Below are 132,813 nucleotides of genomic sequence, written 5' to 3' on the forward strand. Positions count from 1 at the left end.
TGTCCAGTCGGGGCGAGTCAGAAAGTTACAACAACAAACAACAGTACAAACAGATGGGAGGGCAAAGTAAAGGAACGCGAAGCAAATTTTAACTTAACTTTCGTGACTGCAGGAATGTATATTCTTGGTTCTTTCGGTAAAGTCACGTAAATAGAAAACAAAAAACAATAAAATAAAGACCGCTTGTGTTGCGATTGAAACGTCCTAGGTTTTTTGCTTTTATTATTTTAAATGTATTTTTTATTTGTTATTTTTTAATTTTTTTTTAATTTAATTTGAATTTTATTTCTTGTTTTCTATTTACGTGACTTTACCGAAACAACCAAGAATATGAACGCTAAGCAAGTCATGAAATAAAAATATATAAGAGTTCAAATTGCATTAGTGCATCAATTCCTGCCAAAAAATTTTTATCACCAAATGCCATTTTGGGCAAGGCAGCATAACAAAAACAATCCCAAATGTTTGGGTAGTACCAGTTACATTGTATGTGTTTGTTGTTGTTTTGCTATGGGAGTAAACCCTTGCAGAGAAAGGGACCAGAATTAGGAAAGTGAAACCAGGCACTCCTTCAGAAGATGCCATGCACGGGCGTGACCACTGCACCACCCTGACGCCCAAACAAATGTAATTCAAATAATCTACAATACTGGCAAATAAACCCTATTAGTATCAACCGAATGTCTGGACAATCTGACCCCCTCTACACAAGTAACAGTTGAGAGTCAACGCTGTGATGTTGTGCGATTGGTGCAAGCGGGGTGAGGTCAAGGCCGATGACTGCTTCCAGCGGTGTCAAGATGAGCATTTTGAAGAGGCTCGCGAAGGATGATACTTGGCAGTTGGGTGCAGTCTCCCTCCATTAACAACAGAGGGCAGAGGAGCGACGCTCACAACAATTGGCTGAGCACTGGGCGTATACAACGCATGAAGTCGGCAGCAAGTTTATCTCAGGGAGTTGACCCGCACACGACAACTGGGTCTGTCCCGTGTGTTCACGCTATAACGCGGCTGCCTTCATTTAGGGAACGCGCACCGCCATAAGGCGACTTGTGAGCGGTCGACGCCGAACTACTTTCTTGAGCTGCGCGGTTGAGCGAGACGAGACGGTAACGCGGCGGCGTCCCCTCAAGTTGTTTGTAACCCAATTCTGACTGCGCTTGGACATTCATTACGGGGGAAATAGTTTTCGCTTAACGCGGCACTTTTCAGGAACGCATCTACTGCGTTAAACGAGGATTCGCCGTACAGGTGCTGTGCACACTGTACTCGGAATCAAAATCCGAAGCGCTATCAAGCTCTCACTCACAGGTGTCCAGTAAGAGGCGGTGGGGGGGTCACCAAGTGACACGCAGCTTGACCGTGGAGTAGACCGCGAGGACGCCAACGTCGCCTAGGCAACGCCACCCCCCCCCCCCCCCCTCTGGCTCTGCCTGCCTCGCTCTGTGCACGTGAGGTGCCAACCACCGTGGGGGGCCCCTCCGCTGCGTCCATATCGTACAGTCGCACATTCATTAATAGTCACACTCTTAATCATGTTTATGGTCATCGTCATTAAAGGTGAGTTTAATAATAATACCACTACACAATGTGTGCATTAATATATACGGCATGAATAAAACGCACCTGTAAATATCCTAAGTAAGTTTGACCTGACATTATTGCACAACAATTGCCCAGCCACCGTGGGATGTTTATCCTCCAATGTGTATCTGGCTCTGACCTGACTTATATAAAAGTGCAGCTCTGCAATTGCTTGGTCACACGACCGCTGGTGAAAAGACCTTCATGAGAGCGAACTCTTTACGAGTATTTGGTCTAATTTTCCATTTAGCAATAGGTTTTACCCATTCTGGCAATACAACAGGTGTCAAGATGTTAAAACACCAAACAGAATCCTCATTCAAGGAATCCTGTCTGGATTAACCACGTACTTGTGGTGAACATGGAAACATGCTCTGATAATATATGCATTGTCTTTGAAACTGATTAGTCCACACCAGGAAGGTCCCATATTCTACTTTTCCACGTTGACCAGATGTGTTGGAAGAGCCGGCTGAAAGCCACACTTTGCTGGATCACACGTGACTTGCCGATCAGCTAACTGTGGTGTGCCCATTTAGCGACCTCTGGTCTGTGAGTTCAGTTTACTAACCATTAACAGCATGGCAGCTTTCTAAGTGGCTTGTGTGACAATTAACCCATGTCATTATCTCTTGCACAGCCTGAAATAAGTTTTGGCGTCAGGGATGGAAATTATGACTCACCCACCTGCACCTGTGCTCCCAGACACCTAAGGACCTTATTACCGCTGTGAGAAATTGACGGGCGTAGACTGCTGCATGGCGATGATGTATTCACGTCGTTCCTGCTGTTTTCCTCTTTTGCAATTGGTGTGCCAACACCTCCAGATGCAGTTCCTGAAGGACGTGGGCATTCGGGACATGTTCGTTTTTCCTGTGATGAATGAGTTTGTCCAAACACACAGGGAAGTCAGCCTGTTCATCGAGGTGCGTTTCCCATGTTTATTTCACTCGATTGGTCGTCTGTTTGCAAGGTCATGCTCTGCCCAGAGGTCACCCACTGAGATTTTTTTTACCGTAACATTACCGTCACTTGGGTTTGGTGATTGATTCAACGGGCAAAAATATTTATAAGAAGCGTAAACATGGCAACGTGATCATTGTCAGACCACGGAGGACCTTCAGAATGCCGAGTATGATCTTTAAATTGATCCTGGACTCAGTCAGGGGATATTTGAACAATTTGAATATTGGGGCGATATCGTCTTGCTACGGGTCTGAGTGAGAAGTCTCCCAGCGGTTTTTTGAGTCCATAATCGGGATATTTGGGTTAGAGCACGTAAACATGCACTCAATAATACACTAAATATGCACTATTTATTTATATATACAGTGAGGGAAAAAAGTATTTGATCCCCTGCTGATTTTGTACGTTTGCCCACTGGTAAAGAAATTATCAGTCTATAATTTTAATGGTAGGTTTATTTGAACAGTGAGAGACAGAATAACAACAACAAAATCCAGAAAAAACGCATGTCAAAAATGTTATATATTTGACCCCCTCTCAATCAGAAAGAAATTAGGTTAGCTTTACATTTGACTGACAGTGAATCAGCAGAAGAAGCAGTCATGTTGTCTATGTGATTCCAATCAGAAGGTGACATTTTTTGTGTTAACATTAAATTAGCTTGTAGGAGAGTCCTGTCTAAAGTATCGAGTTCAAATCGGTGTAGCCTTATCCTCTCTGAGATTTAAGATAGGCTGGCCTTAAACAGAATCTGTTTAGAATTTGGAGAAGATACAGCAGAAATGAGTGTGAAAGCGATGGGTATTACCTTGTGATCGCGGCATCTTTTGAGGAAGGTCAGAGTCTCGATGAGCTGTGACTTCTTGTCCCGTTGTCTGTTTAAAGCTCTAACAGATAGGTGAAAGCCCTCCCCGTAGAGGTTATCAATTCTAGATTTAAAGCTTTCGTGACTGCAAGGATCCATACTCTTTGGTTCTATTCAGTAAAGTCACGTAGGTAAATAATAAAACAACAAAAATCACGACGTTTCAGCCACAACACAAGCGGCCTTCATCAGGTGAAGGAACCAGGCTGTCTCGAGGACAGCGCTGGAGTGAAACACAGCCACGCTCAGACCGCGACCGTTAAGCTGTGTGCGAGGAAACAAGGTGCCTTGACAAAGGAATTAGCATAAAAATTAGCATTTGATTGGCCGACTTAGCATGATGAACGGTGTAGAGGTGGTGTACATGCGGGTGCACATGCCGGTTGGTGCGGATTGAAATCACATAGACAACATGACTGCTTCTGCTGATTCACTGTCAGTCAAATGTAAAGCTAACCTGATTTCTAAATTCAACCAGCTATTAAAGAAGAACCCAGTTCCACATATAACAAAACTCGACGTCAACAAAATCGTCATTAATCAGAGTAGCACGCCGATTTCGGACAATCTGAAAACAGTACTGGCTAGGGGACTGAATTTTGCTGTCACCCCAAAACACATACCAGTAGATGATATCATCTCTCAGGTCGATGTAGCCCTCAAAGGCGTGGGACACATCCAAGCAGATGTTGTGAGAGCTGAAATAGCCCCTATTCTTAAGAATGCTAAGAAACCCATTAGTAACATCAGCAAAAATGAATGCTCTGAACTCGCGAATTAAAAAAAAAACAGAAGTGATATAGTCATCCTCTCAGCCGATAAAGGCAACGCTACTGTAATTATGGATAAAGATTCATACAACAACAAAATCCAGAATCTGCTCAACGATGGAAGTTACTCAAAAATTAAAAATTACCCTACCAATAGCCTAGCGATGAAAACCAACAAGATCATCACAAGTTCGACCTCCCTAATCGACCCAACTAAACGTCCCTCCCTAAAACCTTCTGCTGCAAGACTCCCTAGATTCTATGGTCTTCCCAAGATCCATAAAGAAGGCTCCTACTACGACCCATCGTATCCACGATCAACTCCCCTACCTATAGACTAGCCCGTTTTCTGTCATATTCCTTGCTGCCTTTCACTGACAAGACCACCTCAGCAGTACTTAACTCAGCCCAATTGGTCTCTATGGTCAAAGACGTTGTACTGTCCCCTGACGATATCCTTGTCAGCTTCGATGTGGTCTCTTTGTTCACCAAGGTCCCAGTACCTGATACCATTGAAATAATTGAAAATTTGGTCCAACATGGACTAGACGCCGATACACCTGCACTGGTTAGGCACTGCCTCAACAATACCTACTTTACTTGGAATGGCTCCTTCTACAAACAAAATGAGGGTACCCCCATGGGTTCCCCCTTGTCACCAGTGATAGCCAATATTTTCATGGAGAAATTTGAATCAGACGCCATCCAGACTTCCACCCTCAGACCTTCCCAGGGGAAGAGATATGTGGATGACACTTTCGTCATTTGGCCACAAAGCCTCCCAGCTTTGAACCTTTTCCTACACCCCATCAATTCCAGACATCCCGCCATCAAATTCACCATGGAAGTGGAGAAAGATGGCAAGCTACCATTCTTCGATGTTCTGTTTGAGAGGAGACCTGATGGCTCATTGGGGCATTCTGTCTACAGGAAACCCACCCACACAGATTCCTACTTGAAACCTGATTCCCACCACCACCCAGCCCAAAAGAATTATCTCATCAAAACTTTATACCATTGGGTTCATTGCATTTCGGACCAACACAACCTGACCAGTGAATTAAAACATGTACACCTGGCCCTCAAAAGGAATGGTTACTCTGACCGTACCATCCGCCAAGCTGTCTCTCCCTCCATACAGAAACAACCACTTGATACTCCGGTCAAAACCATCACACTTCCATATATAGCAGGCGTTACTAAAAAGATTTCCAAAATTCTAAACAAACACAAGATCCAGGTCCGGCTCAATACAGTACACAAAATTCGTGATCTGATCCCATCCGTGAAGGATGTCATTCCTGATTTACAGTACCCCGGGGTTTACAAATTGAGTTGTACCTGCGGTGATTGCTACATCGGTGAGACAAAGCGACATGTCTCTGACCGAATTCGCGAGCACAAATCAGATTTGAAACACGGCAAAACGAATTCTTCTGCCGTGGCTGATCACTGTTACAACGCTGTAGGGGATCACGATATAATTTTCTCCGATACCAAGGTTCTTTGCAAACCCACGGGCTTTTATCAGAGATTTGTTCATGAAGCAATTCAGATCTACAAACACAGACACAATTTCAACCGAGAGGATGGTTTCAAATTAAGCAACCATTGGAAAGATGTTCTAAATCGAACTAAACATTAAACTAATTTCAATGGTACAGTATATTTTTTCAAGTAGTGGTACCCCAAACTTTCGCAGCTCTTATAAATTCCCCCTTTTCACACCATCAATAGGTAAACTCCCCCTCCCCCCTTCCCCCCCCCCCCCCCCCCGCGCCAAACTGCAAGTCCACCGGCACGTACACCACCTCTTTCCTAAAATCCGCCAATCAAATGCTAATTTTTATGCTAATTTCTTTATCAGAACACCTTGTTTGCTCGCACACAGGTCCGATGTCTGAGCGTGGTTGTGTTTCGCTAAATTCTCCTGTTTGATGAGTACTAGGTGCCTCGGTGAATGTATATGCTCTAACTTTAACATAGCTATTTCTGTGACCAGTTACAAGCTAATCACTCAGCTATTTCAATGCTAAATTCGATGCTAATTCCTTTGTCAAGGGCTCCCTCTGCAGATGTGTATACTTTAACTTAGCTATTTCAATGAGCCATTTCAATGCTAAATTATATGCTATTTCCTTTGTCAAGGCGCTTGGTCTTTTTCTTCTCACACAGCTTACAGGTCGTGCTCTAAGCGTGGCTTCTTCCACTCCAGCGCTGTCCTCCAGACAGTCTCGTCTCTTCACCTGATGAAGGCCGCTTGTGTTGTGGCTGAAACGTTGTGATTTTTTGTTATTTTATTTTCACCTACGTGACTTTACCCAATAGAACCAAAGAGTATGGATCCTAGCAGTCACTAAAGCTTTAAATCTAGAATTATGAGGCTCGTTTACCCAGGAAAGCCTCACTGCAGGCGCGACACGTCCATGTAGGCTATCTAGGCGGTCGTCTAGGGCGTAAAGTTAAGTGGGGTGCCAAATTCGAGGAAAAAAAACCTGTAATTAATTTCTCAACATTTCTGACAATTGATTAATTGGACAGACGGACGGACAAACCGATTAATTATACCTCTTTAAATAAATAATTAATATTGGACGGAAAATAGGGGCAAAATGTTTCCCAGTTTACCAAAAAACTCAGCCTCGATCTGCCCCTGGGGTTTGGGGGGCGCCGATTGCTGGCAGCAGCGGGTCCAGGGCCGCCGCTGCCTCACTGAGTGAGTCTCGTGGCTCTTTTTCAGGAGGGTCCTGCCAGTTTTCACAGTAGGGGGTGGCTATGTATAATCCCAATTGAGTAATGTGTACTTTATATCAGAATACATTACAGTACACTATACCATTTTGCGTGAAAACTCGGACCCATTATCTTGAAGTTATCGGGGGTGGGGCGTCTTTGCTTATTAGCATCTTTAGTATCTTGCGATTCACCAACGATGGTTGGGGCAAGCCTGACTGCTGATGAGACACTGAATGTCGAAGCGAGCCCATAGCTTGCTTTGTATTGAACTAATACTGCTGACATTATGCACTCCAAGTTTTTGGCTCTTATGAAACATTTTTTTTATTTTCCATCTACGTGACTTTACCGAAAGAACCAAATAATATGAATTCCTGCAGTCAAATAAAGTTTGAAGTCACTGATGCAAGTGTTTGATGATGTACGTATGTGCTCAGAATCATTAGCCATACTTGACTGTTATAGAGCACAAAACTGTCATTACCCGCTAGATGGCAGTCAAATTATGCGGATGTAATTCCGGCTATGCACGACAGACAGATAGACAAATAATCCCTGGTGGGCAGTGTGGAATCTCTTATGGGTTCTTTCGGTAAAGTCACGTAGAATGGAGATAAAATAATACAAATAATAGCAGAATAAAATTCTCACGACGTTTCGGCCACAACACAAGTAGCCTTCCTCAGGTGAAGAAACAGGACTGTCCGGAAGACAGCGCTTGAGTGAACCCTGCCAAGCTTGGAAGCGTCTTTTAAGCTGTGTGGGAGGAACAGAGCGTCTTGACAAAGGAGTTTACATATGAATTAGCATGTAACTGGGGGATTAGCATGATGTTGGTGTGATGGATGAGCACCACGGAGAGCGACGAGTTTTGTTCAGATGGACGAGTTCATCTATGTACGGAACGGAGGAGGGGGGGAGAGGAGTTTACATATCAACAGTAAATTAGCATGTAACTGGGGGATTAGCATGATGTTAGTATGAGGGATTAACACCACGGAGAGCGACGAGCTTGGTTCAGACGGACGAGTCTATCTATGTTCGGAACGGAGGAGGGGGGGGGAAGAGGGGGAAACAGCCACGGTGCGCTGCTCTGTCCTGTGTTGCGTTATAACTATGCTACAAACTAGACTACTATACATTACAATATTATACCTTCCAATCTAAACTACATTGTATGATATCGCATACATAGACAAACCCCACCCTTGAATTATACAATGCGTTACTATACACTACCCTATACTTTAGACTATAAAATATTAGACTTGTAGTATTACACTATGTATTATTCTACTAACCCTACTGTATACCACACTGCTGTATATTCACTATACAATTACGGTACTATATATTGCCTTATCAATTATATTTAACATTACACTGTTATACTATTTATTATTATACAAAATGCTATAAACTAAACTATTGACCGTCGTGTGAAAGGTACTAAGAGGCAATGCCAGCAAATGGATTGCAGTCTGAAAGTCACCGTAAAATACAATCAATCAAAAACCGAAATGGTTTATAACGTCTTTCCAATGGTTACTAAGCCGGAATCCATCTTCTCGGTTGAAATTGTCTGTGTTTGTATATGTGGATAGCCTCATGAACGGATCTCTCATGGTAGCCAGGTGGCTTGCAGAGAACCTCCGTCTTGGAGAAGTCAATGTCATGTGAGCCCACTGAATAATAAAAGTGATCTGCCACGGCTGAGGTGTTCGTCCTACCGTGTTTCAAGTCTGCTTTATGTTCACGGATGCGGTCTGAGATATGTCGTTTGGTTTCTCCAATGTAGCTGCTTCCACAGAGGCAACTTAGTTTGTAGACGCCCGGGTACTGTATGTCTGGAACACATATTTTACAGACGGAACCAGATCACGGATTTTATGTACTGTGTTGAATCGGACCTGGATCTTGTGTTTATTCAGGATTTTGGAGATATTTTTTGTGACCCCCGCAATGTAGGGTAAGGTGATGGTTTTGAATGGCTCGTCAAGAGGATCCTACTTCATGGTTGGAGTGATGGTTTTGCGGATTGTGTAGTCGGAGTAACCATTAGCCTTGAGAGCTTGGTGTACGTGCTTGAGTTCACTGGCAATGTGTTCCTGGTCGGAAATGCATTGGGCTCTATGGTATAGAGTCTTGATGAGGGAATTCTTCTGGGATGGATGGTGGTGGGAATCCGGTTTTAAGTGAGCATCCATATGGGTAGCTTTCCTGTAGACAGAGTGGCTCATTGAACCATCAGGTCTCCTTTTAATTAGGACATCTAAAAAGGGTAGCTTGCCATCTTTTTCGTGTGTGGAACCTGTTGTTCCTACCTGTATAATCCCCAGTCATAACCCCCACCATTAAGCCCAAATGCAGATACTTACCCCACACTGCAACCCTTAATCCAGATGTGCATGTACATAAACAGCCCAGAATTTATCAATCCACTGCTGGATGAGGGCCTCCCAAAGTCTTGCGGGTCGTGAGGTATATATGACCATACTTCACCACGCTGGTCAGTAGTGCGTTGGTGCAGATGGAGGGGGGGGGGGACTGCAGAACAACAATGGATTTTTCTGCACTGTCCTTTCCTGCTCACGCTGGCTACGGCACCGTCTTTGTGCGTGCTGGCAATTAATCAGTCATACATCCAGGCTACAGTATATCCACGCTCAACTCTGCCGAGCTTCTAAGGCCTAGCGAAATCGAGCACATACCGGGTGATTTAGATATAGGTCATCCAATCTATTCGCCTAAGATACATCTCTCATCATAACCCCTATTCCACAACCAGCCATTGGAGTTCCGCCACCGCCACTTAGTGGCGAACAGCGGTTGTTGTTGATGTACGTCACTTATCTTGTCTGAAGCACTCCGATAAGCCTGGGCGAAAAGGGCACTCTATTAATAAGAATAATTGTTATTATGAATATAAATATCACTACACTTACTTTGAGGATGGGACGCATCGCATCTGTAATACACACTTTAATATGACATTACTCAGACCAATCTGATTAATCTTTCTGTTATTTCTTCCCCCAAACATATTTAACTATCATGAGATTAATAATCCATTCAGAACGCTCACAGAGCAGAATAACGTCATCACCATCGCCTCGTGTTACAAAATATCCCTCGGAAGGAGATACCACGACTGTATCTGATGTCATTGGAAAGATTTGATAAACCATTTCAGGTCTTAATTGATTGTTCACGCTTACAGTGGCTTTCAGACAGCATACATTAATTTTTCGTCTCCCCCCTCCTCTTTTCAGAACATAGATGGACTAGTCCTAAATAAACTGCCAAATCGCTGCGCGTGGCGCTGACGTTTTTTGTTATAAATAAATAAATACACCGTTTAAAAATACATTTATGCAAACCGACACACCTGATGACGACCGTTTGTGTTATGGTCGAAACGTCGTGAGAATTTTTATTGTTTTATATATATTTTATTGTTTCCCTTCAACGTGACTTTACCGAAAGAGCTAAGAATATGTATCTGATATATCAAGTAGCCATTTTATCCACACCATAAATAGGTTGACACAACAGTTGCTTCATTTGTCTAAATGTTTTTTTGTTTACACATCCCATCAGACACGTGACCTTCTGCGACTGCACAACCCACAGCATTGTAAGTTCAACACAAGCAGCCTCTGGAGCGTTTTCGACATGCAGTGTCTCATCAGCAGAGCCAACATCGCTTGAAGCAATGGTGGTAAACTGCCAAATGTGTAGAGGCGAGGACCCTCTCTGTTCGATATGGGTACTAATTGAACGCATAATTGTATACAGTAATACATATAACACAATAATTATGTTTTTATTGTGGAGATTACAAGTCAAAACATTAAGAAGCTTCGTTTCATATATCTGTCCCTCTGCATAACAATGTAAACGTTTAGTTTTACACATCGCTTAAGTATCACGACCATCTAGGAATTTAATAATTGCAGCAACTTTGGTTCAATACAAGCAAACTCTGGACCGGTTTTGGCAATGTCTCAATCAGCACACGAGGAGGCAGCATCTTCACACGCACCCTGCTGGAGAATTTTTTTTTGTCATGTAACAGTCAAAAATTATATTTATAATGCTCAGAGATGGGATTTAACCGTACCAAGTGTAAAACATGAACGTAACACAATGAGGCTTAGTTTGTATCCTTTTTTCGAGCGGGATGAGATCATCCTGCTCACTGCCCTGATTCACACTCATGATCGCAGCAGTACTGGCTGAGTTCTCGGGACCCATCAACTATTTTCAACCTATAAACGATGTTTGATTTTACCAGGTAAGGCCCACTGAGCTATGTAGCTCTTTTTCAGAAGTGACCTGGTCCCAAACAATAATTCGACAAAGTGGCTTATCACGTGGAAATTTTGAGCGGCTAAATACTCTAAACGCGCGCTTGTAAATGTGGAGAGAGAAAAAAAAACGGAGGAATTGGAGAAAAGTCCATGCAACCACGGGGAGAGAGACACTAAAATTCCAAAAAAATACATGCATCAGGGTCGGGGTCAAACCCACGACCTCCTGCATTACCAGGCGAGGAAGTTAACATCTCACCACTGTGGACCTCTGAACCACTCGGTCACCTCTCCAGTCTGATAGTGTGAATCTAAATAAATTGTGGTGATAAATGGAGACATTGTGTCTGCTTGTCTCTGTCGTAATTTTCTTAATTCATGAATTCACACTGACAACAACGAGAAAGGACGCACGGTGATGCTGTCAGCGACGTAGATGTGTCTTGATGCGACGCAAATCAATCAAGCGGCGGTGTTAATCATCACGTTACCACGTATTTGCCAAACGACGTAAAAAGGGGGAAGACATACATCGGGGTATTACTCTACGAGCATTATTGTCTTGACTATAAAGTTGCAGTGATTGAAAAAAAAACTGTATTTAAGTAATCTCTATTCATACGGGAAGCAAATAAACAGAATAACAATCTATATAAATAAAAATGTAAATGTTCGTTTGTTCAAAATCTTAAATCTCCGAAAGTTCTTCACCGATTGCTTTGAAATTTTGACACAACGTTGCATTCGAATACACGCATGTTTTTATATACATACTATGTTGTTATATACCTACTATTATATAGATGTCACACCTGTGACAGGTAAAAATATACTCATTGGCTTTTTCGGTAAAAATATGCTTTTTTTGAAAAACAGCGCCATCTGTTGGACGTAAAAGCAACACACGCTATACTCTGGTTCTATTGGGTAAAGTCACGTAGGTAAAAAATAAAGTAACAAAAATCACGACGTTTCGGCCACAACACAAGCGGCCTTCATCAGGTGAAGGGACGAGACTGTCTGGAGGCAGGGCTGGAGTGAAAAAAGCCACGCTCAGATCACGACCTTTAAGCTGTGTGAGAAGAAACAAAGCGCCTTGACAAAGGAATTAGCATATAATTTAGCATTGAAATGGCTGAGTGATTAGCTTGTGACTGGTCACAGAAATGGCTATGTTAAAGTTAAAGCATACATCTTCTTTGATTCTTTCGGTAAAGTCACGTAAAATGAGAATAAAATAATAAATTGATAATATAAAATAACAAAATAATATTCTCACGACGTTACCAGGTAAAAATGTTTACCTGGTAAACATTTTTTTATTTAGTTATTCTTCAGGTGCTCCGGTTTCCTCCCACATTAATTGGCCCACACCACCTCAAACTGTAGAGGACCGCAGAGCTTGGGCAATCGTTGGCGCCGACTCGTCGCCTGGCTGCTGCCTTCCCGCTCATCTGTGGTTCCTCCTCGCGCCTCCGAGTCGTTGTCCTCTCTGCGAGAGCGAGCGAGTGATGTGCGGTAGCGGCGTGTTGCAAGTTGACATTGTTATTATTGACACACACACTAGAGGACGGATAAGGTGGCGTGACCTCACATGCATGACAACTGACCCATCGCCAGACACCGCTCACCATGCGGGCACTCACCACTCACCAGGTATCATTCACCTGGCACACACATGATATACAGTGAGGGAAAAAAGTATTTGATTCCCTGCTGATTTTGTACGTTTGCCCACTGACAAAGAAATGATCAGTCTATAATTTTAATGGTAGGTTTATTTGAACAGTGAGAGACAATAACAACAACAAAAATCCAGAAAAACGCATGTCAAAAATGTTATAAATTGGTTTGCATTTTAATGATGGAAATAAGTATTTGACCCCCTCTCAATCAGAAAGATTTCTGGCCCCCAGGTGTCTTTTATACAGGTAACGAGCTGAGATTTAGGAGCACACTCTTAAAGGGAGTGCTCCTAATCTCAGCTTGTGTAACAGGTACCTGTCCACAGAAGCAACAAATCAATCAGATTCCAAACTATCCACCATGGCCAAGACCAAAGAGCTCTGCAAGGATGTCAGGGACAAGATTGTAGACCTACACAAGGCTGGAATGGGCTACAGGACCATTGCCAAGCAGCTTGGTGAGAAGGTGACAACAGTTGGTGCGATTATTCGCAAATGGAAGAAACATAAAAGAACTGTCAATCTCCCTCGGCCTGGGGCTCCATGCAAGATCTCACCTCGTGGAGTTGCAATGATCATGAGAACGGTGAGGAATCAGCCCAGAACTACGCGGGAGGATCTTGTCAATGATCTCAAGGCAGCTGGGACCATAGTTACCAAGAAAACAATTGGTAACACACTGCGCCGTGAAGGACTGAAATCCTGCAGCGCCCGCAAGGTCCCCCTGCTCAAGAAAGCACATATACATGCCCGTCTGAAGTTTGCCAATGAACATCTAAATGATTCAGAGGACAACTGGGTGAAAGTGTTGTGGTCAGATGAGACCAAAATGGAGCTCTTTGGCATCAACTTAACTCGCCGTCTTTGGAGGAGGAGGAATGCTGCCTATGACCCCAAGAACACCATCCCCACCGTCAAACATGGATTTTATTGTTGCTATTCTGTCTCTTACTGTTCAACTAAACCTACCATTAAAATTATAGACTGATCATTTCTTTGTCAGTGGGCAAACGTACAAACCTGCAGGGGATCAAATACTTTTTTTCCCTCACTGTATATGTATTTTATGTTTTTTTTTATTTCAAGGCCACAGTATCGTTTATGAGTGTGAGTTAATTTTTCTTCTCAAGAGGCAAAGTATCATCGGGCCCTCGTGAAGAATGGCACTTTGGCAAGTGGCCCGTGGCCATATGTTCACCGCCTGCTGATTTCCTATTCTCCTTACTGCAGGAACTTGTGAACACGGACAGCACGGTCGTGGACACTTCCAGCAAGCCACGGCTAGCTGATTGGAAGTTCGGCCATGAATCGGTAGGGAGTGACTTGCAGATGCAAACACATACAGAACTGTAAAAAAGACAAAGATCCCCTATAGAGCCTAAAAAGACTTTTGGAGCAAGTGCTGTTAGCAAGCATCTATGAAGGCCGTAATTATGGCACACAAGGGGGTAGGTGGCCGACACTACGCCCGGCCGCCTTTGTCTTCCCAATGGCAATGTTTACACACTTCACAAAGTACTCATTTGAGGCTCATTCGACTTTAGGGAAGCCCCAGGACCCATTCAGATAATCGTCACTGGTATTGTCCATAAGCGGCCATAGAAGTCGGGTCACCGGGTTCGTAGAGCAGCGCGCTATCCGCTACACTACTGCTCCGCACGTACATACACACGCGTACAAGTACCAACATATGCGTACACACACATGCAATGACAGCCATGTTAAGGTGTTCGCTGTAAAGCCCAGAGCATGGGTTTAGGATGTGCGAGCGAATCGCTCGTTTGCCTCGGGCGTTCTCGACGAGCTGATGTTCATGGCGGTCTCCTTCACAGGTCTCCCAGCCCCGGGGGGGAAATGTTTCTCCAATGTATGAGAACCAACAGCCACCGGGGTTCGTGCAGCAGGACGGTCACAGGTGAGACGCACGCGCGCATACACACAAACGAACGCACGGTCACGAGAGCATCGCCGTTAACACCCGGCGCCACATCCCGTCCAGGCACGGACACGGACCTCTTTCTGTCTCACCCACGCGCCGTGGCCCCCTGCGCTGACTCAGCTTGCGTGTGCCAGGTGGGAAAGATGGGAGGGGCGGGTACCAAAGGACTGCGCGGCTTAACGCTCGTTTTCTTCCGCAGGTTTATCAACGTTACACCTTGTGCCAACCAACTGTGATGAGCAGGCACGAGCGTCCGCCCCACCCCGACCCCACCGCCAGCGAGATGGGAGATTGAGTGTGCTGCTGGCTCGGCACCTCCTCTGAACACGGTTCTTCCGCTGGGGACCTCTGGGAGATGGCTTCGTAAATATAAATCTGTCGTTAAACCCGCCACCACCCGACAAAGGTTTATCACGTAAACAGAACATGGCAATTTGTTACTAGTACAGCATACCAGTGTGTTGGCATGTTCTGTTTATGTGACAAACCTTACTGTGTCGGGTGGTGGTGTGTTGCATGACACATTTATATTTACGAAATCTAACTTAACAGGTCCCTGCAGGGTGGGCTGGTAGGAACATTGGAATTTTGCGCAAATTTATTACACCCAACAGCACGAGATTTCACTTCTTAAAGTATTGAAAGGGACGGACAGACGGACACATTAATCTATTGCAGGCTGGTACACTCAGTTTACAACTTCGTTCCTACCAGTATAAGTCGATGTTTAAGATAAGTCGATGTTTAAGATAAGTAAATGTTAAGAAAAATCGATGTTTAAGATAAGTCGATGTTTAAGATAAGTCGTTGTTTAAGATAAGTCGATGTTTAAGATAAGTCGATGTTTAAGATAAGTAAATGTTCAAGATAAGTCGATGTTTAAGATAAGTAAATGTTCAAGATAAGTCGATGTTTAAGATAAGTCGATGTTTAATATAAGTCGATGTTTAAGATAAGTAAATGTTAAAGATAAGTCGATGTTTAAGATAAGTCGATGTTTAAGATAAGTAAATGTTTAAGACAAGTCGATGTTTAAGACAAGTCGATGTTTAAGACAAGTCGATGATTAAGACAAGTCAATGTTTAAGATAAGTAAATGTTAAAGATAAGTCGATGTTTAAGATAAGTCGATATTTACGATAAGTAAATGTTCAAGATAAGTCGATGTTTAAGACAAGTCGATGTTTAAGACAAGTCAATGATTAAGAGAAGTCGATGTTTAAGATAAGTAAATGTTAAAGACAAGTCGATGTTTAAGAATAGTTAATGATTAAGATAAGTCGATGTTTAAGATAAGTCGATGTTCAAGATAAGTCGATGTTCAAGATAAGTCGATGTTTAAGATAAGTCGATGTTCAAGATAAGTAAATGTTTAAGATAAGTAGATGTTTAAGATAAGTCAATTATTAAGATAAGTCGATGTTTAAGATAAGTAAATGTTTAAGATAAGTGGATGTTTAAGATAAGTAAATGTTGAAGATAAGTCGATGTTTAACATAAGTAAATGTTGAAGATAAGTCGATGTTTAACATAAGTCGATGTTTAAGATAAATTGATGTTTAAGATAAGTAAATGTTTAAGATATGTAGATGTTTAAGATAAGTAAATGTTTAAGATATGTAGATGTTTAAGATAAGTCAATGATTAAGATAAGTCGATGTTTAAGATAAGTAAATGTTTAAGAACAGCACGAGATTTCACTTCGTTAAAGTATTGAAAGGGGACGGACGGACACATTAATCTATTGCAGGCTGGTACACTCAGTTTACAACTTCGTTCCTACCAGTATAAAACCTATATTATGTATTACCAACTGTGAATAAATTGTCTTGATAATTCACATTGACTCGACTTCGTTTGTTTGTATGTATGTTGAATTTGTTTCGCATCGCCAACCGTGCTAATCAGAATAGCAATTTGCATTGCTATTCTTTTTGCATTGCTACTCAGGCCCTTGGGGCTTCTCTGCTGCATCATCACGGCACCAACCCAGTCACTCTTGCACATTTGACTCATTCTGGGCATTTTTATCATCAAGTTTATAAATGACGGTGACTTTGTTGGACATTTTTAAGAGAAGGGTAAGCTTAGGAATTTCGAGAGTTTGAGGGAGTGTGGGGGGAGGGATCACAAGGTAGTTACCGGTAACATGAAATAGAAATCACTTTATTGAACAACACGAATAAACGGAAGTGACTGAAAAATGAGTCGCCTTGGATTTTCCTTGAAAGTGAAATTGAAAAGCTATTTGATCAAAAAGGCCCACGTGAATTTGAGTGGGAAAAATGTTATACATCACGAACGGGTTAAACACGGTAAAATATTTGACACCAGCAGCTCACAGGCAAGAGGCAAATTGACCTCTTGCAACGGGGCTCATTAACAATGTTATACTTGGCGCCATCGCACAGGCTGAGTGGCTGCTTGCTGAGTGTTACGTCACGTATGCATGCCCTGTAAACGTGAAGATACAAACTTCCGATAAATAAAGGTGAGACCCTATCCATGAAATAATTAATAATCCTGTGCTGCAAAAAAGCTACGTTATTTTTCAACTCGCCGTCATAACACTTTACGGCCAGTCCCCGCTTCACGAACAGGCTGCGTGCCTGAGGCCCGTTCATTGATCCAACTCATTTGTAAGTTGACACTCAGTGGACGAAAGCCCCACTTATGACAACACGGAGATAACACATTCCATGAGAAAAAAACTTACAGTAACAGCTTGAAAACGCCGACTCGCACTGGCGAAACGAACCACCAAAACTCTTTGGTTTGGCGGAGCCAGCTGTGATGAGTCCTAACATCACCACTGAGAGTGTGTGTTGAGTGTACGTGTGAGCGTATGTATAAAGTGAGGGAAAAAAGTATTTGTTCCCCTGCTGATTTTGTACGTTTGCCCACTGACAAAGAAATTATTAGTCTATAATGTTAATGGTAGGTTGATTTGAACAGTGAGAGACAATAACATCAACAAAAATCCAGAAAAACGCATGTCAAAAATGTTATAAATTGATTTGCATTTTAATGAGGGAAATAAGAATTTGACCCCGTCTCAATCAGAAAGATTTCTGGCTCCCAGGTGTCTTTTATATAGGTAACGAGCTGAGATTAGGAGCACACTCTTAAAGGGAGTGCTCCTAATCTCAGCTTGTTACCTCTATAAAAGACACCTGTCCACAAGCAATCAATCAGATTCCAAACTCTCCACCATGGCCAAGACCAAAGAGCTCTGCAAGGATGTCAGGGACAAGATTGTAGACCTGCACAAGGCTGGAATGGGCTACAAGACCATTGCCAAGCAGCTTGGTGAGAAGGTGACAACAGTTGGTGCGATTATTCGCAAATGGAAGAAACACAAATGAACTGTCAATCTCCCTCGGCCTGGGGTTCCATGCAAGATCTCACCTCGTGGAGTTGCAATGATCATGAGAACGGTGAGGAATCAGCCCAGAACTACACAGGAGGATCTTGTCAATGATCTCAAGGCAGCTGGGACCATAGTCATCAAGAAAACAAATGGTAACACACTATGCCGTGAAGGACTGAAATCCTACAGCACCCGCAAGGTCCCCCTGCTCAAGAAAGCACATATATATGCCCGTCTGAAGTTTGCCAATGAACATCTGAATGATTCAGAGGACAACTGGGTGAAAGTGTTGTGGTCAGATGAGACCAAAATGGAGCTCTTTGGCATCAACTCAACTCGCCGTGTTTGGAGGAGGAGGAGGAGGAATGCTGCCTATGACCCCAAGAACACCATGCCCACCGTCAAACATGGAGGTAAAAACATTATTTTTGGGGGTGTTTTTCTGCTAAGGGGACAGGACAACTTCACCGTATCAAAGGGACAATGGTGGGGACCATGTACCATCAAATCTTGGGTGAGAACCTCCTTCCCTCAGCCAGGGCATTGAAAATGGGTCGTGGATGGGGAAGGTTCGAGTTGCCAAACGTCAGCCTCGAAACCTTAATGACTTGGAGAAGATCTGCAAAGAGGAGTGGGACAAAATCCCTCTTGAGATGTGTGCAAACCTGGTGGCCAACTTCAAGAAACGTCTGACCTCTGTGATTGCCAACAAGGGTTTTGCCACCAAGTACTAAGTCATGTTTTGAAGAGGGCTCAAATACTTATATCCCTTATTAAAATGCAAATCAATTTATAACATTTTTGACATGCGTTTTTCTGGATTTTTTTGTTGTTATTCTGTCTCTCACTGTTCAAATAAACCTGCCATTAAAATTATAGACTGATCATGTATTTGTCAGTGGGCAAACGTACAAAATCAGCAGGGGATCAAATGCTTTTTTTCCCTCTGTATGTGCGACAGGGATGTTCTACAGATCCCACATTATTTAATATCTAATAAAAAATAATTACTTAATCTAATAAAGAATAATTATTTCATATTTTAATAGCAAATGCTAAGACATACATATTCACCATCATTTTACAAAAAAAAATTGAAGGCACCCAATGGGTTCTCCCTTATCTCCGGTTGTGGCCAATATTTTCATGGAAATATCTGAGACGGACGCCATCCAGGCATCCACTCTACGCCTGTCCTTGTGGAAGAGGTACGTGGATGACACGTTTGTCATCTGGCCACATGGCCGACCGGCTCAACTACATCAATTCCATACACCCAGCCATCAAATTCACGATGGAGGTAGAAAAGGATGGCATGCTAACTTTCTTGGATGTCTTAATCAAAAAGAGACCAGATGGCTCAATGAGCCACTCTGTCTACAGGAAAGTAACCCATACTGACGCCTACCTAAAACCTGATTCCCACCACCATCCATCCCAGAAGAATCCCCTCATCAAAACGCTACACATAGAGCTCAGTGTATCTCCGACCATGAACACCTAACCAGTGAAGTAAAACACGTACACCAAGCTCTCAAGGCGAATGGATATTCTGATTAAACAATCCGCAAAGCCTTCACCCCAAGCGTGAGGAAGGAGCCATCTGAGGATCCAATCAAAACCATCACCCTGCCATACATAGCAGGGGTAACCACAAATATTTATAAAATCATGAAGAAATACAAGATCCAGGTCCGATTTAACACAGTACATAAAATTCGTGATCTGATCCCATCTGTGAAGGACAAAATTCCTGACATGCAATATCGCGGTGTCTACAAACTAAGCTGTATCTGCGGCAGCAGTTACATTGGGGAAACCAAACGACATGTCTCGGGCCGTGTTCGTGAACATAAGGCAGATCTGAAACACGGCAGGACCAATACTTCTGCTGTGGCTGATCATTACTTTAATGCGCCATAATAATTACTTTAATGCGCCATAATAAGGCGCTGTAGGCAGCTGAGCTGCCACCACGCCAATGGACCGACAGGGGGCAGCCGAGAGAGAGCGAGGTGTGTAGGGGTTGACCGAAGGTCAAACCCCCGCCCCTCCGTGACCGGAGGTTGACACCCCAGACCCCCCAGGGGCTGGGGGCTGAGGGGGATGGGGACCCCCACCACTTCCTAAAACCCCTTAAGAATTAAGACCTACTAAGACCTTCTAGAAGGTTCTGTAGGGGGGATCATGAGGGGAGGGGTGACCTCGACCTGGGGATAAAAGGCCGGCCCTCGGGACGGGCCAGGGAGTGTTCGCCAACTCAAGCTTGAAGACATCTGAAGACCTGAAGACTGGACCAGCACCCGGGGACCCTCCCCGAGGCTCTCGCTAGAGCCGGGGTTGCAGCGGACCAGGGCGAGTCCCGTACCCCGGGGTGGGTCGGTCGGTCCAGTCTTTCCCTAGCCGCCGTCGCAAGGGACCGGCGTGTAGCGAAGCCCGGCGTGTGTAGGACACGCTAGAAGGGAGGCTGTCTCTCCCTTAGGCTATCGGGTGTTACAGTAGTGTTTAACAGAGTAGTCTTAACAGAGTGTTAAGAGTTGTTACAATAAACGCGTTGCCTCCAGCAGATGTCTCCGTGTGGTTAGTTCGGGCCACAAAACTTGTATGTCACTGTCCCTCTCTCTGCATCTCTTTATGTCTCTGTCTCTCTATCTGTTTCTATCTCAGTCTGTGTATCTCTCTGTGTCTGTCTCTCTCTCCCTATGTCTCTGTATTAATGTTTCGTGTCTCTCTCTGCACTGCTTTTTTTGAATGTCCCTCTCTATTTCTGTGTCTGTCTCTATATATCTGTGGAAGTTCTTTCGTTCCATACATTGCCAACCGTGCTAATCGGAGGTGCGGGGGAAAGACAGCCTACTAAACACAAAAATAAGTTATAAAGAAATTAGTTTTCAATCTATATTTAAAATTGCATAGCTCCAGTGGCTTCCTAATATCGGGACAGCGTTCCAGACGGCCGTAAAACTGCATCAGAAAACACGTGATGCGGTGGCCATCTTTGTTCTATGGCCAGCCAAAAGCCACTGTGAGGATGACCGGAGTCTGCATGATGGTTTTTCTCTGTGTCTGTGTCCCTTTGTGTGTGTGTTTGTAGGCCTGGGCTCTGGTTGTTCTTCATGCTTTCGGAGTCCCTGTCCCTCTGCTCACGATCATTAAGGACCTTCATGATGGTGAGCGGGCCTGGGTAAAACTACGTGGCTGGGAGTCAGAGCTATTCCCTGCACACCTTGGGGTGCGACAGGGATGTCCTCTGGCTCCCACATTATTTAACATCTATTTTGACCTCGTGGTTCGTGAAGCCTTCAATAGCTGTACCGGAGGAATCTCCATTTGGTACGGATACAATGGGAGGCTGATCGATGCCCGGGTAATTGCTGCTCACTCAGAGGAAGAGTTGGAGGCTCTGCTGCCGAACCTGGAGCTTGCCACCAAGAGGTGGGGCGTTACCATCAGCCCCACCAAAACTAAGCACCTGCCTGGGTATTTGTACCATCGGACACTCCACCCCCACAACTCCAAATTGGTGATAGGGTAGTTGTGGAGAGAGTGGAGAGCTTCCCATACCTTGGCAATGTGCTCATGACCGGCTCCGCTTTAACAGCAGAGGTCTCACTCCAAATCAGTCAAGCGGCATTATATTTTCATCGGTTGCGTAACGCTGTGTGGAAGCTACCTGGTCTTTCACTCCGCACAAAGCCTCAGGTCTTCTCGGCCACGGTCATTCCCTCCCTTCTCTACGCTTGCAAAACGTGGACCCCCCTAATGGAACATCGTCGCCGGTTAGAAACATTTATGCTGGCCTGCCTACGATCCATCCTGGGTTTAACCAGGCTAGATTGTGTGAGCTCACAAATCGTTGAAAGATGTGGACAAAGTCCCATTGGTGAGCTCCTCCGGCAGGCAAGGCTTCGTTGGCTGGATCATGTAGCCCGCATGCCCAGCCACCGCATGCCTAAACAGCTTTTGTTCAGCCGGATCTAGGTGGTGAAACGGGCGCGGACGGGCTAGAGAAGAGATGGATTGATGTGGTACATGAGGATGTGGACTTGCCAATGACTTGTACCAGCGGTGTCAAGATCGGCCTCGGTGGAGGAGGCTCGTGAAGGACGCTGCTACTGGGCAGTTGGAGGCAGTCACCCTCCAACAACAACAGACGGCGGAGGAGCGACGCTCACAACAACGAGCGGAGTGCCGGGTGGCTAAAGCACAGCAAGTTGATACAGTAGGGGGCACAGGTGGTGCATCAGCCAGTAGTCTCAGTCAGTAGACCCGTGGCATCTAGGTCTGCCCCGTGACCTCCTGCCAGCGGGTTTTCGACACTTCACGTGACCTCAAGGTGCACATAGCCTGGCACAAGCGTCATGGTGATGTCACTGCCACTTAGTGGCGAATGGCGGTTGTTGTTGTGTTTGTTTCTCACTTTACTCCTACGTCTCTCACTGCCTATTTCTGTGTCTATCTTTCGCTGTGTGTGTTTCTCTCCGTGTCTTTCTCTCTACCCCTATTTGCCCATGGCGATGCCCTCATTATTTTCATTACAAATTTTCGCCCATGAGTAGCTGCCCCGATCGTCCATTCCTAAGTCCAGTCCTGACTTTAGTGCTAAAACATTTTACAATACGAGAATCACAGTCACATCCACCTCATGTAAATACTGTACCATATACTTAGCATGAAGACGTACCTAATCAGGCCTATTGACCATGTAGAGTGGTGAAAGTTTCTGTGGGAAAATATTAAAAAGTAATTGTAGCTCCCTGTGGAATCAATGTTAGAGGAACTAGAATATGCATGCTCATATGTATACCTAGGGGAGTTATTGAAGGCAGACCGGGATCATAGACAGGATATAAGAGAGGGGGACGACGTTAGATCGGAGTGCTTCTGAATATCAACATAGCTATGTGCTCAGGGAATCACGTTAACAAACGGTGCATCTATCACCTGCTGTGATGTATGGCTCAGACACACCGACATATCAAATGAGTGCAGCTAATACTTGGACGAGGAAGACATTGACATATGATCTCTGGATTAATGTATAAGCATCTGCGTGCTGAAGAAGGAAAACGAATGCATGGAAATGTAAAACATTAGAATGATCTGAGATTGAAAACATCGCTAGACCTGCTGCTGGCGGATGGTTCGTAGGGACGCAGTTATGTAGTCCACCAGTAATTTAATTCGTCACGATTCAGAATTTACAATTTCATTTATTACTTGCTCATGCCTCGTTGTTTTTACCGTCTCCTGTGTACACACGCACACAACAAAAGCTGGGCGGTGGCGGCTACGCTGCTGCACGTGGCTGCTGCACTGTGGAGGCAGCAGCGAGGGTCGGTGGATCACCGCACTTCGATGTTGTGAAACTCCCTTGCCGTGGGCGTCGAGGAGGTGCCATGCTCTGGCTATGCCAGGAGAAGGCGGTAAAGGAAGAATGTGGACTGCATGGGATTGATCGTTTGCCCCCTTCGCACGCATGGGCGCCACGGTGGTGAGATGTTAACTACCTCGCCTGGTATACAGGTCATGGATTCGATCCCGACCCAGACGCCTGCTGTATATTTGGAGCTTGCATGTCTCTGTCTCCCCGTGGTCGCGTGGATTTTTTCCGGGTCCTCCGGTTTTTACCTCCGCAGATACAGAATAAACGAGCGTTTTGAGTATTTGACTGCTGTAAATTTCCACAAGATAAGCCACTTCGTTGAGCTATCATTTGAGGCCAGGTCGTTTCTGCAAAAAAGAGCTGTATAGCTGAGTGAGCTTCACGTGGTGAACATTTTTTTTATTTGGTTATTCTTCAGGTGCTCCGGTTTCCTCCCACATTAATTGGCCCACACCACCTCAAACTGTAGAGGACCGCAGAGCTTGGGCAATCGTTGGCGCCGACTCGTCGCCTGGCTGCTGCCTTCCCGCTCATCTGTGGTTCCTCCTCGCGCCTCCGAGTCGTTGTCCTCTCTGCGAGAGCGAGCGAGTGATGTGCGGTAGCGGCGTGTTGCAAGTTGACATTGTTATTATTGACACACACACTAGAGGACGGATAAGGTGGCGTGACCTCACATGCATGACAACTGACCCATCGCCAGACACCGCTCACCATGCGGGCACTCACCACTCACCAGATATCATTCACCTGGCACACACATGATATACTCATCAACCACCACGCACCACTCACCTGATCCGAACCACACATTCCAGGCATTTGCCATTCACTCGCACACAAACTCACACCATTCTCACCTATTCGTCCATAACATTGACAAAAAACACGTCTCATTCACAATCCTGTATCTGTCTCATCGCATAAAACAAAAAAATCAATGTTTTTTTTATCCCATCGGCCCCAAGGTCTTCGTGGAGTGCATAATATCAGCAGTATTAGTTCAATACAAAGCAAGCTATGGGCTCGATTAGACATTCAGCGTCTCATCAGCAGTCAGGCTTGCCCCAACCAACGTTGGTGAATCGCAAGATACTAAAGATGCTAATAAGCAAAGACGCCCCACCCCCGATAACTTCAAGATAATGGGTCCGAGTTTTCACGCAAAATGGTATACTGTACTGTAATAGATTCTGATATACAGCACACATTACTCAATTGGGATTATAGATAGCCACCCCCTACTATGAAAACTGGCAGGACCCTCCTGAAAAAGAGCCACGAGACTCACTCAGTGAGGCAGCGGTGGCCCTGGACCCGCTGTTGCCAGCAATCGGCGCCTCCCAAACCCCAGGGGCAGATCGAGGCTGAGTTTTTTGGTAAACTGGGAAACATTTTGCCCCTATTTTCCGTTTAATGGTTTTTAAAGAGGCATATTTATTCGATTTGTCCGTCTGTCCAATCAATCAATTGTCAGAAATGTTGAGAAATTATTTTTTTTCCTCGAATTTGGCACCCCACTTAACTTGGCTCCCTAGACGACCGCCTAGATAGCCTACATGGACGTGTCGCGCCTGCAGTGAGGCTTTCCTGGGTAAACAAGCCTCATACTGGTAGGAACCTCCTGGTTACACCAGCCCACAGGGGATTATTGTGTCCGTCCATCCGTCGTGCATCAAAAAATAGGAGGGGTGGGGCTGGGTGGAGAGGGGAGGGTGGGGAGGGGCTGAGTGGGGAGGGGCTGAGTGGGGAGGGGAGGGTGGGGAGGGGCTGGATGGGGAGGGTGGGGCTGGGTGGGGAGGGGAGGGTGGGGAGGGGCTGAGTGGGGAGGGTGGTGAGGGTGGGGCTGGGTGGGGGGTGGGAGGGGTGGGGCTGGGTGGGGAGGGGCTGGTCACCCTGTGGTGCCCTTATAAAACTCAACGTTTAACCTACTCACGCCGGCTTGTGCCCGCCCTCACAGTCGGGCATATTTGCGGAATACACCACGTGGTGCCGCCGTTGACCCTGGCCATTGACCGAGCAACCCAACGTTCCTACCAGCTCCCTCCGCAGGAATGTGTTAATCATCATGATCACACTTGACACCACTCGCTTGTGGCCGTCTGATGCGTATTGTCTCCGCGGCACAGTAGCGTGTTTAGTCCAGCAGGGGGTGCTGCGGCAATGTTGTTGACGCACGTGTTGGCTTCACGTGCTATGAAGAAGAACAATTGACCAAATGTCGCGTATTAAAAAATAAATACTTTTAAGACCACAGTTTTTTATTTACGAATTTTCTCTGAGTAGTCATTGCACTGCAGCACGTGACTTTTTAATTGTATCTAGGTCAAGAGTCATAACATAGGCAATGTGCAATTCCAAAGACCCCCATGGATGATTATGGTGGGTGTTTCAGATTGCCATCAAACACCCTACCTGTGTCACGCACTGGATTCTATTTTTTTTTTAAATCTGAGATAAAATTCATACGTCGTACAAAGTTCACATTTAATACCATAGCCAGCTGGATTAATACGGTCAAAATGAGTTATCTTTCGGCTCTGTACGTTGGCAACTACTCAAATTAATGCTGCCAAAACACACCGGCTTATGTGAGCCGATTCATAATCTGCGCCATAACTCACACACGTGTTTTCCTAGTTGCCTCTCTCTCCAGAGGCTGTCCCCACTCCTTCCCTTGGCCTCGCTCCTCCACCAGCGGGCCCTGTTCAGCTCCATCCACCACATGAACCACAGATGTTTCTTTAATCTAGTTTAGAGGCTATAAGCAGTTGTTATAGGTCATTACCAGTGCCATAGGTTATCGGTTTCTGGTAAAAATCAGCTGGACCTGTAAAATGAAAATTACAGGCAGCCCTCGACTTACGAACACCCGACTTAAGAATACCCGCCTTAGGAACACCCGACTGACGAACACTAGTACTTAAGAATCCGCGAAATTTCGTGAAACTGAACGTTCGTAAATCGAGGGATACCTGTATAGAGTGAGAGACAAGGTAGGGGCGATGAGAAGTTTCCTGTTGCCCGGGAAAGCAAACGCGGTGTGGAAGGCAGGGCATGTGGAAGGAGGGAAGTTGTGAGATGTGATGAGGCTAAGGTTGACTCAACCTCAAATTCTTACCTGGTGCGATGTGTAAATATCGTCACTGGCAAGATAAAGACGGGCGGGCGTGGTGCTGGCCACCCATCCCTCGTGTGCCGTTCAGGCCTTCATAGGTGCTTGCTTATAGCACTTGCCCCAACAGTCTGTTAAGGCTATACGGGTGATCTTTGTCTGTATAATGAATGCCATGGATTTGGGCATAGGCAAAGGAATCTAGCATTTATTATCAATCCATGCACTTCCTCCCACCATTCTCCCTAAAATAAGAATAATTAATGAATATGCACACCGTTAATTACCCACGTGGGGAGCCATATCAGCGCTATAAATCCGTCTTGCAGCTTGTGGACTGTGCAGCGTGGTGTCCCGCACCACAAGGGCCCTGCTTTGCACCACAAACTAACTTTGCTTCTGCCACCAACAAGGTGTAGGGCGTGATGTGCATGTAGGGGGAAGAAGAGTCTGGGGCCAGATACATGGAATGTGGGATGTGGGCAGGAAGAAGGTTGTGTATTGGAGATCCTGGCTCTGAGATAATGTGGAGGTTTGGGTAGGCTGTGTGCGCTGAGTGTTGGGGCGAGTGGTCGGTGGTATGTGGACCGGACAAAGAGGCTGATCGTATGTTGCTAGGTGTGTATGAGGCTGGGTATAGGAGTTGGGGGTGTGCAAGGTGTGTACGAGGATGGGTGTTTGTATTCGAGTTGGGTGTATGGGCTGTAGATTAGACTATCTGGCTGTTTGATTGCTAGGTGGGTATAGGGCTGGCTGTGTGAGGTCTGGGTGAGTGTTTGGGGCTGGCTGTGTGAGTTCTGGGTGAGTGTTTGGGGCTGGCTGTGTGAGTTCTGGATGAGTGTTTGGGGCTGGCTGTGTGAGTTCTGCGTGAGGGTATGGGGCTGGCTGTGTGAGTTCTGGGTGAGTGTTTGGGGCTGGCTGTGTGAGTTCTGGGTGAGGGTTTGGGGCTGGCTGTGTGAGTTCTGGGTGAGTGTTTGGGGCTGGCTGTGTGAGTTATAGGTTAGTGTTTGGGGCTGGCTGGGTGAGTTCTGGGTGAGGGATTGGGGCTGGCCGTGTGAGTTCTGGGTGAGTGTTTGGGGCTGGCTGTGTGAGTTCTGGGTGAGTGTTTGGGGCTGGCTGTGTGAGTTCTGGGGGAGTGTTTGGTGCTGGCTGTGTGAGTTCTGGGTGAGTGTTTGGGGCTGGCTGTGTGAGTTCTGGATGAGTGCTTGGGGCTGGCTGTGTGAGTTTTGGGTGAGTGTTTGGTGCTGGCTGTGTGAGTTCTGGGTGAGTGTTTGGGGCTGGCTGTGTGATTTCTGGATGAGTGTTTGGGGCTGGCTGTGTGAGTTCTGCGTGAGGGTTTGGGGCTGGCTGTGTGAGTTCTGGGTGAGTGTTTGGGGCTGGCCGTGTGAGTTCTGGGTGAGTGTTTGCTGCTGGCTGTGTGAGTTCTGCGTGAGGGTTTGGGGCTGGCTGTGTGAGTTCTGGGTGAGTGTTTGGGGCTGGCTGTTTGAGTTCTGGGTGAGCGTTTGGGGCTGACTGTGTGAGTTCTGGGTGAGTGTTTGGGGCTGGCTGTGTGAGTTCTGGGTGATTGTTTGGGGCTGGCTGTGTGAGTGCTGGGTGAGGGTTTGGAGCTGGCTGTGTAAGTTTTGGGTGAGGGTTTGGGGCTGGCTGTGTGAGTTCTGGGTGAGTGTTTGGGGCTGGCTGTGTGAGTGCTGGGTGAGGGCTTGGGGCTGGCTGTGTGAGTGCTGGGTGAGTGTTTGGGGCTGGCTGTGTGAGTTCTGGGTGATGGTTTGGTGCTTGCTGTGTGAGTTCTGGGTGAGGGTTTGGGGCTGGCTGTGTGAGTTCTGGGTGAGTGTTTGTGGGTGGCTGTGTGAGTTCTGGGTGAGTGTTTGGGGGTGGCAGTGAGTTCTGGGTGAGTGTTTGGTGCTGGCCTTGTGAGTTCTGGGTGAGTGTTTGGGGATGGTTGTGTGAGTTCTGGATGAGTGTTTGGGGCAGGCTGTGTGAGTTCTGGGTGAGTGTTTGGGGCTGGCTGTGTGAGTTCTGGGTGAGTGTTTGGGGCTGGCTGTTTGAGTTCTGGGTGAGTGTTTGGGGCTGACTGTGTGAGTTCTGGGTGAGTGTTTGGGGCTGGCTGTGTGAGTTCTGGGTGAGTGTTTGGGGCTGGCTGTGTGAGTGCTGGGTGAGGGTTTGGAGCTGGCTGTGTGAGTTCTGGGTGAGGGTTTGGGGCTGGCTGTGTGAGTTCTGGGTGAGTGTTTGGGGCTGGCTGTGTGAGTTCTGGGTGATGGTTTGGTGCTTGCTGTGTGAGTTCTGGGTGAGGGTTTGCTGCTGGCTGTGTGAGTTCTGGGTGAGTGTTTGGGGCTGGCTGTTTGAGTTCTGGGTGAGTGTTTGGGGCTGACTGTGTGAGTTCTGGGTGAGTGTTTGGGGCTGGCTGTGTGAGTTCTGGGTGATTGTTTGGGGCTGGCTGTGTGAGTGCTGGGTGAGGGTTTGGAGCTGGCTGTGTAAGTTTTGGGTGAGGGTTTGGGGCTGGCTGTGTGAGTTCTGGGTGAGTGTTTGGGGCTGGCTGTGTGAGTGCTGGGTGAGGGCTTGGGGCTGGCTGTGTGAGTGCTGGGTGAGGGTTTGGGGCTGGCTGTGTGAGTTCTGGGTGATGGTTTGGTGCTTGCTGTGTGAGTTCTGGGTGAGGGTTTGGGGCTGGCTGTGTGAGTTCTGGGTGAGTGTTTGTGGGTGGCTGTGTGAGTTCTGGGTGAGTGTTTGGGGCTGGCTGTGTGAGTGCTGGGTGAGGGCTTGGGGCTGGCTGTGTGAGTGCTGGGTGAGTGTTTGGGGCTGGCTGTGTGAGTTCTGGGTGATGGTTTGGTGCTTGCTGTGTGAGTTCTGGGTGAGGGTTTGGGGCTGGCTGTGTGAGTTCTGGGTGAGTGTTTGTGGGTGGCTGTGTGAGTTCTGGGTGAGTGTTTGGGGGTGGCAGTGAGTTCTGGGTGAGTGTTTGGTGCTGGCCTTGTGAGTTCTGGGTGAGTGTTTGGGGATGGCTGTGTGAGTTCTGGATGAGTGTTTGGGGCAGGCTGTGTGAGTTCTGGGTGAGTGTTTGGGGCTGGCTGTGTGAGTTCTGGGTGAGTGTTTAGGGCTGGCTGTTTGAGTTCTGGGTGAGTGTTTGGGGCTGACTGTGTGAGTTCTGGGTGAGTGTTTGGGGCTGGCTGTGTGAGTTCTGGGTGAGTGTTTGGGGCTGGCTGTGTGAGTGCTGGGTGAGGGTTTGGAGCTGGCTGTGTGAGTTCTGGGTGAGGGTTTGGGGCTGGCTGTGTGAGTTCTGGGTGAGTGTTTGGGGCTGGCTGTGTGAGTTCTGGGTGATGGTTTGGTGCTTGCTGTGTGAGTTCTGGGTGAGGGTTTGCTGCTGGCTGTGTGAGTTCTGGGTGAGTGTTTGGGGCTGGCTGTTTGAGTTCTGGGTGAGTGTTTGGGGCTGACTGTGTGAGTTCTGGGTGAGTGTTTGGGGCTGGCTGTGTGAGTTCTGGGTGATTGTTTGGGGCTGGCTGTGTGAGTGCTGGGTGAGGGTTTGGAGCTGGCTGTGTAAGTTTTGGGTGAGGGTTTGGGGCTGGCTGTGTGAGTTCTGGGTGAGTGTTTGGGGCTGGCTGTGTGAGTGCTGGGTGAGAGCTTGGGGCTGGCTGTGTGAGTGCTGGGTGAGGGTTTGGGGCTGGCTGTGTGAGTTCTGGGTGATGGTTTGGTGCTTGCTGTGTGAGTTCTGGGTGAGGGTTTGGGGCTGGCTGTGTGAGTTCTGGGTGAGTGTTTGTGGGTGGCTGTGTGAGTTCTGGGTGAGTGTTTGGGGCTGGCTGTGTGAGTGCTGGGTGAGGGCTTGGGGCTGGCTGTGTGAGTGCTGGGTGAGTGTTTGGGGCTGGCTGTGTGAGTTCTGGGTGATGGTTTGGTGCTTGCTGTGTGAGTTCTGGGTGAGGGTTTGGGGCTGGCTGTGTGAGTTCTGGGTGAGTGTTTGTGGGTGGCTGTGTGAGTTCTGGGTGAGTGTTTGGGGGTGGCAGTGAGTTCTGGGTGAGTGTTTGGGGATGGCTGTGTGAGTTCTGGATGAGTGTTTGGGGCTGGCTGTGTGAGTTCTGGGTGAGTGTTTGGGGCTGGCTGTGTGAGTTCTGGGTGAGTGTTTGGGGCTGGCTGTTTGAGTTCTGGGTGAGTGTTTGGGGCTGACTGTGTGAGTTCTGGGTGAGTGTTTGGGGCTGGCTGTGTGAGTTCTGGGTGAGTGTTTGGGGCTGGCTGTGTGAGTGCTGGGTGAGGGTTTGGAGCTGGCTGTGTGAGTTCTGGGTGAGGGTTTGGGGCTGGCTGTGTGAGTTCTGGGTGAGTGTTTGGGGCTGGCTGTGTGAGTGCTGGGTGAGGGCTTGGGGCTGGCTGTGTGAGTGCTGGGTGAGTGTTTGGGGCTGGCTGTGTGAGTTCTGGGTGATGGTTTGGTGCTTGCTGTGTGAGTTCTGGGTGAGGGTTTGGGGCTGGCTGTGTGAGTTCTGGGTGAGTGTTTGTGGGTGGCTGTGTGAGTTCTGGGTGAGTGTTTGGGGGTGACAGTGAGTTCTGGGTGAGTGTTTGGTGCTGGCCTTGTGAGTTCTGGGTGAGTGTTTGGGGCTGGCTGTGTGAGTTCTGCATGAGTGTTGGGGGTGGCTGTGTGAGTTCTGGGTGAGTGTTTGGTGCAGGCCGTATGAGTTCTGGGTCAGTGTTTGGGGCTGGCTGTGTGAGTTCTGGTGGAGTGAAAAAAGCCACGCTCAGATCACGACCTTTAAGCCGTGTGAGAAGAAACAAAGCGCCTTGACAAAGGAATGAAATGGCTGAGTGATTAGCTTGTGGCTGGTCACAGAAATGGCTATGTTAAAGTTAAAGCATACACATCCGCAAAGGCACCCCTTGATAAAGGAATTAGCATAGAATTTAGCATTGAAATAGCTAAGTTAAAGTATACACATCCGCAGAGGCACCCCTTGACAAAGGAATTAGCATAGAATTTAGCATTGAAATAGCTGAGTGATTAGCTTGTAACTGGACTCAGAAATAGCTATGTTAAAGTCAGAGCATATACATTCACCGAGGCACCTAGTACAAATCAAACAGGAGAATTTAGCGAAACACAACCATGCTCAGACCGCGGACCTTTAAGCTGTGTGCGAGCAAACAAGGTGTCCTGACAAAGAAATTAGCATAAAAATTAGCATTTGATTGGCCGATTATAGAAAAGAGGTGGTGTACGTGCCGGTGGACTGGCCGTTTGGCGCGTGGGGGGAGTTTACCTATTGATGGTGTGAAAAGGGAATTTATAAGAGCTGCGAAAGTTTGGGGTACCACTACTTGAAAAATATACTGTACCATTGAAGTTACTTTAATGTTTAGTTCGATTTAGAACATCTTTCCAATGGTTGCTTGATTCTCCTGTTTGATTTGTACTAGGTGCCTCGGTGAATGTATATGCTCTGACTTTAACATAGCTATTTCTGCGACCAGTTACAAGCTAATCACTCAGCTATTTCAATGCTAAATTCTATGCTAATTCCTTTGTCAAAAGGTGCCTCTACGGATGTGTATACTTTAACTTAGCTATTTCATTGCTAAATTCTATGCTAATTCCTTTGTCAAGGGGTGCCTTTGCGGATGTGTATGCTTTAACTTTAACATAGCCATTTCTGTCACCAGCCACAAGCTAATCACTCAGCCATTTCAATGCTAAATTATATGCTAATTCCTTTGTCAAGGCGCTTTGTTTCTTCTCACACAGCTTAAAGGTCGTGATCTGAGCGTGGCTTTTTTCACTCCAGCGCTGTCCTCCAGACAGTCTCGTCCCTTCACCTGATGAAGGCCGCTTGTGTTGTGGCCGAAACGTCGTGATTTTTGTTATTTTATTTTTTTACCTACTTGACTTTACCCAATAGAACCAAAGAGTACCCACAGACTCACCACACAGAGACCCACAGACTCACCACACAGAGACCCACAGACTCACCACACAGAGACCCACAGACTCACCACACAGAGACCCACAGACTCACCACACAGAGACCCACAGACTCACCACACAGAGACCCACAGACTCACCACACAGATACCCAGAGACTCACCACACAGAGACCCATAGACTCATCAAACAGAGACACACAGACTCACCACACAGAGACCCACAGACTCACCAAAAAGAGACCCACAGACTCACCACACAGAGACCCACAGACTCACCACACAGAGACCGATAGACTCACCACACAGAGACCCACAGTCTCACCACAAAGAGACCCACAGACTCACCACACAGAGACCCACAGACTCACCACACAGAGACCTACAGACTCACCACACAGAGTCCCACAGACTCACCACACAGAGACCCATAGACTCATCACACAGAGACCCACAGACTCACCACACAGAGACCCACAGACTCACCACACAGAGACCCACAGACTCACCACACAGATACACACAGACTCACCACACATAGACCCATAGACTCATCACACAGAGACACACAGACTCACCACACAGAGACCCACAGACTAACCACACAGAGACCCACAGACTCACCACACAGAGACCCACAGACTCACCACACAGAGACCCACAGACTCACCACACAGAGACCGATAGACTCACCACACAGAGACCCACAGTCTCACCACAAAGAGACCCACAGACTCACCACACAGAGACCCACAGACTCACCACACAGAGACCTACAGACTCACCACACAGAGACCCACAGACTCACCACACAGAGACCCACGGACTCACCACACAGAGACCCACGGACTCACCACACAGAGACCCACAGACTCATCACACAGAGACACATAGACTCATCACAAAGAGACCCATAGACTCACCACACAGAGACCCACTGACTCATCAGAGACCCACAGACTCATCACACAGAGACCCACAGACTCATCACACAGAGACACACAGACTCACCACACAGAGACCCATAGACTCACCACAAACACCCAGAGACTCACCGCACAGAGACCCACAGACTCACCACACACAGACACCAACAGACTCACCACACAGAGACCTACAGACTCACCACACAGAGACCCACAGACTCATCACACAGAGACACATAGACTCATCACAAAGAGACCCATAGACTCACCACACAGAGACCCACAGACTCACCACACAGAGACCCACGGACTCACCACACAGAGACCCACAGACTCATCACACAGAGACACATAGACTCATCACAAAGAGACCCATAGACTCACCACACAGAGACCCACTGACTCATCAGAGACCCACAGACTCATCACACAGAGACCCACAGACTCATCACACAGAGACACACAGACTCACCACACAGAGACCCATAGACTCACCACAAACACCCAGAGACTCACCGTACAGAGACCCACAGACTCACCACACACAGACACCAATAGACTCACCACACAGAGACCTACAGACTCACCACACAGACACCCACAGACTCACCACACAGAGATCCATAGACTCACCACACAGAGACCCACAGACTCACCACACGGAGACCCACTGACTCACCACAGAAACCCACAGACTCACCACACAGAGACCCACAGACTCACCACACAGAGACCCACAGACTCATCACACAGAGACACATAGACTCATCACACAGAGACCCATAGACTCACCACACAGAGACCCACAGACTCATCACACAGAAACACATAGACTCATCACAAAGAGACCCATAGACTCACCACACAGAGACCCACAGACTTACCACACGGAGACCCACTGTCTCACCACACAGAGACCCACAGACTCATCACACAGAGACCCACAGACTCATCACACAGAGACACACAGACTCACCACACAGAGACCCACAGACTCATCACACAGAGACACATAGACTCATCACACAGAGACACATAGACTCACCACACAGAGACCCACAGACTCACCACACAGAGACCCACAGACTCACCGCACAGAGACCCACAGACTCACCACACAGACACCCACAGACTCACCGCATAGAGACCCACAGACTCACCACACAGAGACCCATAGACTCACCACAGAGACCCACAGACTCACCACACAGATAACCACAGACTCATCACACAGTGATACACAGACTCACCACACAGTGATACACAGACTCACCACACAGAGACCCACAGACTCACCACGCAGAGACCCACAGACTCACCACGCAGAGACCCACAGACTCACCACGCAGAGACCCATAGATTCACCACACAGAGACCCACAGACTCACCACACAGAGACCCACAGATTCACCACACAGAGACCCACAGATTCACCACACAGAGACCCACAGACTCACCACACAGAGACCCACAGACTCACCACACAGAGACCCACAGACTCACCACACAGAGACCCACAGACTCACCACACAGAGACCCACAGACTCACCACACAGAGACCCAAAGACTCACCACACAGACACCCACAGACTCACCACACAGAGACCCACAGACTCACCACACAGAGACCCACAGACTCACCACACAGAGACCCACAGACTCACCACACAGAGACCCACAGACTCACCACACAGAGACCCACAGACTCACCACACAGAGACCCACAGACTCATCACACAGAGACCCACAGACTCACCACACAGAGACCCACAGACTCACCACACAGAGACCCACAGACTCACCACACAGAGACCCACAGACTCACCACACAGAGACCCACAGACTCACCACACAGAGACCCACAGACTCACCACACAGAGCCCCGTGTGGGCACCTTCAGGCTGAGTCGACCTTGAGGAGGCCCAGACAGGGTTCAGATTTTCCCGCCACCGCCTCCACTCGTCCCGACCCGGAAGCGGAAGTAGAAGCTGTAGATTTGGGGGCGCCCGGCTGCCGGGGGCGTGGCCGCGTTATCCACGTCATTCGGCAGGGGCGTGGCTCCGCGTGGGCGTGGCTTGGCGTGGGCGTGGTCACTTCCCTCGCACTGAACGTCATCGGTGACGTCACGTGGCCACGTGGCTCGTCACAGTTCGAGACGGACGTGAAGGAGGCGGCTGCTTTTTCGTCTTTAGCGTCGACATCTTCAGATTCTTCATCATTCTAATCGCTGAGCACCTTCTGCTGAAGCCATTGACGTGGTGAGTTGTGTGGGTCAGTGTTGTGGGTCTGTGGTGAGTTGTCTGGGTCTGTGGTGAGTTGTGTGGGTCCGTGTTGTGGATCCGTGGTGAGTTGTGTGGGTTCTTGGTGAGAGTGTTGGTTCGTGGTGAGTTGTGTGGGTCCTTATTGTGGCTTATTGGTGAGTGTGGGTGTCCGTGGTGAGGATTCATGGTGAGTTGTGAGAGTCCGTGGTGAGGATGTGGGTTCGTGGTGAGTTGTGTGGATTCGTGGTGATGATGTGGGTTTGTGGTGAGTTGTGTGGGTTCGTGGTGAGTTGTGTGGGTTCGTGGTGAGGATGTGGGTTCGTGGTGAGTTGTGTGGGTTCGTGGTGAGGATGTGGGTTCTTGGTTTGATGTGTGGGTTAGTGGTGAGGATGTGGGTTTGTGGTGAGTTGTGTGGGTTCGTGGTGAGAATGTGGGTTTGTGGTGAGTTGTGTGGGTTCGTGGTGAGGATGTGGGTTTGTGGCGAGTTGTGAGGGTTCGTGGTGTAGGTTTGGGTTTGTGGTGAGTTGTGAGGGTTCGTGGTGAGGATGTGGGTTTGTGGTGAGTTGTGAGGGTTTGTGGTGTAGATGTGGGTTTGTGGTGAGTTGTGAGGGTTCGTGGTGAGGATGTGGGTTCTTGGTGAGGGTTGGTGGGTTCGTGGTGAGGATGTGGGTTTGTGGTGCGTGAGTCCGTGCTAACAATGTGAGTCCACGTGGTAGCGGTGCAATCGCCCTCTACTGAACTCTGCCTGACTCTCCCCACTCTCCACTCTCCACGCAGAGACGCCGAGAGATTTACGGAGCACAGCAACGCCATGCAGGTAGGCGTGGCCCCCTCCACTCAACATATGAACACCACCCTAACTTACAAACACCACCTACACTTACAAACACCACCCTCACTTACAAACACCACCCTCACTTACGAACACCACCCTCACTTACAAACACCACCCACACTTACAAACACCATCCACACTTACAAACACCACTCACACTTACAAACACCACCCTCACTTACAAACACCACCCTCACTTACAAACACCACCCACACTTACAAACACCACCCACACTTACAAACACCACCCACACTTACAAACACCACCCTCACTTACAAACACCACCCACACTTACGAACACCACCCACACTTACAACACCACCCTCACTTACAAACACCACCCTCACTTACAAACACCACCCTCACTTACGAACACCACCCTCACTTACAAACACCACCCTCACTTACAAACACCATCCACACTTACGAACACCACCCACACTTACAACACCACCCTCACTTACAAACACCACCCTCACTTACAAACACCACCCTCACTTACGAACACCACCCTCACTTACGAACACCACCCTCACTTACAAACACCATCCACTATTACAAACACCACCCTCACTTACAAACACCACCCTCACTTACGAACACCACCCTCACTTACAAACACCACCCTCACTTACGAACACCACCCTCACTTACAAACACCACTCACACTTACAAACACCATCCACTATTACAAACACCACCCTCACTTACAAACACCACCCACACTTACAAACACCACCCACACCTGTGAACACCACTCACACTTACAAACACCACCCATATATGTATACATATATACATATATATGTATGTGTGTGTATATATGTATGTATGAATGTGTATGTGTGTGTGTGAATGTGTATGTATGTGTGTGTATGTGTGTATGTGTGTGTATATATGTATCTATGAATGTGTATGTGTGTAGGAATGTGTATGTATGTGTGTATGTATGTGTGTATGTCTGTGTATATGTGTGTGTGTATGAATGTGTATGTGTGTATGTGTGTGTATGTATGAATGTGTGTGTATGCGTGTATGTGTATATATGTGTGTATATGTGTATGTGTGTGTGTATGTGTGTGTGTATGCCCTGGTGGTCCCCCTTTTCAAGAAGGGGGACCGCACAGACTGTAACAACTACAGGGGCATCTCACTCCTCAGTGTGCCGGGAAAGGTCCTGGCAAGGATTATTCAACATCGCCTTGCCAGGCACGCTGAGGAGAGGCTTGCGGAGCCCCAATGCGGTTTCAGGAAAGGGCGGTCCTGCACAGATGCCATATTTTCTGTCCGTCTGCTACAGCAGAGGTGTAGGGAATTCCAACAAGACCTACATCTCTGCTTTATTGACCTGGTCAAGGCCTATGATACCATCAGTAGGCCTGGGCTCTGGGTCGTTCTTCGTGCTTTTGGAGTACCTGACCCTCTGCTCACGATCATTAAGGACCTTCATGATGGTGAGCGGGCCCGGGTAAAACTACGTGGCCGGGAGTCAGAGCCATTCCCTGTACACCTTGGGGTGCGACAGGGATGTCCTCTGGCTCCCACATTATTTAACATCTATTTTGACCACGTAGTTCGTGAAGCCTTCAATAGCTGTACCGGGGGAATCTCCATATGGTACAGATATAATGGGAGGCTAATCGATGCCCGGGTGCGGTCAAGGGATGGCTCCCTATTACTCAACCACGTTATGTATGCTGATGATTTGGTAATAGCTGCTCAGTCAGAGGAGGAGTTGGAGACGCTGCTGCTGAGACAGGAGCGTGCCACTAAGAGGTGGGGCCTTACCATCAGCCCCACCAAAACTAAGCACCTGCCTGGGTATTTTGTACCATCGGACACTCCACCCCCACAACTCCCAATCGGTGATGGGGCAGTTGTGGAGAGAGTGGAGAGTTTCCCATACCTGGGCAGTGTGCTTATGACTGGCTCCAGTTTAACAGCAGAGGTCTCACTCCGAATCAGTCGAGCGGCAATATATTTTCATCGGTTGCGTAACGCTGTGTGGAAGCTACCTGGTCTGTCGCTCCGCACTAAGCTTCAGGTCTTCTCGGCCACGGTCATTCCCTCCCTTCTCTACGCTTGCGAAACGTGGACCCCCCTAATGGAACATCTTCGCTGGTTAGAAACATTTAGACTGGCCTGCCTACGATCCATCCTGGGTTTAACCAGACTGGATTGTGTGAGGAGCTCACAAATCCTTGAAAGATCTGGGCAGGGTCCCATCGGTGAGCTCCTTCGGTAGGCAAGGCTGCGATGGCTGGGTCATGTAGCCCGCATGCCCAGCCACCGCATGCCGAAACAGCTTTTGTTTGGCCGGATTGAGGGGGCTAAGCGGGCGCGGCACGGGCTAGAGAAGAGATGGAGTGATGTGGTACAGGAGGACGTGGAGCTGAGTGGACTTGCCGATGACTGGTACCAGCGGTGTCAAGATCGGCCTCTGTGGAGGAGGCTCGTGAAGGATGCTACTGGGCAGTTGGAGGCAGTCGCCCTCCAACAACAACGGAGGACGGAGGAGCGACGCTCAGAACAACGAGCGGAGCGCCGGGTGGCTAAAGCACAGCAGGTTGGCACAGTAGGGGGCACAGGTGGTGCATCAGCCAGTCATCTCAGTCAGTCGACCCGTGGCACCTGGGTCTGCCCCGTGACCTCCTGCCAGCGGGCGTTCGACACTTCACGTGGCCTCACGGTGCACATAGCCTGGCACAAGCGTCGTGGTGACGTCACCGCCACTTAGTGGCGAATGGCGGTTGTTGTTGTGTATGTATGTATGAATTTGTGTGCGTGTAGACGAGGCAAGCTGGACCGAGCGGGAGGCAGCCTCCGCCTATCACCAGGTGGAGTGCACTGACCGCCAGCTCCACGTTAATCCGCCCCAAATCACCCAAAGGTAAGAACGAGAGAGGAGCAGGAGAATCATCAATGTCTAAGAATGATGGCAGCTCAGATCAAAGCAGCTCAACCAAGTGGGCTGATATCATTGTCATCATCATCGTCGTCATCATCATCGCCGTCATCATCGTCGTCATCATCATCATCGTCGTCATCATCATTGTCGCTGTCGCGTGGAAATGCATAGCAGCAGCCAAATAACACTTGGATACAAGCGTGGTGATGTTGATTCCTCTAAATGTTGAGCGGGGAGATACTCACAGAGACACCCATAGATACACAGAGACACCCATAGACATACACTGACAACCATAGACAGAGACACCCATAGACACACAGAGACACTCATAGACACCCACATACACCCATAGACACTCATAGACACACAGAGACACACAGATACACCCGTAGACACACAGAGACCCACAGAGACACCCAGACCCAAAAAGAAGTTTAACTTTCGTACGTGGGTCTACATTAGCGTTGAAGGGTTCCCGACGACTCGGAGGTTTAGGGGCTTTCGCCGTAAGTTTACTCGAAGCTTATTACAGTACACGAGGGTGTAACAACTTCCCCAGGGGTCCCGGGCTACGTCCCACTAGCCCCCCCGTCACAGCCGGCTGCCCCGTGCTGCCTCCTCTGCGTCCGACCGTGGGTTCAGCCAACCCGGCCGACCGAGGAGCGCGGTCACCTCCAGCCCTGTACGCTGTGCTATCCCCTACTCCTACCCTCTTGCCCCTGGCTCCCCCCGTTCCACCCTACTCCGAGCCCTGGCTCCAGCAACGACCCCGCCTACGTCACGGGGTTCCCCTTTTTATACCAAGGGGAGACGTGACGTCATGGAGCCGCCCGGCGCGCATGACGTCACGTTTCGTGACGCCATCGCGCCGGACGGCACACCTGACGACACGTTTCCATTTGACTCCTCTGCATTAGTAAAGGTCTCTGGTGAGTCTCTGTGAGTCTCTGTGGGTGTCAGTGGGTCTCTGTGGCTCTCTGTGGGTCTCTATGAGTCTCTGTGGGTCTCTGTGGGTCTCAATGAGTCTCTGTGGGTCTCTTTGAGTCTGTAGAAAAATGCGTTTAGAGCATTTGTCTGCCACGTGATGATAACGATGATGATGATGACGATGATGACGACGGTGATGATGACGACGATGATGATGACACCAGCCACTTTGGGGGGGGGGGCATAGCGCGGTTTGTGTATACAAAACAAGTTGATAGCTTCAGTTGTTGTGGCTGATGTTGTTGTTGTTGTCACGTGTGCAGCGATCCAGCGTATCTTCAAGACTTCCCTGACGAAGCGCCAGAAGCTGGAGCTCGCTGCCATGGACGCGGTTTGGTTTTTTACTTTGGACGAGGGGGAGGAGGAAAGCCGAGGGGGCGTGGCCAATGGAGGATATGACGACGACGATAACAACTACATCCTTGTGAGACTCACACAGTCACACACACACACAGACACACACACACATACACAGACACACACACACAGACACACACAACTACATCCTTGTGATACTCACACACACAGACACACAGACACACACATACACACAGACACACACAGACACATACAGACACTCACACAGCCACACACACAAACACAGACACACACAGACACACACAGACACATACACACAGACACAGACACACACAGACACACACAGACACAGACACACACACACAGACACACACACACAGACACACACACAGACACACACAGACACACACAGACACACACAGACACAGACACACACCGACACACACAGACACACACACAACTACATCCCTGTGAGACTCACACACAAGACAAAGACAAAGATCCCCTATATAGCCTTCACAGACTGTAGGGGCAAGTGCTGTTAGCGAGCACCTATGAAGGCCAGAACGTTACACGAGGGGGTGGGTGGCCAGCACCACGCCCGACCGCCTTTGTCTCCCCAGTGGCGATGTTTACACACCGCACCAGCTACTCATTTGAGGCTGAGTCGACCTAGGGGAGGCCCGGGACCGGTTCAGATAATCGTCACTGTTGGTGTTGGCCGTGAGTGGGAATCGAACCCCGGGTCGCCAGGTTGATAACGCAGCGTAACGCTAACCGCTGCACCACCACTCCCCACACACACAGACACACACAGACCCCCAATTTGACCTTCACCCTGATGCTTCCCGTGACCTCCCCGTGACCCCACTTTGACCTTCACCCTGACCACTCCGCGTGACCTCCCTCGTGACCCCTGCAAGGTCCAGAACGAGCACTTCTACTACCGCTTCGAGCTGAACGAGACGATTGGGCATGGCGGACAGGGCGTGGTGGTGCAGTGTCTGGACCACAAGACTCGAACAATGGTGGCGCTCAAGATCCTCGCCTCGCCCTCCAAGTGAGTGGGCCCTGGTGCAGCGGTGCAGTCAACAGCAGCAGCAGCAGCACCAACAACAACAACAACAACGATGTCAACAACAACAATGGGCCAACTATGGGACTGCTGTTGTCACTGTGAGCTAACACTCACAGTGACAACAATAACAAACTATGGCTGAAACATCCTTTACTTGACTCGCTCGAGCACCCACCACCATCACGACCACTGCCACCCCCATCACCACCACCACTGCCACCACCATCACCACCATCACACTACCACCACCCCTCTCTCGCTACCACCACCATCACGACCACTGCCACCACCATCACCACCACCATCACACTACCACCACCACCATCACACTACCACCACCATCACGACCACTGCCACCACCCCTCTCTCACTACCACCACCACACTACCACCATCACACTACCACCACCACCATCACAACAACAACAACCGCCATTCGCCACTAAGTGGCGGTGACGTCACCACGACGCTTGTGCCAGGCTATGTGCACCCTGAGGCCACGTGAAGTGTCGAACGCCCGCTGGCAGGAGGTCACGGGGCAGACCCAGGTGCCACGGGTCGACTGACTGAGATGACTGGCTGATGCACCACCTTTGCCCCCTACTGTGCCAACCTGCTGTGCTTTAGCCACCCGGCACTCCGCTCGTTATTCTGAGTGTCGCTCCTCCGCCCTCCGTTGTTGTTGGAGGGCGACTACCTCCAACTGCCCAGTAGCGTCCTTCACGAGCCTCCTCCACAGAGGCCGATCTTGACACCGCTGGTACCAGTCATTGGCAAGTCCACTCAGCTCCACGTCCTCCTGTACCACATCACTCCATCTCTTCTCTAGCCCGTGCCGCGCCCGCCTAGCCCCCTCAATCCGGCCGAACAAAAGCTGTTTCGGCATGATCCAGCCATCGCAGCCTTCCCCGCCGGAGGAGCTCATCGATGGGACCTTGCCCAGATCTTTCAAGGATTTGTGAGCTCCTCACACAATCCAGTCTGGTTAAACCCAGGATGGAACGTAGGCAGGTCAGCCTAAATGTTTCTAACCGGCGAAGATGTTCCATTAGGGGTTCCACGTTTCGCAAGCATAGAGAAGGGAGGGAATGACCGTGGCTGAGAAGACCTGAAGCTTAGTGCGGAGCGACAGACCAGGTAGCTTCCTCACAGCGTTACGCAACCGATGAAAATATATTGCCGCTCGACTGATTCGGAGAGAGACCTCTGCTGTTAAACTGGAGCCAGTCATAAGCACACTGCCCAGGTATGGGAAACTCTCCACTCTCTCCACAACTGCCCCATCACCGATTGAGAGTTGTGGGGGTGGAGTGTCCGATGGCACAAAATACCCAGGCAGGTGCTAGTTTTGGTGGGGCTGATGGTAAGGCCCCACCTCTTAGTGGCACGCTCCTGTCTCAGCAGCAGCGTCTCCAACTCCTCCTCTGAATGAGCAGCTATTACCAAATCATCAGCATACATAACGTGGTTGAGCTATAGGGAGCCATCCCTTGACCGCACCCGGGCGTCGATCAGCCTCCCATTATATCTGTACTATATGGAGATTCCCCCGGTACAGCTATTGCAGGCTTCACGAACTACGTGGTCAAAATAGATGTTAAATAATGGGGGAGCCAGAGGACATCCCTGTCGCACCCCAAGGTTAACAGGGAATGGCTCTGACTCCCGGCCACGTAGTTTTACCCGGGCCCGCTCACCATCATGAAGGTCCTTAATGATCGTGAGCAGAGCGTCAGGTACTCCAAAAGCACGAAGAACAACCCAGAGCCCAGGCCTACTGATGGTATCATAGGCCTTGACCAGGTCAATAAAGCAGAGATGTAGGTCTTGTTGGAATTTCCTACACCTCTGCTGTAGCAGACGGACAGAAAATATGGCATCTGTGCAGGACCGCCCTTTCCTGAAACCACATTGGGACTCCGCAAGCCTCTCCTCAGCGTGCCTGGCAAGGCGATGTTGAATAATCCTTGCCAGGACCTTTCCCGGCACACTGAGGAGTGAGATGCCCCTGTAGTTGTTACAGTCTGTGCGGTCCCCCTTCTTAAAAAGGGGGACCACCAGGGCATCCTTCCAATCCTGCGGAACCCGTCCAGTGGTCCAGACTGTTGTTATGATGTCATATAGGGCAGTCTGTGCACAAACGCCGCCCTCCCTCAGCATTTCGCTTGGGAGATCATCTCTGCCCGCTGCCTTTCCTCGTCTCAGACTTCGGATTGCCTTCAGTACTTCCTCAACATATGGCACCTCAGCCAGCCACTCACAGGGGGTGACTTCTTCCAATATTTGAGGCACCGCAGTCTCAGCAGGGTCATCCTCACTTTGTGCCACAATGTTTTCCTGGCTGAGGGATTTTCCCTCCCCCAGGACCTCACAGAAATGCTCAGCAAATCTGCAAACCTGTTCCTGGGGGTTGGAGATTGGGTCACCGTTTTTTCCCCTAATGATGGTAATAGGTGTGGCGCTGCAGATTACTTTTTTGATGGAGTTAAATAGAGATTTGTGATCACGGGCCACTGAGGCAGACTCCATCTCCTCAGCAACCCGCGACCACCACCCATCCTTGCAGCGCCTCACGGCTCTCCGAACCTCCGAGTGAAGGCTGCGGTAAGCCTCCTCATTCTCTGACGTGGGATTCTGTAACCGATGACAGTGGGCCTGTCGCTTTTTCTCAACCATCCTGAACACCTCCTCTGTCAGCCAGGGTCTCTGGGGAGGTCTGGACCGCGTACCCAAAGCAGCCATTGCAGCTGCATGAGTCACAGTCCTAAACCTCGCCCATTTATCCTCGACATCAGGAGGAGTCAGGGACGATGCCAATCCCAGCCGCAAGCGATGATGAAATTCTCACTTGCAACTTTCATCAGATAACTGAGACCAGGCCACTTTAGGTTGGAATGGGGTCCTGGGTGAATACCCACCATCGGAGTGGAAGAATGGCAGGCGCATCTTACAGATGACTAGTCGATGGTCAGGGGGCAGATCAGCTCCACGGTAGGTCCTGGTGTCAAGGACATGGGCTCGCATCCGCTGGTCCGTCACTATGTAGTCCAGCAGATGTTCTTGCTTGGACCCGGCATGCATTCATGATGTTGTGTGGATGCGCCGATGCCGGAACAGCGTGTTGGTAATTACAAGCCCATGGGCTGCACAACAATCTAGCAGCCTCCTACCGTTGTTATTGAGCTGATCTGGCCCCTGCCCTCCAATCACTCCAGACCAGGTGCCAGTATCATGACCAACTCGGGCATTGAATTCACCCAGCATGATGACTCTATCCCGAGGGGCCACTTTAGCCAGCACCTGCGACAGGAGGTCATAGAAGGCATCTGACTCATCGGCTTTGCCTGCATCCCTCCACGGATGGTCATCTTCAATGGGGGCATAAGTAACGACGACCACCATTCCTCGCCTCCGGTTGATGGGAAGGCGAGCCCAAAGTAGCCTGGGACTTACAGCTTCCCACACCTCACCGCCACGCTCCCACGCCCCCTTCATTCTTTTGTTCAAAAGAAGAGCCACACCCTGTTGTTTGGCAGTCTGCTGCCCCGAGTAGAGGACTGTCCACCCCTCATGGTGGCAGGAGCCAGAGCCGGTCCACCGGACCTCCTGAATGCCACAGAGATCCAGGCGGTACCGGTCCAGCTCCCGACAGAGGAGTGGCAGCCTCTCCTCCGCAGTGAGCGTTCGAACATTCCACGTGGCCACCCGTAGTGACTTTTCGTTGTTTCTGGAGGAGCCCCGAGGGTAGATATTCAATCTCCTGGCTCCGCCAATTGGGGTTTGGCCAGGAGACGTCATAGATGCCTGGCCCCCCGGGGCCTCCGGCACAAGCTTATTAGTTACATATTTCAGTTTAACTCGTGGTTTAGTGGTAATTAATTGAAGGTGGAGGGGTTACCAGCCCCTCGCACCCGTCCAGAGCCCCCGTTTAGCCCCTGTGGTGGACACATATGCCATGAGGGGAGGAGCCAATCAAAATTGGACCTCTCCCCACAGCACTCTCCACGACAGAGTTGCCCGTCCGGCACCGCACGGAGGTAGGGGGTTGTTTTGCCGGACCACCATCACACTACCACCACCACCACCATCATCACCATCACACTACCACCACCATCACCATCACACTACCACCACCACCACCCCCACACTACCACCACCATCACGACTACTACCACCACCACCCCCACACCACCACCACCCTTCCCCACCATCACCACCATCCCTCCTCTACGTTATGTCTAAACTCTCTGTCTCTCTGTCTCTGTGTCTCTCTCTGTGCACTCGCTCACTCGCGCGCAGCTCCATGCAAGAGGAGAACCAGCTGAGGGAGATGCAGATGTCCATGGAGCTGCAGAGCCACCGTAGCGACGTGGACTTCAACGTTGCCAGAGTCCTGGAGACTTTCTCCTTCCGAGGACATAAATGCCTTGTCATGGAGCTGTTGAGGTACGAACAGCACCAGCACCAGCACCACTCACTCACTCACCATCACCACTACCGCCATCACCACCACTCACTTACCATCACGACTACCACCATCATCACCGCTACCACCACGACTCACTCACTCACCATCACCACTACCACCAGCACCACCACTCACTCACTCACCATCACCACTACCACCAACACCACCACCACTCACTCACTCATTCACCATCACCACTACCACCAGCACCACCACTCACTCACCATCACTACTACCACCATCACCACCATCACCACCACCACCACCACCTACTCACTCACCACCACTCACTCACTCACTCACCACTACCACCACCACTCACTCACCCACCATCACCACCACTCACCATCACCACTACCACCATCACCACCCACTCACCACCACCACACCACCACCCACAGAGACCCACAGAGAGGGGCATCGCTGACGCCTCTGTCTCCCCGTCACAGCACGAACCTCCATTGGCTGCTCAGAGACATGGGGCAGGGGCACATCGACGAGGACATCGCGAGGGCCTACACCAGGGGCATCCTCCGCTTCCTCGCCTACGCCAAGTCCCGGGGCATCGTCCACGGGGACATAAAGCTGGTGAGCGGAGGGCAGGCTGGGGGCGCGGACGCTCGCTTCGACGCTCGGCACTCTGACAGATGTAGATGAAACTGGTCCTCCACGTTCTGTAGATGTAGATGCCACTGGTCCTTCACGTTCTGTAGATGTAGATGCCACTGGTCCTTCACGTTCTCCAGATGTAGATGCCACTGGTTCTTCACGCTCTGTAGATGTAGATGCCACTGGTCCTTCACGTTCTGTAGATGTAGATGCCACTGGTCCTTCACGTTCTGTAGATGTAGATGCCACTGGTCCTTCACGTTCTGTAGATGTAGATGCCACTGGTTCTTCACTTTCTGTTGATGTAGATGCCACTGGTTCTTCACTTTCTGTAGATGTAGATGCCACTGGTTCTTCACGTTCTGTAGATGTAGATGCCACTGGTCCTTCACATTCTGGAGACGAATATGCCATTGCTTCTTCACGTTCTGCAGATGTAGATGTCACTGGTTACAGATGTAGATGCCACTGGTTCTTCACGTTCTGGAGATATAGATGTCACTGGTTTTTCGCGTTCTGTAGATGTAGATGCCACTGGTCCTTCACATTCTGTAGATGTAGATGCCACTGGTTCGTCACGTTCGAAAGATGTAGATGCCACTGGTTCTTCACATTCTGCAGATGTAGATGCCACTGGTCCTTCACGTTCTGTAGACGAAGATGCCACTGGTTCTTCACGTTCTGTAGATTTAGATGCCACTGGTTTTTCACGTTCTGCAGATGTATATGCCACTGGTTCTTCACGTTATGTAGATGAAGATGCCACTGGTTCTTCACGTTCTGTAGATGTAGACGCCACTGGTTCATCACGTTCTACAGATGTAGATGCCACTGGTTCTTCATGTTCTGTAGATTTAGATGCCACTGCTTCTTCACATTCTGTAGATGTAGAAGCCACTGGTTCGTCACTTTCTGTAGACGCAGATGCCACTGGTTCTTCACATTCTGTAGACACAGATGCCACTGGTCGTTCACGTTCTGTAGACGTAGATGCCACTGGTTCTTCACTTTCTGTAGATGTAGATGCCACTGCTTCTTCACTTTCTGTAGATGTAGATGCCACTGGTTCTTCACGTTCTTTAGATGTAGATGCCACTGGTCCTTCACATTCTGTAGACGAATATGCCATTGATTCTTCACGTTCTGCAGATGTAGATGTCACAGGTTCATCAAGTTCTACAGATGTAGATGCCACTGGTTCTTCACGTTCTGGAGATATAGATGTCACTGGTTTTTCGCGTTCTGTAGATGTAGATGCCACTGGTCCTTCACATTCTGTAGACGTCGATGCCACTGGTTCTTCACGTTCTTTAAATGTAGATGTCACTGGTTCTTCACGTTCTGTAGATGTAGACGCCACTGGTTCTTCACGTTCTGGAGATGTAGATACCACTGGTTCTTCACGTTTTGCAGATGTAGATGCCACTGGTTCGTCACGTTTTACAGATGTAGATGCTACTGGTTCTTCACGTTATGCAGATGTAGATGCCACTGGTTCTTCCCGTTCTGTAGATGTAGATGCCACTGGTTATTCACGTTCTGTAGATGTAGATGCCACTGGTTCGTCACGTTATACAGATGTAGATGCCACTGGTTCTTCACGTTCTGCAGATGTAGATGCCACTGGTTCTTCACGTTCTGTAGATGTAGATGTCACTGGTTCTTCACGTTTTGCAGATGTAGATGCCACTGGTTCGTCACGTTTTACAGATGTAGATGCCACTGGTTCTTCACGTTCTGCAGATGTAGATGCCACTGGTTCTTCAAGTTCTGTAGATGTAGATGCCACTGGTTATTCACGTTCTGTAGACGAAGATCCCACTGGTTCTTTACGTTCTGTAGATGTAGATGCCACTGGTTTTTCACGTTCTGCAGATGTATATGCTACTGGTTCTTCACGTTATGTAGATGAAGATGCCACTGGTTATTCACGTTCTGTAGATGTAAATGCCACTGGTTCATCACGTTCTACAGATGTAGATGCCACTGGTTATTCACGTTCTGTAGATTTAAATGCCACTGCTTCTTCACATTCTGTAGATGTAGAAGCCACTGGTTCGTCACATTCTGTAGACGCAGATGCCACTAGTCCTTCACGTTCTGTAGACGTAGATGCCACTGGTTCTTCACTTTCTGTAGACGTAGATGCCACTGGTCCTTCACATTCTGTAGTTGTAGATGCCACTGGTCCTTCACATTCTGTAGACGAATATGCCACTGGTTCTTCACGTTCTGTAGATGTCACTGGTTCGTCAAGTTCTACAGATGTAGATGCCACTGGTTCTTCACGTTCTGGAGATATAGATGTCACTGGTTTTTCGTGTTCTGTAGAAGTAGATGCCACTGGTCCTTCACATTCTGTAGACGTAGATGCCACTGGTTCTTCACGTTCTTTAGATGTAGATGTCACTGGTTCTTCACGTTCTGTAGATGTAGACGCCACTGGTTCTTCACGTTCTGTAGATGTAGATGCCACTGGTCCCTCACGTTCCGTAGATGTATATGCCACTGGTTCTTCACGTTCTTCAGATGTGGATGCCACTGGTTCTCCAAGTTCTGTAGATGTAGATGCCACTGGTTATTCACGTTCTGCAGATGTAGATGCCAACGGTTTGTCACGTTCTACAGATGTAGATGCCACTGGTTCTTAACGTTCTGCAGATGTAGATGCCACTGGTTCTTCACGTTCTGTAGATGTAGATTCCACTGGTCCTTCACGTTCTGGAGATGTAGATACCACTGGTTCTTCACGTTTTGCAGATGTAGATGCCACTGGTTCGTCACGTTTTACAGATGTAGATGCTACTGGTTCTTCACGTTCTGCAGATGTAGATGCCACTGGTTCTTCACGTTCTGTAGATGTAGATGCCACTGGTTATTCACGTTCTGTAGATGTAGATGCCACTGGTTCGTCACGTTCTACAGATGTAGATGCCACTGGTTCTTCACGTTCTCCAGATGTAGATGCCACTGGTTCTTCACTTTCTGTAGATGTAGATGCCACTGGTTCTTCACGTTTTGCAGATGTAGATGCCACTGGTTCGTCACGTTTTACAGATGTAGATGCCACTGGTTCTTCACGTTCTTTAGATGTAGATGTCACTGGTTCTTCACGTTCTGTAGATGTAGATGCCACTGATTATTCACGTTCTGTAGACGAAGATGCCACTGGTTCTTTACGTTCTGTAGATGTAGATGCCACTGGTTTTTCACGTTCTGCAGATGTATATGCCACTGGTTCTTCACGTTATGTAGATGAAGATGCCACTGGTTCTTCACGTTCTGTAGATGTAGATGCCACTGGTTCATCACGTTCTACAGATGTAGATGCCACTGGTTCTTCACGTTCTGTAGATTTAAATGCCACTGCTTCTTCACATTCTGTAGATGTAGAAGCCACTGGTTCGTCACATTCTGTAGACGCAGATGCCACTAGTCCTTCACGTTCGGTAGACGTAGATGCCACTGGTTATTCACTTTCTGTAGATGTAGATGCCACTGGTTCTTCACGTTCTGTAGATGTAGATGCCACTGGTCCTTCACATTCTGTAGACGAATATGCCACTGGTTCTTCACGTTCTGTAGATGTAGATGTCACTGGTTCGTCAAGTTCTACAGATGTAGATGCCACTGGTTCTTCACGTTCTGGAGATATAGATGTCACTGGTTTTTCGCGTTCTGTAGAAGTAGATGCCACTGGTCCTTCACATTCTGTAGACGTAGATGCCAATGGTTCTTCACGTTCTTTAGATGTAGATGTCACTGGTTCTTCACGTTCTGTAGATGTAGACGCCACTGGTTCTTCACGTTCTGTAGAAGTAGATGCCACTGGTCCCTCACGTTCCGTAGATGTAGATGCCACTGGTTCTTCACGTTCTGCAGATGTAGATGCCACTGGTTCTCCACGTTCTGTAGATGTAGATGCCACTGGTTCTTCACGTTCTGCAGATGTACATGCCAACGGTTCGTCACGTTCTACAGATGTAGATCCCACTGGTTCTTCACGTTCTGCAGATGTAGATGCCACTGGTCCTTCACGTTCTGTAGACACAGATGCCACTGGTTCTTCACGTTCTACAGATATAGATGCCACTGGTTCTTCATGTTCTGCAGATGTAGACGCCATTGGTTTTTCACGTTCTGTAAATGTAGATGCCACTGGTCCTTCACGTTCTGTCGATGCAGATTCCACTGGTTTTTCACGTTCTGTAGATGTAGATGTCACTGGTTCTTCACGTTCTGCAGAAGTAGATGCCACTGGTTCTTCACGTTCTGTAGATGTAGATGCCACTGGTTCTTCACGTTCTGCAGATGTAGATGCCACTGTTCCTTCACGTTCTGTAGACGAAGATGCCACTGGTTCTTCATGTTCTGTAGATGTAAATGCCACTGGGTCTTCACGTTCTGCAGAGGTATATGCCACTGGTTCTTCACGTTATGTAGATGAAGATACCACTGGTTCTTCACGTTCTGTAGATGTAGATGCCACTGGTTCATCACGTTCTACAGATGTAGATGCCACTGGTTCTTCACTTTCTGTAGATTTAGATGCCACTGCTTCTTCACATTCTGTAGACGCAGATGCCACTGGTCCTTCACGTTCTGTAGACGTAGATGCCACTGGTTCTTCACTTTCTTTAGATGTAGATGCCACTGGTTCTTCACTTTCTGTAGATGTAGATGCCACTGGTTCTTCACGTTCTGTAGATGTAGATGCCACTGGTCCTTCACATTCTGTAGACGAATATGCCATTGGTTCTTCACGTTCTGCAGATGTAGATGCCACTGGTTCTTCACTTTCTGTAGATGTAGATGCCACTGGTTCTTCACGTTCTGTAGCTCTAGATCCCACTGATCCTTCACATTCTGTAGACGAATATGCCACGGGTTCTTCACGTTCTGTAGATGTAGATGTCACTGGTTCGTCAAGTTCTACAGATGTTGATGCCACTGGTTCTTCACGTTCTGGAGATATAGATGTCACTGGTTCTTCACGTTCTGTAGATGTAGACGCCACTGGTTCTTCACATTCTGTAGATGTAGAAGCCACTGGTTCGTTACATTCTGTAGACGCAGATGCCACTGGTTCTTCACATTCTGTAGACGCAGATGCCACTGGTCATTCACGTTCTGTAGACGTAGATGCCACTGGTTCTTCACTTTCTTTAGATGTAGATGCCCCTGGTTCTTCACTTTCTGTAGATGTAGATGCCACTGGTTCTTCACTTTCTGTAGATGTAGATGCCACTGGTTCTTCACGTTCTGTAGCTGTAGATGCCACTGATCCTTCACATTCTGTAGACGAATATGCCACTGGTTCTTCACGTTCTTTAGATGTAGATGTCACTGGTTCTTCACGTTCTGTAGATGTAGATGCCACTGGTTCTTTACGTTCTACAGATGTAGATGCCACTGGTTCTTCACGCTCTGCAGATGTAGATGCCACTGATTCTTCACATTCTGTAGACGTAGATGCCACTGGTTCTTCACGTTCTGTAGATGTAGATGCCACTGGTTCTTCACGTTCTACAGATGTAGATGCCACTGGTTCTTCACGGTCTGCAGATGTAGATGTCACTGGTTCTTCACGTTCTGTAGATGTAGACGCCACTGGTTCTTCACATTCTGTAGATGTATAAGCCACTGGTTCGTTACATTCTGTAGACGCAGATGCCACTGGTTCTTCACATTCTGTAGACGCAGATGCCACTGGTCATTCATGTTCTGTAGACGTAGATGCCACTGGTTCTTCACTTTCTTTAGATGTAGATGCCACTGGTTCTTCACTTTCTGTAGATGTAGATGCCACTGGTTCTTCACGTTCTGTAGATGTAGATGCCACTGGTCCTTCATATTCTGTAGACGCAGATGCCACTGGTCATTCACGTTCTGTAGACGTAGATGCCACTGGTTCTTCACTTTCTGTAGATGTAGATGCCACTGGTTCTTCACGTTCTGCAGATGTAGATGCCACTGGTCCTTCACATTCTGTAGACGAATATGCCATTGATTCTTCACGTTCTGCAGATGTAGATGCCACTGGTTCTTCACGTTCTGTAGATGTAGATGCCACTGGTTCTTCACGTTCTGCAGATGTAGATGTCACTGTTCCTTCACGTTCTGTAGACGAAGATGCCACTGGTTCTTCATGTTCTGTAGATGTAAATGCCACTGGGTCTTCACGTTCTGCAGATGTATATGCCACTGGTTCTTCACGTTATGTAGATGAAGATGCCACTGGTTCTTCACGTTCTGTAGATGTAGATGCCACTGGTTCATCACGTTCTACAGATGTAGATGCCACTGGTTCTTCACTTTCTGTAGATTTAGATGCCACTGCTTCTTCACATTCTGTAGACGCAGATGCCACTGGTCCTTCACGTTCTGTAGGCATAGATGCCACTGGTTCTTCACTTTCTTTAGATGTAGATGCCACTGGTTCTTCACTTTCTGTAGATGTAGATGCCACTGGTTCTTCACGTTCTGTAGATGTAGATGCCACTGGTCCTTCACATTCTGTAGACGAATATGCCATTAGTTCTTCACGTTCTGCAGATGTAGATGCCACTGGTTCTTCACTTTCTGTAGATGTAGATGCCACTGGTTCTTCACGTTCTGTAGCTGTAGATCCCACTGATCCTTCACATTCTGTAGACGAATATGCCACTGGTTCTTCACGTTCTGTAGATGTAGATGTCACTGGTTCGTCAAGTTCTACAGATGTTGATGCCACTGGTTCTTCACGTTCTGGAGATATAGATGTCACTGGTTTTTCGCGTTCTGTAGAAGTAGATGCCACTGGTCCTTCACATTCTGTAGACGTAGATGCCACTGGTTCTTCACGTTCTTTAGATGTAGATGTCACTGGTTCTTCACGTTCTGTAGATGTAGATGCCACTGGTTCTTCACGTTCTACAGATGTAGATGCCACTGGTTCTTCACGGTCTGCAGATGTAGATGTCACTGGTTCTTCACGTTCTGTAGATGTAGACGCCACTGGTTCTTCACATTCTGTAGATGTAGAAGCCACTGGTTCGTTACATTCTGTAGACGCAGATGCCACTGGTTCTTCACATTCTGTAGACGCAGATGCCACTGGTCATTCACGTTCTGTAGACGTAGATGCCACTGGTTCTTCACTTTCTTTAGATGTAGATGCCACTGGTTCTTCACTTTCTGTAGATGTAGATGCCACTGGTTCATCACGTTTTGCAGATGTAGATGCCACTGGTTCGTCACGTTTTACAGATGTAGATGCCACTGGTTCTTCACGTTCTGCAGATGTAGATGCCACTGGTTCTTCACGTTCTGTAGATGTAGATGCCACTGGTTATTCACGTTCTGTAGACGAAGATGCCACTGGTTCTTTACGTTCTGTAGATGTAGATGCCACTGGTTTTTCACGTTCTGCAGATGTATATGCCACTGGTTCTTCACGTTATGTAGATGAAGATGCCACTGGTTCTTCACGTTCTGTAGATGTAGATGCCACTGGTTCATCACGTTCTACAGATGTAGATGCCACTGGTTCTTCACGTTCTGTAGATTTAAATGCCACTGCTTCTTCACATTCTGTAGATGTAGAAGCCACTGGTTCGTCACATTCTGTAGACGCAGATGCCACTAGTCCTTCACGTTCTGTAGACGTAGATGCCACTGGTTCTTCACTTTCTGTAGACGTAGATGCCACTGGTCCTTCACATTCTGTAGTTGTAGATGCCACTGGTCCTTCACATTCTGTAGACGAATATGCCACTGGTTCTTCACGTTCTTTAGATGTCACTGGTTCGTCAAGTTCTACAGATGTAGATGCCACTGGTTCTTCAGGTTCTGTAGACGTAGATGCCACTGGTTCTTCACGTTCTTTAGATGTATATGTCACTGGTTCTTCACGTTCTGTAGATGTAGACGCCACTGGTTCTTCACGTTCTGTAGATGTAGATGCCACTGGTCCCTCACGTTCCGTAGATGTAGATGCCACTGGTTCTTCACGTTCTTCAGATGTGGATGCCACTGGTTCTCCAAGTTCTGTAGATGTAGATGTAGATGCCACTGGTTATTCACGTTCTGCAGATGTAGATGCCAACGGTTCGTCACGTTCTACAGATGTAGATGCCACTGGTTCTTAACGTTCTGCAGATGTAGATGCCACTGGTTCTTCACGTTCTGTAGATGTAGATTCCACTGGTCCTTCACGTTCTGGAGATGTAGATACCACTGGTTCTTCACGTTTTACAGATGTAGATGCTACTGGTTCTTCACGTTCTGCAGATGTAGATGCCACTGGTTCTTCACGTTCTGTAGATGTAGATGCCACTGGTTATTCACGTTCTGTAGATGTAGATGCCACTGGTTCGTCACGTTCTACAGATGTAGATGCCACTGGTTCTTCACGTTCTGCAGATGTAGATGCCACTGGTTCTTCACGTTCTGTAGATGTAGATGCCACTGGTTCTTCACGTTTTGCAGATGTAGATGCCACTGGTTCGTCACGTTTTACAGATGTAGATGCCACTGGTTCTTCACGTTCTTTAGATGTAGATGTCACTGGTTCTTCACGTTCTGTAGATGCCACTGGTTATTCACGTTCTGTAGATGAAGATGCCACTGGTTCTTTACGTTCTGTAGATGTAGATGCCACTGGTTTTTCACGTTCTGCAGATGTATATGCCACTGGTTCTTCACGTTATGTAGATGAAGATGCCACTGGTTCTTCACGTTCTGTAGATGTAGATGCCACTGGTTCATCACGTTCTACAGATGTAGATGCCACTGGTTCTTCACGTTCTGTAGATTTAAATGCCACTGCTTCTTCACATTCTGTAGATGTAGAAGCCACTGGTTCGTCACATTCTGTAGACGCAGATGCCACTAGTCCTTCACTTTCTTTAGATGTAGATGCCACTGGTTCTTCACTTTCTGTAGATGTAGATGCCACTGGTTCTTCACGTTCTGTAGATGTAGATGCCACTGGTCCTTCACATTCTGTAGACGAATATGCCATTGGTTCTTCACGTTCTGCAGATGTAGATGCCACTGGTTCTTCACTTTCTGTAGATGTAGATGCCACTGGTTCTTCACGTTCTGTAGCTGTAGATCCCACTGATCCTTCACATTCTGTAGACGAATATGCCACTGGTTCTTCACGTTCTGTAGATGTAGATGTCAATGGTTCGTCAAGTTCTACAGATGTTGATGCCACTGGTTCTTCACGTTCTGGAGATATAGATGTCACTGGTTTTTCGCGTTCTGTAGAAGTAGATGCCACTGGTCCTTCACATTCTGTAGACGTAGATGCCACTGGTTCTTCACGTTCTTTAGATGTAGATGTCACTGGTTCTTCACGTTCTGTAGATGTAGATGCCACTGGTTCTTCACGTTCTACAGATGTAGATGCCACTGGTTCTTCACGGTCTGCAGATGTAGATGTCACTGGTTCTTCACGTTCTGTAGATGTAGACGCCACTGGTTCTTCACATTCTGTAGATGTAGAAGCCACTGGTTCGTTACATTCTGTAGACGCAGATGCCACTGGTTCTTCACATTCTGTAGACGCAGATGCCACTTGTCATTCACGTTCTGTAGACGTAGATGCCACTGGTTCTTCACTTTCTGTAGTTGTAGATGCCACTGGTCCTTCACATTCTGTAGACGAATATGCCACTGGTTCTTCACGTTCTTTAGATGTCACTGGTTCGTCAAGTTCTACAGATGTAGATGCCACTGGTTCTTCACGTTCTGGAGATATAGATGTCACTGGTTTTTCGTGTTCTGTAGAAGTAGATGCCACTGGTCCTTCACATTCTGTAGACGTAGATGCTACTGGTTCTTCACGTTCTTTAGATGTATATGTCACTGGTTCTTCACGTTCTGTAGATGTAGACGCCACTGGTTCTTCACGTTCTGTAGATGTAGATGCCACTGGTCCCTCACGTTCCGTAGATGTAGATGCCACTGGTTCTTCACGTTCTTCAGATGTGGATGCCACTGGTTCTCCAAGTTCTGTAGATGTAGATGTAGATGCCACTGGTTATTCACGTTCTGCAGATGTAGATGCCAACGGTTCGTCACGTTCTACAGATGTAGATGCCACTGGTTCTTAACGTTCTGCAGATGTAGATGCCACTGGTTCTTCACGTTCTGTAGATGTAGATTCCACTGGTCCTTCACGTTCTGGAGATGTAGATACCACTGGTTCTTCACGTTTTACAGATGTAGATGCTACTGGTTCTTCACGTTCTGCAGATGTAGATGCCACTGGTTCTTCACGTTCTGTAGATGTAGATGCCACTGGTTATTCACGTTCTGTAGATGTAGATGCCACTGGTTCGTCACGTTCTACAGATGTAGATGCCACTGGTTCTTCACGTTCTGCAGATGTAGATGCCACTGGTTCTTCACGTTCTGTAGATGTAGATGCCACTGGTTCTTCACGTTTTGCAGATGTAGATGCCACTGGTTCGTCACGTTTTACAGATGTAGATGCCACTGGTTCTTCACGTTCTTTAGATGTAGATGTCACTGGTTCTTCACGTTCTGTAGATGCCACTGGTTATTCACGTTCTGTAGACGAAGATGCCACTGGTTCTTTACGTTCTGTAGATGTAGATGCCACTGGTTTTTCACGTTCTGCAGATGTATATGCCACTGGTTCTTCACGTTATGTAGATGAAGATGCCACTGGTTCTTCACGTTCTGTAGATGTAGATGCCACTGGTTCATCACGTTCTACAGATGTAGATGCCACTGGTTCTTCACGTTCTGTAGATTTAAATGCCACTGCTTCTTCACATTCTGTAGATGTAGAAGCCACTGGTTCGTCACATTCTGTAGACGCAGATGCCACTAGTCCTTCACTTTCTTTAGATGTAGATGCCACTGGTTCTTCACTTTCTGTAGATGTAGATGCCACTGGTTCTTCACGTTCTGTAGATGTAGATGCCACTGGTCCTTCACATTCTGTAGACGAATATGCCATTGGTTCTTCACGTTCTGCAGATGTAGATGCCACTGGTTCTTCACTTTCTGTAGATGTAGATGCCACTGGTTCTTCACGTTCTGTAGCTGTAGATCCCACTGATCCTTCACATTCTGTAGACGAATATGCCACTGGTTCTTCACGTTCTGTAGATGTAGATGTCACTGGTTCGTCAAGTTCTACAGATGTTGATGCCACTGGTTCTTCACGTTCTGGAGATATAGATGTCACTGTTTTTTCGCGTTCTGTAGAAGTAGATGCCACTGGTCCTTCACATTCTGTAGACGTAGATGCCACTGGTTCTTCACGTTCTTTAGATGTAGATGTCACTGGTTCTTCACGTTCTGTAGATGTAGATGCCACTGGTTCTTCACGTTCTACAGATGTAGATGCCACTGGTTCTTCACGGTCTGCAGATGTAGATGTCACTGGTTCTTCACGTTCTGTAGATGTAGACGCCACTGGTTCTTCACATTCTGTAGATGTAGAAGCCACTGGTTCGTTACATTCTGTAGACGCAGATGCCACTGGTTCTTCACATTCTGTAGACGCAGATGCCACTGGTCATTCACGTTCTGTAGACGTAGATGCCACTGGTTCTTCACTTTCTTTAGATGTAGATGCCACTGGTCCTTCACATTCTGTAGACGAATATGCCATTGATTCTTCACGTTCTGCAGATGTAGATGCCACTGGTTCTTCACTTTCTGTAGATGTATATGCCACTGGTTCTTCACGTTATGTAGATGAAGATGCCACTGGTTCTTCACGTTCTGTAGATGTAGATGCCACTGGTTCATCACGTTCTACAGATGTAGATGCCACTGGTTCTTCACGTTCTGTAGATTTAAATGCCACTGCTTCTTCACATTCTGTAGATGTAGAAGCCACTGGTTCGTCACATTCTGTAGACGCAGATGCCACTAGTCCTTCACGTTCTGTAGACGTAGATGCCACTGGTTGTTCACTTTCTGTAGATGTAGATGCCACTGGTTCTTCACGTTCTGTAGATGTAGATGCCACTGGTCCTTCACATTCTGTAGACGAATATGCAACTGGTTCTTCACGTTCTGTAGATGTAGATGTCACTGGTTCGTCAAGTTCTACAGATGTAGATGCCACTGGTTCTTCACGTTCTGGAGATATAGATGTCATTGGTTTTTCGCGTTCTGTAGAAGTAGATGCCACTGGTCCTTCACATTCTGTAGACGTAGATGCCACTGGTTCTTCACGTTCTTTATATGTAGATGTCACTGGTTCTTCACGTTCTGTAGATGTAGACGCCACTGTTTCTTCACGTTCTGTAGATGTAGATGCCACTGGTCCCTCACGTTCCGTAGATGTAGATGCCACTGGTTTTTCACGTTCTGCAGATGTAGATGCCACTGGTTCTCCACGTTCTGTAGATGTAGATGCCACTGGTTCTTCACGTTCTGCAGATGTAGATGCCAACGGTTCATCACGTTCTGTAGACGCAGATGCCACTAGTCCTTCACTTTCTTTAGATGTAGATGCCACTGGTTCTTCACTTTCTGTAGATGTAGATGCCACTGGTTCTTCACGTTCTGTAGATGTAGATGCCACTGGTCCTTCACATTCTGTAGACGAATATGCCATTGGTTCTTCACGTTCTGCAGATGTAGATGCCACTGGTTCTTCACTTTCTGTAGATGTAGATGCCACTGGTTCTTCACGTTCTGTAGCTGTAGATCCCACTGATCCTTCACATTCTGTAGACGAATATGCCACTGGTTCTTCACGTTCTGTAGATGTAGATGTCACTGGTTCGTCAAGTTCTACAGATGTTGATGCCACTGGTTCTTCACGTTCTGGAGATATAGATGTCACTGGTTTTTCGCGTTCTGTAGAAGTAGATGCCACTGGTCCTTCACATTCTGTAGACGTAGATGCCACTGGTTCTTCACGTTCTTTAGATGTAGATGTCACTGGTTCTTCACGTTCTGTAGATGTAGACGCCACTGGTTCTTCACGTTCTGTAGATGTAGATGCCACTGGTCCCTCACGTTCCGTAGATGTAGATGCCACTGGTTCTTCACGTTCTTCAGATGTGGATGCCACTGGTTCTCCAAGTTCTGTAGATGTAGATGCCACTGGTCCTTCACATTCTGTAGACGAATATGCCATTGGTTCTTCACGTTCTGCAGATGTAGATGCCACTGGTTCTTCACTTTCTGTAGATGTAGATGCCACTGGTTCTTCACGTTCTGTAGCTGTAGATCCCACTGATCCTTCACATTCTGTAGACGAATATGCCACTGGTTCTTCACGTTCTGTAGATGTAGATGTCACTGGTTCGTCAAGTTCTACAGATGTTGATGCCACTGGTTCTTCACGTTCTGGAGATATAGATGTCACTGTTTTTTCGCGTTCTGTAGAAGTAGATGCCACTGGTCCTTCACATTCTGTAGACGTAGATGCCACTGGTTCTTCACGTTCTTTAGATGTAGATGTCACTGGTTCTTCACGTTCTGTAGATGTAGATGCCACTGGTTCTTCACGTTCTACAGATGTAGATGCCACTGGTTCTTCACGGTCTGCAGATGTAGATGTCACTGGTTCTTCACGTTCTGTAGATGTAGACGCCACTGGTTCTTCACATTCTGTAGATGTAGAAGCCACTGGTTCGTTACATTCTGTAGACGCAGATGCCACTGGTTCTTCACATTCTGTAGACGCAGATGCCACTGGTCATTCACGTTCTGTAGACGTAGATGCCACTGGTTCTTCACTTTCTTTAGATGTAGATGCCACTGGTCCTTCACATTCTGTAGACGAATATGCCATTGATTCTTCACGTTCTGCAGATGTAGATGCCACTGGTTCTTCACTTTCTGTAGATGTATATGCCACTGGTTCTTCACGTTATGTAGATGAAGATGCCACTGGTTCTTCACGTTCTGTAGATGTAGATGCCACTGGTTCATCACGTTCTACAGATGTAGATGCCACTGGTTCTTCACGTTCTGTAGATTTAAATGCCACTGCTTCTTCACATTCTGTAGATGTAGAAGCCACTGGTTCGTCACATTCTGTAGACGCAGATGCCACTAGTCCTTCACGTTCTGTAGACGTAGATGCCACTGGTTGTTCACTTTCTGTAGATGTAGATGCCACTGGTTCTTCACGTTCTGTAGATGTAGATGCCACTGGTCCTTCACATTCTGTAGACGAATATGCAACTGGTTCTTCACGTTCTGTAGATGTAGATGTCACTGGTTCGTCAAGTTCTACAGATGTAGATGCCACTGGTTCTTCACGTTCTGGAGATATAGATGTCATTGGTTTTTCGCGTTCTGTAGAAGTAGATGCCACTGGTCCTTCACATTCTGTAGACGTAGATGCCACTGGTTCTTCACGTTCTTTATATGTAGATGTCACTGGTTCTTCACGTTCTGTAGATGTAGACGCCACTGTTTCTTCACGTTCTGTAGATGTAGATGCCACTGGTCCCTCACGTTCCGTAGATGTAGATGCCACTGGTTTTTCACGTTCTGCAGATGTAGATGCCACTGGTTCTCCACGTTCTGTAGATGTAGATGCCACTGGTTCTTCACGTTCTGCAGATGTAGATGCCAACGGTTCATCACGTTCTGTAGACGCAGATGCCACTAGTCCTTCACTTTCTTTAGATGTAGATGCCACTGGTTCTTCACTTTCTGTAGATGTAGATGCCACTGGTTCTTCACGTTCTGTAGATGTAGATGCCACTGGTCCTTCACATTCTGTAGACGAATATGCCATTGGTTCTTCACGTTCTGCAGATGTAGATGCCACTGGTTCTTCACTTTCTGTAGATGTAGATGCCACTGGTTCTTCACGTTCTGTAGCTGTAGATCCCACTGATCCTTCACATTCTGTAGACGAATATGCCACTGGTTCTTCACGTTCTGTAGATGTAGATGTCACTGGTTCGTCAAGTTCTACAGATGTTGATGCCACTGGTTCTTCACGTTCTGGAGATATAGATGTCACTGGTTTTTCGCGTTCTGTAGAAGTAGATGCCACTGGTCCTTCACATTCTGTAGACGTAGATGCCACTGGTTCTTCACGTTCTTTAGATGTAGATGTCACTGGTTCTTCACGTTCTGTAGATGTAGACGCCACTGGTTCTTCACGTTCTGTAGATGTAGATGCCACTGGTCCCTCACGTTCCGTAGATGTAGATGCCACTGGTTCTTCACGTTCTTCAGATGTGGATGCCACTGGTTCTCCAAGTTCTGTAGATGTAGATGCCACTGGTTTGTTCACGTTCTGCAGATGTAGATGCCAACGGTTCGTCACGTTCTCCAGATGTAGATGCCACTGGTTCTTAACGTTCTGCAGATGTAGATGCCACTGGTTCTTCACGGTCTGCAGATGTAGATGTCACTGGTTCTTCACGTTCTGTAGATGTAGACGCCACTGGTTCTTCACATTCTGTAGATGTAGAAGCCACTGGTTCATTACATTCTGTAGACGCAGATGCCACTGGTTCTTCACATTCTGTAGACGCAGATGCCACTGGTCATTCACGTTCTGTAGACGTAGATGCCACTGGTTCTTAACTTTCTTTAGATGTAGATGCCACTGGTTCTTCACTTTCTGTAGATGTAGAAGCCACTGGTTCTTCACGTTCTGTAGATGTAGATGCCACTGGTCCTTCACATTCTGTAGACGAATATGCCATTGATTCTTCACGTTCTGCAGATGTAGATGCCACTGGTTCTTCACTTTCTGTAGACGAATATGCCACTGGTTCTTCACGTTCTTTAGATGTAGATGTCACTGGTTCTTCACGTTCTGTAGATGTAGATGCCACTGGTTCTTCACGTTCTACAGATGTAGATGCCACTGGTTCTTCACGGTCTGCAGATGTAGATGCCACTGGTTCTTCACGTTCTGTAGATGTAGATGCCACTGGTTATTCACGTTCTGTAGACGAAGATGCCACTGGTTCTTTACGTTCTGTAGATGTAGATGCCACTGGTTTTTCACGTTCTGCAGATGTATATTCCACTGGTTCTTCACGTTATGTAGATGAAGATGCCACTGGTTCTTCACGTTCTGTAGATGTAAATGCCACTGGTTCATCACGTTCTACAGATGTAGACGCCACTGGTTCTTCACGTTCTGTAGATTTAAATGCCACTGCTTCTTCACATTCTGTAGATGTAGAAGCCACTGGTTCGTCACATTCTGTAGACGCAGATGCCACTAGTCCTTCACGTTCTGTAGACGTAGATGCCACTGGTTCTTCACTTTCTGTAGACGTAGATGCCACTGGTCCTTCACATTCTGTAGTTGTAGATGCCACTGGTCCTTCACATTCTGTAGACGAATATGCCACTGGTTCTTCACGTTCTGTAGATGTCACTGGTTCGTCAAGTTCTACAGATGTAGATGCCACTGGTTCTTCACGTTCTGGAGATATAGATGTCACTGGTTTTTCGTGTTCTGTAGAAGTAGATGCCACTGGTCCTTCATATTCTGTAGACGCAGATGCCACTGGTCATTCACGTTCTGTAGACGTAGATGCCACTGGTTCTTCACTTTCTTTAGATGTAGATGCCACTGGTTCTTCACTTTCTGTAGATGTAGATGCCACTGGTTCTTCACGTTCTGTAGATGTAGATGCCACTGGTCCTTCACATTCTGTAGACGAATATGCCATTGATTCTTCACGTTCTGCAGATGTAGATGCCACTGGTTCTTCACTTTCTGTAGATGTAGATGCCACTGGTTCTTCACGTTCTGTAGCTGTAGATGCCACTGATCCTTCACATTCTGTAGACGAATATGCCACTGGTTCTTCACGTTCTTTAGATGTAGATGTCACTGGTTCTTCACGTTCTGTAGATGTAGATGCCACTGGTTCTTCACGTTCTACAGATGCAGATGCCACTGGTTCTTCACGGTCTGCAGATGTAGATGCCACTGGTTCTTCACGTTCTGTAGATGTAGATGCCACTGGTTATTCACGTTATGTAGACGAAGATGCCACTGGTTCTTTACGTTCTGTAGATGTAGATGCCACTGGTTTTTCACGTTCTGCAGATGTATATGCCACTGGTTCTTCACGTTATGTAGATGAAGAAGCCACTGGTTCTTCACGTTCTGTAGATGTAAATGCCACTGGTTCATCACGTTCTACAGATGTAGACGCCACTGGTTCTTCACGTTCTGTAGATTTAAATGCCACTGCTTCTTCACATTCTGTAGATGTAGAAGCCACTGGTTCGTCACATTCTGTAGACGCAGATGCCACTAGTCCTTCACGTTCTGTAGACGTAGATACCACTGGTTCTTCACTTTCTGTAGAAGTAGATGCCACTGGTCCTTCACATTCTGTAGTTGTAGATGCCACTGGTCCTTCACATTCTGTAGACGAATATGCCACTGGTTCTTCACGTTCTGTAGATGTCACTGGTTCGTCAAGTTCTACAGATGTAGATGCCACTGGTTCTTCACGTTCTGGAGATATAGATGTCACTGGTTTTTCGTGTTCTGTAGAAGTAGATGCCACTGGTCCTTCATATTCTGTAGACGTAGATGCCACTGGTTCTTCACGTTCTTTAGATGTATATGTCACTGGTTCTTCACGTTCTGTAGATGTAGACGCCACTGGTTCTTCATGTTCTGTAGATGTAGATGCCACTGGTCCCTCACGTTCCGTAGATGTAGATGCCACTGGTTCTTCACGTTCTTCAGATGTGGATGCCACTGGTTCTCCAAGTTCTGTAGATGTAGATGTAGATGCCACTGGTTATTCACGTTCTGCAGATGTAGATGCCAACGGTTCGTCACGTTCTACAGATGTAGATGCCACTGGTTCTTAACGTTCTGCAGATGTAGATGCCACTGGTTCTTCACGTTCTGTAGATGTAGATTCCACTGGTCCTTCACGTTCTGGAGATGTAGATACCACTGGTTCTTCACGTTTTGCAGATGTAGATGCCACTGGTTCGTCACGTTTTACAGATGTAGATGCTACTGGTTCTTCACGTTCTGCAGATGTAGATGCCACTGGTTCTTCACGTTCTGTAGATGTAGATGCCACTGGTTCGTCACGTTCTACATATGTAGATGCCACTGGTTCTTCACGTTCTGTAGATGTAGATGCCACTGGTTTTTCACGTTTTGCAGATGTAGATGCCACTGGTTCGTCACGTTTTACAGATGTAGATGCCACTGGTTCTTCACGTTCTTTAGATGTAGATGTCACTGGTTCTTCACGTTCTGTAGATGTAGATGCCACTGGTTATTCACGTTCTGTAGACGAAGATGCCACTGGTTCTTTACGTTCTGTAGATGTAGATGCCACTGGTTTTTCACGTTCTGCAGATGTATATGCCACTGGTTCTTCACGTTATGTAGATGAAGATGCCACTGGTTCTTCACGTTCTGTAGATGTAGATGCCACTGGTTCATCACGTTCTACAGATGTAGATTCCACTGGTTCTTCACGTTCTGTAGATTTAAATGCCACTGCTTCTTCACATTCTGTAGATGTAGAAGCCACTGGTTCGTCACATTCTGTAGACGCAGATGCCACTAGTCCTTCACTTTTTTTAGATGTAGATGCCACTGGTTCTTCACTTTCTGTAGATGTAGATGCCACTGGTTCTTCACGTTCTGTAGATGTAGATGCCACTGGTCCTTCACATTCTGTAGACGAATATGCCATTGGTTCTTCACGTTCTGCAGATGTAGATGCCACTGGTTCTTCACTTTCTGTAGATGTAGATGCCACTGGTTCTTCACGTTCTGTAGCTGTAGATCCCACTGATCCTTCACATTCTGTAGACGAATATGCCACTGGTTCGTCAAGTTCTACAGATGTTGATGCCACTGGTTCTTCACGTTCTGGAGATATAGATGTCACTGGTTTTTCGCGTTCTGTAGAAGTAGATGCCACTGGTCCTTCACATTCTGTAGACGTAGATGCCACTGGTTCTTCACGTTCTTTAGATGTAGATGTCACTGGTTCTTGACGTTCTGTAGATGTAGATGCCACTGGTTCTTCACGTTCTACAGATGTAGATGCCACTGGTTCTTCACGGTCTGCAGATGTAGATGTCACTGGTTCTTCACGTTCTGTAGATGTAGACGCCACTGGTTCTTCACATTCTGTAGATGTAGAAGCCACTGGTTCGTTACATTCTGTAGACGCAGATGCCACTGGTTCTTCACATTCTGTAGACGCAGATGCCACTGGTCATTCACGTTCTGTAGACGTAGATGCCACTGGTTCTTCACTTTCTTTAGATGTAGATGCCACTGGTTCTTCACTTTCTGTAGATGTAGATGCCACTGGTTCTTCACGTTCTGTAGATGTAGATGCCACTGGTCCTTCACATTCTGTAGACGAATATGCCATTGATTCTTCACGTTCTGCAGATGTAGATGCCACTGATTCTTCACTTTCTGTAGATGTATATGCCACTGGTTCTTCACGTTATGTAGTTGAAGATGCCACTGGTTCTTCACGTTCTGTAGACGTAGATACCACTGGTTCTTCACTTTCTGTAGAAGTAGATGCCACTGGTCCTTCACATTCTGTAGTTGTAGATGCCACTGGTCCTTCACATTCTGTAGACGAATATGCCACTGGTTCTTCACGTTCTGTAGATGTCACTGGTTCGTCAAGTTCTACAGATGTCGATGCCACTGGTTCTTCACGTTCTGGAGATATAGATGTCACTGGTTTTTCGTGTTCTGTAGAAGTAGATGCCACTGGTCCTTCATATTCTGTAGACGTAGATGCCACTGGTTCTTCACGTTCTTTAGATGTATATGTCACTGGTTCTTCACGTTCTGTAGATGTAGACGCCACTGGTTCTTCACGTTCTGTAGATGTAGATGCCACTGGTCCCTCACGTTCCGTAGATGTAGATGCCACTGGTTCTTCACGTTCTTCAGATGTGGATGCCACTGGTTCTCCAAGTTCTGTAGATGTAGATGTAGATGCCACTGGTTATTCACGTTCTGCAGATGTAGATGCCAACGGTTCGTCACGTTCTACAGATGTAGATGCCACTGGTTCTTAACGTTCTGCAGATGTAGATGCCACTGGTTCTTCACGTTCTGTAGATGTAGATTCCACTGGTTCTTCACGTTCTGCAGATGTAGATGCCACTGGTTCTTCACGTTCTGTAGATGTAGATGCCACTGGTTCGTCACGTTCTACATATGTAGATGCCACTGGTTCTTCACGTTCTGCAGATGTAGATGCCACTGGTTCTTCACGTTCTGTAGATGTAGATGCCACTGGTTTTTCACGTTTTGCAGATGTAGATGACACTGGTTCGTCACGTTTTACAGATGTAGATGCCACTGGTTCTTCACGTTCTTTAGATGTAGATGTCACTGGTTCTTCACGTTCTGTAGATGTAGATTCCACTGGTTATTCACGTTCTGTAGACGAAGATGCCACTGGTTCTTTACGTTCTGTAGATGTAGATGCCACTGGTTTTTCACGTTCTGCAGATGTATATGCCACTGGTTCTTCACGTTATGTAGATGAAGATGCCACTGGTTCTTCACGTTCTGTAGATGTAGATGCCACTGGTTCATCACGTTCTACAGATGTAGATTCCACTGGTTCTTCACGTTCTGTAGATTTAAATGCCACTGCTTCTTCACATTCTGTAGATGAAGAAGCCACTGGTTCGTCACATTCTGTAGATGCAGATGCCACTAGTCCTTAACTTTCTTTAGATGTAGATGCCACTGGTTCTTCACTTTCTGTAGATGTAGATGCCACTGGTTCTTCACGTTCTGTAGATGTAGATGCCACTGGTCCTTCACATTCTGTAGACGAATATGCCATTGGTTCTTCACGTTCTGCAGATGTAGATGCCACTGGTTCTTCACTTTCTGTAGATGTAGATGCCACTGGTTCTTCACGTTCTGTAGCTGTAGATCCCACTGATCCTTCACATTCTGTAGACGAATATGCCACTGGTTCGTCAAGTTCTACAGATGTTGATGCCACTGGTTCTTCACGTTCTGGAGATATAGATGTCACTGGTTTTTCGCGTTCTGTAGAAGTAGATGCCACTGGTCCTTCACATTCTGTAGACGTAGATGCCACTGGTTCTTCACGTTCTTTAGATGTAGATGTCACTGGTTCTTCACGTTCTGTAGATGTAGATGCCACTGGTTCTTCACGTTCTACAGATGTAGATGCCACTGGTTCTTCACGGTCTGCAGATGTAGATGTCACTGGTTCTTCACGTTCTGTAGATGTAGACGCCACTGGTTCTTCACATTCTGTAGATGTAGAAGCCACTGGTTCGTTACATTCTGTAGACGCAGATGCCACTGGTTCTTCACCTTCTGTAGACGTAGATGCCACTGGTTCTTCACTTTCTTTAGATGTAGATGCCACTGGTTCTTCACTTTCTGTAGATGTAGATGCCACTGGTTCTTCACGTTCTGTAGATGTAGATGCCACTGGTCCTTCACATTCTGTAGACGAATATGCCATTGATTCTTCACGTTCTGCAGATGTAGATGCCACTGATTCTTCACTTTCTGTAGATGTATATGCCACTGGTTCTTCACGTTATGTAGATGAAGATGCCACTGGTTCTTCACGTTCTGTAGATGTAGATGCCACTGGTTCATCACGTTCTACAGATGTAGATGCCACTGGTTCTTCACGTTCTGTAGATTTAAATGCCACTGCTTCTTCACATTCTGTAGATGTAGAAGCCACTGGTTCGTCACATTCTGTAGACGCAGATGCCACTAGTCCTTCACGTTCTGTAGACGTAGATGCCACTGGTTGTTCATTTTCTGTAGATGTAGATGCCACTGGTTCTTCACGTTCTGTAGATGAAGATGCCACTGGTCCTTCACATTCTGTAGACGAATATGCCACTGGTTCTTCACGTTCTGTAGATGTAGATGTCACTGGTTCGTCAAGTTCTACAGATGTAGATGCCACTGGTTCTTCACGTTCTGGAGATATAGATGTCACTGGTTTTTCGCGTTCTGTAGAAGTAGATGCCACTGGTCCTTCACATTCTGTAGACGTAGATGCCACTGGTTCTTCACGTTCTTTAGATGTAGATGTCACTGGTTCTTCACGTTCTGTAGATGTAGACGCCACTGGTTCTTCACGTTCTGTAGATGTAGATGCCACTGGTCCCTCACGTTCCGTAGATGTAGATGCCACTGGTTCTTCAGGTTCTGCAGATGTAGATGCCACTGGTTCTCCACGTTCTGTAGATGTAGATGCCACTGGTTCTTCACGTTCTGCAGATGTAGATGCCAACGGTTCGTCACGTTCTACAGATGTAGATGCCACTGGTTCTTAACGTTCTGCAGATGTAGATGCCACTGGTCCTTCACGTTCTGTAGACACAGATGCCACTGGTTCTTCGCGTTCTACAGATATATATGCCACTGGTTTTTCATGTTCTGCAGATGTAGACGCCATTGGTTTTTCACGTTCTGTAAATGTAGATGCCACTGGTCCTTCACGTTCTGTCGATGCAGATTCCACTGGTTTTTCACGTTCTGTAGATGTAGATGTCACTGGTTCTTCACGTTCTGCAGAAGTAGATGCCACTGGTTCTTCACGTTCTGTAGATGTAGATGCCACTGGTTCTTCACGTTCTGCAGATGTAGATGCCACTGTTCCTTCACGTTCTGTAGACGAAGATGCCACTGGTTCTTCATGTTCTGTAGATGTAAATGCCACTGGGTCTTCACGTTCTGCAGATGTATATGCCACTGGTTCTTCACGTTATGTAGATGAAGATGCCACTGGTTCTTCACGTTCTGTAGATGTAGATGCCACTGGTTCATCACGTTCTACAGATGTAGATGCCACTGGTTCTTCACTTTCTGTAGATTTAGATGCCACTGCTTCTTCACATTCTGTAGACGCAGATGCCACTGGTCCTTCACGTTCTGTAGACGTAGATGCCACTGGTTCTTCACTTTCTTTAGATGTAGATGCCACTGGTTCTTCACTTTCTGTAGATGTAGATGCCACTGGTTCTTCACGTTCTGTAGATGTAGATGCCACTGGTACTTCACATTCTGTAGACGAATATGCCACTGGTTCTTCACGTTCTGTAGATGTAGATTCCACTGGTCCTTCACGTTCTGGAGATGTAGATACCACTGGTTCTTCACGTTTTGCAGATGTAGATGCCACTGGTTCGTCACGTTTTACAGATGTAGATGCTACTGGTTCTTCACGTTCTGCAGATGTAGATGCCACTGGTTCTTCACGTTCTGTAGATGTAGATGCCACTGGTTATTCATGTTCTGTAGATGTAGATGCCACTGGTTCGTCACGTTCTACAGATGTAGATGCCACTGGTTCTTCACGTTCTGCAGATGTAGATGCCGCTGGTTCTTCACGTTCTGTAGATGTAGATGCCACTGGTTCTTCACGTTTTGCAGATGTAGATGCCACTGGTTCGTCACGTTTTACAGATGTAGATGCCACTGGTTCTTCACGTTCTTTAGATGTAGATGTCACTGGTTCTTCACGTTCTGTAGATGTAGATGCCACTGGTTATTCACGTTCTGTAGACGAAGATGCCACTGGTTCTTTACGTTCTGTAGATGTAGATGCCACTGGTTTTTCACGTTCTGCAGATGTATATGCCATTGGTTCTTCACGTTATGTAGATGAAGATGCCACTGGTTCTTCACGTTCTGTAGATGTAGATGCCACTGGTTCATCACGTTCTACAGATGTAGATGCCACTGGTTCTTCACGTTCTGTAGATTTAAATGCCACTGCTTCTTCACATTCTGTAGATGTAGAAGCCACTGGTTCGTCACATTCTGTAGACGCAGATGCCACTAGTCCTTCACTTTCTTTAGATGTAGATGCCACTGGTTCTTCACTTTCTGTAGATGTAGATGCCACTGGTTCTTCACGTTCTGTAGATGTAGATGCCACTGGTCCTTCACATTCTGTAGACGAATAAGCCATTGGTTCTTCACGTTCTGCAGATGTAGATGCCATTGGTTCTTCACTTTCTGTAGATGTAGATGCCACTGGTTCTTCACGTTCTGTAGCTGTAAATCCCACTGATCCTTCACATTCTGCAGACGAATATGCCACTGGTTCTTCACGTTCTGTAGATGTCACTGGTTCGTCAAGTTCTACAGATGTTGATGCCACTGGTTCTTCACGTTCTGGAGATATAGATGTCACTGGTTTTTCGCGTTCTGTAGAAGTAGATGCCACTGGTCCTTCACATTCTGTAGACGTAGATGCCACTGGTTCTTCACGTTCTTTAGATGTAGATGTCACTGGTTCTTCACGTTCTGTAGATGTAGATGCCACTGGTTCTTCACGTTCTACAGATGTAGATGCCACTGGTTCTTCACGGTCTGCAGATGTAGATGTCACTGGTTCTTCCCGTTCGGTAGATGTAGACGCCACTGGTTCTTCACATTCTGTAGATGTAGAAGCCACTGGTTCGTTACATTCTGTAGACGCAGATGCCACTGGTTCTTCACATTCTGTAGACGCAGATGCCACTGGTCATTCACGTTCTGTAGACGTAGATGCCACTGGTTCTTCACTTTCTTTAGATGTAGATGCCACTGGTTCTTCACTTTCTGTAGATGTAGATGCCACTGGTTCTTCACGTTCTGTAAATGTAGATGCCACTGGTCCTTCACATTCTGTAGACGAATATGCCATTGATTTTTCACGTTCTGCAGATGTAGATGCCACTGGTTCTTCACTTTCTGTAGATGTATATGCCACTGGTTCTTCACGTTGTGTAGATGAAGATGCCACTGGTTCTTCACGTTCTGTAGATGTAGATGCCACTGGTTCATTACGTTCTACAGATGTAGATGCCACTGGTTCTTCACGTTCTGTAGATTTAAATGCCACTGCTTCTTCACATTCTGTAGATGTAGAAGCCACTGGTTCGTCACATTCTGTAGACGCAGATGCCACTAGTCCTTCACGTTCTGTAGACGTAGTTGCCACTGGTTGTTCACTTTCTGTAGATGTAGATGCCACTGGTTCTTCACGTTCTGTAGATGTAGATGCCACTGGTCCTTCACATTCTGTAGACGAATATGCCACTGGTTCTTCACGTTCTGTAGATGTAGATGTCACTGGTTCGTCAAGTTCTACAGATGTAGATGCCCCTGGTTCTTCACGTTCTGGAGATATAGATGTCACTGGTTTTTCGCGTTCTGTAGAAGTAGATGCCACTGGTCCTTCACATTGTGTAGACGTAGATGCCACTGGTTCTTCACGTTCTTTAGATATAGATGTCACTGGTTCTTCACGTTCTGTAGATGTAGACGCCACTGGTTCTTCACGTTATGTAGATGTAGATGCCACTGGTCCCTCACTTTCCGTAGATGTAGATGCCACTGGTTCTTCACGTTCTGCAGATGTAGATGCCACTGGTTCTCCACGTTCTGTAGATGTAGATGCCACTGGTTCTTCACGTTCTGCAGATGTAGATGCCAACGGTTCGTCACGTTCTACAGATGTAGATGCCACTGGTTCTTAACGTTCTGCAGATGTAGATGCCACTGGTCCTTCACCTTCTGTAGACACAGATGCCACTGGTTCTTCACGTTCTACAGATATATATGCCACTGGTTCTTCATGTTCTGCAGATGTAGACCCCATTGGTTTTTCACGTTCTGTAAATGTAGATGCCACTGGTCCGTCACGTTCTGTCGATGCAGATTCCACTGGTTTTTCACGTTCTGTAGATGTAGATGTCACTGGTTCTTCACGTTCTGCAGAAGTAGATGCCACTGGTTCTTCACGTTCTGTAAATGTAGATGCCAATGGTTCTTCACGTTCTGCAGATGTAGATGCCACTGTTCCTTCACGTTCTGTAGACGAAGATGCCACTGGTTCTTCATGTTCTGAGATGTAAATGCCACTGGGTCTTCACGTTCTGCAGATGTATATGCCACTGGTTCTTCACGTTATGTAGATGAAGATGCCACTGGTTCTTCACGTTCTGTAGATGTAGATGCCACTGGTTCATCACGTTCTACAGATGTAGATGCCACTGGTTCTTCACTTTCTGTAGATTTAGATGCCACTGCTTCTTCACATTCTGTAGACGCAGATGCCACTGGTCCTTCACGTTCTGTAGACGTAGATGCCACTGGTTCTTCACTTTCTTTAGATGTAGATGCCACTGGTTTTTCACTTTCTGTAGATGTAGATGCCACTGGTTCTTCACGTTCTGTAGATGTAGATGCCACTGGTACTTCACATTCTGTAGACGAATATGCCACTGGTTCTTCACGTTCTGTAGATGTAGATTCCACTGGTCCTTCACGTTCTGGAGATGTAGATACCACTGGTTCTTCACGTTTTGCAGATGTAGATGCCACTGGTTCGTCACGTTTTACAGATGTAGATGCTACTGGTTCTTCACGTTTTGCAGATGTAGATGCCACTGGTTCTTCACGTTCTGTAGATGTAGATGCCACTGGTTATTCACGTTCTGTAGATGTAGATGCCACTGGTTCGTCACGTTCTACAGATGTAGATGCCACTGGTTCTTCACGTTCTGCAGATGTAGATGCCACTGGTTCTTCACGTTCTGTAGATGCCACTGGTTCTTCACGTTTTGCAGATGTAGATGCCACTGGTTCGTCACGTTTTACAGATGTAGATGCCACTGGTTCTTCACGTTCTTTAGATGTAGATGTCACTGGTTCTTCACGTTCTGTAGATGTAGATGCCACTGGTTATTCACGTTCTGTAGACGAAGATGCCACTGGTTCTTTACGTTCTGTAGATGTAGATGCCACTGGTTTTTCACGTTCTGCAGATGTATATGCCACTGGTTCTTCACGTTATGTAGATGAAGATGCCACTGGTTCTTCACGTTCTGTAGATGTAGATGCCACTGGCTCATCACGTTCTACAGATGTAGATGCCACTGGTTCTTCACGTTCTGTAGATTTAAATGCCACTGCTTTTTCACATTCTGTAGATGTAGAAGCCACTGGTTCGTCACATTCTGTAGACGCAGATGCCACTAGTCCTTCACTTTCTTTAGATGTAGATGCCACTGGTTCTTCACTTTCTGTAGATGTAGATGCCACTGGTTCTTCACGTTCTGTAGATGTAGATGACACTGGTCCTTCACATTCTGTAGACGAATATGCCATTGGTTCTTCACGTTCTGCAGATGTAGATGCCACTGGTTCTTGACTTTCTGTAGATGTAGATGCCACTGGTTCTTCACGTTCTGTAGCTGTAGATCCCACTGATCCTTCACATTCTGTAGACGAATATGCCACTGGTTCTTCACGTTCTGTAGATGTAGATGTCACTGGTTCGTCAAGTTCTACAGATGTTGATGCCACTGGTTCTTCACGTTCTACAGATGTAGATGCCACTGGTTCTTCACTTTCTGTAGATTTAGATGCCACTGCTTCTTCACATTCTGTAGACGCAGATGCCACTGGTCCTTCACGTTCTGTAGACGTAGATGCCACTGGTTCTTCACTTTCTTTAGATGTAGATGCCACTGGTTTTTCACTTTCTGTAGATGTAGATGCCACTGGTTCTTCACGTTCTGTAGATGTAGATGCCACTGGTACTTCACATTCTGTAGACGAATATGCCACTGGTTCTTCACGTTCTGTAGATGTAGATTCCACTGGTCCTTCACGTTCTGGAGATGTAGATACCACTGGTTCTTCACGTTTTGCAGATGTAGATGCCACTGGTTCGTCACGTTTTACAGATGTAGATGCTACTGGTTCTTCACGTTTTGCAGATGTAGATGCCACTGGTTCTTCACGTTCTGTAGATGTAGATGCCACTGGTTATTCACGTTCTGTAGATGTAGATGCCACTGGTTCGTCACGTTCTACAGATGTAGATGCCACTGGTTCTTCACGTTCTGCAGATGTAGATGCCACTGGTTCTTCACGTTCTGTAGATGCCACTGGTTCTTCACGTTTTGCAGATGTAGATGCCACTGGTTCGTCACGTTTTACAGATGTAGATGCCACTGGTTTTTGACTTTCTGTAGATGTAGATGCCACTGGTTCTTCACGTTCTGTAGATGTAGATGCCACTGGTACTTCACATTCTGTAGACGAATATGCCACTGGTTCTTCACGTTCTGTAGATGTAGATTCCACTGGTCCTTCACGTTCTGGAGATGTAGATACCACTGGTTCTTCACGTTTTGCAGATGTAGATGCCACTGGTTCGTCACGTTTTACAGATGTAGATGCTACTGGTTCTTCACGTTTTGCAGATGTAGATGCCACTGGTTCTTCACGTTCTGTAGATGTAGATGCCACTGGTTATTCACGTTCTGTAGATGTAGATGCCACTGGTTCGTCACGTTCTACAGATGTAGATGCCACTGGTTCTTCACGTTCTGCAGATGTAGATGCCACTGGTTCTTCACGTTCTGTAGATGCCACTGGTTCTTCACGTTTTGCAGATGTAGATGCCACTGGTTCGTCACGTTTTACAGATGTAGATGCCACTGGTTCTTCACGTTCTTTAGATGTAGATGTCACTGGTTCTTCACGTTCTGTAGATGTAGATGCCACTGGTTATTCACGTTCTGTAGACGAAGATGCCACTGGTTCTTTACGTTCTGTAGATGTAGATGCCACTGGTTTTTCACGTTCTGCAGATGTATATGCCACTGGTTCTTCACGTTATGTAGATGAAGATGCCACTGGTTCTTCACGTTCTGTAGATGTAGATGCCACTGGCTCATCACGTTCTACAGATGTAGATGCCACTGGTTCTTCACGTTCTGTAGATTTAAATGCCACTGCTTCTTCACATTCTGTAGATGTAGAATCCACTGGTTCGTCACATTCTGTAGACGCAGATGCCACTAGTCCTTCACTTTCTTTAGATGTAGATGCCACTGGTTCTTCACTTTCTGTAGATGTAGATGCCACTGGTTCTTCACGTTCTGTAGATGTAGATGCCACTGGTACTTCACATTCTGTAGACGAATATGCCACTGGTTCTTCACGTTCTGTAGATGTAGATTCCACTGGTCCTTCACGTGCTGGAGATGTAGATACCACTGGTTCTTCACGTTTTGCAGATGTAGATGCCACTGGTTCGTCACGTTTTACAGATGTAGATGCTACTGGTTCTTCACGTTTTGCAGATGTAGATGCCACTGGTTCTTCACGTTCTGTAGATGTAGATGCCACTGGTTATTCACGTTCTGTAGATGTAGATGCCACTGGTTCGTCACGTTCTACAGATGTAGATGCCACTGGTTCTTCACGTTCTGCAGATGTAGATGCCACTGGTTCTTCACGTTCTGTAGATGCCACTGGTTCTTCACGTTTTGCAGATGTAGATGCCACTGGTTCGTCACGTTTTACAGATGTAGATGCCACTGGTTTTTCACTTTCTGTAGATGTAGATGCCACTGGTTCTTCACGTTCTGTAGATGTAGATGCCACTGGTACTTCACATTCTGTAGACGAATATGCCACTGGTTCTTCACGTTCTGTAGATGTAGATTCCACTGGTCCTTCACGTTCTGGAGATGTAGATACCACTGGTTCTTCACGTTTTGCAGATGTAGATGCCACTGGTTCGTCACGTTTTACAGATGTAGATGCTACTGGTTCTTCACGTTTTGCAGATGTAGATGCCACTGGTTCTTCACGTTCTGTAGATGTAGATGCCACTGGTTATTCACGTTCTGTAGATGTAGATGCCACTGGTTCGTCACGTTCTACAGATGTAGATGCCACTGGTTCTTCACGTTCTGCAGATGTAGATGCCACTGGTTCTTCACGTTCTGTAGATGCCACTGGTTCTTCACGTTTTGCAGATGTAGATGCCACTGGTTCGTCACGTTTTACAGATGTAGATGCCACTGGTTCTTCACGTTCTTTAGATGTAGATGTCACTGGTTCTTCACGTTCTGTAGATGTAGATGCCACTGGTTATTCACGTTCTGTAGACGAAGATGCCACTGGTTCTTTACGTTCTGTAGATGTAGATGCCACTGGTTTTTCACGTTCTGCAGATGTATATGCCACTGGTTCTTCACGTTATGTAGATGAAGATGCCACTGGTTCTTCACGTTCTGTAGATGTAGATGCCACTGGCTCATCACGTTCTACAGATGTAGATGCCACTGGTTCTTCACGTTCTGTAGATTTAAATGCCACTGCTTCTTCACATTCTGTAGATGTAGAATCCACTGGTTCGTCACATTCTGTAGACGCAGATGCCACTAGTCCTTCACTTTCTTTAGATGTAGATGCCACTGGTTCTTCACTTTCTGTAGATGTAGATGCCACTGGTTCTTCACGTTCTGTAGATGTAGATGCCACTGGTCCTTCACATTCTGTAGACGAATATGCCATTGGTTCTTCACGTTCTGCAGATGTAGATGCCACTGTTTCTTCACTTTCTGTAGATGTAGATGCCACTGGTTCTTCACGTTCTGTAGCTGTAGATCCCACTGATCCTTCACATTCTGTAGACGAATATGCCACTGGTTCTTCACGTTCTGTAGATGTAGATGTCACTGGTTCGTCAAGTTCTACAGATGTTGATGCCACTGGTCCTTCACGTTCTGGAGATATAGATGTCACTGGTTTTTCGCGTTCTGTAGAAGTAGATGGCACTGGTCCTTCACATTCTGTAGACGTAGATGCCACTGGTTCTTCACGTTCTTTAGATGTAGATGTCACTGGTTCTTCACGTTCTGTAGATGTAGATGCCACTGGTTCTTCACGGTCTGCAGATGTAGATGTCAGTGGTTCTTCCCGTTCTGTAGATGTAGACGCCACTGGTTCTTCACATTCTGTAGATGTAGAAGCCACTGGTTCGTTACATTCTGTAGACGCAGATGCCACTGGTTCTTCACATTCTGTAGACGCAGATGCCACTGGTCATTCACGTTCTGTAGACGTAGATGCCACTGGTTCTTCACTTTCTTTAGATGTAGATGCCACTGGTTCTTCACTTTCTGTAGATGTAGATGCCACTGGTTCTTCACGTTCTGTAGATGTAGATGCCACTGGTCCTTCACATTCTGTAGACGAATATGCCATTGATTCTTCACGTTCTGCAGATGTAGATGCCACTGGTTCTTCACTTTCTGTAGATGTATATGCCACTGGTTCTTCACGTTATGTAGATGAAGATGCCACTGGTTCTTCACGTTCTGTAGATGTAGATGCCACTGGTTCATTACGTTCTACAGATGTAGATGCCAATGGTTCTTCACGTTCTGTAGATTTAAATGCCACTGCTTCTTCACATTCTGTAGATGTAGAAGCCACTGGTTCGTCACATTCTGTAGACGCAGATGCCACTAGTCCTTCACGTTCTGTAGACGTAGATGCCACTGGTTGTTCACTTTCTGTAGATGTAGATGCCACTGGTTCTTCACGTTCTGTAGATGTAGATGCCACTGGTCCTTCACATTCTGTAGACGAATATGCCACTGGTTCTTCACGTTCTGTAGATGTAGATGTCACTGGTTCGTCAAGTTCTACAGATGTAGATGCCACTGGTTCTTCACGTTCTGGAGATATAGATGTCACTGGTTTTTCGCGTTCTGTAGAAGTAGATGCCACTGGTCCTTCACATTCTGTAGACGTAGATGCCACTGGTTCTTCACGTTCTGTAGATGTAGATGCCACTGGTCCCTCACGTTCCGTAGATGTAGATGCCACTGGTTCTTCACGATCTGCAGATGTAGATGCCACTGGTTCTCCACGTTCTGTAGATGTAGATGCCACTGGTTCTTCACGTTCTGCAGATGTAGATGCCAACAGTTCGTCACGTTCTACAGATGTAGATGCCACTGGTTCTTAACGTTCTGCAAATGTAGATGCCACTGGTCCTTCACGTTCTGTAGACACAGATGCCACTGGTTCTTCACGTTCTACAGATATATATGCCACTGGTTCTTCATGTTCTGCAGATGTAGACGCCATTGGTTTTTCACGTTCTGTAAATGTAGATGCCACTGGTCCGTCACGTTCTGTCGATGCAGATTCCACTGGTTTTTCACGTTCTGTAGATGTAGATGTCACTGGTTCTTCACGTTCTGCAGAAGTAGATGCCACTGGTTCTTCACGTTCTGTAGATGTAGATGTCACTGGTTCTTCACGTTGTGCAGATGTAGATGCCACTGTTCCTTCACGTTCTCTAGACGAAGATGCCACTGGTTCTTCATGTTCTGTAGATGTAAATGCCACTGGGTCTTCACGTTCTGCAGATGTATATGCCACTGGTTCTTCACGTTATGTAGATGAAGATGCCACTGGTTCTTCACGTTCTGTAGATGTAGATGCCACTGGTTCATTATGTTTTACAGATGTAGATGCTACTGGTTCTTCACTTTCTGTAGATTTAGATGCCACTGCTTCTTCACATTCTGTAGACGCAGATGCCACTGGTCCTTCACGTTCTGTAGACGTAGATGCCACTGGTTCTTCACTTTCTTTAGATGTAGATGCCACTGGTTCTTCACTTTCTGTAGATGTAGATGCCACTGGTTATTCACGTTCTGTAGACGAAGATGCCACTGGTTCTTTACGTTCTGTAGATGTAGATGCCACTTGTTTTTCACGTTCTGCAGATGTATATGCCACTGGTTCTTCACGTTATGTAGATGAAGATGCCACTGGTTCTTCACGTTCTGTAGATGTAGATGCCACTGGCTCATCACGTTCTACAGATGTAGATGCCACTGGTTCTTCACGTTCTGTAGATTTAAATGCCACTGCTTCTTCACATTCTGTAGATGTAGAAGCCACTGGTTCGTCACATTCTGTAGACGCAGATGCCACTAGTCCTTCACTTTCTTTAGATGTAGATGCCACTGGTTCTTCACTTTCTGTAGATGTAGATGCCACTGGTTCTTCACGTTCTGTAGATGTAGATGCCACTGGTCCTTCACATTCTGTAGACGAATATGCCATTGGTTCTTCACGTTCTGCAGATGTAGATGCCACTGGTTCTTCACTTTCTGTAGATGTAGATGCCACTGGTTCTTCACGTTCTGTAGCTGTAGATCCCACTGATCCTTCACATTCTGTAGACGAATATGCCACTGGTTCTTCACGTTCTGTAGATGTAGATGTCACTGGTTCGTCAAGTTCTACAGATGTTGATGCCACTGGTTCTTCACGTTCTGGAGATATAGATGTCACTGGTTTTTCGCGTTCTGTAGAAGTAGATGGCACTGGTCCTTCACATTCTGTAGACGTAGATGCCACTGGTTCTTCACGTTCTTTAGATGTAGATGTCACTGGTTCTTCACGTTCTGTAGATGTAGATGCCACTGGTTCTTCACGGTCTGCAGATGTAGATGTCAGTGGTTCTTCCCGTTCTGTAGATGTAGACGCCACTGGTTCTTCACATTCTGTAGATGTAGAAGCCACTGGTTCGTTACATTCTGTAGACGCAGATGCCACTGGTTCTTCACATTCTGTAGACGCAGATGCCACTGGTCATTCACGTTCTGTAGACGTAGATGCCACTGGTTCTTCACTTTCTTTAGATGTAGATGCCACTGGTTCTTCACTTTCTGTAGATGTAGATGCCACTGGTTCTTCACGTTCTGTAGATGTAGATGCCACTGGTCCTTCACATTCTGTAGACGAATATGCCATTGATTCTTCACGTTCTGCAGATGTAGATGCCACTGGTTCTTCACTTTCTGTAGATGTATATGCCACTGGTTCTTCACGTTATGTAGATGAAGATGCCACTGGTTCTTCACGTTCTGTAGATGTAGATGCCACTGGTTCATTACGTTCTACAGATGTAGATGCCAATGGTTCTTCACGTTCTGTAGATTTAAATGCCACTGCTTCTTCACATTCTGTAGATGTAGAAGCCACTGGTTCGTCACATTCTGTAGACGCAGATGCCACTAGTCCTTCACGTTCTGTAGACGTAGATGCCACTGGTTGTTCACTTTCTGTAGATGTAGATGCCACTGGTTCTTCACGTTCTGTAGATGTAGATGCCACTGGTCCTTCACATTCTGTAGACGAATATGCCACTGGTTCTTCACGTTCTGTAGATGTAGATGTCACTGGTTCGTCAAGTTCTACAGATGTAGATGCCACTGGTTCTTCACGTTCTGGAGATATATATGTCACTGGTTTCTCGCGTTCTGTAGAAGTAGATGCCACTGGTCCTTCACATTCTGTAGACGTAGATGCCACTGGTTCTTCACGTTCTGTAGATGTAGATGCCACTGGTCCCTCACGTTCCGTAGATGTAGATGCCACTGGTTCTTCACGATCTGCAGATGTAGATGCCACTGGTTCTCCACGTTCTGTAGATGTAGATGCCACTGGTTCTTCACGTTCTGCAGATGTAGATGCCAACAGTTCGTCACGTTCTACAGATGTAGATGCCACTGGTTCTTAACGTTCTGCAAATGTAGATGCCACTGGTCCTTCACGTTCTGTAGACACAGATGCCACTGGTTCTTCACGTTCTACAGATATATATGCCACTGGTTCTTCATGTTCTGCAGATGTAGACGCCATTGGTTTTTCACGTTCTGTAAATGTAGATGCCACTGGTCCGTCACGTTCTGTCGATGCAGATTCCACTGGTTTTTCACGTTCTGTAGATGTAGATGTCACTGGTTCTTCACGTTCTGCAGAAGTAGATGCCACTGGTTCTTCACGTTCTGTAGATGTAGATGTCACTGGTTCTTCACGTTGTGCAGATGTAGATGCCACTGTTCCTTCACGTTCTCTAGACGAAGATGCCACTGGTTCTTCATGTTCTGTAGATGTAAATGCCACTGGGTCTTCACGTTCTGCAGATGTATATGCCACTGGTTCTTCACGTTATGTAGATGAAGATGCCACTGGTTCTTCACGTTCTGTAGATGTAGATGCCACTGGTTCATTATGTTCTACAGATGTAGATGCTACTGGTTCTTCACTTTCTGTAGATTTAGATGCCACTGCTTCTTCACATTCTGTAGACGCAGATGCCACTGGTCCTTCACGTTCTGTAGACGTAGATGCCACTGGTTCTTCACTTTCTTTAGATGTAGATGCCACTGGTTCTTCACTTTCTGTAGATGTAGATGCCACTGGTTCTTCACGTTCTGTAGATGTAAATGCCACTGGTCCTTCACATTCTGTAGACGAATATGCCATTGGTTCTTCACGTTCTGCAGATGTAGATGCCAGTGGTTCTTCACTTTCTGTAGATGTAGATGCCACTGGTTCTTCACGTTCTGTAGCTGTAGATGCCACTGATCCTTCACATTCTGTAGACGAATATGCCACTGGTTCTTCACGTTCTGTAGATGTAGATGTCACTGGTTCGTCAAGTTCTACAGATGTTGATGCCACTGGTTCTTCACGTTCTGGAGATATAGATGTCACTGGTTTTTCGTCTTCTGTAGAAGTAGATGCCACTGGTCCTTCACATTCTGTAGACGTAGATGCCACTGGTTCTTCACGTTCTTTAGATGTAGATATCACTGGTTCTTCACGTTCTGTAGATGTAGATGCCACTGGTTCTTCACGTTCTACAGATGTAGATGCCACTGGTTCTTCACGGTCTGCAGATGTAGATATCACTGGTTCTTCACGTTCTGTAGATGTAGACGCCACTGGTTCTTCACATTCTGTAGATGTAGAAGCCACTGGTTCGTTACATTCTGTAGACGCAGATGCCACTGGTTCTTCACATTCTGTAGACGCAGATGCCACTGGTCATTCACGTTCTGTAGACGTAGATGCCACTGGTTCTACACTTTCTTTAGATGTAGATGCCACTGGTTCTTCACTTTCTGTAGATGTAGATGCCACTGGTTCTTCACGTTCTGTAGATGTAGATGCCACTGGTCCTTCACATTCTGTAGACGAATATGCCATTGATTCTTCACGTTCTGCAGATGTAAATGCCACTGGTTCTTCACTTTCTGTAGATGTAGATGCCACTGGTTCTTCACGTTCTGTAGCTGTAGATGCCACTGATCCTTCACATTCTGTAGACGAATATGCCACTGGTTCTTCACGTTCTGCAGATGTAGATGCCACTGGTTCTCAACGTTCTGTAGATGTAGATGCCACTGGTTCTTCACGTTCTGCAGATGTAGATGCCAACGGTTCGTCACGTTCTTCAGATGTAGATGCCACTGGTCCTTCACGTTCTGTAGACACAGATGCCACTGGTTCTTCACGTTCTACAGATATATATGCCACTGGTTCTTCATGTTCTGCAGATGTAGACGCAATTGGTTTTTCACGTTCTGTAAATGTAGATGCCACTGGTCCTTCACGTTCTGTCGATGCAGATTCCACTGGTTTTTCACGTTCTGTAGATGTAGATGTCACTGGTTCTTCACGTTCTGCAGAAGTAGATGCCACTGGTTCTTCACGTTCTGTAGATGTAGATGCCACTGGTTATTCACGTTCTGCAGATGTAGATGCCACTGTTCCTTCACGTTCTGTAGACGAAGATGCCACTGGTTCTTCATGTTCTGCAGATGTATATGCCACTGGTTCTTCACGTTATGTAGATGAAGATGCCACTGGTTCTTCACGTTCTGTAGATGTAGATGCCACTGGTCCTTCACATTCTGTAGACGAATATGCCATTGATTCTTCACGTTCTGCAGATGTAGATGCCACTGGTTCTTCACTTTCTGTAGATGTATATGCCACTGGTTCTTCACGTTATGTAGATGAAGATGCCACTGGTTCTTCACGTTCTGTATATGTAGATGCCACTGGTTCATTACGTTCTACAGATGTAGATGCCAATGGTTCTTCACGTTCTGTAGATTTAAATGCCACTGCTTCTTCACATTCTGTAGATGTAGAAGCCACTGGTTCGTCACATTCTGTAGACGCAGATGCCACTAGTCCTTCACGTTCTGTAGACGTAGATGCCACTGGTTGTTCACTTTCTGTAGATGTAGATGCCACTGGTTCTTCACGTTCTGTAGATGTAGATGCCACTGGTCCTTCACATTCTGTAGACGAATATGCCACTGGTTCTTCACGTTCTGTAGATGTAGATGTCACTGGTTCGTCAAGTTCTACAGATGTAGATGCCACTGGTTCTTCACGTTCTGGAGATATAGATGTCACTGGTTTTTCGCGTTCTGTAGAAGTAGATGCCACTGGTCCTTCACATTCTGTAGACGTAGATGCCACTGGTTCTTCACGTTCTGTAGATGTAGATGCCACTGGTCCCTCACGTTCCGTAGATGTAGATGCCACTGGTTCTTCACGATCTGCAGATGTAGATGCCACTGGTTCTCCACGTTCTGTAGATGTAGATGCCACTGGTTCTTCACGTTCTGCAGATGTAGATGCCAACAGTTCGTCACGTTCTACAGATGTAGATGCCACTGGTTCTTAACGTTCTGCAAATGTAGATGCCACTGGTCCTTCACGTTCTGTAGACACAGATGCCACTGGTTCTTCACGTTCTACAGATATATATGCCACTGGTTCTTCATGTTCTGCAGATGTAGACGCCATTGGTTTTTCACGTTCTGTAAATGTAGATGCCACTGGTCCGTCACGTTCTGTCGATGCAGATTCCACTGGTTTTTCACGTTCTGTAGATGTAGATGTCACTGGTTCTTCACGTTCTGCAGAAGTAGATGCCACTGCTTCTTCACGTTCTGTAGATGTAGATGTCACTGGTTCTTCACGTTGTGCAGATGTAGATGCCACTGTTCCTTCACGTTCTGTAGACGAAGATGCCACTGGTTCTTCATGTTCTGTAGATGTAAATGCCACTGGGTCTTCACGTTCTGCAGATGTATATGCCACTGGTTCTTCACGTTATGTAGATGAAGATGCCACTGGTTCTTCACGTTCTGTAGATGTAGATGCCACTGGTTCATTATGTTCTACAGATGTAGATGCTACTGGTTCTTCACTTTCTGTAGATTTAGATGCCACTGCTTCTTCACATTCTGTAGACGCAGATGCCACTGGTCCTTCACGTTCTGTAGACGTAGATGCCACTGGTTCTTCACTTTCTTTAGATGTAGATGCCACTGGTTCTTCACTTTCTGTAGATGTAGATGCCACTGGTTCTTCACGTTCTGTAGATGTAGATGCCACTGGTCCTTCACATTCTGTAGACGAATATGCCATTGGTTCTTCACGTTCTGCAGATGTAGATGCCACTGGTTCTTCACTTTCTGTAGATGTAGATGCCACTGGTTCTTCACGTTCTGTAGCTGTAGATGCCACTGATCCTTCACATTCTGTAGACGAATATGCCACTGGTTCTTCACGTTCTGTAGATGTAGATGTCACTGGTTCGTCAAGTTCTACAGATGTTGATGCCACTGGTTCTTCACGTTCTTGAGATATAGATGTCACTGGTTTTTCGTCTTCTGTAGAAGTAGATGCCACTGGTCCTTCACATTCTGTAGACGTAGATGCCACTGGTTCTTCACGTTCTTTAGATGTAGATATCACTGGTTCTTCACGTTCTGTAGATGTAGATGCCACTGGTTCTTCACGTTCTACAGATGTAGATGCCACTGGTTCTTCAGGGTCTGCAGATGTAGATATCACTGGTTCTTCACGTTCTGTAGATGTAGACGCCACTGGTTCTTCACATTCTGTAGATGTAGAAGCCACTGGTTCGTTACATTCTGTAGACGCAGATGCCACTGGTTCTTCACATTCTGTAGACGCAGATGCCACTGGTCATTCACGTTCTGTAGACGTAGATGCCACTGGTTCTACACTTTCTTTAGATGTAGATGCCACTGGTTCTTCACTTTCTGTAGATGTAGATGCCACTGGTTCTTCACGTTCTGTAGATGTAGATGCCACTGGTCCTTCACATTCTGTAGACGAATATGCCATTGATTCTTCACGTTCTGCAGATGTAAATGCCACTGGTTCTTCACTTTCTGTAGATGTAGATGCCACTGGTTCTTCACGTTCTGTAGCTGTAGATGCCACTGATCCTTCACATTCTGTAGACGAATATGCCACTGGTTCTTCACGTTCTGCAGATGTAGATGCCACTGGTTCTCAACGTTCTGTAGATGTAGATGCCACTGGTTCTTCACGTTCTGCAGATGTAGATGCCAACGGTTCGTCACGTTCTACAGATGTAGATGCCACTGGTTCTTAACGTTCTGCAGATGTAGATGCCACTGGTCCTTCACGTTCTGTAGACACAGATGCCACTGGTTCTTCACGTTCTACAGATATATATGCCACTGGTTCTTCATGTTCTGCAGATGTAGACGCAATTGGTTTTTCACGTTCTGTAAATGTAGATGCCACTGGTCCTTCACGTTCTGTCGATGCAGATTCCACTGGTTTTTCACGTTCTGTAGATGTAGATGTCACTGGTTCTTCACGTTCTGCAGAAGTAGATGCCACTGGTTCTTCACGTTCTGTAGATGTAGATGCCACTGGTTATTCACGTTCTGCAGATGTAGATGCCACTGTTCCTTCACGTTCTGTAGACGAAGATGCCACTGGTACTTCATGTTCTGCAGATGTATATGCCACTGGTTCTTCACGTTATGTAGATGAAGATGCCACTGGTTCTTCACGTTCTGTAGATGTAGATGCCACTGGTTCATCACGTTCTACAGATGTAGATGCCACTGGTTCTTCACTTTCTGTAGATTTAGATGCCACTGCTTCTTCACATTCTGTAGACGCAGATGCCACTGGTCCTTCACGTTCTGTAGACGTAGATGCCACTGGTTCTTCACTTTCTGTAGATGTAGATGCCACTGGTTCTTCACTTTCTGTAGACGTAGATGCCACTGGTTCTTCACTTTCTGTAGATGTAGATGCCACTGGTTCTTCACTTTCTGTAGATGTAGATGCCACTGGTTCTTCACGTTCTGTAGATGTAGATGCCACTGGTCCTTCACATTCTGTAGACGAATATGCCATTGATTCTTCACGTTCTGCAGATGTAGATGCCACTGGTTCTTCACTTTCTGTAGATTTAGATGCCACTGGTTCTTCACGTTCTGTAGCTGTAGATGCCACTGATCCTTCACATTCTGTAGACGAATATGCCACTGGTTCTTCACGTTCTGCAGATGTAGATGCCACTGGTTCTCAACGTTCTGTAGATGTAGATGCCACTGGTTCTTCACGTTCTGCAGATGTAGATGCCAACGGTTCGTCACGTTCTACAGATGTAGATGCCACTGGTTCTTAACGTTCTGCAGATGTAGATGCCACTGGTCCTTCACGTTCTGTAGACACAGATGTCACTGGTTTTTCGCGTTCTGTAGAAGTAGATGCCACTGGTCCTTCACATTCTGTAGACGTAGATGCCACTGGTTCTTCACGTTCTGTAGATGTAGATGCCACTGGTCCCTCACGTTCCGTAGATGTAGATGCCACTGGTTCTTCACGATCTGCAGATGTAGATGCCACTGGTTCTCCACGTTCTGTAGATGTAGATGCCACTGGTTCTTCACGTTCTGCAGATGTAGATGCCAACAGTTCGTCACGTTCTACAGATGTAGATGCCACTGGTTCTTAGCGTTCTGCAAATGTAGATGCCACTGGTCCTTCACGTTCTGTAGACACATATGCCACTGGTTCTTCACGTTCTACAGATATATATGCCACTGGTTCTTCATGTTCTGCAGATGTAGACGCCATTGGTTTTTCACGTTCTGTAAATGTAGATGCCACTGGTCCGTCACGTTCTGTCGATGCAGATTCCACTGGTTTTTCACGTTCTGTAGATGTAGATGTCACTGGTTCTTCACGTTCTGCAGAAGTAGATGCCACTGGTTCTTCACGTTCTGTAGATGTAGATGTCACTGGTTCTTCACGTTGTGCAGATGTAGATGCCACTGTTCCTTCACGTTCTGTAGACGAAGATGCCACTGGTTCTTCATGTTCTGTAGATGTAAATGCCACTGGGTCTTCACGTTCTGCAGATGTATATGCCACTGGTTCTTCACGTTATGTAGATGAAGATGCCACTGGTTCTTCACGTTCTGTAGATGTAGATGCCACTGGTTCATTAAGTTCTACAGATGTAGATGCTACTGGTTCTTCACTTTCTGTAGATTTAGATGCCACTGCTTCTTCACATTCTGTAGACGCAGATGCCACTGGTCCTTCACGTTCTGTAGACGTAGATGCCACTGGTTCTTCACTTTCTTTAGATGTAGATGCCACTGGTTCTTCATTTTCTGTAGATGTAGATGCCACTGGTTCTTCACGTTCTGTAGATGTAGATGCCACTGGTCCTTCACATTCTGTAGACGAATATGCCATTGGTTCTTCACGTTCTGCAGATGTAGATGCCACTGGTTCTTCACTTTTTGTAGATGTAGATGCCACTGGTTCTTCACGTTCTGTAGCTGTAGATGCCACTGATCCTTCGCATTCTGTAGACGAATATGCCACTGGTTCTTCACGTTCTGTAGATGTAGATGTCACTGGTTCGTCAAGTTCTACAGATGTTGATGCCACTGGTTCTTCACGTTCTGGAGATATAGATGTCACTGGTTTTTCGTCTTCTGTAGAAGTAGATGCCACTGGTCCTTCACATTCTGTAGACGTAGATGCCACTGGTTCTTCACGTTCTTTAGATGTAGATATCACTGGTTCTTCACGTTCTGTAGATGTAGATGCCACTGGTTCTTCACGTTCTACAGATGTAGATGCCACTGGTTCTTCACGGTCTGCAGATGTAGATATCACTGGTTCTTCACGTTCTGTAGATGTAGACGCCACTGGTTCTTCACATTCTGTAGATGTAGAAGCCACTGGTTCGTTACATTCTGTAGACGCAGATGCCACTGGTTCTTCACATTCTGTAGACGCAGATGCCACTGGTCATTCACGTTCTGTAGACGTAGATGCCACTGGTTCTACACTTTCTTTAGATGTAGATGCCACTGGTTCTTCACTTTCTGTAGATGTAGATGCCACTGGTTCTTCACGTTCTGTAGATGTAGATGCCACTTGTCCTTCACATTCTGTAGACGAATATGCCATTGATTCTTCACGTTCTGCAGATGTAAATGCCACTGGTTCTTCACTTTCTGTAGATGTAGATGCCACTGGTTCTTCACGTTCTGTAGCTGTAGATGCCACTGATCCTTCACATTCTGTAGACGAATATGCCACTGGTTCTTCACGTTCTGCAGATGTAGATGCCACTGGTTCTCAACGTTCTGTAGATGTAGATGCCACTGGTTCTTCACGTTCTGCAGATGTAGATGCCAACGGTTCGTCACGTTCTACAGATGTAGATGCCACTGGTTCTTAACGTTCTGCAGATGTAGATGCCACTGGTCCTTCACGTTCTGTAGACACAGATGCCACTGGTTCTTCACGTTCTACAGATATATATGCCACTGGTTCTTCATGTTCTGCAGATGTAGACGCAATTGGTTTTTCACGTTCTGTAAATGTAGATGCCACTGGTCCTTCACGTTCTGTCGATGCAGATTCCACTGGTTTTTCACGTTCTGTAGATGTAGATGTCACTGGTTCTTCACGTTCTGCAGAAGTAGATGCCACTGGTTCTTCACGTTCTGTAGATGTAGATGCCACTGGTTATTCACGTTCTGCAGATGTAGATGCCACTATTCCTTCACGTTCTGTAGACGAAGATGCCACTGGTTCTTCATGTTCTGCAGATGTATATGCCACTGGTTCTTCACGTTATGTAGATGAAGATGCCACTGGTTCTTCACGTTCTGTAGATGTAGATGCCACTGGTTCATCACGTTCTACAGATGTAGATGCCACTGGTTCTTCACTTTCTGTAGATTTAGATGCCACTGCTTCTTCACATTCTGTAGACGCAGATGCCACTGGTCCTTCACGTTCTGTAGACGTAGATGCCACTGGTTCTTCACTTTCTGTAGATGTAGATGCCACTGGTTCTTCACTTTCTGTAGATGTAGATGCCACTGGTTCTTCACGTTCTGTAGATGTAGATGCCACTGGTCCTTCACATTCTGTAGACGAATATGCCATTGATTCTTCACGTTCTGCAGATGTAGATGCCACTGGTTCTTCACTTTCTGTAGATGTAGATGCCACTGGTTCTTCACGTTCTGTAGCTGTAGATGCCACTGATCCTTCACATTCTGTAGACGAATATGCCACTGGTTCTTCACGTTCTGCAGATGTAGATGCCACTGGTTCTCAACGTTCTGTAGATGTAGATGCCACTGGTTCTTCACGTTCTGCAGATGTAGATGCCAACGGTTCGTCACGTTCTACAGATGTAGATGCCACTGGTTCTTAACGTTCTGCAGATGTAGATGCCACTGGTCCTTCACGTTCTGTAGACACAGATGCCACTGGTTCTTCACGTTCTACAGATATATATGCCACTGGTTCTTCATGTTCTGCAGATGTAGACGCCATTGGTTTTTCACGTTCTGTAAATGTAGATGCCACTGGTCCTTCACGTTCTGTCGATGCAGATTCCACTGGTTTTTCACGTTCTGTAGATGTAGATGTCACTGGTTCTTCACGTTCTGCAGAAGTAGATGCCACTGGTTCTTCACGTTCTGTAGATGTAGATGCCACTGGTTATTCACGTTCTGCAGATGTAGATACCACTGTTCCTTCACGTTCTGTAGACGAAGATGCCACTGGTTCTTCATGTTCTGCAGATGTATATGCCACTGGTTCTTCACGTTATGTAGATGAAGATGCCACTGGTTCTTCACGTTCTGTAGATGTAGATGCCACTGGTTCATCACGTTCTACAGATGTAGATGCCACTGGTTCTTCACTTTCTGTAGATGTAGATGCCACTGGTTCTTCACTTTCTGTAGATGTAGATGCCACTGGTTCTTCACGTTCTGTAGCTGTAGATGCCACTGGTCCTTCACATTCTGTATACGAATATGCCACTGCTTCTTCACGTTCTGTAGATGTAGATGTTACTGGTTCGTCAAGTTCTACAGATGTAAATGCCACTGGTTCTTCACGTTCTGGAGATATAGATGTCACTGGTTTTTCGCGTTCTGTAGAAGTAGATGCCACTGGTCCTTCACATTCTGTAGACGTAGATGCCACTGGTTCTTCACGTTCTGCAGATGTAGATGCCGCTGGTTCTCCACGTTCTGTAGATGTAGATGTAGATGCCACTGGTTCTTCACGTTCTGCAGATGTAGATGCCAACGGTTCGTCACGTTCTACAAATGTAGATGCCACTGGTTCTTCACGTTCTGCAGATGTAGATGCCACTGGTCCTTCACGTTCTGTAGACACAGATGCCACTGGTTCTTCACGTTCTACAGATATAGATGCCACTGGTTCTTCATGTTCTGCAGATGTAGACGCCATTGGTTTTTCACGTTCTGTAAATGTAGATGCCACTGGTCCTTCACGTTCTGTAGACGCAGATGCCACTAGTTCTTCACGTGTTGTAGATGTAGATGCCACTGGTTCTTCACGTTCTACAGATGTAGATGCCACTGGTTCTTTATGTTCTACAGATGTAGATGCCACTGGTTCTTCACGGTCTGCAGATGTAGATGCCACTGGTTCTTCACGTTCTGCAGATGTAGATGCCACTGGTTCTTCACGTTCTGTAGATGTAGATGCCACTGGTCCTTCACGTTCTGTAGATGCAGATTCCACTGGTTCTTCACGTTCTGTAGATGTAGATGTCACTGGTTCTTCACGTTCTGCAGAAGTAGATGCCACTGGTTCTTCACGTTCTGTAGATGCCACTGGTTCTTCACGTTCTGCAGATGTAGATGCCACTGGTCCTTCACGTTCTGTACACGAAGATGCCACTGGTTCTTCACGTACTGTAGATGTAGATGACACTGGTTCTTCACATTCTGCAGATGTATATGCCACTGGTTTTTTACGTTATGTAGATGAAGATGCCACTAGTTCATCACGTTCTACAGATGTAGATGCCACTGGTTCTTCACGTTCTGTAGATTTAGATGCCACTGCTTCTTCACATTCTGTAGAGGTAGAAGCCACTGGTTCGTTACATTCTGTAGACGCAGATGCCACTGGTTCTTCACATTCTGTAGACGCAGATGCCACTGGTCCTTCACGTTCTGTAGACGTAGATGCCACTGGTTCTTCACTTTCTGTAGATGTAGATGCCACTGGTTCTTCACTTTCTGTAGATGTAGATGCCACTGGTTCTTCACGTTCTGTAGATGTAGATGCCACTGGTCCTTCACATTCTGTAGAGGAATATGCCATTGGTTCTTCACGTTCTGCAGATGTAGATGTCACTGGTTCGTCAAGTTCTACAGATGTAGATGCCACTGGTTCTTCACGTTCTGGAGATTTAGATGTCACTGGTTTTTCGCGTTCTGTAGATGTAGATGCCACTGGTTCTTCACTTTCTGTAGATGTAGATGTCACTGGTTCTTCACTTTCTGTAGATGTAGATGCCACTGGTTCTTCACGTTCTGTAGATGTAGATGCCACTGGTCCTTCACATTCTGTAGACGAATATGCCATTGGTTCTTCACGTTCTGCAGATGTAGATGACACTGGTTCTTCACTTTCTGTAGATGTAGATGCCACTGGTTCTTCACGTTCTGTAGCTGTAGATGCCACTGGTCCTTCACATTCTGTAGACGAATATGCCACTGCTTCTTCACGTTCTGTAGATGTAGATGTTACTGGTTCGTCAAGTTCTACAGATGTAAATGCCACTGGTTCTTCACGTTCTGGAGATATAGATGTCACTGGTTTTTCGCGTTCTGTAGAAGTAGATGCCACTGGTCCTTCACATTCTGTAGACGTAGATGCCACTGGTTCTTCACGTTCTGCAGATGTAGATGCCGCTGGTTCTCCACGTTCTGTAGATGTAGATGTAGATGCCACTGGTTCTTCACGTTCTGCAGATGTAGATGCCAACGGTTCGTCACGTTCTACAGATGTAGATGCCACTGGTTCTTCACGTTCTGCAGATGTAGATGCCACTGGTCCTTCACGTTCTGTAGACACAGATGCCACTGGTTCTTCACGTTCTACAGATATAGATGCCACTGGTTCTTCATGTTCTGCAGATGTAGACGCCATTGGTTTTTCACGTTCTGTAAATGTAGATGCCACTGGTCCTTCACGTTCTGTAGACGCAGATGCCACTAGTTCTTCACGTGTTGTAGATGTAGATGCCACTGGTTCTTCACGTTCTACAGATGTAGATGCCACTGGTTCTTTATGTTCTACAGATGTAGATGCCACTGGTTCTTCACGGTCTGCAGATGTAGATGCCACTGGTTCTTCACGTTCTGCAGATGTAGATGCCACTGGTTCTTCACGTTCTGTAGATGTAGATGCCACTGGTCCTTCACGTTCTGTAGATGCAGATTCCACTGGTTCTTCACGTTCTGTAGATGTAGATGTCACTGGTTCTTCACGTTCTGCAGAAGTAGATGCCACTGGTTCTTCACGTTCTGTAGATGCCACTGGTTCTTCACGTTCTGCAGATGTAGATGCCACTGGTCCTTCACGTTCTGTAGACGAAGATGCCACTGGTTCTTCACGTACTGTAGATGTAGATGACACTGGTTCTTCACATTCTGCAGATGTATATGCCACTGGTTTTTCACGTTATGTAGATGAAGATGCCACTGGTTCTTCACGTTCTGTAGATGTAGATGCCACTAGTTCATCACGTTCTACAGATGTAGATGCCACTGGTTCTTCACGTTCTGTGGATTTAGATGCCACTGTTTCTTCACATTCTGTAGAGGTAGAAGCCACTGGTTCGTTACATTCTGTAGACGCAGATGCCACTGGTTCTTCACATTCTGTAGACGCAGATGCCACTGGTCCTTCACGTTCTGTAGACGTAGATGCCACTGGTTCTTCACTTTCTGTAGATGTAGATGCCACTGGTTCTTCACTTTCTGTAGATGTAGATGCCACTGGTTCTTCACGTTCTGTAGATGTAGATGCCACTGGTCCTTCACATTCTGTAGAGGAATATGCCATTGGTTCTTCACGTTCTGCAGATGTAGATGTCACTGGTTCGTCAAGTTCTACAGATGTAGATGCCACTGGTTCTTCACGTTCTGGAGATTTAGATGTCACTGGTTTTTCGCGTTCTGTAGATGTAGATGCCACTGGTTCTTCACTTTCTGTAGATGTAGATGTCACTGGTTCTTCACTTTCTGTAGATGTAGATGCCACTGGTTCTTCACGTTCTGTAGATGTAGATGCCACTGGTCCTTCACATTCTGTAGACGAATATGCCATTGGTTCTTCACGTTCTGCAGATGTAGATGACACTGGTTCTTCACTTTCTGTAGATGTAGATGCCACTGGTTCTTCACGTTCTGTAGCTGTAGATGCCACTGGTCCTTCACATTCTGTAGACGAATATGCCACTGCTTCTTCACGTTCTGTAGATGTAGATGTTACTGGTTCGTCAAGTTCTACAGATGTAAATGCCACTGGTTCTTCACGTTCTGGAGATATAGATGTCACTGGTTTTTCGCGTTCTGTAGAAGTAGATGCCACTGGTCCTTCACATTCTGTAGACGTAGATGCCACTGGTTCTTCACGTTCTGCAGATGTAGATGCCGCTGGTTCTCCACGTTCTGTAGATGTAGATGTAGATACCACTGGTTCTTCACGTTCTGCAGATGTAGATGCCAACGGTTCGTCACGTTCTACAGATGTAGATGCCACTGGTTCTTCACGTTCTGCAGATGTAGATGCCACTGGTCCTTCACGTTCTGTAGACACAGATGCCACTGGTTCTTCACGTTCTACAGATATAGATGCCACTGGTTCTTCATGTTCTGCAGATGTAGACGCCATTGGTTTTTCACGTTCTGTAAATGTAGATGCCACTGGTCCTTCACGTTCTGTAGATGCAGATGCCACTAGTTCTTCACGTGTTGTAGATGTAGATGCCACTGGTTCTTCACGTTCTACAGATGTAGATGCCACTGGTTCTTTATGTTCTACAGATGTAGATGCCACTGGTCCTTCACGTTCTGTAGACGAAGATGCCACTGGTTCTTCACGTACTGTAGATGTAGATGACACTGGTTCTTCACATTCTGCAGATGTATATGCCACTGGTTTTTCACGTTATGTAGATGAAGATGCCACTGGTTCTTCACGTTCTGTAGATGTAGATGCCACTAGTTCATCACGTTCTACAGATGTAGATGCCACTGGTTCTTCACGTTCTGTAGATTTAGATGCCACTGTTTCTTCACATTCTGTAGAGGTAGAAGCCACTGGTTCGTTACATTCTGTAGACGCAGATGCCACTGGTTCTTCACATTCTGTAGACGCAGATGCCACTGGTCCTTCACGTTCTGTAGACGTAGATGCCACTGGTTCTTCACTTTCTGTAGATGTAGATGCCACTGGTTCTTCACTTTCTGTAGATGTAGATGCCACTGGTTCTTCACGTTCTGTAGATGTAGATGCCACTGGTCCTTCACATTCTGTAGAGGAATATGCCATTGGTTCTTCACGTTCTGCAGATGTAGATGTCACTGGTTCGTCAAGTTCTACAGATGTAGATGCCACTGGTTCTTCACGTTCTGGAGATTTAGATGTCACTGGTTTTTCGCGTTCTGTAGATGTAGATGCCACTGGTTCTTCACTTTCTGTAGATGTAGATGTCACTGGTTCTTCACTTTCTGTAGATGTAGATGCCACTGGTTCTTCACGTTCTGTAGATGTAGATGCCACTGGTCCTTCACATTCTGTAGACGAATATGCCATTGGTTCTTCACGTTCTGGAGATGTAGATGACACTGGTTCTTCACTTTCTGTAGATGTAGATGCCACTGGTTCTTCACGTTCTGTAGCTGTAGATGCCACTGGTCCTTCACATTCTGTAGACGAATATGCCACTGCTTCTTCACGTTCTGTAGATGTAGATGTTACTGGTTCGTCAAGTTCTACAGATGTAAATGCTACTGGTTCTTCACGTTCTGGAGATATAGATGTCACTGGTTTTTCGCGTTCTGTAGAAGTAGATGCCACTGGTCCTTCACATTCTGTAGACGTAGATGCCACTGGTTCTTCACGTTCTGCAGATGTAGATGCCGCTGGTTCTCCACGTTCTGTAGATGTAGATGTAGATGCCACTGGTTCTTCACGTTCTGCAGATGTAGATGCCAACGGTTCGTCACGTTCTACAGATGTAGATGCCACTGGTTCTTCACGTTCTGCAGATGTAGATGCCACTGGTCCTTCACGTTCTGTAGACACAGATGCCACTGGTTCTTCACGTTCTACAGATATAGATGCCACTGGTTCTTCATGTTCTGCAGATGTAGACGCCATTGGTTTTTCACGTTCTGTAAATGTAGATGCCACTGGTCCTTCACGTTCTGTAGACGCAGATGCCACTAGTTCTTCACGTGTTGTAGATGTAGATGCCACTGGTTCTTCACGTTCTACAGATGTAGATGCCACTGGTTCTTTATGTTCTACAGATGTAGATGCCACTGGTTCTTCACGGTCTGCAGATGTAGATGCCACTGGTTCTTCACGTTCTGCAGATGTAGATGCCACTGGTTCTTCACGTTCTGTAGATGTAGATGCCACTGGTCCTTCACGTTCTGTAGATGCAGATTCCACTGGTTCTTCACGTTCTGTAGATGTAGATGTCACTGGTTCTTCACGTTCTGCAGAAGTAGATGCCACTGGTTCTTCACGTTCTGTAGATGCCACTGGTTCTTCACGTTCTGCAGATGTAGATGCCACTGGTCCTTCACGTTCTGTAGACGAAGATGCCACTGGTTCTTCACGTACTGTAGATGTAGATGACACTGGTTCTTCACATTCTGCAGATGTATATGCCACTGGTTCTTCACGTACTGTAGATGAAGATGCCACTGGTTCTTCACGTTCTGTAGATGTAGATGCCACTAGTTCATCACGTTCTACAGATGTAGATGCCACTGGTTCTTCACGTTCTGTAGATTTAGATGCCACTGTTTCTTCACATTCTGTAGAGGTAGAAGCCACTGGTTCGTTACATTCTTTAGACGCAGATGCCACTGGTTCTTCACATTCTGTAGACGCAGATGCCACTGGTCCTTCACGTTCTGTAGACGTAGATGCCACTGGTTCTTCACTTTCTGTAGATGTAGATGCCACTGGTTCTTCACTTTCTGTAGATGTAGATGCCACTGGTTCTTCACGTTCTGTAGATGTAGATGCCACTGGTCCTTCACATTCTGTAGAGGAATATGCCATTGGTTCTTCACGTTCTGCAGATGTAGATGTCACTGGTTCGTCAAGTTCTACAGATGTAGATGCCACTGGTTCTTCACGTTCTGGAGATTTAGATGTCACTGGTTTTTCGCGTTCTGTAGATGTAGATGCCACTGGTTCTTCACTTTCTGTAGATGTAGATGTCACTGGTTCTTCACTTTCTGTAGATGTAGATGCCACTGGTTCTTCACGTTCTGTAGATGTAGATGCCACTGGTCCTTCACATTCTGTAGACGAATATGCCATTGGTTCTTCACGTTCTGCAGATGTAGATGACACTGGTTCTTCACTTTCTGTAGATGTAGATGCCACTGGTTCTTCACGTTCTGTAGCTGTAGATGCCACTGGTCCTTCACATTCTGTAGACGAATATGCCACTGCTTCTTCACGTTCTGTAGATGTAGATGTTACTGGTTCGTCAAGTTCTACAGATGTAAATGCCACTGGTTCTTCACGTTCTGGAGATATAGATGTCACTGGTTTTTCGCGTTCTGTAGAAGTAGATGCCACTGGTCCTTCACATTCTGTAGACGTAGATGCCACTGGTTCTTCACGTTCTGCAGATGTAGATGCCGCTGGTTCTCCACGTTCTGTAGATGTAGATGTAGATGCCACTGGTTCTTCACGTTCTGCAGATGTAGATGCCAACGGTTCGTCACGTTCTACAGATGTAGATGCCACTGGTTCTTCACGTTCTGCAGATGTAGATGCCACTGGTCCTTCACGTTCTGTAGACACAGATGCCACTGGTTCTTCACGTTCTACAGATATAGATGCCACTGGTTCTTCATGTTCTGCAGATGTAGACGCCATTCGCTTTTCACGTTCTGTAAATGTAGATGCCACTGGTCCTTCACGTTCTGTAGACGCAGATGCCACTAGTTCTTCACGTGTTGTAGATGTAGATGCCACTGGTTCTTCATGTTCTACAGATGTAGATGCCACTGGTTCTTTATGTTCTACAGATGTAGATGCCACTGGTTCTTCACGGTCTGCAGATGTAGATGCCACTGGTTCTTCACGTTCTGCAGATGTAGATGCCACTGGTTTTTCACGTTCTGTAGATGTAGATGCCACTGGTCCTTCACGTTCTGTAGATGCAGATTCCACTGGTTCTTCACGTTCTGTAGATGTAGATGTCACTGGTTCTTCACGTTCTGCAGAAGTAGATGCCACTGGTTCTTCACGTTCTGTAGATGCCACTGGTTCTTCACGTTCTGCAGATGTAGATGCCACTGGTCCTTCACGTTCTGTAGACGAAGATGCCACTGGTTCTTCACGTACTGTAGATGTAGATGACACTGGTTCTTCACATTCTGCAGATGTATATGCCACTGGTTTTTCACGTTATGTAGATGAAGATGCCACTGGTTCTTCACGTTCTGTAGATGTAGATGCCACTAGTTCATCACGTTCTACAGATGTAGATGCCACTGGTTCTTCACGTTCTGTAGATTTAGATGCCACTGTTTCTTCACATTCTGTAGAGGTAGAAGCCACTGGTTCGTTACATTCTGTAGACGCAGATGCCACTGGTTCTTCACATTCTGTAGACGCAGATGCCACTGGTCCTTCACGTTCTGTAGACGTAGATGCCACTGGTTCTTCACTTTCTGTAGATGTAGATGCCACTGGTTCTTCACTTTCTGTAGATGTAGATGCCACTGGTTCTTCACGTTCTGTAGATGTAGATGCCACTGGTCCTTCACATTCTGTAGAGGAATATGCCATTGGTTCTTCACGTTCTGCAGATGTAGATGTCACTGGTTCGTCAAGTTCTACAGATGTAGATGCCACTGGTTCTTCACGTTCTGGAGATTTAGATGTCACTGGTTTTTCGCGTTCTGTAGATGTAGATGCCACTGGTTCTTCACTTTCTGTAGATGTAGATGTCACTGGTTCTTCACTTTCTGTAGATGTAGATGCCACTGGTTCTTCACGTTCTGTAGATGTAGATGCCACTGGTCCTTCACATTCTGTAGACGAATATGCCATTGGTTCTTCACGTTCTGCAGATGTAGATGACACTGGTTCTTCACTTTCTGTAGATGTAGATGCCACTGGTTCTTCACGTTCTGTAGCTGTAGATGCCACTGGTCCTTCACATTCTGTAGACGAATATGCCACTGCTTCTTCACGTTCTGTAGATGTAGATGTTACTGGTTCGTCAAGTTCTACAGATGTAAATGCCACTGGTTCTTCACGTTCTGGAGATATAGATGTCACTGGTTTTTCGCGTTCTGTAGAAGTAGATGCCACTGGTCCTTCACATTCTGTAGACGTAGATGCCACTGGTTCTTCACGTTCTGCAGATGTAGATGCCGCTGGTTCTCCACGTTCTGTAGATGTAGATGTAGATGCCACTGGTTCTTCACGTTCTGCAGATGTAGATGCCAACGGTTCGTCACGTTCTACAGATGTAGATGCCACTGGTTCTTCACGTTCTGCAGATGTAGATGCCACTGGTCCTTCACGTTCTGTAGACACAGATGCCACTGGTTCTTCACGTTCTACAGATATAGATGCCACTGGTTCTTCATGTTCTGCAGATGTAGACGCCATTGGTTTTTCACGTTCTGTAAATGTAGATGCCACTGGTCCTTCACGTTCTGTAGACGCAGATGCCACTAGTTCTTCACGTGTTGTAGATGTAGATGCCACTGGTTCTTCACGTTCTACAGATGTAGATGCCACTGGTTCTTTATGTTCTACAGATGTAGATGCCACTGGTTCTTCACGGTCTGCAGATGTAGATGCCACTGGTTCTTCACGTTCTGCAGATGTAGATGCCACTGGTTCTTCACGTTCTGTAGATGTAGATGCCACTGGTCCTTCACGTTCTGTAGATGCAGATTCCACTGGTTCTTCACGTTCTGTAGATGTAGATGTCACTGGTTCTTCACGTTCTGCAGAAGTAGATGCCACTGGTTCTTCACGTTCTGTAGATGCCACTGGTTCTTCACGTTCTGCAGATGTAGATGCCACTGGTCCTTCACGTTCTGTACACGAAGATGCCACTGGTTCTTCACGTACTGTAGATGTAGATGACACTGGTTCTTCACATTCTGCAGATGTATATGCCACTGGTTTTTCACGTTATGTAGATGAAGATGCCACTGGTTCTTCACGTTCTGTAGATGTAGATGCCACTAGTTCATCACGTTCTACAGATGTAGATGCCACTGGTTCTTCACGTTCTGTAGATTTAGATGCCACTGCTTCTTCACATTCTGTAGAGGTAGAAGCCACTGGTTCGTTACATTCTGTAGACGCAGATGCCACTGGTTCTTCACATTCTGTAGACGCAGATGCCACTGGTCCTTCACGTTCTGTAGACGTAGATGCCACTGGTTCTTCACTTTCTGTAGATGTAGATGCCACTGGTTCTTCACTTTCTGTAGATGTAGATGCCACTGGTTCTTCACGTTCTGTAGATGTAGATGCCACTGGTCCTTCACATTCTGTAGAGGAATATGCCATTGGTTCTTCACGTTCTGCAGATGTAGATGTCACTGGTTCGTCAAGTTCTACAGATGTAGATGCCACTGGTTCTTCACGTTCTGGAGATTTAGATGTCACTGGTTTTTCGCGTTCTGTAGATGTAGATGCCACTGGTTCCTCACTTTCTGTAGATGTAGATGTCACTGGTTCTTCACTTTCTGTAGATGTAGATGCCACTGGTTCTTCACGTTCTGTAGATGTAGATGCCACTGGTCCTTCACATTCTGTAGACGAATATGCCATTGGTTCTTCACGTTCTGCAGATGTAGATGACACTGGTTCTTCACTTTCTGTAGATGTAGATGCCACTGGTTCTTCACGTTCTGTAGCTGTAGATGCCACTGGTCCTTCACATTCTGTAGACGAATATGCCACTGCTTCTTCACCTTCTGTAGATGTAGATGTTACTGGTTCGTCAAGTTCTACAGATGTAAATGCCACTGGTTCTTCACGTTCTGGAGATATAGATGTCACTGGTTTTTCGCGTTCTGTAGAAGTAGATGCCACTGGTCCTTCACATTCTGTAGACGTAGATGCCACTGGTTCTTCACGTTCTGCAGATGTAGATGCCGCTGGTTCTCCACGTTCTGTAGATGTAGATGTAGATGCCACTGGTTCTTCACGTTCTGCAGATGTAGATGCCAACGGTTCGTCACGTTCTACAGATGTAGATGCCACTGGTTCTTCACGTTCTGCAGATGTAGATGCCACTGGTCCTTCACGTTCTGTAGACACAGATGCCACTGGTTCTTCACGTTCTACAGATATAGATGCCACTGGTTCTTCATGTTCTGCAGATGTAGACGCCATTGGTTTTTCACGTTCTGTAAATGTAGATGCCACTGGTCCTTCACGTTCTGTAGACGCAGATGCCACTAGTTCTTCACGTGTTGTAGATGTAGATGCCACTGGTTCTTCACGTTCTACAGATGTAGATGCCACTGGTTCTTTATGTTCTACAGATGTAGATGCCACTGGTTCTTCACGGTCTGCAGATGTAGATGCCACTGGTTCTTCACGTTCTGCAGATGTAGATGCCACTGGTTCTTCACGTTCTGTAGATGTAGATGCCACTGGTCCTTCACGTTCTGTAGATGCAGATTCCACTGGTTCTTCACGTTCTGTAGATGTAGATGTCACTGGTTCTTCACGTTCTGCAGAAGTAGATGCCACTGGTTCTTCACGTTCTGTAGATGCCACTGGTTCTTCACGTTCTGCAGATGTAGATGCCACTGGTCCTTCACGTTCTGTAGACGAAGATGCCACTGGTTCTTCACGTACTGTAGATGTAGATGACACTGGTTCTTCACATTCTGCAGATGTATATGCCACTGGTTTTTCACGTTATGTAGATGAAGATGCCACTGGTTCTTCACGTTCTGTAGATGTAGATGCCACTAGTTCATCACGTTCTACAGATGTAGATGCCACTGGTTCTTCACGTTCTGTAGATTTAGATGCCACTGTTTCTTCACATTCTGTAGAGGTAGAAGCCACTGGTTCGTTACATTCTGTAGACGCAGATGCCACTGGTTCTTCACATTCTGTAGACGCAGATGCCACTGGTCCTTCACGTTCTGTAGACGTAGATGCCACTGGTTCTTCACTTTCTGTAGATGTAGATGCCACTGGTTCTTCACTTTCTGTAGATGTAGATGCCACTGGTTCTTCACGTTCTGTAGATGTAGATGCCACTGGTCCTTCACATTCTGTAGAGGAATATGCCATTGGTTCTTCACGTTCTGCAGATGTAGATGTCACTGGTTCGTCAAGTTCTACAGATGTAGATGCCACTGGTTTTTCACGTTCTGGAGATTTAGATGGCACTGGTTTTTCGCGTTCTGTAGATGTAGATGCCACTGGTCCTTCACATTCTGTAGACGTAGATGCCACTGGTTCTTCACGTTCTTTAAATGTAGATGTCACTGGTTCTTCACATTTTGTAGATGTAGACGCCACTGGTTCTTGACGTTATGTAGATGTAGATACCACTGGTCCTTCATGTTCTGTAGATGTAGATACCACTGGTTCTTCACGTTTTGCAGATGTAGATGCCACTGGTTCGTCACGTTCTAAAGATGTAGATGCCACTGGTTCTTCACGTTCTGCAGATATAGATGCCACTGGTCCTTCACGTTCTGTAGACGAAGATGCCACTGGTTCTTTACGTTCTGTAGATGTAGATTCCACTGGTTCGTTACATTCTGTAGACGCAGATTCCACTGGTTCTTCACATTCTGTAGACGCAGATGCCACTGGTTCTTCACATTCTGTAGACGCAGATGCAACTGGTTTTTCACGTTCTGTAGACGTAGATGCCACTGATCCTTCACATTCTGTAGACGAATATGCCACTGGTTCTTCACGTTCTGTAGATGTAGATGTCACTGGTTCGTCAAGTTCTACAGATGTAGATGCCACTGGTTCTTCACGTTTCTAGAGATATAGATGTCACTGGTTTTTTGCGTTCTGTAGAAGTAGATGCCACTGGTCCTTCACATTCTGTAGATGTAGATGCCACTGGTTCTTCACGTTCTTTAGATGTAGATGTCACTGGTTCGTCAAGTTCTACAGATGTAGATGCCACTGGTTCTTCACGTTCTGGAGATACAGATGTCACTGGTTTTTCGCGTTCTGTAGATGTAGATGCTACTAGTCCTTCACATTCTGTAGACGTAGATGCCACTTGTTCTTCACGTTCTTTAAATGTAGATGTCACTGGTTCTTCACGTTCTGTAGATGTAGACGCCACTGGTTCTTCACGCTCTGTAGATGTAGATGCCACTGGTTCTTCACGTTTTGCAGATGTAGATGCCACTGGTTCGTCACGTTATACAGATGTAGATGCCTCTGGTTCTTTACGTTCTGCATATGTAGATGCCACTAGTTCTTCACGTTCTGTAGATGTAGATGCCACTGGTTCTTCACGTTCTCTAGATGTAGATGCCACTGGTTCGTCACGTTCTAAAGATGTAGATGCCACTGGTTCTTCACGTTCTGCAGATGTAGATGCCACTGGTCCTTCATGTTCTGTAGACGAAGATGCCACTGGTTCTTTACGTTCTGTAGATGTAGATGCCACTGGTTCTTCACGTTCTGCAGATGTATATGCCATTGGTTCTTCACGTTATGTAGATGAAGATGCCACTGGTTCTTCACGTTCCGTAGATGTAGATGCCACTGGTTCATCACGTTCTACAGATGTAGATGCCACTGCTTCTTCACATTCTGTAGACGCAGATGCCACTGGTTCTTCACATTCTGTAGACGCAGATGCCACTGGTCCTTCACGTTCTGTAGACGTAGATGCCACTGGTTCTTCACTTTCTGTAGATGTAGATGCCACTGGTTCTTCACGTTCTGTAGATGTAGATGCCACTGGTCCTTCACATTCTTTAGACGAATATGCCACTGGTTCTTCACGTTCTGTAGATGTTGATGTCACTGGTTCGTCAAGTTCTACAGATGTAGATGCCACTGGTTCTTCACGTTCTGGAGATATAGATGTCACTGGTTTTTCGCGTTCTGTAGATGCCACTGGTCCTTCACATTCTGTAGACGTAGATGCCACTGGTTCTTCACGTTCTTTAGATGTAGATGTCACTGGTTCTTCACGTTCTGTAGATGTAGATGCCACTGGTTCTCCACGTTCTGTAGATGTAGATGTAGATGCCACTGGTTCTTCACGTTCTGCAGATGTAGATGCCACTGGTTCGTCACGTTCTACAGATGTAGATGCCACTGGTTGTTCACGTTCTGCAGATGTAGATGCCACTGGTCCTTCACGTTCTGTAGAAGAAGATGCCACTGGTTCTTCACGTTCTGTAGATGTAGACGCCATTGGTTCTTCACGTTCTGTAGACACAGATGCCACTGGTTCTTCACGTTCTACAGATATAGATGCCACTGGTTCTTCATGTTCTGCAGATTTAGACGCCATTGGTTTTTCACGTTCTGTAAATGTAGATGCCACTGGTCCTTCACGTTCTGTAGACGCAGATGCCACTGGTTCTTCACGTTCTGTAGATGTAGATGCCACTGGTTCTTCACGTTCTACAGATGTAGATGCCACTGGTTCTTCACGTTCTACAGATGTAGATGCCACTGGTTCTTCACGGTCTGCAGATGTAGATTCCACTGGTTCTTTACGTTCTGCAGATGTAGATGCCACTGGTTCTTCACGTTCTGTAGATGTAGATGCCACTGGTCCTTCACGTTCTGTAGATGCAGATTCCACTGGTTCTTCACGTTCTGTAGATGTAGATGCCACTGGTTCTTCACGTTCTGCAGATGTAGATGCCACTGGTTATTCACGTTCTGCAGATGTAGATGCCACTGGTTCTTCACATTCAGCAGATGTAGATTACCACTGGTTCTTCACGTTCTGCAGATGTAGATGCCACGACCGCCATCTATCGAACTTATGAACTCTCGGTTCTGAACAGCAGCAACTGGAGCGTACGGACTGGGTTTGGTTCGTATCTCTGATAGTTCGCAAGCTGAACGTTCATAAGTAGAGGTAGTTACCGTACATAGACGTACAGTCCTAGAGAGTGTTCGACGCCTTGACCCCGCTGAGTGTGAATCCTCTCTCTCCCTGCCGCTCGCTCCCCATCCAGGGCAACATTCTGGTGAAAAACATCGCGAGCCGCGTTGCCAGAGTCACCGACTTTGGCTTCAGCTTCTTTGTGGACCGTCCACGTGAGTGGTGACCCCCATACACCTGCACTTGTGTGTGTGGGTGTGTGTGGGTGTGTGGGTGTGTGTGTGGGTGTGTGTGTGGGTGTCTGTGTGTGTGGGTGTGTGGGTGTGTGTAGTGGGTGTCTGTGTGTGTGTGTGGGTGTGTGGGTGTGTGGGTGTGGTCTGGACCACTGGACGGGTTCCGCAGGATTGGAAGGATGCCCTGGTGGTCCCCCTTTTTAAGAAGGGGGACCGCACAGACTGTAACAACTACAGGGGCATCTCACTCCTCAGTGTGCCGGGAAAGGTCCTGGCAAGGATTATTCAGCATCGCCTTGCCAGGCACGCTGAGGAGAGGCTTGCGGAGCCCCAATGCGGTTTCAGGAAAGGGCGGTCCTGCACAGATGCCATATTTTCTGTCCGTCTGCTACAGCAGAGGTGTAGGGAATTCCAACAAGACCTACATCTCTGCTTTATTGACCTGGTCAAGGCCTATGATACCATCAGTAGGCCTGGGCTCTGGGTCGTTCTTCGTGCTTTTGGAGTACCTGACCCTCTGCTCACGATCATTAAGGACCTTCATGATGGTGAGCGGGCCCGGGTAAAACTACGTGGCCGGGAGTCAGAGCCATTCCCTGTACACCTTGGGGTGCGACAGGGATGTCCTCTGGCTCCCACATTATTTAACATCTATTTTGACCACGTAGTTCGTGAAGCCTTCAATAGCTGTACCGGGGGAATCTCCATATGGTACAGATATAATGGGAGGCTAATCGATGCCCGGGTGCGGTCAAGGGATGGCTCCCTATTGCTCAACCACGTTATGTATGCTGATGACTTGGTAATAGCTGCTCAGTCAGAGGAGGAGTTGGAGACGCTGCTGCTGAGACTGGAGCGTGCCACTAAGAGGTGGGGCCTTACCATCAGCCCCACCAAAACTAAGCACCTGCCTGGGTATTTTGTACCATCGGACACTCCACCCCCACAACTCCCAATCGGTGATGGGGCAGTTGTGGAGAGAGTGGAGAGTTTCCCATACCTGGGCAGTGTGCTTATGACTGGCTCCAGTTTAACAGCAGAGGTCTCACTCCGAATCAGTCGAGCGGCAATATCTTTTCATCGGTTGCGTAACGCTGTGTGGAAGCTACCTGGTCTGTCGCTCCGCACTAAGCTTCAGGTCTTCTCGGCCACGGTCATTCCCTCCCTTCTCTACGCTTGCGAAACGTGGACCCCCCTAATGGAACATCTTCGCCGGTTAGAAACATTTAGGCTGACCTGCCTACGATCCATCCTGGGTTTAACCAGACTGGATTGTGTGAGGAGCTCACAAATCCTTGAAAGATCTGGGCAGGGTCCCATCGGTGAGCTCCTCCGGCAGGCAAGGCTGCGATGGCTGGGTCATGTAGCCCGCATGCCCAGCCACCGCATGCCGAAACAGCTTTTGTTTGGCCGGATTGAGGGGGCTAAGCGGGCGCGGCACGGGCTAGAGAAGAGATGGAGTGATGTGGTACAGGAGGACGTGGAGCTGAGTGGACTTGCCGATGACTGGTACCAGCGGTGTCAAGATCGGCCTCTGTGGAGGAGGCTCGTGAAGGATGCTACTGGGCAGTTGGAGGCAGTCGCCCTCCAACAACAACGGAGGGCGGAGGAGCGACGCTCACAACAGCGAGCGGAGCGCCGGGTGGCTAAAGCACAGCAGGTTGGCACAGTAGGGGGCACAGGTGGTGCATCAGCCAGTCATCTCAGTCAGTCGACCCGTGGCACCTGGGTCTGCCCCGTGACCTCCTGCCAGCGGGCGTTCGACACTTCACGTGGCCTCAGGGTGCACATAGCCTGGCACAAGCGTCGTGGTGACGTCATCACCACTTAGTGGCGAATGGCGGTTGTTGTTGTGTGTGGTTATGGGTGTGTGGGTGTGTGAGTGGGTGTGTGTGTGTGGGTGTGTGGGTGTCTGTGTGCGGGTTTCTCCTCCCACCCACCCACCCACCACCGCCCCCCACACACGCGCACGTACCCAGTCCACATTCACCATCACCGCCGCTGTCGCTTGCCGTCGTCCGCACAGCCTCGCACGTGGGAGGCACCCTCGTCTACGTGGCGCCCGAGGTGCTGCTGGGCTACCCGGTCACCTGCGCCGCGGACACGTGGTCCCTGGGCTGCACCGTCGCCAAGATGGCCACCGGCAGGGACCTCTTCCTCTCCTTCGGCCGCGACGACCACCTGGCATGCTGCATCGAGGTGACCGGGGAGCCTCCTTGGGGGAAAGGGGGGGGGACACCTCAAGCGGGAGACTTGGCCCAGACCGGCCCCGCAGACATCCACCCAGCCAGTCACCCAGCCAGACACCCAGCCAGCCACACAGCCAGACACCCAGCCAGCCACCCAGTCAGACACCCAGCCAGTCACCCAGTCAGACACCCAGCCAGTCACGCAGCCAGTCACCCAGTCAGACACCCAGCTAGACACCCAGCTAGTCACCCAGCCAGTCACCTGGCCAGTTACCCAGTCAGACACCCAGCCAGTCACGCAGCCAGTCATCCAGCCAGTCACGCTGCCAGACACCCAGCCAGTCACGCTGCCAGACACCCAGTCAGACACCCAGCCAGTTACCCAGCCAGACACCCAGCCAGTCACCTGGCCAGTTACCCAGCCAGTCACCTGACCAGTTACCCAGCCAGTCACCCAGCCAGATACGCAGCCAGTGACCCAGCCAGTCACCCAGCCAGTCACCCAGCCAGTCACCCAGCCCGACACACAGCCACCCGGCCAGCCACCTGACCAGTCACCCAGTCAGTCACCCAGTAAGTCACCCAGCCAATCACCCAGCCAGACACCCAGACAAATACGCAGTTACTCAGCCAGTCACCCAGCCAGTGACCCACCGACTCGCCAAACCCACCGACCGACCCACTCACCCACCTACCAACCCACCTACCTACCGACACACCCACCCACCTACCAACCTATCTACCCACCTACCCACTCACCCACCCACCTACCAACCTACCCACCTATCTACCCACCTACGCACCCATAATGCTCAATGTGACAATGTCACATAGAGATCTTTTTCTGCCGTACGGCCGATGAGAAATAGCTACGTAGCTCTGTGGGCGCCTTACCTGGTTAAAGAAAAATAGTTTAGCTGTAGCTTGGGTCCCTGTGTAGGTCACTGTCCTTCTATATGAGTCTCTAGATCTCCAAGGTGCTCTGTATGGGTCTCTGTGAGTTCCTTTTGTTCTTTGTAAGTCTATGGGTCTCTATGGGTCTCTGTATGGGTCTCTGTGAGTCCCTATTGTTCTATGTAAGTATATGGGTCTCTATGGGTCTCTGTATGGGTCTCTGTGAGTCCTTATTGTTCTATATAAGTATATGGGTCTCTATGGGTCTATGTATGGGTCTCTGTGAGTCCCTATTGTTCTATGTAAGTCTATGGGTCTCTATGGGTCTCTGTATGGGTTTCTGTGAGTCCCTATGGTTCTATGTGAGTCTCTGAATCTCTGTCGGTCTCTATGCATCTATGTATGGGTCTCTAGGAGTCCCTATGTTTCTATATGTCTCTGAATCTCTATGGGTCTCTCTGTGTAACACGCGTGTAACATGCGTGTAACACGCGTGTAACATGCGTGTAAAATGCGTGTAACAAGCGTGTCTCTCTTTGTCGCTGTCTTGAAATGGTTGTGCAGATCCTGGGCATGCCTCCAAAAGAAATGGTGGAGAGATCTCGCAACAAAGAGCACTTCTTTGGTGAGTAGAAGGGTGGTGTGGTGGTGGTGTGGTGGTGGTGCTGTGTTGGTGGTGGTTCAGTGGTGGTGGTGTCGTGGTGTGGTGTGTTGTTGATGTGGTGGTGGCGATGGTGGTGGTGTGGTGGTGGGGGGGGCCTGGGGGGAGCGGTAGGGAGGAGGTGGTGGTTGGGGTTTGGGCCCACTCAATTACGACCTGGGTTGGGGTTGATAAGCAACCCAAGTATGGATAGGTGGGTCGATAGGTTGGTGGGTGGGTAGGTGGGTGGGTGAGTTGGTGGATAGGTCGGGTGGTAGGTGGGTTGAGTGGATAGGTAGTTAGGTGAGTAAGTGGGTGGGTGGGAGTCGGTGTGGGTGGGTGAGTTGATATGTTGTTGACGTGGTGGTTAGTGACACTGTGCGTGTGTCTGTCTCTCTCTCCCTGTCTCTCTCTTTATCTCTTTATGTGTCTCTCTCTGTGTCTCTGTCTCTCTCTGCCTCTCTCTCTATCTCTCTGTCTCTCTCTGTCTCTCTCCCTGTCTCTCTATCCATCTCTCTCTATCTCTCTATCTCTGTCTATCTGTGTCTCTCTCTGTCTCTCTCGCTCTCCTGCAGACCGATTCGGCCATCCTCTCTGCCCGGCCACGAAGCGTCACCCGGGAAGCATTCCCCTGCATTTCGTGCTGTGGGGATGTGGAGCTCAGCTCGTGAACTTTATCAGAAACTGCCTACAGTAAGAACAAAGACAAAGATCCCCCATGTAGCCTCTAGCAGGCTGTAGGAGCAAGTGCTGTTAGTAGTAGCGAGTAGCAGCACCTACACACAGACAAAATCCCCCGTGTAGCCTCTAGCAGACTGTAGGGGCAAGTGCTGTTAGTAGTAGCGAGTAGCAGCATCTATGAAGGCCGGTGCTGTGGCACACACAGAGGGGGTGGGTGGCCAGCACCACGCCCGGCCGCCTTTGTCTCAGGGTTGGAGATGTTTACACACCGCACCAGGTACTCTTTTGAGGCTGAGTCGACCGAGGGGAGGACCAGGACCGGTTGTTCAGATAATCGCAGTCACTGGTGTTGGCTGTGAGCGGGAATCGAACACGTACACACACGTACACACACTCACACGCCACTAAGTGGCAGTGATGTCACCACGACGCTTGTGCCAGGCCATGTGCACCTTGAGGCCACGTGAAGTGTCGAACGCCCGCCCGCTGGCAGGAGGTCACGGGGCAGACCCAGGTGCCACAGGTCGACTGACTGAGATGACTGGCTGATGCACCACCTGTGCCCCCTACTGTGCCAACCTGCTGTGCTTTAGCCACCCGGCGCTCCGCTCGTTGTTGTGAGCGTCGCTCCTCCGCCCTCTGTTGTTGTTGGAGGGCGACTGCCTCCAACTGCCCAGTAGCGTCCTTCACGAGCCTCCTGCACAGAGGCCGATCTTGACACCGCTGGTACCAGTCATCAGCAAGTCCACTCAGCTCCACGTCCTCCTGTACCACGTCACTCCATCTCTTCTCTAGCCCGTGCCGTGCCCGTTTAGCCCCCTCAATCCGGCTGAACAAAAGCTGTTTCAGCATGCGGTGGCTGGGCATGCGGGCTACATGACCCAGCCATCGCAGCCTTGCCCGCCGGAGGAGCTCACCGATGGGACCTTGCCCAGATCTTTCAAGGATTTGTGAGCTCCTCACACAATCCAGTCTGGTTAAACCCAAGATGGATCGTAGGCAGGCCAGCCTAAATGTTTCTAACCGGCAAAGATGTTCCATTAGGGGGGTCCACGTTTCGCAAGCGTAGAGAAGGGAGGGAATGACGGTGGCCGAGAAGACCTGAAGCTTAGTGCGGAGCGAGAGACCAGGTAGCTTCCACACAGCGTTACGCAACCAATTAAAAGATATTGCCGCTCGACTGATTCGGAGTGAGACCTCTGCTGTTAAACTGGAGCCGGTCATAAGCACACTGCCCAGGTATGGGAAACTCTCCACTCGCTCCACAACTGCCCCATCACCGATTGGGAGTTGTGGGGGTGGAGTGTCCGATGGTACAATACCCAGGCAGGTGCTTAGTTTGGGTGGGGCTGATGGTAAGGCCCCACCTCTTAGTGGTACGCTCCAGTCTCAGCAGCAGCGTCTCCAACTCCTCCTCTGAATGAGCAGCTATTACCCAATCATCAGCATACATAACGTGGTTGAGCAATACGGAGCCATCCCTTGACCGCACCCGGGCATCGATCAGCCTCCCATTATATCTGTACCATATAGAGATTCCCCCGGTACAGCTATTGAAGGCTTCACGAACTACGTGGTCAAAATAGATGTTAAATAATGTGGGAGCCAGAGGACATCCCTGTCGCACCCCAAGGTGTACAGGTAATGGCTCTGACTCCCGGCCACGTAGTTTTACCCGGGCCCGCTCACCATCATGAAGGTCCTTAATGATCGTGAGCAGAGCGTCAGGTACTCCAAAAGCACGAAGAACAACCCAGAGCCCAGGCCTACTGATGGTATCATAGGCCTTGACCAGGTCAATAAAGCAGAGATGTAGGTCTTGTTGGAATTCCCTACACCTCTGCTGTAGCAGACGGACAGAAAATATGGCATCTGTGCAGGACCGCCCTTTCCTGAAACCACATTGGGGCTCCGCAAGCCTCTCCTCAGCGTGCCTGGCAAGGCGATGCTGAATAATCCTTGCCAGGACCTTTCCCGGCACACTGAGGAGTGAGATGCCCCTGTAGTTGTTACAGTCTGTGCGGTCCCCCTTCTTAAAAAGGGGGACTACCAGGGCATCCTTCCAAACCTGCGGAACCCGTCCAGTGGTCCAGACTGTTGTTATGATGTCATATAGGGCAGTCTGTGCACAAACGCCACCCTCCCTCAGCATTTCGCATGGGAGATCATCTCTGCCCGCTGCCTTTCCTGGTCTCAGACTCCGGATCGCCTTCAGTACTTCCTCAACAGATGGCACCTCAGCCAGCCACTCACAGGGGGTGACTTCTTCCAATATTTGAGGCACCGCAGCCTCAGCAGGGTCATCCTCACTTTGTGCCACGATGTTTTCCTGGCTGAGGGATTTTCCCTCCCCCAGGACCTCACAGAAATGCCCAGCAAATCTGCAAACCTATTCCTGGGGGTTGGAGATTAGATCACCGTTTTTTCCCCTAATGATGGTAATAGGTGTGACGCTGCAGGTTACTTTTTTGATGGAGTTAAATAGAGATTTGTGATCACGGGCCACGGAGACAGACTCCATCTCCTCAGCAACCCACGACCACCACCCATCCTTGCAGCGCCTCACGGCTCTCCGAACCTCCGAGCGAAGGCTGCGGTAAGCGTCCTCATTCTCTGACGTGGGATTCTGTAGCCGATGACAGTGGGCCTGTCGTTTTTTCTCAACCATCCTGAACACCTTCTCTGTCAGCCAGGGTCTCTGGGGAGGTCTGGACCGCGTACCCAAAGCAGCCATTGCAGCTGCATGAGTCACAGTCCTAAACCTCGCCCATTTCCCCTCGACATCAGGAGGAGTCGGGGACGATGCCAATCCCAGCCGCAAGCGATGATTAAATTCTCGCTTGCAACTTTCATCAGATAACTGAGACCAGGCCACTTTAGGTTGGCATGGGGTCCTGGGTGTACACCCACGACCAGAGTGGAAGAATGGCAGGCGCATCTTACATATGACTAGTCAATGGTCAGAGGGCAGATCAGCTCCACGGTAGATCCTGGTGTCAAGGACATGGGCTCGCATCCGCTGGTCCGTAACTATGTAGTCCAGCAGATGTTCTTGCTTGGACCCGGCATGCATCCATGATGTTGTGTGGATGCGCCGATGCCAGAACAGCGTGTTGGTAATTACAAGCCCATGGGCTGCACAAAAATCTAGCAGCCTCCTACCGTTGTTATTGAGCTGATCTGGCCCATGCCCTTCAATCACTCCAGACCAGGTGCCAGCATCATGACCAACTCGGCCATTGAAGTCACCCAACATGATGACTCTATCCCGAGGGGCCACTTTAGCCAGCACCTGTGACAGGAGGTCATAGAAGGCATCTGACTCATTGGCTTTGCCTGCATCCTTTCACGGATGTTCATCTTCGGTGGGGGCATAAGTAACCACGACCACCATTCCTCGCCTCCGGTTGATGGGAAGGCGAGCCCAAAGTAGCCTGGGGCTTACAGCTTCCCACACCTCACCGCCACGCTCCCACGCCCCCTTCGTTCTTTTGTTCAACAGAAGAGCCACATCCTGTTGTTTGGCAGTCTGCTGCCCCGAGTAGAGGACTGTCCACCCATCATGGTGGCAGGAGCCAGAACCGGTCCACCGGACCTCCTGAATGCCACAGAGATCCAGGCGGTACCGGTCCAGCTCCCGACAGAGGAGTGGCAGCCTCTCCTCCGCAGTGAGCGTTCGAACATTCCACGTTGCCACCCGTAGTGGTTTTTCGTTGTTTCTGGAGGAGCCCCGAGGGTAGATATTCAATCTCCTGGCTCCGCCAATTGGGGTTTGGCCAGGAGACGTCATAGACGCCTGGCCCCCCGGGGCCTCCGGCACAAGCTTATTAGCTATATACTTAATTCGCGGTTTAGTGGTAATTAATTGAAGGTGGAGGGGTTACCAGCCCCTCGCACCCGTCCAGAGCTCCCGTTTAGACCCTGTGGTGGACACAGATGCCATGAGGGGAGGAGCCAATCGAAATTGGACCTCCCCCCACAGCACTGTCCACGGCAGAGTTGCCCGTCCGGCACCACGAGGAGGTAGGGGGTTGTTTTGCCGGACGGACCTACACACACGTACACACACACGTACATATACACACGTACACACACACGTACACACACACACGTACACACACACGTACAGACACACACGTACACACACACACGTACACACACACACACGTACAGACACACACGTACACACACACACGTACACACACACACGTACAGACACACACGTACAGACACGATCAGATCGGAACGTGACGTACGTCTAGCGAACGTCATATCCTCACCCCGCCTCACCCCCCTTCTTGTCCTTCCCCCCCCCCTCCGTGCCCCCCCCTAACCCCCTCCGTGCCCCCCCTCACCCCCCTCCGTGCCCCCCCTCACCCTAGCTGGGATCCGGAACTCCGCATGACACCGGAGCAGGCGCTGGCTCACGGCTGGCTCCAGAGCGACGACACCGCCAGCCCCAGCGACGACCTCCCCACCACCAGCCGGGCCCTCCCCACCACCAGCCGGGCCCTCCCCACCACCAGCCATGCCCTCCCCACCACCAGCCGGGCCCTCCCCACCACCAGCCGGGCCCTCCCCACCACCAGCCGGGCCCTCCCCAGAGCTGTGAAGCCACGGTGAGGCTCTCTCTGTGTGTATGGGTCTCTGTGGGTCTCTATGAGTCTCTATGAGTCTCTGTGTGTATTGGTCTCTGTGTGTATGGGTCTCTGTGTGTCTCTGTATGTGTATGGGTCTCTAAGAGTATGGGTCTCTGTGAGTATGGGTCTCTGTGAGTTTCTGTGGGTCTCTATGAGTATGGGTCTCTGTGAGTCTCTGTGGGTCTCTATGAGTATGGGTCTCCATGAGTATGGGTCTCTGTGAGTCTCTGTGGGTCTCTATGAGTATGGGTCTCTGTGTGTATGGGTCTCTGCTGGTCTCTATGAGTATGAGTCTCTGTGAGTCTCTGTGAGTCTCTATGAGTATGGGTCTCTGCTGGTCTCTATGAGTATGGGTTGCTGTGAGTCTCTGTGGGTCTCTATGAGTATGGGTCTCTGTGAGTCTCGGTGGGTCTCTATGAGTATGGGTCTCTGTGAGTCTCGGTGGGTCTCTATGAGTATGGGTCTCTATGAGTATGGGTCTCTGTGGGTCTCTGCTGGTCTCTATGAGTATGGGTCTCTGTGAATCTCTGTGGGTGTTTATGAGTATGGGTCTCTATGAGCATGGGTCTCTATGAGTATGGGTCTCTATGAGTATGGGTCTCTGTGAATCTCTGTGGGTGTCTATGAGTCTGTAGAAACTCGTGATGGGCAAGTCCACTCCTGGGGGTGGGGACCGACTGTGACCTCTGGCCGTAGTCGTGCGATGCTGACGTGGTGGTGCTGTGGTGTTGCTGCCTCTCTCTCCACAGAGCTCAGCCGGAGAAGAGGCTCCCATCATCATCATCATCATCCTCCTCCTCCGATGAGGAGGGGGAGGAGGAGGAGCAGGAGGAGGAGGAGAAGGAGGAGGATGAGGAGGAGATGGAGGAGGACGAGGACGAGGAGGAGGATGAGGATGAGGAGGATGAGGATGAGGAGGATGAGGAGGAGGAGGAGGATGAGGAGGATGAGGAGGAGGATGAGGAAGATGAGGATGAGGAGGATGAGGATGAGGAGGATGAGGAGGAGGATGAGGACGAGGAGGAGGAGACGGAGGATGAGGAGGAGATGGAGGAGGACGAGGAGGCGGAGGAGGCGATGGAGGAGGAGGAGTTGGATGAGGATGAGATGGATGAGGAGATAGAGGAGGAAACGGGGGATGAGGAAAAGGATGAGAATGAGGAGCAGGAGAACAAATGTGAGGAGGAGGGGGGTGATGAGGAGACAGAGGAGGAGGTGGAGAAGGTGGTGGTCGTGGTGGTGCAAGAGGTCGAGACGAAGGTGGTGAAGATGGAAGTGAACGAGGACAAGATGGAGGAGGAGGAGAAGACGGAGGAGGAGAAGGAGGAGAAGGACGAGAAGATGGAGGAGAAGGAGGTGGAGGAGGTGGAGGAGGAGACGGATGAGGAGAAGGAGGAGGAGAAGGAGGTGGTGGTGGTGGTGGCCGTGGTGCAAGAGGTCGAGACGAAGGAGTTGGAGGAGGAGACAGAAGAGAACAAGGAGAAGATGGAGAAGATGGAGGAGGTGGAGATGCGGCAACAGCAGAAGAAGGAGGAGGAGAAGAAGAAGAGGAAGCGAGGGGGCTTGGCCCAACTGGGCAGGGCGCTCCGCTCACTCCGGTCGCTCTTCGGCCGCCTGCTGCTGTGTGGTGGACGGCCCACGGCAGAGTAGCGGCGTGGTGGTGGTGGTGGAGTCGGTGCCATCCACCACCACGAGCAGCACCACCACCGCACGCACCACCCACTCACCCCGTAACACCACACTCACCACACACACCCAGCCACACACACCCAGCCCACACACACACACTCACCCCACACACACACACACTCACCCCACACACACACACACTCACCCCACACACACTCACCCCACACACACACTCACCCCACACACACACTCACCACACACACACACACTCACCACACACACTCACCACACACACACACTCACCCCACACACTCCCGTGGGGAAACAGCTGTGGCAGAAGACGAAAGAGTGGAAACCCAGACATGGACTGGACACAGCCACTCTGACTGCACTCACCACACACTCAGCCCACCACTCACTCACCACACACTCAGCCCAGTAGCCTACCCAGGGCCCGCTTACCCCGGGACTCCAGCCCATGCTGGTTTTCATCCGGTGGCAGTCCTCAAAGGAGGAGGATGAGGGAGGGAGTGACCTCGCCACACGGTTTCCAGGACATGGGGAGGGGGAAGGGAGGCCTGGTGCAGGCACTGGGCGAGAAGCCTGTCTAGGCCCTGCCACGTGAAGTTTGTTTAAGAAAAAATGTTATAATTTAATCATATATAGCTCTGTACATAATATCGTAGTTTTGAATGTTATTATTGTAAATATTATAATTATTGTAAGAATGTTGTGTTCTTCTAAGAGGGTTGTTATTGTGCATAAAGTCACCGGGACGTGAGATGACCTTGCGGACGTTGATTTTGTGGGGTCTGGTGCCGTCGATTGTCAGTGACGTGTGGGGTCTGGGTTCATCTTGGCCGTGTCACTGGGGTTTATAATGGGCAGGTAGGGTGGGTTCATCTTGGCCGTGTCACTGGGGTTTATAATGGACAGGTAGGGTGGGTTTATAATGGGCAGGTAGGGTGGGTTTATAATGGACAGGTAGGGTGGGTTTATAATGGGCAGGTAGGGTGGGTTCATCTTCGCCGTGTCACTGGGGTTTATAATGGGCAGGTAGGGTGGGTTTATAATGGACAGGTAGGGTGGGTTATAATGGACAGGTAGGGTGGGTTTATAATGGGCAGGTAGGGTGGGTTTATAATGGGCAGGTAGGGTAGGTTCATAATGGATAGGTAGGGTGGGTTTATAATGGGCAGGTAGGGTGGGTTTATAATGAACAGGTAGGGTGGGTTTACAATGGGCAGGTAGGGTGGGTTTATAATTGGCAGGTAGGGTGGGTTTATAATGGGCAGGTAGGGTGGGTATTTAATGGTCAGGTAGGATGGGTTTATAATGGACAGGTAGGGTGGGTTTATAATGGACAGGTAGGGTGGGTTTATAATGGGCAAGTAGAGTGGGTTAATAATGCACAGGTAGAGTGGGTTTATAATGGACAGGTAGGGTGGGTTTATAATGGGCAGGTAGAGTGGGTTTATAATGGGCACGTAGAGTGGGTTCATAATGGACAGGTGGGGTGGATTTATAATGGGCAGGTAGGGTGGGATGGCGATTGGACGCCTTCCCCACGTAAGATGGCGGTTAGGTGCCTTCCCTATGCAAGATGGCGGTTGGGCGCCTTCCCTTGGTCCCTTTCCAAATAGATTGGTCCCTTTCCACGTTAATGGGTCTCTTTGTGAGTCTGTGGGCGTATGTTGTGAGTCTACCGGCGTCCGTTGTGAGTCTGCTTGTGTCCGTTGTGAGTCTGTGGGTGTCCGTTCTGAGTCTGCGGGTGTCTGTTGCGAGTCTGTGGGTGTCCGTTGTGAGTCTTCCGGCGTCCGTTGTGAGTCTGCTTGTGTCCGTTGTGTGTCTGTGGGTGTCTGTTCTGAGTCTGCGGGTGTCTGTTGTGAATCTGTGGGTGTCTGTTGCGAGTCTGTGGGTGTCCGTTGCGAGTCTGCGGGTGTCTGTTGTGAGTCTGTGGGTGTCCGTTCTGAGTCTGCGGGTGTCTGTTGTGAGTCTGCGGGTGTCTGTTGTGAGTCTGTGGGTGTCCATTGTGAGTCTGTGGGTGTCCGTTGTGAGTCTGCGGGTGTCCGTTGTGAGTCTGTGGATGTCCATTGTGAGTCTGCGGGTGTCCGTTGTGAGTCTGTGGGTGTTCCTTGTGAGTCTGTTGGTGTCCGTTGCGAGTCTGTGGGTGTCTGTTGTGAGTCTGTGGGTGTCCATTGTGAGTCTGCGGGTGTCCGTTGTGAATCTGTGGGTGTTCATTGTGAGTCTGCGGGTGTCCGTTGTGAGTCTGTGGGTGTTCATTGTGAGTCTGTGGGTGTCCGTTGCGAGTCTGTGGGTGTCCGTTCTGAGTCTGCGGGTGTCTGTTGTGAGTCTGCGGGTGTCCGTTGTGAGTCTGTGGGTGTCCGTTGCGAGTCTGTGCGTGTCCGTTGTGAGTCTGCGGGTGGTGTTAGTGATTGTGGTTGTTAGTAGTGGTGATAGTGGTGGTGTTACTGGTGTTAGTGATGGTGGTGTTGGTGGTATTAGTGATGGTGGTGTAAGTGAGGTGATCAGATGCCATGGTGGTCCCCATCTTTAAGAAGGGAGACCGCACAGACTGTAACAACTACAGGGGCATCTCACTCCTCAGTGTGCCGGGAAAGGTCCTGGCAAGGATTATTCAACACTGCCTTACCAGGCATGCTGAGGAGAGGCTTGCGGAGCCCCAATGTGGTTTCAGGAAAGGGTGGTCCTGCACAGATGCCATATTTTCTGTCCGTTTGCTAAAGCAGAGGTGTAGGGAATTCCAACAAGACCTACATCTCTGCTTTATTGACCTGGTAAAGGCCTATGACACCATAAGTAGGCCTGCTCTCTGGCTTCTTCGTGCTTTCGGAGTCCCTGACCCGCTGCTCACGATCTTTAAGGACCTTCATTATGGTGAGCGGACCCGGGTAAAACTACATTGCCGGGAGTCGGAGCCATTCCCTGTTCACCTTGGGGTGCGACAGGGATGTCCTCTGGCTTCAACATTATTTAACATCTATTTCGACCACGTAGTTCGTGAGGCCTTCAGTAGCTGTACCGGAGGAATTTCCATCTGGTACAGATACAGTGGGAGGCTGATCAATGCCCGGATGCCGTCAAGGGATGGCTCCCTATTGGTCAACCACGTTATGTATGCCGATGACGTGATAATTGCGGCTCACTCAGAGGAGGAGTTGGAGGCGCTGCTGCTAAAACTGGAGTGTGCCACTAAGAGGTGGGGCCTTACCATCAGCCCCACCAAAACGAAGCACCTGCCTGGGTATTTTGTACCATCGAGCACTCCACCCCCACAACTCCCAATCGGTGATGGGGCAGTTGTGGAGAGAGTGGAAAGTTTCCCATACCTGGGCAGTGTGCTCATGACCGTCTCCGGTTTAACAGCAGAGGTCTCACTCCGAATCAGTCGAGCGGCATTATCTTTTCAGCAGTTGGGTAACGCTGTGTGGAAGCTACCTGGTCTGTCGCTCCACACGAAGCTTCGGGTCTTCTCAGCCACAGTCATTCCCTCCATTCTCTACGCTTGTGAAACGTGGACCCCCCTAATGGAACATCTTTGCCGGTTAGAAACGTTGAGGCTGGCCTGCCTCCGATCAATCCTGGGTTTAACAAGGCTGGATTGTGTGAGGAGCTCACAAATCCTCGAAAGATCTGGACAAAGCCCCATCAGTGAGCTCCTCCGGCAGTCAAGGCTGCGTTGGCTGGGCCATGCAGCCTGCATGCCCAATCACCGCATGCCCAAGCAGCTTTTATTTGGCCGGATCGAGGGGGCTGAACGGACGCAGCACGGGCTAGAGAAGAGATGGAATGATGTGGTACAGCAGGATGTGGAGCTGAGTGGACTTGCCGATAACTGGTACCAGCTGTGTCAAGATCGGCCTCTGTGGAAGAGGCTCGTGAAGGACGCTACTGGGCAGTTGGAGGCAGTCGCCCTCCAACAACAACGGAGAGCGCAGGAACGACGCTCCCAACAACGAGCAGAGCGCCGGATGGCTAAAGCACAGCAAGTTGGCACAGTAAGGGGCACAGGTGGTGCATCAGCCAGTCATCTCAGTCAGTCGACCTGTGGCACCTGGGTCTGCCCCGTGACCTCCTGCCAGCGGGCGGGCGTTCGACACTTCACTTGGCCTCAAGGTGCACATGGCCTGGCACAAGCGTCGTGGTGACATCACCGCCACTTAGTGGCGAATGGCGATTGTTGTTGTTGGTGTTAGTGATGGTGGAATTTTTGTTGCTGGTGTTAGTCGTGGTGGTGTTAGTGATGGTGGTATTATTGGTGCTGGTAGTGGTGTTCGTGGTGGTCTTAGTGGTGGTGTTAGTGTTAGTGGTATTATTGGTGGTGGTGTTAGTAGTGGTGTTAGTTATGGTGTTAGTGGGGTAGTGTAGTGGTTAGCGCGCTGCTCTAAGAACCTGGCGACCTGGGTTTGATTCCCGCTCACAGCCAACATTGGTGACGATTATCTGAACTGGTCCTGGGCCTCACCCTAGATCGACTCAGCCTTAAATGAGTACCTGGTGGGAGGTGCAAACATTGCCACTGGGGAGACAAAGGCGGCCGGGCGTGGTGTTGGCTACCCACCCTCTCGTGTGCCGTGCCGGCCTTCATAGGTGCTCGCGGACAGCACTTGCCCCAACAGTCTGTTAAGGCTATACGGGGGATCTTTGTCTTTGTTCTTGGTGTTAATTGTGGTGTTAGTAGTGGTGTTCGTAGTAGTGGTGTTCGTAGTAGTGGTGTTCGTAGTGGTGGTGTTCGTAGTGGTGGTGTTGGTGGTGTTAGGAGTAGTGTTAGTAGTGGTGTCCGAACAGAGGAGCAACGCTCACGACAACAACCTTTGAGCCGGGCATCTAAAATGCAGCAAGTTGGCACAGTCATCTCAGTCAGACAACTCATGGCACCTGGGTCTGACCTGTGACCGCCTGTCAGTGAGCCTTCGGCACTTCACGTGGTCTCAAAGTGCACCTGGCCTGGCACAGGCGCCGTGGTCACATCACCGCTACTTAGTGGCGAATGGCAGTTGTTGTTTTTTGTATTTTTCGTATTGTGTGACTGGTGAGGATGTGAGTCCGTGTTGATGAGAGTCCGCATTGTGACGTGACGTGGGTTTAGACGTGGGTGTGTCATGCCCCTTCAACTCTGCGTGTCCCTTGCCTCTGTCTGCCGCTCTCCACGCAGAGACCCGGACCGCGCGAGAGACACCGTGAGCTCTGAGCACCCTCGTCTGCAAGTTGCTACCATGGAGGTACATGTGGCTCCTCGACTCGTGTGGTGAAGTATGGGTGGACGTGTGTTCTCCCCTCTGCGTGTGCCTACCTGTCACCTGTATACCTGGGTGTGCTTCTCCTTGCCCGCCTAAGTTGTGTGCGCGTCTATCAGAGTGTCTCTCCGAGATCCTGTTGGTGTACGTGCCCGTCTACGCGTGAGCATCTACAGCGCTGTTATCTATCCACTGATGGATGAACGCCTCCCTCCCTGAGACCCTACTACCCCTCACATCCTGTGATGGAATAATCTGCCAAGCGCCGATTTCGTCGCACCATCTCTCTAGCGGCTCTCCTCTCTGATGTGTTCTGTTCCTTGGTTGTCGCTCCGTTATTATTCTTGACCGTGAGCCATTGTTGTCCCTCCTAGCCATGGCTCGTCCGGCCCGAGTCCCACTCACTCCTCTTAACAGTTTGAACGATGCCATTGACCTGCGTGTGACCTCGAAATCCACACGTCTTTCATTGTAAATCCAAGCATGGCAACTGATATTGGCCAAATATCCCAACGCTGAGAACTGGCAACATCTCGGCAGGACCCTCCTGAATGTGGAGCCCAGGATGTCAGAGATGCTGGCTCAGTGCTCGCCCACTGCACTTGCTCCAACATCTTAATCAAGCCCATGTGGTGGACGTTTGTCTTTGTGTGTGTAGATCAGCCGAGCTGGAGAGGCTCGGAGTAACGGCGAGTCTTGCACCACGTGGAGTGCGCTGTCCTCAGCGCGCACCGGCTCCATCCGCAGCAAATCGCCACAAGGTAAGAATAGAAATGAGTGACGTCAAGATGGCCACGCTGAATGGTGGGACATCACGACGGTCATGTTTCAAGGGGGACGTCACAGTGACCATGATGCATGGGGGACTTCATGGTGGCCATGTTGCATGGGTGATGTACCGTTCGACTTTTGCCGTTCTCTGGTCTAACACCGACGAGACAAGGTCATAAAGAAGGCTGTCTCTGGTGCGGGCCAGTCAGTTTCAAAGACAATGCCCATATATTATCGGAGCATGTTTGTTTGCATATTTTTCCACAAGTACGTGTGGTAAATGCAGACTTGATGCCTTGCAAAAGGTATCTATTTGGTGTTTGAACATATTAACACCTGTTTTTGTGCCAGAAAGGGTAAAAGCTATTCTTATTTCATAAAATCCTTCTTGGCATATCTGTGTTATATTTATCTAATTCGTTAACCCCGTTTTCAAACCCAAGCAACCTAAGATGTCCTCAGAGCTGCATATAGCTGGACATCGAACAAAGATGGTCACTGCATGGCACGCTTTCAGATGTGCTTCTGCAGTCATCTGGAATGCTCTTCCGACATTAGGCAGCCACTGGAGCGATGCACTTTTAAATCAATAATTTTTGCGAACTTGTTAGTTTGTTGCCTTTCCCCCTCACTTCTGATTAGCAGGGCTGCCGAAGCACGGTTTAACATACGGACATAACTGGTATTGGCCAAAACATCCAAATCCCCTGCAAATTCCTCAAATTGGGATCACACAGCAGACGTAATGACAGCAGCGTCGCCCCCATTCTCTGTAAAGCATCTGCAGGAACCTCCTGAAAAGGAATCTTGAGACTTTTTGAGGCTGTGCTGCTTAAATGAAAGATCACCGACAGCTGTTGTTATTCTCTTGCCTGCAGCAATCCTGGCTCTCTTTGGCCCACAAATGACCCACCGGGAGAAGTTGGAGCTTGTCGCCATACAGGAAGTATGGTACTTTGCGCTCCGCAACAGATCCCGGGGACACAACAACGATGGATACGACGACCACGAACATCATTACATTCCGGTGAGACTCGCCACAAAGCCCCCGCCGTGGGGGCGGTCACAGGGCGCAGCAGTCGCGGGGTTCGTGGCTTCTTGTCATTGCAATTTAAGCACCAACCAACCAGAGAAAGCACACGTGCACTCTCCCACACACTTCACAATCAGAAGTGTATTTCCCAAGTTAAGCCCATTGAGCTAAAGAGCTTTTTTTAGGGTGACTCGGCCAGCAGACATCAGAGCATTCCACAATTACAGATTTAAGAAAACCAAACGCTTAATAAAAGCAATTATTTCGTAAAATAATGCTCACATGTTGTGATTTTCAAAATATAGTCAGTCTAAATTTGTGTAATTTTGTGCAGGTCCACCATGAGCACCTCCACTACCGCTATGAGGTGCTGAAGAAGATTGGGGATGGAGCTCAAAGCCAGGTGATCCGGTGCCTTGACCAAAAGATGAACACCCTGGTGGCAGTGAAGATCTTGAGATCACCATTGAGGTAAGAATTCAGAGTGGTGTCGTCACAAGGACGACGTTGTTGTTATGTCCAGTGCTGTGGGCGGCCGTGTGATGAGGTGGTGACAACTCGTGCCTCACGTAGAGGGTCCCCGGTTCGACTCCTGACTCGGGTGTCCTCCTGTGTGGAGTTTGTATGTTCTCCCCCTGTTCTGGATCAGTTCACTCTTACATTACATTAAGTCTTCATTTAACCCGGTAGATGCATTCCTGAAAAGTGCCGCATTAAGGGAAAGCACATTAAGCAAACATAATATCCCCATATATAATGTAACGATAAAGTTTTGCAAGATATAATACACGCACACAGTGATGTAAAGAGATCAATAACGGAGGGCATGCTGTCACGTCACGTGATCATTCCGCATTCCACCTACTGTGTCATACCGCTCAGACTTGCAATTTTATAGCGGGCACATTCCACGTTATAATGGGCGCCTTCCTGCATTAGAACAGAAGCATTCCGGATTATAATGGGTGCGGTCCGTGTTATAACGGGAGCCTTCCACATTATCATGGGCACGTTCCACGCTATAAAAGGCGTGTTCCACGCTGTAATGGGGTTGTCCCATGTCATAACGGGCGTGTTACATGTTATAACGTGTGCGTTCTGCGTTATAGCAGCTACTTCATGGGACCTCCTTTGCCAGTACCAAAATATACTCCCAAAGAAGGTCCATGATGTAGCCGTTCACCCTGAGCTCTCATTACTCTGATAACGCTTGTCTTTGTGCTGTACACCTTTTGGCGTACTCTGGTCTAACATCGTTTTTGAGACGAGGCTCAAAAGAAAGCTGTCTCTGGTGTGGACCAATCAGTTTCAAAGACAATGCATATATTATCAGAGTATGTTTTTTGTTTGCATTCTGACCACAAGTATTATGGTTAATGCAGACATGATTCCTTGTAAAAGGTTTCAGTTTGGTGTTTTAACATCTTAACACCTGTTTTGTTGCCAGAAAAAAAAGGGAAAATCTATTCTGATATTTTGGTACTGGCAAAGGAGGTCCCATGATATCCCACGTTATAATGCCTTGCTCTGTGAGAGCCACATTTAGTCACGACTCAGCTGTGGCTCAGTCTCTAAAACTCAGGCTCAGCTCTCGCTCAGCCGTGGTTTGGCTCAGGCTTGAGCCGCTCAGCTGCTGTTAAAGATACATGAGTGGCTCAGCCGTGGCTTGGCTCAGCTTCTGGGAATCCTGAGTGTGGCTGGGGCCATGCTCGGAGTCGGCTCAATTCACACATTAGGGAATCACTACGTTCAGGCAACACCCCAAACCCCCTTCTATCCCTTGCTTATTTGATCCTCTTCCCGATCCTTTCTGGAACCTTCCATGAGCGCGGTACCGGAACTCACAATGCCATTACACTTGGGGAACGTATATTTATTTATTTAATTCGGAATAGAATTTGTTTCTGGTCATTCCTTTAGCAAGTCTAAGTCATGATTCATTTGTGGATTTTCTCTGCACAGCTCCAAGGATGATAAATTTCAGAGAAAGGAGCTCCAGATGGCTCTGGAACTTCAGGGCGAGGGCAGTGATGAGGAGTACAACGTCATCAAAGTCCTGAACCATTTTGACTTCAGAGGACACCACTGCATTGTCCTGGAGCTGTTGAAGTACGTAGCATGTGTTCCCACCGCCCCCCCCCCCCCCCCCCCCATAGCGTGGTTAACTACATTAGCTAAACTAAAACTTTTATTTAACAGGTAAAGCCCACTGCCCTATCAGTTATTTTTCACAAGCGGCCTGGCTACAAATGATAGCTAAAAAAAATGGCTGATGTGGAAATGTATAGCAGCCAAATACTCTAAACACATGTTTCTAAATGTGGAGGGACAAACCAGAGAACCCGGAGAAAAATCCACGTGACCAGGGGTAGAACATGCAAACTAAAAATATACATGCGTCACGGTCGGGATCAAAGCCCCGATCTCTTCCACACCAGGGGAGGGTGATAACGTCACACCACCGGGGCTAGATGTTACTTTTGGGATTCCTGTGCCACCCACGCATTGTGATACTGTGGAGCTGTAATGTGTCCCGGGTGCACGAGGCCACTCCTCTTTTCTCAATCAGCCCCGCCCACTTTTATATAGCCACGCCTCCACTCGATCAGCAGGTTGGCTGCAGCGCAGTGGTGACGCTTGTGCCCCTCGGTGAAAATCCCTGAGTTCGATTCTCAACTCGGACGCCTTTCTGCGTGGAGTTTGTATCTCCTAATGGATAATTCCACCACCCGGAAACAGAGCCAATGAAAGCAAGTGGACAGATGTGCTAACTGATTTGGTTTATCAACAAACCGATGACCTAAACCCACACTGAGCTATGAATCATATTAGTCGTGAATGTGCAAATATCATATTAATATTGTCGTTATCAGAATCCACGCAGTATTGCAGGGTATGACACTGACGCTGCTTCGTTGTTGTCATTGTTGTTGCTGCTGCTGCCTCTTTCACAGGGAGAGCCTCTATGATGTGATTACGGAAGCGGGGTTCTGGAAATTGCACATGGGGATGGTGAAAACTTACACCAGGGGCATCCTCAAGTTCCTTTGCCACACCAAGGCCAGGAGCATCATCCATGCAGACATCAAGCCAGTGAGTGGACACAGCAATCAGCGTGACTTTGTTCCGGAGTTGTGTCATTATTGGGGACTCGGTCCATAGAGAAAACTAACCACGTTGGTCACAGGGTCGATGTGTTAGCTCTGTCCGTCTATCTGGAAGGAAGCAGGGTCACCTTACCTCTGGTGATGATCTGGTATGAATTAAACTGTTGTGTAGAGTCGTGTCGCTATTGCAGGACTCACCACAGATAAAACCAGCAATGTAGATGACAGCGTTGCCCCAAACTTTGGGAAACACAAACCGGAGCCGAAAAGAATGATTTTCAAAACGTGCCAAACACGCGTTTGAACTGACAGCTGCCCGTTGTCAGCTTCCATGCTGTGAATGGAAAACTTCCCAAGACAAACGTGCGGTGGAAAGCGTCACGAAATCCGTGCGCCCTCGAGTGTGTTTTTTGGTCCGTAACTCGTTATCGGGCAGCTGTGAGCAACTAGGATAAGTTGTCTATAGAGCCGCACCCTTTTATTTAGATGGTGCTTCAGAGAGCTTTAAATGTGATGAGCCTCGACTAACATCGCTCATCTTGACGCATTTGAAAGGGGCACCCCCAGTGGCAGCTGTCAGAAAACAGCGAATGTTGCACTTGACTCAAGGTTGATGACGGCGCTACGCCTCACCTAGTTCCCCTGTTTAGTTTGCACCGTGGTACGTGATTGATCCACTGCTGGCTGAATGCTATCGGCGTAACCTCCGAGTGTGAATTACTTCTGCCTTTCTTCCTTTAGGAAAATGTTCTACTCAAGGATACCGTGACTGGCACCATCAGGGTCACGGACTTTGGCACCAGCTTTTTTGTGAAAAGGCAACGTGAGTAACCTCACCTGGGTGTGAGTTTCTGCGTGTGGGTGTGAGTTTCTGCGTGTGGGTGTGTCTGTGTTCCAGTGTGTGTGTGCAAGTCTCTTAGTGTCTGTACATGTGACAGTGTGTGATAACGATGCTGTTCATGACACAGTGAGTATACACACACACGTACTTATATATTCGTTGTTGTTGTGCAGCTCTGCATGTGGGTGGGACCCTGCCATACCTCTCTCCGGAGGTATTGCTGGGCTACAGATTAACGTGTGCAGTGGACATGTGGGCACTGGGTTGCACAGTGGCGGAGTTGGCGACCGGCAGGAAATTATTCCATTCGGACAGCCGCGATGACCACCTCCCGTGCTGCATGGAGGTATTTCCAACTGGACGTTCACCCGCTCGTGATTCCCCCCTCCTTTCTTGAAGTTGTAGGCTATGGGGGGGGGGGAGCCAGGAGAGGGGGGGCGATTGGCTACTTGGTGATCTGGCGAATGGCAGCCATCGTATGTTTTATGCGTGTACACGTGTGTGTCTTGAACGTGTGGGGGGAGGAGTGGTGTAGCGGTTAGCGTGCTCAGCTACAAACCCGGTAATGCGAGTTTGATTCCAATTCACGGCCAACATCAGTGAGGATTATCTGAACCGGTACTGGGCATCCCCTAGTACAAATCAGCCTCAAATGAGTACCTGGTGCCGTGTGCACCTGCTTCAATATGGCCAACTATCCCCTCTCTGTGTGTACCACAGTCCTGGCCCTCAACAGGTGCCGCTACTGTTGCTGCTGCTGTTTCTACTCACTACTAAAAGCACTTGCCCCTACAGTCTGCTGCGGCTACACGGGTGACTTTTGCCTTTATCTCAACCATGTGCAGATCCTTGGGTTGCCTCCAAGATGCATTATGTATGCAGCTCCTGACGGAATGCACTACTTTGGTTAGTTGAAGGGTGGGGCGAGCAACTGGACGGATTCAGTGTTAGGGTGTGGCCTGGAGCTGTTGTAGTATTTTGGGGGGGTGGCCATGCGGGGGGGCCTCTTTGTATTTTCAATTCCTTGGGTGAGTGGGTGTGTAAATGGGCGCGTGGGCAAGTGGGTAGGTGGGCAAAGTGGTGGTTGGTGACTGTGTGTCTCTCCTGCTGTGCATGTCTCCTGCAGATCGTTTGGGCATGATGTTCTCCCCAGTCAAGAGAAGGGTGCCAGGGAGCTTGTCACTTCACGGGGCACTCAAAAGCCACGACCCGGAGTTTGTTGACTTTGTCAGCTCCTGCCTGCGGTAAGAATCATCCCCCACCCCCTCCCCCCTCCCCATGAGGATTTCTCCCACCAAGGTGATCAACGATCGCCCTCCACCGATCACCAGGAAGATGTGGAGCTGAGTTAACCTGCCGATAACCAGTACCACCGGTGTTAAGATCGCCCTCTTTGGAGGTCCGTTAAAGATGCTCCTCGGCAGTGCGAGGCTCAGGGCATTATTAGAGTACCGCGTATTGAAGGATTGCCGCTGCTACCAAGACTACCGCTGATGCCGTGCGATCCTGGACCTCGTGGGAGAAGGGAAGGAACGTCAATCCTCTCACCACGCCTCTCTCAGCATGTGAGCCACGTGTGACCCCGGTGCGTCTCTCAACAGATGGGATCCGGATTGTCGTATGACGCCAGCGCAGGCGCTGGGTCACAGCTGGCTCCGGACCGTGGCCACCAGCACCACCAGCAACGCCACCGCCACCACCATTGCTGCTCCTGGCAGTGTACAGTGTTTTGGAGCTGCTGAGTGACGGTAAGCCATGAGTTGCTTGTCCAATGTTCAAGGCAGTCCATAGGGAGGTGTGGGGCCCGGGGAAAGTCACAATTAAATCGGAAGTATTACCAACAATACAGGGGTTTTTTCGGTTAGATCGCATAGATATACATGTGTTGTTAAACTCACCACCACCCAACACAGCCAATTAGTAAGGTGTATCATGTAAACAAAATGTGCCAATTAGTTACTAGATCAGCACACCAGTGTTGGAAAGTAAACCCACCACATTTACTATTCGAGTACGACATTTTGCCGGGGATTGCAACCAGCCTCATAAGGTGACGGCCAGAATTGTGGAGAAATACTCCTGTTTCGGTCTTAGTGATAAATGTGAATGTGATGTCATCATTTGTGAGCCAATCTGGTGCGAAAGCCTACGTGTTAAAAAGACATTTGATGTCTGACACCGTGACATCGAAGCACAGGGCCGCCAAAAGCACGGTGCCTGGGGCGGTTTCCTCAGTACACCGTACCCGGGGGACGGCTCTGCTCCCGTTAATGTATTTATATTTATTACTACTACCCTTATTTAGCCAGCATGAGCCTCACTCAGTCTCAAGACTCTTTTTCAGTAGAGTCCTGCCAAGTTGTTTGCAGTACAGAACAAATTTGCTTTTGCTACTGCTGCTATGTGATCCCAATTGAGTGATTTGGAGGTTCAATTTCTAACACTGGCGAGGATGTCCATCCAACACTGGTTGCGTGGCGTGTGTCAGGGTTCAGTTACGTGGAGGAAAATGCCAAACCCAAAGGAATGAAAGTTACATTTTAATGTACAATTTTATTGAGGGACTGTGTGTTGTCTTGGAGGGGTCTGGGGCTGTTTTTGTTGATGTTTTGCTGCCTTGCCCAAGTTTACATTTAGTGTTGAAAATCTGGCAGGATTTTATGTACTTTGTGCTTATGTGCTCAATTTTTTGTGACTTGCTTACATTTTTACACGTTGCACTCCTCTTGTTTGTTGTAACTTGCTGACCCTGTGCCTCGACTGCATATCTGTGAAAGAAGAGCTTCATAGCTTATCGGATTCCTCTTCATCCAGTCTAAATAATGTATTCTGATTTTGGAAACCAATGCAGGACAAAACGGGGGGGGGGGGGGTAAAACACACTCCACATTCCACACGGAGAAAGTGGCCCAAGTATGGGAATCAAACCCAGGTCCCTCTTTGACTGAGTTCCAGCCCTGCTGCCTGCAAACGAACACATGTACAGTTCAAACCCCACGTATACATTCGGTTATATACGGATGTATTTTTATAATTGGTTCCTGGGTGAGGACAAATAATGAGGCAGCCATATCTTTACCATGTAGCCCTTCATCCTTTGTGATATCGCAAGACTAATGCCCATTCTGTAACCAGACCCACGATGGGCAAAGGTATGCTGCATTATTGCACCATCGTTATTAGCCTGGTCAATCTATCTCTGCACACAGTCCGTACGCGGACGATGGTGGGGGGGGGGGCTGTGATCTCTGCTGTAGCAGGAAGTTGGAACGGTGTCGTGCGCATCTCTTTATAGAGCGGAGCCGGCCCTGCCCCCATCCTCCGCGCTTGCCCTGGCCTCTAAATGGAAGCTGACGTTTGTGGTGGAAGAGGAGACCCTGGTGGAGGAGCTGGTGGTGCAGGAGGAGACACTGGTGGAGGAGCTGGTGGTGCAGGAGGAGACCCTGGTGGAGGAGCTGGTGGTGCAGGAGGAGGAGACCCTTGTGGAGGAGCTGGTGGTGCAGGAGGAGGACACCCTGGTGGAGGAGCTGGTGGTGCAGGAGGAGACCCTGGTGGAGGAGCTGGTGGTGCAGGAGGGGGAGGAGACCCTGGTGGAGGAGCTGGTGGTGCAGGAGGAGACTCTGGTGGAGGAGCTGGTGGTGCAGGAGGAGACTCTGGTGGAGGAGCTGGTGGTGCAGGAGGAGACCCTGGTGGAGGAGCTGGTGGTGCAGGTGGAGGAGGAGACCCTGGTGGAGGAGCTGGTGGTGCAGGAGGAGGAGACCTTGGTGGAGGAGCTGGTGGTGCAGGACGAAGAGGAGATGGAGGGGGAGACAGAGGAGGTGGAGATGAAGAAGGAGCAGGAGGAGGAGATGGTGGTGCAGGAGATGGTGGTGGAGAAGGAGATGACAAGGAAAGAGGATCAGGCGATGGTGATGCAGGAGGAGAAGAGGAAGCGAGGGGGCCTGGCCCGCATAGGGAGAACCATCCGTTCACTCCTCCGACGCGCGCTGCTGTGTGGTGGCCGGTCCACCACACAGTAGAGGTGGTGGTCATGGATCGTTGTGAACCACGACCACTATCACCACACCCACCACATGCACACTCCACACATACACCCCCCTGTGATACCCACCACCCACCACACACACCCTGCACCCACCAACCCCGTGACACCCACCACACACTACACAAAGGGCTAGGGGTTTAGAGGGTTAGGGGTTTATAAAGTTATGGGTTTAGAGGTTTTGGGGTATTTTGGGGATAAGGGGTTTATATGTTTAGGTATTTCGAGGGTTATAGGGTTTAGGGGTTGAGAGTGTTAGGGGTTTAGGGGATTCTAGAGTTAGGGGTTTAGAGGGTTAGGGTTTTAAGGGTAAAGGGGTTTAAAGGGTTAGGTGTTTAGAGGATTAGGCTATTAGGGGTATAGGGTTTTAAAGAGTTAGGGGTTTAGGGGTTAAGAGGGTTAGGGATTTAGAGGGTTTTGAATTTAACGATTTTGTGTTTAAGGGTTTAGGTTAGGGGTTCAGTGGGTTAGAGGTTTGGGGGTTTATGGGTTAGGATTTTAGAGCGTGATGGGTTTAGACCGTTATGGTTTTAAGGGTAAAGAGGTTTTGAGGGTTGAGTTTTAGAGGGTTACAGTTTAGAAGGTTATGGTTTTAAAGGGTTCTCGGTTTAGATAATTAGGTGTTTAGAGGGTTTATGGGGTTTGATTGTTAAAGGGTTAGTGGTTTAGAGGGTTAGGAGTTTATAAGGTTATGGGCTTAGGGGTTTAGAGGTTTTGGAGTTTTTAGGGGGTAAGCAGTTTAGAGGTTTGGGGGGTTTTAAGGGTTATGATGTTTAGGGTTTGAGCGTATTAGGGGTTTTGAGGGTTAGGGTTTTAGTGGGTTAAGGGTGTAGAGGGTTAGGGGATTAGAGGGTGAGGGGTTTAGAGGGTTGGGGTTTTCAAGGTATTTGGGTTAGGATTTCAAACTGTGAGGAGTTTAGACGGAGAGGGTTTTAAGGGTGAAGGGGTTGAGGTCTTTATTTGGTAGAGTTTAGGTTATGGGTTTAGAGGGTTAAGGGTTTAGAGTTACTGTCGGTGTTTAGAGGTTTAGGGGGTTTATGGGTTTTGATTGCTCGGTGTTTTGGTTTACAAGGTTACGAGTTTGAGAAGGTTATGGGTTTAGAGGTTTCGGTGTTTCGGGGATTAGAGGTTTATAAGGTGAGGGGTTTAAAGGGTTATGGTTTTACAGGTTTATGGGTTTAGACAATTTGGGGTTTAAGGGTTTAGAACAGGGGTGGGCAAATTTTTTGACTCGCAGGCCACAATGGGTTCTAAAATTTGACAGAGGGGCCGGGCCAGGAACAGATGGATGGAGTGTTTGTGTGAACTAATATAAATGGCATGTAAAAATAATAACATGAAAGAATTTGGCCTTTAACAGGTAGCAAAGCATTTATTTGCAAGGCAATTTAACAAATTGTACGAACATGAACATACAAAAACATGTCGTAACTCCCGGTCAAAGTCCGCCATCTAATGGGGAAATGGGGGCATTACAGGAGAAAGGTAAAATTTAATTTAGTAATAATAATATTTGTACAAGTTTGGCGGGCCGGATTAAAAAGCCCAACGGGCCGTATACGGCCCGGGGGGCGTACTTTTCCCATGTCTGGTTTAGAAGGTTAAGGGTTTAGACAGCTAAGAGTTTTTGGGGTTTATGGGTTAGGGTTCTAAAGGGTGAGGTGTTTAGACGGTTGGAGTCTTCAGGGTAAAGTCCTTTAGA

At 47.9% G+C, this 132,813-nt stretch overlaps 2 protein-coding genes and 3 long non-coding RNA genes across 5 annotated transcripts in view; all 5 read left to right on the forward strand.

Annotated features, from left to right (window-relative positions):
* Positions 1-676, forward strand: part of LOC142905840 (uncharacterized) — a 6,075-nt gene extending 5,399 nt beyond the window's left edge. The window contains exon 4 of the long non-coding RNA XR_012929838.1: positions 1-676. This exon is cut by the window's left edge and continues 484 nt beyond it. This is a non-coding gene — a long non-coding RNA (uncharacterized LOC142905840).
* A 1,757-nt stretch (positions 677-2,433) lies between these two features.
* Positions 2,434-11,571, forward strand: LOC142905841 (uncharacterized). Its single transcript, XR_012929839.1, has 2 exons — positions 2,434-2,510; positions 10,522-11,571. It is a non-coding gene; the product is annotated as an uncharacterized LOC142905841 (long non-coding RNA).
* A 23,880-nt stretch (positions 11,572-35,451) lies between these two features.
* On the forward strand, positions 35,452-39,620 carry LOC142905843 (uncharacterized). The gene is made up of 3 exons (XR_012929840.1): positions 35,452-35,793; positions 36,574-36,613; positions 39,423-39,620. It is a non-coding gene; the product is annotated as an uncharacterized LOC142905843 (long non-coding RNA).
* A 1,078-nt stretch (positions 39,621-40,698) lies between these two features.
* Positions 40,699-105,394, forward strand: LOC142905842 (dual specificity tyrosine-phosphorylation-regulated kinase 2-like). The gene is made up of 5 exons (XM_076053110.1): positions 40,699-40,954; positions 41,772-41,908; positions 46,225-46,371; positions 46,843-46,981; positions 105,287-105,394. The coding sequence occupies exons 1-5, from the start codon at positions 40,853-40,855 to the stop codon at positions 105,377-105,379; spliced, it is 618 nt and encodes a 205-aa protein (XP_075909225.1). The 5' UTR covers positions 40,699-40,852; the 3' UTR covers positions 105,380-105,394.
* A 2,016-nt stretch (positions 105,395-107,410) lies between these two features.
* LOC142905844 (dual specificity tyrosine-phosphorylation-regulated kinase 4-like) lies at positions 107,411-114,460 on the forward strand. Its single transcript, XM_076053111.1, has 4 exons — positions 107,411-107,585; positions 109,034-109,094; positions 109,685-109,802; positions 114,173-114,460. Exons 1-4 carry the CDS (start codon positions 107,520-107,522, stop codon positions 114,411-114,413), a joined length of 486 nt encoding a protein of 161 aa, XP_075909226.1. The 5' UTR covers positions 107,411-107,519; the 3' UTR covers positions 114,414-114,460.
* The last annotated feature ends 18,353 nt before the right edge of the window (positions 114,461-132,813 follow it).

The sequence above is a fragment of the Petromyzon marinus genome, chromosome 59, assembly GCF_048934315.1.
Source record: "Petromyzon marinus isolate PM22_M1 ecotype Great Lakes invasive population chromosome 59, UKy_Petmar_22M1.pri1.0, whole genome shotgun sequence".
Lineage (NCBI taxonomy): Eukaryota > Metazoa > Chordata > Hyperoartia > Petromyzontiformes > Petromyzontidae > Petromyzon > Petromyzon marinus.

What these genes read in the sequence shown, in the direction of transcription:
- LOC142905842 (XM_076053110.1), top strand. Translation starts at nt 40,853, where the DNA reads ATGGACGCGGTTTGGTTTTTTACTTTGGACGAGGGGGAGGAGGAAAGC. An exon ending in ATCCTCGCCTCGCCCTCCAA is followed by an intron (nt 41,909 to 46,224) that starts GTGAGTGGGCCC and finishes ACTCGCGCGCAG; the next exon opens with CTCCATGCAAGAGGAGAACC. An exon ending in CTTGTCATGGAGCTGTTGAG is followed by an intron (nt 46,372 to 46,842) that starts GTACGAACAGCA and finishes TCCCCGTCACAG; the next exon opens with CACGAACCTCCATTGGCTGC.
- LOC142905844 (XM_076053111.1), top strand. Translation starts at nt 107,520, where the DNA reads ATGGCCACCGGCAGGGACCTCTTCCTCTCCTTCGGCCGCGACGACCAC. An exon ending in ACCTGGCATGCTGCATCGAG is followed by an intron (nt 107,586 to 109,033) that starts GTGACCGGGGAG and finishes ATGGTTGTGCAG; the next exon opens with ATCCTGGGCATGCCTCCAAA. An exon ending in CAACAAAGAGCACTTCTTTG is followed by an intron (nt 109,095 to 109,684) that starts GTGAGTAGAAGG and finishes GCTCTCCTGCAG; the next exon opens with ACCGATTCGGCCATCCTCTC.